Genomic DNA, 144,179 nt, shown 5'->3' with positions numbered 1-144,179 from the left:
GGACGGTGCTTTGAACTTGTAAGGGATTCTCAAACCTTCCACCAACCCCATATTGGTAACATCAAAACTGAGAGAATTTTGACATTCCATAGCTCTAATTTTCTCAGCAAGGGCATCAACCTTACGATCCCTCTCATCAACCCTTCCTAGAACGTCTTCGTCTTCACTGAGCAGAGTGAACATATCCTCTTGTCTGTCAACAATCGGAACAGGATTACGGGCCGGAGCACGGACTGCTCTGGCATTAGCGGCATCTGGAGCAATAGGTTGACCGTTGATTCGAATACCCCCCAACTCATCACCTACAGCATAGTTGTTGATGGGTACAGCAGCAGCATCATTATTATCATTGACCGGGCCTCCCTCTGGCGGAGCATGGTTGACCGGTGGAATTGCAGCCTCTTGTCTCTGAACCATGGCTCGAAGTTCTTCTTGACCTTGTGCAACCCCTTGCATCATATTCATAAACTGGGCCATGTTAGCCTTCATCTCAGCCAACTCTGCTTGAACTTGATCCATACCTCTCTGTTGATTCAGTCTTGTTGAGTAGCGGTGCGGACGTTGATCAGCTATCCTGCCTGAACAGGAACCAAGAGTGAGAAGTCACGACCAAGAACACCTGTTATGCAAAATGATATGAGTATGGTGCTAATGATGCGTATGATGCACATGATATGTTCATTTCTCAGGCATTCAAAGAGCCTGAGTCATCCTCAAAAGATGGCAACCTGCAGCAAGAACAACATAGAAGCACAGAAACAACATACACAAGAGTGATGAGTACAAGGTGAAACCAACAACCTCATCTATATGAGTAACAGGATCATACAACAAAGTCGACAAAGAAAAACCAAACAATCGGAGTACAACAATGAATCCCATCCAACACGCCTGGAGGTGATTCTCAACATACATATCAAAGATACATGCTAAGACAAAACGGCCTCCCGGAATGAGAGTCTTCAAGTACTGACACTGGTCTATCAACAGGTCACATTCTGAACATTCTGGCAAAAGAGTGATCTTCTCCTTCAGTTGTCGTCTAAGCTCTACCACTTCTCCTCCAAGGTGGTTCTCTGATGCCTGTCTCAAGTCTACTTCCTTCTTCAACTGGATGTCTTTATCTCTGAGTTGCTTCTCCAAGTCTCTGATCTTCTTCTGATAGCTGGCCTCAGCTCTCTGCAGCCTCAAGCACTCCCGGTGTTCTGCATCTAACATGCTCTCCACCTCCTCGTAGGATCTCTTCTTGCTTCTCAGTCTGCTAGCATCTTCTTCTCGCACTCCTCTGAGTTGATGAGCCAAATTCAACCTATCAGCTTTGGCCTTGTACAGCTCCATCTGGGTATCTCGCTCCTTCTCTCTCAAACGGCGATTCTCCATCAGGGCTTGCTTGTAGTGCTCCGCAGGCACACTCTCAGCAAGGATCAAAGGTGGTTGCTCCTGCAACGGCTCCATCCTATCATAGGGTAACAACAAAGTTTCTACTCTCTCCTTGACCCAATCAGTGTAATCAGGCATAGCAACGGCAAACTTCTTCCCTAAGACAGATCCATCCTTCACACCAATAGACTTCCAAGCTCTCCCTATCTGCTCCAATCTGGCTGGGTCACTCTGCTTCTCAAAATACACACTTTCTGCTACCTCAGCCTCAAGTGGTCTTCCCTTCATCACAAACCCCAACTGGCGGAGAGAAAGAACCGGGTTGTAATTGATGCAACCCCTAGTCCCTATGAGTGGCACATTACGGAATCCTCCACAGCTCATAATGACGTTACGCACATCCATCCGGTAAGATTGCCACCTGATATCATAGGAGGTAAGAGACATAACCCTCTGAGTCCACTTATGCGTGCTCTGAGCATCCACAAAAGGTCCGCTGACTGGCAGGAGAGACAAGAACCATCTGAGCAAAAGCGGGAGACAACACCTAATAGCCCCACCCTTACCATGCCTACTGTGAATAGCATAGTAAGTGTCAGCCAACAGAGTAGGAACTGGATTTCCTCCAATGAAAATACTGATTGCAGCATAGTCAACAAAATTGGGCATACTCGGAAACAGGACGATCCCATAGATCATGACGGCCAACTGAGCATGAAAGGCTTCCCAACTTCCCTTCTCTGCTTCTTCTCTAGCTACCCTCAACAGAAACTTCAAAGGCAATCCTACAACATCCCCACTGGACTTCCAACTATCACTGACTTCCTTGATACCCAAATGGAGAGCTCTGGCAACAACTCTGAAATCAACCTCCTTGGGCACATCCAAGAAAGGAACCTGATACCGGACCGGGACACTCAGCAGAATGGAGTACTCCTCAAGAGTAGGCGCCAACTGATAATCTTGAAAGGTGAAACAATGAAGCTCTGGGTCGTAGAACTGTAGAAGAGTCTGCAACGGCACCGGATCGACTACCATCTTCAACAGTGTCAGAATATCTCCATACTGGTCAACAAACCCCTTCTGGTTACCACTGGTCATAAGGTTGCTCAACTCAATCAGAGACGTCAAAGGTTCATGGCGAAAGCTGTAGGAACAAGTCTTCCGCTTCAACTCTGGGACTGTTGCCATCTCTATCAGTGAACGAGCTCTGGAATGTACCTGAGAAATGATATGCATGCAGGGATTAGTTTTTTTTCTTCTTTTTTTTTCTCTTTTTTTTTTCTTCTTTTTTTGTATCTTTTTTTTTATTGCGTTTCTTTTGAAAAATAAATATGCTATGATGCAAATGATGCAGACACGACTGGTTGGCTGTGTCTCTCAGAACACAGGATCAAAGCTTCGGCTTGAACTCGGAACCACAAATTCATCTGAAACCCAAAGTCATCTGAGACCCCAAAATTCTGAACCAATAGTCACCAACAGGATCACAAGTCACCAACAAGTCACCAACAAGTCACCAACTGTACCTGTAATAATGATCATTCCCTCCCCACTCACGGGTGTCGTCTAGGCCAGGGTAAGGTCGAGAGAAACGCAGCATAAATAACCTTTCGCAGAATATCATCATATACACACCCGAAGTATGTAACGATAATATCCCACCAGGGTCTGAACTGCTCGTGATATCAATGTTCCGCTAAGTGGCGCAATACCACCCGCTTCCCATGAATCACTCTATTCCTAAGTATCCTAGATTTCACTCATGGCCTGGGTATTGGGCCTTTTACCTCATGTAACTCCCACCCCAACAGAGAGAAACAGACAACCAGCCAGGTGAACAGATGAATATGAATGCAAACATTAATGCAAACATGAATGCAAACATGAATGCAAACAATAAATAAATGAATGCAATAAATAACAGCAAATAACAACCAAAGCCCTAACCTAGAGAGCGCTAGGAGAGACTCGCTCAGGGAAGATGGACCAGCAAGAGGTCAACTTCTCTATATCCCCAGCAGAGTCGCCAGCTGTCGCATTACGCGAAAAACCGGCGGGAAAAGAAGAACAACAGAGCCGCCACCGTGCGTTATTTATCCCAAAAGAGGGAAAGGAAACGCTCGAAGTAAACCTAGGAAAGAACATGGTCTCGCGACCAAAGAGGATGGGTTCGGGAGTCGGTTATGCGAAGGGAAGGTATTAGCACCCCTACGTATTCGTCGTACTCGACGGGATCCACGCACAATAGAAAGGAAATTGGTTGCTAAACACTGCTCAAACACACACACACACTGGCTGAAAGAGACACAAGAAACTGACTGAAACTGACTCGGCAGGATATCGTATCCTGGGCCTACTTAGTCTATCAGGCATAGACATCAGAGTCGAAGTAGTTCGGACTGGGGAAACGACACATGCTCGCTAGGATATCGCATCCTATGCATACGTATCTTCTTGGACGAAAGAAGAATCAGAGCATTCGTAGCTCGGCTGACACGCACACAAACAAACACTGGCAAAGGCAAACATGGAGCCTGAACGCCAATCACTGGACTTACATCAGCATCCGAACCAAAACACACGCACACTGGAACCCAAATGCCACTCGATGGACTTACATCAGCTTCCAAGCACACAACAAGACAAAACAAAGACACGGGTGCCCGGAGAGATCTGCTCATCTCCTGCCTACGTACCTCATCTGGTATGAGGATCAGGGCGACGTAGTTCCCCTACGGAGGGAAAAAGGACTAGCCTAACCAGATAACAGAGGGAGACACAACACTAGGGAGACTACGACTCGAGCCTAGATGTTGTCATGCAAAATCAACCCTAAGTTAAGGTTTCTAGCTAACTGGCACAGGGAGCCAGCCTATCCTAGACATGACTCGCACAGGAAGCAAGCCACACACACACTTAACTTGCACAGGAAGCAAGCCAAGCAAACCTAACTTGCACAGGAAGCAAGTCTAAACTAACCCTAACTTGCACAGGAAGCAAGTCAAACAAACATACAAGCACAGGTAGCACACACTATATGCAAGCAATGGGCTCAAACAAGGTTAGGTTTTAGTCGAGGGGTCATATCAACCTCAACAAACAAACCTCTGGAACTGGGTAGATGTTGCTCTTAACCTTGACATTGAGAGCCAAGGTGAAGCAGATGAAAGGTGAGTGAAGATGAGACTTCACAGCTCTTATCCCTGGCCTGGGAGAGCTTAAGACAAGAATGTGTGGGTTCAGAAAGTGGGAACCCTTCTACACATTTGATATTGACTCAACTGTACGATTGTACAAGATCTTGGGTTTGTATCTGCAATGCATCAACACAGTGGTGTGAGCAAATCAGATGACACACTGAATAGCAGGGGATAGGTTGCATATCCCTTGGGTTCTGCCAATTGCCTCTTCACTTAGGAGGACTTTGACTCTATGCAAGGACAAAATTAAACAGTCACAAACATTGCCTCTTAAGGAGGACTTCAGACAGTTGCCTGGCCAAGTAACAGGCCAGGTCTTCCAGACTACATGAAGATTAGAAATATACCTCAATGCAAATTGCTTATACAAGCAAAGCAAAGCAAAAGTTCACAAGGAACTGAGCAACTAAAGTACCTGGAACCAGTCAGACAACATTAGTACACAAGTCAAAGTTAAATCAAAATGAAACAAAAGTCAACAGTCAACACAAGCTGATAAATGTGCAATGCACAAAGCTCAAGGCATGTGAGCCAAGCCACCTACAAAACAAACAAGTTAGTCAATGATATTCAAACAAGCTCAATCAAATAGAAATGGTCTCATTGGTCATTTGTTGGTCAACCTGAAAACATGAGCTCAAAGGTGAGTAACAGGACCACTAGGGCAAACCTAGGGTCAAAAGAGAATGAAAAAGTCAAAACAGCAAAGGGCAAGCATCCAAATCATGTTCAAACAATTAAGAAACACAACCAATTGGGTTCACATTCAAATCAATCACCATCATCATTTCATGAACAAATTAGGTCAAGGTATAGCAAACAGAAGCTCATAGAAGTCAACAGCAAGACTTAACTCAAAAGCAATCTCAAACATTTCCAAAAATCATCAAATAAATCAAGATCAATCACAACCCACAGCATGGTAAGCATGTCAAATTTCATCTCATTTGGACAAGTGGAAGGCAGTCAATGAAAATCAGAAAGGCAAGGCAATTTTGAACATGCTCAAAGAAGTCAACCAAACATGCATCAACTTAGAAAAATCATAAATCAGGGATGGTGTATGATAAATGAATGGGACTAAAACCATGGCAAAGATTAGGATGTCTAGTTATCTCATGTAAAATTTCATGTCCATCTAATAAAGTATGAGAATTTCACAAATGAAATGGGAACATGTGTCACAAAAAGTCAACATATGACTAAACAGGGGAGAAAATCTCAAACAATTAGGAAATGCCACAAATAAATCCAAGAAAATTCACATGTGAACTAGACATACAAGAGTAGGTTCATGCAAAAAATCAGATCAATTGGAGGTCAAGAAGTATGGTAATGAAAATCATGAAGTTGGACATCAATGGTGTGACACAAATTGTCACACCCTAATTCAAAAAAATCACAACTCACAAACCAGCAATGATAAATTCACAAACTCTACACCAAAATCACCATGAGTGTGTCTAGTTTAAGCACAAAAATTTGGGAGCCATTGGATAAAGTATCATCATTTCACAAATGTTTTGGCAAAGTGTACAAAATATGAGCACATGTCACAAACCCTAATACCAATTAAAATCCATTCATCAAAAAAATCTGGAAAAAATATGATAAAAAACTAGAGATTGTGATGAACATGATGCAAAAAATCCCATGAATTTTGGATTAAAATTGGATGCGCAATGATTTTTGTAAGTTGGTGATCAAAAATGGAATAAAATGAAAAACAACATGAATTTAATAGGTCATGTGCCACGACCGGTGGCATTTTTGTAAATATGGGGCAGCTTTAATGAAACGCTGCGTCGCGTTTACATGCGTGGCGAGCTACCATTGGCCACATGGCCTAGAAACGTGGAAAAACATGCAGGGCACGGTTTGGAAGATCAAACATGGTTTTGGCATGAAGAAAATTAGGGTTTTGGCCGTGTTCTTCATTTCAAAATTCCAGATTTCCAGCAAGAAAAAGTTGCAACCAAAATCAACAATCCACATACCATTGTGTTCATCTCTTAATGCTCATCAATATTCCAAGATCAATTTACCCTAATACGAACTAACGAGGATGAACCGAGCCAAAACAAATTCACACATCAAACTTCAATCCAACATAACTTTCAAAATAAACAACCATTTTCAATCATTCAAAGCGCAGTGTGATCAGGGAAAGGTGATCTACAAAGTGTGTATCATGGTTTTGGAAAAGGTGAGAGTCGAAATTTTACCAAGTTGGAAGAGCAATGTTGATACAGTCGTTATTTGGTGTTTTTGGCCTGAAACAGATGTCCCAAAGGTCTTCAAATGATGAATGATGAAGAAGGTTTGGCTTGAAATGGCTTGGTTTGGATGCAAACAACTTCTGCCATTGATGATGCTTTGCAAAAACAGTCCACAAAAAGCTCTTACAGTTGAAGAATGGTGGTTGAAATGAGCTTAAGATGATGCCTAGATGGTGAAACAACAATGTTTGCTCGTGGTCTTTTGAGGGTTTTTGACAGATTTTTGGAAAATGCAAGAAAATGGATTTTTGAGAGAATGAGATAACCAAGGTTTTTCTGTGATATCTTGTGGCTGCTTCTAGGGTTGCTTCTTGCAGAAAATAATCTCTAAATACTCTGTTTGATAGTACCAAGCATGGTCCATGAAATGGTGGGATAGATTTGGTGGGAAAATGTACTTTTGTCCAATTTTCAAGCAACTTGGCATGGGTGTATGTACTTGCGCGAATTTGGCCTCAAACAAGCTGCAAATAACATTCCAAGCAAGTTCCAATTGGCCAAAATGTTAGAAATTGCTTAATTCAAAACTTCAAATTTTCACTTCACTTGAAATTTAAACATGATAGGTTCAAAAGTGCCATTTTGATTGGTGAAGTTTTGGTACATGAAATTTACATTTTTGGAAAGAGGGGATCAAATGTGACTTGTAGGAAAAAACCCCACCAAAATTGGCCAAATGGTTTGAGAGATATGGCCTTTTGAAGTTCAAGAATTTCTGAAAATGATTTGATCATAACTTGCCAACCATACATGGGAATTGAGTGTTCTTGGACTTTTTGGAAATGGGAGAACAAGATATTCAACTTTCATGTTGGGCAAAAATTCATTTGAAGCTTGTATCATGATGTAAGTTTTAGGATCAAGACTTTCCATTTTTGGTAAGTTTCAGTTACAGGTCCAGTTTCCATTTTTGGAAATTTCTGATCTGGCTTCATATTCTTCCATGATGGTGTTTGACATGATATATGAGGCCTATATGGACATGAATAAGCTCTCTCAAACCAAATCCCATCATCAAATCACTGATTAAATGGACAGTTGACCAACAGTTGACTTTTAGGGTTTCTGACTGACTGTGCACTGACTGATGACTTCTGAACATCCAATCCTTGACCAAAACACTTCAAATGGACCTCCAAGTCATGTGAACATGTTGGACCAACCCTAGGGCCTTGGCTCCTTGAGAAATGCACTTGCTTGCTTGACTGACTGATCTCCTGACCAGTTTGACCTAATTTCTTGATTGGCTTGCACTTGAGGCAAATGGGACAATGCAATGCTATGCAGTGGACCATGTTATGCTATGACCTAATATGAGAATGTATGTACAATGATAGGTGCAAATTTGAGGTGTTACACTATTGCATAGGGAATGTTTCCTAATTCTATGTCCAAGGCTCAGACCAAATCCAACAGTCCACACAAACATTTTTATGGTTTTTGTTGTTTATAAAGTATTTTAAGGTCCTAAGACCACAAACACAAGCAAGATACACAAGCAAATATATACAATCACAATGTATGGCTCAAGTGAGAAAAGTGAAAATGACATAAACATAAACAAGTTAAATTATATTGAAATGGCAAATGAAATGGTAAATGACTTGAATTTAAATTGCATAAAGTAAATGACTTGAAATTAAAAGCAATAATAATAGAAGTTAGTCAAATGTTAGTTGATTAAATGTTAGTGGTGTTTTGCTTTTCAATTGTTTAAGTCATTCTTTAGATAACACTCAAACCTCTATTCACAAGCATGGATCCTTGAACCAAGACATCTTCCAAAGGAAGGAAAAAAGGCCAAGTTTCCACATAATACCATGAAAGGGGGGAGACTTACAATCTCACTTACTAGAATACTATGCCTTTAGGTCAAAATTTGGCGCTATGTTAAGCAATCGTAATTCAACTTATGTAGAAGTCACAACTATCTGAGGCCGAGCAATAGAAATTTTGGTGTTAATGCATGTTGGAGATACGGTATAGTGAACCATACTCCTAAAGCATACCACACTGAAAAAGAAAATTATCAAAGGATATACCTAATCTCATCCATACTTGTATTAGTTCATCTAACACAAAGTTATGGATGAACCAATTAGCCTTAGGATATTAAGACTTCATTGTTAATTAAAAGGGATATGGAAGAATGGATTAAAGATGAAGAGGGAGGGGAGATGAGAGAAACATAAATTGGTCATGGGAGGAATTTTATGAAATTAAAATCATTCATTCATTTTGGGATATGAAATGTACATTTCATCAATCCCCTAAATCCAATGATTTTAATCCAACAAAAGTCAAATCAACCTTGACCAAGACCCAAACATATAGTCAAACTTCACAAGTCAATAAAAATGGCTCAACATAATTTCTACAAAATTAATCAATTAAAACTCAAATTAGAATGCATTTAACTTAAATTATGTTTGATCAAAAACCTAAAACCTCTTCAAAACACCAAATAAATGGCCAATGGATTTATCCTAGGTCAAACAAGGTCAAAGGACCTTAGATAATTTTTTTATAATTTTGGAAAAAGTCAGAAGTATTTTTAAACAATTAAAAATATGCACACAAATAATTAAATCATGAAAAAGATCAAAATTAATCCAAAAAATAATTTTAATTCAGAAAATGAAAGAGGAAAATATTTGGAAGTATTTGGTGAAAGTCCCATATTTTGGGATAAAAAATGAAATTAATATGAATTAATCAAAATAAAAGCATTAAATGAAAAATAAAAAAAATCAAAAAAACAAGGGCCATCTGATCGTCCTCATTAATTGAGGTGGCAGATCAGATGGCCAGGAGTGCGCATTCCACATGTACACGACTCAAACACACTGTAGGCATGGTAATCACAATGGACGCGTGAGATTAGAACTTAAGACTCAGATCCTAGACAAGTCAACACACCACAATAGCCCTAGCACCAGTCATCTTCTCCGGTGAGCACCACTGGTCTAGTCCAAGCTCAGCTCAATGAAAATGAAAAATGAATACACTAATTTGAAGGAAAAATGCTCAGGAGCACGAATCTGGATCATGAACTGAGTTAGTTCGATTTGACCTCAAAGCAACTCAATCTTCTTCCCTACATTGATAGGACTTCAGAAAACCAAAAATCAACAAGAGTGGTGTAGAATTGAGGGAGAATCGAAGAGATGAAAATTCACCTTAAATGGAGGTTCAGATTGGCACGATCTTGCTTTCAATTATGCTTAGCCTTGCGTCAGATGCTTGTTGGAAGTGATTAGGATCAATGAAAGGTATGGACTCTTGGAGTTTCAATATCAAAACATATGGAGAATTGAAACTCGGTTTTCAAAGAAAATCTTCAAGCTTATCCTTCTATGGCGAGGGTTTGGGGTTGCAGGTTCAAAGCTTGGGCATGAGGTCCTCAATTCTGAGCAATGAGGGTTGTATTTAAAGGCCATGAGATTGATTTCCCCACATTTCCACTTTTGGAAAAATTGAGTAATTCCTTTGCATGATTGCATGGGCGTGTGATAGGCACATCAAGTGATGTAATCTAATCCAAAATTGAATGGAAGTCATGTTGAATTCATGTTGGAAGGCCATGCAATCATGTATGAAAAGTGGAAGTGGAAAACATCCAAATGTTCCTTCAATTTACCCCCATGCGTAAGTCCTTCATCCTTTGACCAAATGAGATGATCAATGACTTTTTGGAAAGGTGAGGTCAAGGGGAACAACTTTCGTGTTGAAAATGTTTTCATTTGAAGCTTGGATCATGACGAATTTTGAGGTGGAAGTTTTGGAAATGAAACATATTTGAAAATTTTCTAAGTCCCAAGTCAAATGTTCACTTCTTCCACCTTTAATAACTTTTTCTATAGACTTCAAATGATAAAAGTTCCTTCATAAAAGTTGTAGCTATTTCAAACATCTTCAATTTGGTCACATATTTGGCCTTATTTGGATCAGGCATGAAGGAGTTATGCATTTTATAAGTTGAGGAAAATCACTTGTTCAATGGTATTGGCCCAAAATGACCTATAATATTTCCTCTTGGAACATGCATTTGAAAGTTGAATTTGAACTTCCTACAAACATCAAAGATGCATTATACATCTTGAATTTAATCATGCAATTTGAATGGCTTTAATATCATAAAAATTGAGCAAGTTATGGTCTTGGGAAGTTGACCTCCAAAGTAGGGTTCAAACAAAATGACCTATAATCTTTCACCATAAAAAATGACTTTCAAAGCAACACTAGTTATTGAATTCAACATTAAAGTTGTTTTTAATGTCATTTTGAGTAACTTTTCTCTTGTAATCATTTTCATATGAAAAAAAGTGTAGGAGATAGGGTCTAGGGAACCCTAGTTTTGACTAGTTGACTTTCTCTGGTCAACCACCATGAACTACCTTGCTAGCTTGACATTCTATTGACTTTTGGGACTTATGGAGGATCATATATGTGTAGGACGATGTAATGTGAAGTATACCTTGAAATATTTAATCAATTGTTGAAGAAACGTGTTGAAGGAGTCACACAAGATACCTAGATGAATTAGGGTTTCCAAGGCAAACAAGCTCCAAACTCTTGATGATTTCTTGATCAAAATATTATGTGAAGTTAATGGGGATCCATATATGATGATTAAAGCCAATTTGAACCATTTCTTGATTGTGCTCCTTGCATTGAGGGTCTTAAACCCTAGATATGAGCTTGAAAGAGCATAGGTGAACATGCAAACTACCTACAAAAGCAACAAACTATACATATTTTTTGTATTTTGGTTAGTAGATAATAAAAAATGAAGTATGATACAATCAAATGTGCTTGGTGATCTCTCCCAATGCTCTGGAATGTACCTGAGAAATGATATGCATGCAGGGATTAGTTTTTTTTCTTCTTTTTTTTTCTCTTTTTTTTTCTTCTTTTTTTGTATCTTTTTTTTTATTGCGTTTCTTTTGAAAAATAAATATGCTATGATGCAAATGATGCAGACACGACTGGTTGGCTGTGTCTCTCAGAACACAGGATCAAAGCTTCGGCTTGAACTCGGAACCACAAATTCATCTGAAACCCAAAGTCATCTGAGACCCCAAAATTCTGAACCAATAGTCACCAACAGGATCACAAGTCACCAACAAGTCACCAACAAGTCACCAACTGTACCTGTAATAATGATCATTCCCTCCCCACTCACGGGTGTCGTCTAGGCCAGGGTAAGGTCGAGAGAAACGCAGCATAAATAACCTTTCGCAGAATATCATCATATACACACCCGAAGTATGTAACGATAATATCCCACCAGGGTCTGAACTGCTCGTGATATCAATGTTCCGCTAAGTGGCGCAATACCACCCGCTTCCCATGAATCACTCTATTCCTAAGTATCCTAGATTTCACTCATGGCCTGGGTATTGGGCCTTTTACCTCATGTAACTCCCACCCCAACAGAGAGAAACAGACAACCAGCCAGGTGAACAGATGAATATGAATGCAAACATTAATGCAAACATGAATGCAAACATGAATGCAAACAATAAATAAATGAATGCAATAAATAACAGCAAATAACAACCAAAGCCCTAACCTAGAGAGCGCTAGGAGAGACTCGCTCAGGGAAGATGGACCAGCAAGAGGTCAACTTCTCTATATCCCCAGCAGAGTCGCCAGCTGTCGCATTACGCGAAAAACCGGCGGGAAAAGAAGAACAACAGAGCCGCCACCGTGCGTTATTTATCCCAAAAGAGGGAAAGGAAACGCTCGAAGTAAACCTAGGAAAGAACATGGTCTCGCGACCAAAGAGGATGGGTTCGGGAGTCGGTTATGCGAAGGGAAGGTATTAGCACCCCTACGTATTCGTCGTACTCGACGGGATCCACGCACAATAGAAAGGAAATTGGTTGCTAAACACTGCTCAAACACACACACACACTGGCTGAAAGAGACACAAGAAACTGACTGAAACTGACTCGGCAGGATATCGTATCCTGGGCCTACTTAGTCTATCAGGCATAGACATCAGAGTCGAAGTAGTTCGGACTGGGGAAACGACACATGCTCGCTAGGATATCGCATCCTATGCATACGTATCTTCTTGGACGAAAGAAGAATCAGAGCATTCGTAGCTCGGCTGACACGCACACAAACAAACACTGGCAAAGGCAAACATGGAGCCTGAACGCCAATCACTGGACTTACATCAGCATCCGAACCAAAACACACGCACACTGGAACCCAAATGCCACTCGATGGACTTACATCAGCTTCCAAGCACACAACAAGACAAAACAAAGACACGGGTGCCCGGAGAGATCTGCTCATCTCCTGCCTACGTACCTCATCTGGTATGAGGATCAGGGCGACGTAGTTCCCCTACGGAGGGAAAAAGGACTAGCCTAACCAGATAACAGAGGGAGACACAACACTAGGGAGACTACGACTCGAGCCTAGATGTTGTCATGCAAAATCAACCCTAAGTTAAGGTTTCTAGCTAACTGGCACAGGGAGCCAGCCTATCCTAGACATGACTCGCACAGGAAGCAAGCCACACACACACTTAACTTGCACAGGAAGCAAGCCAAGCAAAACCTAACTTGCACAGGAAGCAAGTCTAAACTAACCCTAACTTGCACAGGAAGCAAGTCAAACAAACATACAAGCACAGGTAGCACACACTATATGCAAGCAATGGGCTCAAACAAGGTTAGGTTTTAGTCGAGGGGTCATATCAACCTCAACAAACAAACCTCTGGAACTGGGTAGATGTTGCTCTTAACCTTGACATTGAGAGCCAAGGTGAAGCAGATGAAAGGTGAGTGAAGATGAGACTTCACAGCTCTTATCCCTGGCCTGGGAGAGCTTAAGACAAGAATGTGTGGGTTCAGAAAGTGGGAACCCTTCTACACATTTGATATTGACTCAACTGTACGATTGTACAAGATCTTGGGTTTGTATCTGCAATGCATCAACACAGTGGTGTGAGCAAATCAGATGACACACTGAATAGCAGGGGATAGGTTGCATATCCCTTGGGTTCTGCCAATTGCCTCTTCACTTAGGAGGACTTTGACTCTATGCAAGGACAAAATTAAACAGTCACAAACATTGCCTCTTAAGGAGGACTTCAGACAGTTGCCTGGCCAAGTAACAGGCCAGGTCTTCCAGACTACATGAAGATTAGAAATATACCTCAATGCAAATTGCTTATACAAGCAAAGCAAAGCAAAAGTTCACAAGGAACTGAGCAACTAAAGTACCTGGAACCAGTCAGACAACATTAGTACACAAGTCAAAGTTAAATCAAAATGAAACAAAAGTCAACAGTCAACACAAGCTGATAAATGTGCAATGCACAAAGCTCAAGGCATGTGAGCCAAGCCACCTACAAAACAAACAAGTTAGTCAATGATATTCAAACAAGCTCAATCAAATAGAAATGGTCTCATTGGTCATTTGTTGGTCAACCTGAAAACATGAGCTCAAAGGTGAGTAACAGGACCACTAGGGCAAACCTAGGGTCAAAAGAGAATGAAAAAGTCAAAACAGCAAAGGGCAAGCATCCAAAATCATGTTCAAACAATTAAGAAACACAACCAATTGGGTTCACATTCAAATCAATCACCATCATCATTTCATGAACAAATTAGGTCAAGGTATAGCAAACAGAAGCTCATAGAAGTCAACAGCAAGACTTAACTCAAAAGCAATCTCAAACATTTCCAAAAATCATCAAATAAATCAAGATCAATCACAACCCACAGCATGGTAAGCATGTCAAATTTCATCTCATTTGGACAAGTGGAAGGCAGTCAATGAAAATCAGAAAGGCAAGGCAATTTTGAACATGCTCAAAGAAGTCAACCAAACATGCATCAACTTAGAAAAATCATAAATCAGGGATGGTGTATGATAAATGAATGGGACTAAAACCATGGCAAAGATTAGGATGTCTAGTTATCTCATGTAAAATTTCATGTCCATCTAATAAAGTATGAGAATTTCACAAATGAAATGGGAACATGTGTCACAAAAAGTCAACATATGACTAAACAGGGGAGAAAATCTCAAACAATTAGGAAATGCCACAAATAAATCCAAGAAAATTCACATGTGAACTAGACATACAAGAGTAGGTTCATGCAAAAAATCAGATCAATTGGAGGTCAAGAAGTATGGTAATGAAAATCATGAAGTTGGACATCAATGGTGTGACACAAATTGTCACACCCTAATTCAAAAAAATCACAACTCACAAACCAGCAATGATAAATTCACAAACTCTACACCAAAATCACCATGAGTGTGTCTAGTTTAAGCACAAAAAATTTGGGAGCCATTGGATAAAGTATCATCATTTCACAAATGTTTTGGCAAAGTGTACAAAATATGAGCACATGTCACAAACCCTAATACCAATTAAAATCCATTCATCAAAAAAATCTGGAAAAAATATGATAAAAAACTAGAGATTGTGATGAACATGATGCAAAAAATCCCATGAATTTTGGATTAAAATTGGATGCGCAATGATTTTTGTAAGTTGGTGATCAAAAATGGAATAAAATGAAAAACAACATGAATTTAATAGGTCATGTGCCACGACCGGTGGCATTTTTGTAAATATGGGGCAGCTTTAATGAAACGCTGCGTCGCGTTTACATGCGTGGCGAGCTACCATTGGCCACATGGCCTAGAAACGTGGAAAAACATGCAGGGCACGGTTTGGAAGATCAAACATGGTTTTGGCATGAAGAAAATTAGGGTTTTGGCCGTGTTCTTCATTTCAAAATTCCAGATTTCCAGCAAGAAAAAGTTGCAACCAAAATCAACAATCCACATACCATTGTGTTCATCTCTTAATGCTCATCAATATTCCAAGATCAATTTACCCTAATACGAACTAACGAGGATGAACCGAGCCAAAACAAATTCACACATCAAACTTCAATCCAACATAACTTTCAAAATAAACAACCATTTTCAATCATTCAAAGCGCAGTGTGATCAGGGAAAGGTGATCTACAAAGTGTGTATCATGGTTTTGGAAAAGGTGAGAGTCGAAATTTTACCAAGTTGGAAGAGCAATGTTGATACAGTCGTTATTTGGTGTTTTTGGCCTGAAACAGATGTCCCAAAGGTCTTCAAATGATGAATGATGAAGAAGGTTTGGCTTGAAATGGCTTGGTTTGGATGCAAACAACTTCTGCCATTGATGATGCTTTGCAAAAACAGTCCACAAAAAGCTCTTACAGTTGAAGAATGGTGGTTGAAATGAGCTTAAGATGATGCCTAGATGGTGAAACAACAATGTTTGCTCGTGGTCTTTTGAGGGTTTTTGACAGATTTTTGGAAAATGCAAGAAAATGGATTTTTGAGAGAATGAGATAACCAAGGTTTTTCTGTGATATCTTGTGGCTGCTTCTAGGGTTGCTTCTTGCAGAAAATAATCTCTAAATACTCTGTTTGATAGTACCAAGCATGGTCCATGAAATGGTGGGATAGATTTGGTGGGAAAATGTACTTTTGTCCAATTTTCAAGCAACTTGGCATGGGTGTATGTACTTGCGCGAATTTGGCCTCAAACAAGCTGCAAATAACATTCCAAGCAAGTTCCAATTGGCCAAAATGTTAGAAATTGCTTAATTCAAAACTTCAAATTTTCACTTCACTTGAAATTTAAACATGATAGGTTCAAAAGTGCCATTTTGATTGGTGAAGTTTTGGTACATGAAATTTACATTTTTGGAAAGAGGGGATCAAATGTGACTTGTAGGAAAAAACCCCACCAAAATTGGCCAAATGGTTTGAGAGATATGGCCTTTTGAAGTTCAAGAATTTCTGAAAATGATTTGATCATAACTTGCCAACCATACATGGGAATTGAGTGTTCTTGGACTTTTTGGAAATGGGAGAACAAGATATTCAACTTTCATGTTGGGCAAAAATTCATTTGAAGCTTGTATCATGATGTAAGTTTTAGGATCAAGACTTTCCATTTTTGGTAAGTTTCAGTTACAGGTCCAGTTTCCATTTTTGGAAATTTCTGATCTGGCTTCATATTCTTCCATGATGGTGTTTGACATGATATATGAGGCCTATATGGACATGAATAAGCTCTCTCAAACCAAATCCCATCATCAAATCACTGATTAAATGGACAGTTGACCAACAGTTGACTTTTAGGGTTTCTGACTGACTGTGCACTGACTGATGACTTCTGAACATCCAATCCTTGACCAAAACACTTCAAATGGACCTCCAAGTCATGTGAACATGTTGGACCAACCCTAGGGCCTTGGCTCCTTGAGAAATGCACTTGCTTGCTTGACTGACTGATCTCCTGACCAGTTTGACCTAATTTCTTGATTGGCTTGCACTTGAGGCAAATGGGACAATGCAATGCTATGCAGTGGACCATGTTATGCTATGACCTAATATGAGAATGTATGTACAATGATAGGTGCAAATTTGAGGTGTTACACTATTGCATAGGGAATGTTTCCTAATTCTATGTCCAAGGCTCAGACCAAATCCAACAGTCCACACAAACATTTTTATGGTTTTTGTTGTTTATAAAGTATTTTAAGGTCCTAAGACCACAAACACAAGCAAGATACACAAGCAAATATATACAATCACAATGTATGGCTCAAGTGAGAAAAGTGAAAATGACATAAACATAAACAAGTTAAATTATATTGAAATGGCAAATGAAATGGTAAATGACTTGAATTTAAATTGCATAAAGTAAATGACTTGAAATTAAAAGCAATAATAATAGAAGTTAGTCAAATGTTAGTTGATTAAATGTTAGTGGTGTTTTGCTTTTCAATTGTTTAAGTCATTCTTTAGATAACACTCAAACCTCTATTCACAAGCATGGATCCTTGAACCAAGACATCTTCCAAAGGAAGGAAAAAAGGCCAAGTTTCCACATAATACCATGAAAGGGGGGAGACTTACAATCTCACTTACTAGAATACTATGCCTTTAGGTCAAAATTTGGCGCTATGTTAAGCAATCGTAATTCAACTTATGTAGAAGTCACAACTATCTGAGGCCGAGCAATAGAAATTTTGGTGTTAATGCATGTTGGAGATACGGTATAGTGAACCATACTCCTAAAGCATACCACACTGAAAAAGAAAATTATCAAAGGATATACCTAATCTCATCCATACTTGTATTAGTTCATCTAACACAAAGTTATGGATGAACCAATTAGCCTTAGGATATTAAGACTTCATTGTTAATTAAAAGGGATATGGAAGAATGGATTAAAGATGAAGAGGGAGGGGAGATGAGAGAAACATAAATTGGTCATGGGAGGAATTTTATGAAATTAAAATCATTCATTCATTTTGGGATATGAAATGTACATTTCATCAATCCCCTAAATCCAATGATTTTAATCCAACAAAAGTCAAATCAACCTTGACCAAGACCCAAACATATAGTCAAACTTCACAAGTCAATAAAAATGGCTCAACATAATTTCTACAAAATTAATCAATTAAAACTCAAATTAGAATGCATTTAACTTAAATTATGTTTGATCAAAAACCTAAAACCTCTTCAAAACACCAAATAAATGGCCAATGGATTTATCCTAGGTCAAACAAGGTCAAAGGACCTTAGATAATTTTTTTTATAATTTTGGAAAAAGTCAGAAGTATTTTTAAACAATTAAAAATATGCACACAAATAATTAAATCATGAAAAAGATCAAAATTAATCCAAAAAATAATTTTAATTCAGAAAATGAAAGAGGAAAATATTTGGAAGTATTTGGTGAAAGTCCCATATTTTTGGGATAAAAAATGAAATTAATATGAATTAATCAAAATAAAAGCATTAAATGAAAAATAAAAAAAATCAAAAAAACAAGGGCCATCTGATCGTCCTCATTAATTGAGGTGGCAGATCAGATGGCCAGGAGTGCGCATTCCACATGTACACGACTCAAACACACTGTAGGCATGGTAATCACAATGGACGCGTGAGATTAGAACTTAAGACTCAGATCCTAGACAAGTCAACACACCACAATAGCCCTAGCACCAGTCATCTTCTCCGGTGAGCACCACTGGTCTAGTCCAAGCTCAGCTCAATGAAAATGAAAAATGAATACACTAATTTGAAGGAAAAATGCTCAGGAGCACGAATCTGGATCATGAACTGAGTTAGTTCGATTTGACCTCAAAGCAACTCAATCTTCTTCCCTACATTGATAGGACTTCAGAAAACCAAAAATCAACAAGAGTGGTGTAGAATTGAGGGAGAATCGAAGAGATGAAAATTCACCTTAAATGGAGGTTCAGATTGGCACGATCTTGCTTTCAATTATGCTTAGCCTTGCGTCAGATGCTTGTTGGAAGTGATTAGGATCAATGAAAGGTATGGACTCTTGGAGTTTCAATATCAAAACATATGGAGAATTGAAACTCGGTTTTCAAAGAAAATCTTCAAGCTTATCCTTCTATGGCGAGGGTTTGGGGTTGCAGGTTCAAAGCTTGGGCATGAGGTCCTCAATTCTGAGCAATGAGGGTTGTATTTAAAGGCCATGAGATTGATTTCCCCACATTTCCACTTTTGGAAAAATTGAGTAATTCCTTTGCATGATTGCATGGGCGTGTGATAGGCACATCAAGTGATGTAATCTAATCCAAAATTGAATGGAAGTCATGTTGAATTCATGTTGGAAGGCCATGCAATCATGTATGAAAAGTGGAAGTGGAAAACATCCAAATGTTCCTTCAATTTACCCCCATGCGTAAGTCCTTCATCCTTTGACCAAATGAGATGATCAATGACTTTTTGGAAAGGTGAGGTCAAGGGGAACAACTTTCGTGTTGAAAATGTTTTCATTTGAAGCTTGGATCATGACGAATTTTGAGGTGGAAGTTTTGGAAATGAAACATATTTGAAAATTTTCTAAGTCCCAAGTCAAATGTTCACTTCTTCCACCTTTAATAACTTTTTCTATAGACTTCAAATGATAAAAGTTCCTTCATAAAAGTTGTAGCTATTTCAAACATCTTCAATTTGGTCACATATTTGGCCTTATTTGGATCAGGCATGAAGGAGTTATGCATTTTATAAGTTGAGGAAAATCACTTGTTCAATGGTATTGGCCCAAAATGACCTATAATATTTCCTCTTGGAACATGCATTTGAAAGTTGAATTTGAACTTCCTACAAACATCAAAGATGCATTATACATCTTGAATTTAATCATGCAATTTGAATGGCTTTAATATCATAAAAATTGAGCAAGTTATGGTCTTGGGAAGTTGACCTCCAAAGTAGGGTTCAAACAAAATGACCTATAATCTTTCACCATAAAAAATGACTTTCAAAGCAACACTAGTTATTGAATTCAACATTAAAGTTGTTTTTAATGTCATTTTGAGTAACTTTTCTCTTGTAATCATTTTCATATGAAAAAAAGTGTAGGAGATAGGGTCTAGGGAACCCTAGTTTTGACTAGTTGACTTTCTCTGGTCAACCACCATGAACTACCTTGCTAGCTTGACATTCTATTGACTTTTGGGACTTATGGAGGATCATATATGTGTAGGACGATGTAATGTGAAGTATACCTTGAAATATTTAATCAATTGTTGAAGAAACGTGTTGAAGGAGTCACACAAGATACCTAGATGAATTAGGGTTTCCAAGGCAAACAAGCTCCAAACTCTTGATGATTTCTTGATCAAAATATTATGTGAAGTTAATGGGGATCCATATATGATGATTAAAGCCAATTTGAACCATTTCTTGATTGTGCTCCTTGCATTGAGGGTCTTAAACCCTAGATATGAGCTTGAAAGAGCATAGGTGAACATGCAAACTACCTACAAAAGCAACAAACTATACATATTTTTTGTATTTTGGTTAGTAGATAATAAAAAATGAAGTATGATACAATCAAATGTGCTTGGTGATCTCTCCCAATGCTCTGGAATGTACCTGAGAAATGATATGCATGCAGGGATTAGTTTTTTTTCTTCTTTTTTTTTCTCTTTTTTTTTTCTTCTTTTTTTGTATCTTTTTTTTTATTGCGTTTCTTTTGAAAAATAAATATGCTATGATGCAAATGATGCAGACACGACTGGTTGGCTGTGTCTCTCAGAACACAGGATCAAAGCTTCGGCTTGAACTCGGAACCACAAATTCATCTGAAACCCAAAGTCATCTGAGACCCCAAAATTCTGAACCAATAGTCACCAACAGGATCACAAGTCACCAACAAGTCACCAACAAGTCACCAACTGTACCTGTAATAATGATCATTCCCTCCCCACTCACGGGTGTCGTCTAGGCCAGGGTAAGGTCGAGAGAAACGCAGCATAAATAACCTTTCGCAGAATATCATCATATACACACCCGAAGTATGTAACGATAATATCCCACCAGGGTCTGAACTGCTCGTGATATCAATGTTCCGCTAAGTGGCGCAATACCACCCGCTTCCCATGAATCACTCTATTCCTAAGTATCCTAGATTTCACTCATGGCCTGGGTATTGGGCCTTTTACCTCATGTAACTCCCACCCCAACAGAGAGAAACAGACAACCAGCCAGGTGAACAGATGAATATGAATGCAAACATTAATGCAAACATGAATGCAAACATGAATGCAAACAATAAATAAATGAATGCAATAAATAACAGCAAATAACAACCAAAGCCCTAACCTAGAGAGCGCTAGGAGAGACTCGCTCAGGGAAGATGGACCAGCAAGAGGTCAACTTCTCTATATCCCCAGCAGAGTCGCCAGCTGTCGCATTACGCGAAAAACCGGCGGGAAAAGAAGAACAACAGAGCCGCCACCGTGCGTTATTTATCCCAAAAGAGGGAAAGGAAACGCTCGAAGTAAACCTAGGAAAGAACATGGTCTCGCGACCAAAGAGGATGGGTTCGGGAGTCGGTTATGCGAAGGGAAGGTATTAGCACCCCTACGTATTCGTCGTACTCGACGGGATCCACGCACAATAGAAAGGAAATTGGTTGCTAAACACTGCTCAAACACACACACACACTGGCTGAAAGAGACACAAGAAACTGACTGAAACTGACTCGGCAGGATATCGTATCCTGGGCCTACTTAGTCTATCAGGCATAGACATCAGAGTCGAAGTAGTTCGGACTGGGGAAACGACACATGCTCGCTAGGATATCGCATCCTATGCATACGTATCTTCTTGGACGAAAGAAGAATCAGAGCATTCGTAGCTCGGCTGACACGCACACAAACAAACACTGGCAAAGGCAAACATGGAGCCTGAACGCCAATCACTGGACTTACATCAGCATCCGAACCAAAACACACGCACACTGGAACCCAAATGCCACTCGATGGACTTACATCAGCTTCCAAGCACACAACAAGACAAAACAAAGACACGGGTGCCCGGAGAGATCTGCTCATCTCCTGCCTACGTACCTCATCTGGTATGAGGATCAGGGCGACGTAGTTCCCCTACGGAGGGAAAAAGGACTAGCCTAACCAGATAACAGAGGGAGACACAACACTAGGGAGACTACGACTCGAGCCTAGATGTTGTCATGCAAAATCAACCCTAAGTTAAGGTTTCTAGCTAACTGGCACAGGGAGCCAGCCTATCCTAGACATGACTCGCACAGGAAGCAAGCCACACACACACTTAACTTGCACAGGAAGCAAGCCAAGCAAAACCTAACTTGCACAGGAAGCAAGTCTAAACTAACCCTAACTTGCACAGGAAGCAAGTCAAACAAACATACAAGCACAGGTAGCACACACTATATGCAAGCAATGGGCTCAAACAAGGTTAGGTTTTAGTCGAGGGGTCATATCAACCTCAACAAACAAACCTCTGGAACTGGGTAGATGTTGCTCTTAACCTTGACATTGAGAGCCAAGGTGAAGCAGATGAAAGGTGAGTGAAGATGAGACTTCACAGCTCTTATCCCTGGCCTGGGAGAGCTTAAGACAAGAATGTGTGGGTTCAGAAAGTGGGAACCCTTCTACACATTTGATATTGACTCAACTGTACGATTGTACAAGATCTTGGGTTTGTATCTGCAATGCATCAACACAGTGGTGTGAGCAAATCAGATGACACACTGAATAGCAGGGGATAGGTTGCATATCCCTTGGGTTCTGCCAATTGCCTCTTCACTTAGGAGGACTTTGACTCTATGCAAGGACAAAATTAAACAGTCACAAACATTGCCTCTTAAGGAGGACTTCAGACAGTTGCCTGGCCAAGTAACAGGCCAGGTCTTCCAGACTACATGAAGATTAGAAATATACCTCAATGCAAATTGCTTATACAAGCAAAGCAAAGCAAAAGTTCACAAGGAACTGAGCAACTAAAGTACCTGGAACCAGTCAGACAACATTAGTACACAAGTCAAAGTTAAATCAAAATGAAACAAAAGTCAACAGTCAACACAAGCTGATAAATGTGCAATGCACAAAGCTCAAGGCATGTGAGCCAAGCCACCTACAAAACAAACAAGTTAGTCAATGATATTCAAACAAGCTCAATCAAATAGAAATGGTCTCATTGGTCATTTGTTGGTCAACCTGAAAACATGAGCTCAAAGGTGAGTAACAGGACCACTAGGGCAAACCTAGGGTCAAAAGAGAATGAAAAAGTCAAAACAGCAAAGGGCAAGCATCCAAAATCATGTTCAAACAATTAAGAAACACAACCAATTGGGTTCACATTCAAATCAATCACCATCATCATTTCATGAACAAATTAGGTCAAGGTATAGCAAACAGAAGCTCATAGAAGTCAACAGCAAGACTTAACTCAAAAGCAATCTCAAACATTTCCAAAAATCATCAAATAAATCAAGATCAATCACAACCCACAGCATGGTAAGCATGTCAAATTTCATCTCATTTGGACAAGTGGAAGGCAGTCAATGAAAATCAGAAAGGCAAGGCAATTTTGAACATGCTCAAAGAAGTCAACCAAACATGCATCAACTTAGAAAAATCATAAATCAGGGATGGTGTATGATAAATGAATGGGACTAAAACCATGGCAAAGATTAGGATGTCTAGTTATCTCATGTAAAATTTCATGTCCATCTAATAAAGTATGAGAATTTCACAAATGAAATGGGAACATGTGTCACAAAAAGTCAACATATGACTAAACAGGGGAGAAAATCTCAAACAATTAGGAAATGCCACAAATAAATCCAAGAAAATTCACATGTGAACTAGACATACAAGAGTAGGTTCATGCAAAAAATCAGATCAATTGGAGGTCAAGAAGTATGGTAATGAAAATCATGAAGTTGGACATCAATGGTGTGACACAAATTGTCACACCCTAATTCAAAAAAATCACAACTCACAAACCAGCAATGATAAATTCACAAACTCTACACCAAAATCACCATGAGTGTGTCTAGTTTAAGCACAAAAAATTTGGGAGCCATTGGATAAAGTATCATCATTTCACAAATGTTTTGGCAAAGTGTACAAAATATGAGCACATGTCACAAACCCTAATACCAATTAAAATCCATTCATCAAAAAAATCTGGAAAAAATATGATAAAAAACTAGAGATTGTGATGAACATGATGCAAAAAATCCCATGAATTTTGGATTAAAATTGGATGCGCAATGATTTTTGTAAGTTGGTGATCAAAAATGGAATAAAATGAAAAACAACATGAATTTAATAGGTCATGTGCCACGACCGGTGGCATTTTTGTAAATATGGGGCAGCTTTAATGAAACGCTGCGTCGCGTTTACATGCGTGGCGAGCTACCATTGGCCACATGGCCTAGAAACGTGGAAAAACATGCAGGGCACGGTTTGGAAGATCAAACATGGTTTTGGCATGAAGAAAATTAGGGTTTTGGCCGTGTTCTTCATTTCAAAATTCCAGATTTCCAGCAAGAAAAAGTTGCAACCAAAATCAACAATCCACATACCATTGTGTTCATCTCTTAATGCTCATCAATATTCCAAGATCAATTTACCCTAATACGAACTAACGAGGATGAACCGAGCCAAAACAAATTCACACATCAAACTTCAATCCAACATAACTTTCAAAATAAACAACCATTTTCAATCATTCAAAGCGCAGTGTGATCAGGGAAAGGTGATCTACAAAGTGTGTATCATGGTTTTGGAAAAGGTGAGAGTCGAAATTTTACCAAGTTGGAAGAGCAATGTTGATACAGTCGTTATTTGGTGTTTTTGGCCTGAAACAGATGTCCCAAAGGTCTTCAAATGATGAATGATGAAGAAGGTTTGGCTTGAAATGGCTTGGTTTGGATGCAAACAACTTCTGCCATTGATGATGCTTTGCAAAAACAGTCCACAAAAAGCTCTTACAGTTGAAGAATGGTGGTTGAAATGAGCTTAAGATGATGCCTAGATGGTGAAACAACAATGTTTGCTCGTGGTCTTTTGAGGGTTTTTGACAGATTTTTGGAAAATGCAAGAAAATGGATTTTTGAGAGAATGAGATAACCAAGGTTTTTCTGTGATATCTTGTGGCTGCTTCTAGGGTTGCTTCTTGCAGAAAATAATCTCTAAATACTCTGTTTGATAGTACCAAGCATGGTCCATGAAATGGTGGGATAGATTTGGTGGGAAAATGTACTTTTGTCCAATTTTCAAGCAACTTGGCATGGGTGTATGTACTTGCGCGAATTTGGCCTCAAACAAGCTGCAAATAACATTCCAAGCAAGTTCCAATTGGCCAAAATGTTAGAAATTGCTTAATTCAAAACTTCAAATTTTCACTTCACTTGAAATTTAAACATGATAGGTTCAAAAGTGCCATTTTGATTGGTGAAGTTTTGGTACATGAAATTTACATTTTTGGAAAGAGGGGATCAAATGTGACTTGTAGGAAAAAACCCCACCAAAATTGGCCAAATGGTTTGAGAGATATGGCCTTTTGAAGTTCAAGAATTTCTGAAAATGATTTGATCATAACTTGCCAACCATACATGGGAATTGAGTGTTCTTGGACTTTTTGGAAATGGGAGAACAAGATATTCAACTTTCATGTTGGGCAAAAATTCATTTGAAGCTTGTATCATGATGTAAGTTTTAGGATCAAGACTTTCCATTTTTGGTAAGTTTCAGTTACAGGTCCAGTTTCCATTTTTGGAAATTTCTGATCTGGCTTCATATTCTTCCATGATGGTGTTTGACATGATATATGAGGCCTATATGGACATGAATAAGCTCTCTCAAACCAAATCCCATCATCAAATCACTGATTAAATGGACAGTTGACCAACAGTTGACTTTTAGGGTTTCTGACTGACTGTGCACTGACTGATGACTTCTGAACATCCAATCCTTGACCAAAACACTTCAAATGGACCTCCAAGTCATGTGAACATGTTGGACCAACCCTAGGGCCTTGGCTCCTTGAGAAATGCACTTGCTTGCTTGACTGACTGATCTCCTGACCAGTTTGACCTAATTTCTTGATTGGCTTGCACTTGAGGCAAATGGGACAATGCAATGCTATGCAGTGGACCATGTTATGCTATGACCTAATATGAGAATGTATGTACAATGATAGGTGCAAATTTGAGGTGTTACACTATTGCATAGGGAATGTTTCCTAATTCTATGTCCAAGGCTCAGACCAAATCCAACAGTCCACACAAACATTTTTATGGTTTTTGTTGTTTATAAAGTATTTTAAGGTCCTAAGACCACAAACACAAGCAAGATACACAAGCAAATATATACAATCACAATGTATGGCTCAAGTGAGAAAAGTGAAAATGACATAAACATAAACAAGTTAAATTATATTGAAATGGCAAATGAAATGGTAAATGACTTGAATTTAAATTGCATAAAGTAAATGACTTGAAATTAAAAGCAATAATAATAGAAGTTAGTCAAATGTTAGTTGATTAAATGTTAGTGGTGTTTTGCTTTTCAATTGTTTAAGTCATTCTTTAGATAACACTCAAACCTCTATTCACAAGCATGGATCCTTGAACCAAGACATCTTCCAAAGGAAGGAAAAAAGGCCAAGTTTCCACATAATACCATGAAAGGGGGGAGACTTACAATCTCACTTACTAGAATACTATGCCTTTAGGTCAAAATTTGGCGCTATGTTAAGCAATCGTAATTCAACTTATGTAGAAGTCACAACTATCTGAGGCCGAGCAATAGAAATTTTGGTGTTAATGCATGTTGGAGATACGGTATAGTGAACCATACTCCTAAAGCATACCACACTGAAAAAGAAAATTATCAAAGGATATACCTAATCTCATCCATACTTGTATTAGTTCATCTAACACAAAGTTATGGATGAACCAATTAGCCTTAGGATATTAAGACTTCATTGTTAATTAAAAGGGATATGGAAGAATGGATTAAAGATGAAGAGGGAGGGGAGATGAGAGAAACATAAATTGGTCATGGGAGGAATTTTATGAAATTAAAATCATTCATTCATTTTGGGATATGAAATGTACATTTCATCAATCCCCTAAATCCAATGATTTTAATCCAACAAAAGTCAAATCAACCTTGACCAAGACCCAAACATATAGTCAAACTTCACAAGTCAATAAAAATGGCTCAACATAATTTCTACAAAATTAATCAATTAAAACTCAAATTAGAATGCATTTAACTTAAATTATGTTTGATCAAAAACCTAAAACCTCTTCAAAACACCAAATAAATGGCCAATGGATTTATCCTAGGTCAAACAAGGTCAAAGGACCTTAGATAATTTTTTTTATAATTTTGGAAAAAGTCAGAAGTATTTTTAAACAATTAAAAATATGCACACAAATAATTAAATCATGAAAAAGATCAAAATTAATCCAAAAAATAATTTTAATTCAGAAAATGAAAGAGGAAAATATTTGGAAGTATTTGGTGAAAGTCCCATATTTTTGGGATAAAAAATGAAATTAATATGAATTAATCAAATAAAAGCATTAAATGAAAAATAAAAAAAATCAAAAAAACAAGGGCCATCTGATCGTCCTCATTAATTGAGGTGGCAGATCAGATGGCCAGGAGTGCGCATTCCACATGTACACGACTCAAACACACTGTAGGCATGGTAATCACAATGGACGCGTGAGATTAGAACTTAAGACTCAGATCCTAGACAAGTCAACACACCACAATAGCCCTAGCACCAGTCATCTTCTCCGGTGAGCACCACTGGTCTAGTCCAAGCTCAGCTCAATGAAAATGAAAAATGAATACACTAATTTGAAGGAAAAATGCTCAGGAGCACGAATCTGGATCATGAACTGAGTTAGTTCGATTTGACCTCAAAGCAACTCAATCTTCTTCCCTACATTGATAGGACTTCAGAAAACCAAAAATCAACAAGAGTGGTGTAGAATTGAGGGAGAATCGAAGAGATGAAAATTCACCTTAAATGGAGGTTCAGATTGGCACGATCTTGCTTTCAATTATGCTTAGCCTTGCGTCAGATGCTTGTTGGAAGTGATTAGGATCAATGAAAGGTATGGACTCTTGGAGTTTCAATATCAAAACATATGGAGAATTGAAACTCGGTTTTCAAAGAAAATCTTCAAGCTTATCCTTCTATGGCGAGGGTTTGGGGTTGCAGGTTCAAAGCTTGGGCATGAGGTCCTCAATTCTGAGCAATGAGGGTTGTATTTAAAGGCCATGAGATTGATTTCCCCACATTTCCACTTTTGGAAAAATTGAGTAATTCCTTTGCATGATTGCATGGGCGTGTGATAGGCACATCAAGTGATGTAATCTAATCCAAAATTGAATGGAAGTCATGTTGAATTCATGTTGGAAGGCCATGCAATCATGTATGAAAAGTGGAAGTGGAAAACATCCAAATGTTCCTTCAATTTACCCCCATGCGTAAGTCCTTCATCCTTTGACCAAATGAGATGATCAATGACTTTTTGGAAAGGTGAGGTCAAGGGGAACAACTTTCGTGTTGAAAATGTTTTCATTTGAAGCTTGGATCATGACGAATTTTGAGGTGGAAGTTTTGGAAATGAAACATATTTGAAAATTTTCTAAGTCCCAAGTCAAATGTTCACTTCTTCCACCTTTAATAACTTTTTCTATAGACTTCAAATGATAAAAGTTCCTTCATAAAAGTTGTAGCTATTTCAAACATCTTCAATTTGGTCACATATTTGGCCTTATTTGGATCAGGCATGAAGGAGTTATGCATTTTATAAGTTGAGGAAAATCACTTGTTCAATGGTATTGGCCCAAAATGACCTATAATATTTCCTCTTGGAACATGCATTTGAAAGTTGAATTTGAACTTCCTACAAACATCAAAGATGCATTATACATCTTGAATTTAATCATGCAATTTGAATGGCTTTAATATCATAAAAATTGAGCAAGTTATGGTCTTGGGAAGTTGACCTCCAAAGTAGGGTTCAAACAAAATGACCTATAATCTTTCACCATAAAAAATGACTTTCAAAGCAACACTAGTTATTGAATTCAACATTAAAGTTGTTTTTAATGTCATTTTGAGTAACTTTTCTCTTGTAATCATTTTCATATGAAAAAAAGTGTAGGAGATAGGGTCTAGGGAACCCTAGTTTTGACTAGTTGACTTTCTCTGGTCAACCACCATGAACTACCTTGCTAGCTTGACATTCTATTGACTTTTGGGACTTATGGAGGATCATATATGTGTAGGACGATGTAATGTGAAGTATACCTTGAAATATTTAATCAATTGTTGAAGAAACGTGTTGAAGGAGTCACACAAGATACCTAGATGAATTAGGGTTTCCAAGGCAAACAAGCTCCAAACTCTTGATGATTTCTTGATCAAAATATTATGTGAAGTTAATGGGGATCCATATATGATGATTAAAGCCAATTTGAACCATTTCTTGATTGTGCTCCTTGCATTGAGGGTCTTAAACCCTAGATATGAGCTTGAAAGAGCATAGGTGAACATGCAAACTACCTACAAAAGCAACAAACTATACATATTTTTTGTATTTTGGTTAGTAGATAATAAAAAATGAAGTATGATACAATCAAATGTGCTTGGTGATCTCTCCCAATGCAAACCCAAGAATGAGGGGTAAGGAGGATGCCAAGGTGTGATCTCACTGCCAATGCATATGATGAGATAACATGAGGGATCTTAGGGTCAAAATTGGGGTCATACATATATGTATATGTATATATGATTGATTATTATGATTACAAAACAATCACAAAGGATACATATGTCAATGATATGAATCATCGCTACAACACTCGACTACTCTCGACGGGATGGAGGCATTAACTAGAGAAAAAGCTAGGGATGAACATAAACTATCCATCACAAACCACTCAACCCTGACTGGAGAGATAGAAAAGATCTGTTGAGGATCTGAATCATCAACTCTGTGGGGAATTTTAGGTCAACACCATGCCACATAGGATACAACCTTGTAGAGGACCAGAAATACTGCTCAAGAATCAATGTTGGCGGGGTTCAGGAGTGAACTTTACTGGCGACCTAAGGGGAATAAAATCCTGCGCTCAATCAAGTAAACCGTTGGGAAGGCGATCACAAAATTCGGCTGGAGAAACTGAATTGTCGTTGGGAAGGAAAAAGTGACCAAACCAACTACTTGGGGAAATACCAACAATGTTCCGCATTTTTAAGACTTACCTGTTCTCACGTTGCTGTTGATATTTCTTGAATGAAGTCGATTACTTTTTAGAAGTAATTTCTTTTATTATTTTTAGAAAAATGATTTTAATTTTAATTGATTTAAATATTTTAAAATTATCATCATAAAAGTTCAATTCTATTTAGATGAAAAAAATAAATAAGAGTAGAAACAATTGGATAAAAAGCTCAACTTTATTTAATAGAATGGTAGCCTGTAAATGACAAGACTCCATAGATCATTACAAAAATTTAAAAATGGTAATTTACATGGAAAAGGGCAACATTGAATACAATGATCACCAATCCTTCTACCAACTTCAATATCCACTATGCTCTTGGTTTTGGTTGAAAATGGTGAATCTGAGTTGATTGACTTGCTCAAGACTGCTCCAAGACCTAAGATCAGCCGAATGCAATTACTTACCATAATCCCTCATTTTTCCATAAATTTCCCCAAGGTTGGGTACTCAATCTATCGGGATAAATTTTCTGTTTTATGTCTCTAATTTTTGCCTAGATCGCCCTTTCGGGTTTTCAATCCACCGAGACGCTCATTTTTGCCTAAAATTCCCTTTCAGTTTTTCAACATAGCGATTTGTTCTTTTATTTTTAGGCGAAGTATTTCTTGACAGCATCAGCATTCACAGGACACGTGAACTCTTCACCATCCATAGTTGTAAGAATAAAAGAACCGCCTGAAAAGGCTCTCTTAACCACATATGGACCTTCATAATTAGGAGTCCATTTTCCTCTAGCATCGAGTTTGAAAGATAGAATCTTCTTGAGCACAAGGTCAACTTCTCTAAACACATGGGGCATGACCTTCTTATCAAAATCTTTCTTCATTCTCTGCTGAGATAATTGACCATGACACATGGCAGTTAACCTCTTCTTTTCAATCAAATTCAGCTTATCATATTTGGTCTGACACCATTCAGCTTTTGTCAACTTGGCAACCATCAAGACACGCAATGATTGTAATACCCTAATTTTGACCCTAAGATCCCTCATGTCATTCTCATCATATGCATTAGCATTGGGATCACATCTTGGCATTTGCTTAAAATGAAAATGTATTTAACATGAAAGTCGTTCCTCTTGATCTAACCTTTACAAAAAGTCCAATTTCATCCTATTTGGACAAGTATGAGTGACTTGCGCATGGCTTGAACTTGGATCACCATTTGGCATAAGTGAACTTGAATCTCCCATACACAAATGCATGGCCTTTCCACATGACTTCAGCAATGTTTATACTCAATTTTGGACCTGAAGGCATGATTGCATGGGCCTATCGCATGCCCATGCATCCATGCAAGCAAGTTACTATTTTTAAAATTTTGAAATCAAGTATGCAATTACCAAGCCATGGCTATAAATAGAGACCCTTGCCTTCAGAAATGAGGACACATGTACGTCAGCTTTGAATCCCCAGCTCCAAACCCTCTCATTCAAAGGATAACCTTGAGGATTTCCATTGAAAATCGAGTTTGAATATCCATTGTTTTTAGATTCAAATCTCCAAGAGTCCTACTTCATTTTTGATTCAATTCCATTCTATCAAGTGTCTAGAGAAAGGCCAAGTGCAATTGTAAGCAAGATCGTGTTCATCCAGACCTGCAGTGAAGGTGAATTTCTCAAATTTTCATCTCTTCGATTCTCACTCAAGTCTCCATAATTCTTCTTGATTTTTGGTTGTCTGAAGTCCTACCAATGTAGGCAACAAGATTGAGTTTCTTTGAGGTCAAATTGAAGCAACTCAAATCATGATCCTCACATTTTAACTCCTTGTATCTTTCAATATACTTGGATTTAGGAGAAATTGAGGCCAAATTCGAGCATCTAAGCATTTTTACTTTAAATTCATGTTCTCCTTTTTCATTTTGGTGATGGTTAAAGGTGGACCAGTCCGGTGAGGTTCACCGGAGAAGAAGACTGGAGTTACAGCTCCGGCGATGCGTTGGCGCGTCTCAGAACCATATGATCCATCCATTTTGTTTTAATCTAGAGTGTACAAACTGATTATCACTTGTGCAGCGCTTTGACTTGAGTCCATGGTGGAATGCGTGCTCTGATCCACTTGATATGCCACCTCAATTAATTAGGCAGATCAAGTGGTCCACATTTTTTGCTATTTTCTGATTTTTGATTTAATTGACTTATTTTCATTAATTCATATAAATTTTAATATTGTTCCAAAAAATATAAGACTTTCACCAAAAAAATTTAAATAAATTCCTCTTTCATATTCTGAAATAAAATTATTTTTTGGATCATTATTAATATTTTTCATGATTTAATTGTTTTTATGAATATTTTTAATTATTAAAAAATAGTTTTAAGTTTCCAAAATTAATAAAAAAAAATATCCAAGGTCCTTTGACCTTGTTTGACCTATGATAAATCTCATGGCCATTTATTTGGTGTTTTGATGAGGTTTTAGGATTTTGACCAACCATAATTTAATTTAATGCATTTTTTAATTGATTTTAATTGTTTAAATGCAAAATAAATTGTGGTGAGCTTTTGATATAGACTTGTTGAGTTTGACTCGTGGTGTTGGGCCTTGGTCAAGGTTAATTTGACTATGCTGAGCAAAAATCATTGGATTTAGGGGATTGATGAAAGGTATATTTCATCTCCCAAAATGAATGAATGATTTTAATTTGATAAGAGTCCTCCTATGACCAATTTGTGTTGATTCCATTTCCCCTCCCTCTTCATCTCAATCCCATTCTCTTCTCATTCATTTCATAGACATATGATATCACTATATCCTAAGGCTAGTTGATTGCAAAATCAACATAAGTGTGGATGAGATTATGTCCACCCCTTTTGCATTTTTCTTTTAAGTGTAATATGTTTTAGGAGTATGGTTCATAATACCATATCTCTAACATGCATTAGCACTAAAATTTATATTCCCCGATCTCAAATAGTTGTGACTTCTACATAAGTCCAATTAGATTTCTTAACATATCGCTAAATTGTGACACAAAAGGCATAGCATTCTAGTAAGTAAGATTGTAAGTCTCCCCTCTTTCATGATATTATGTGGAAACTTGGCATTTTTTCCTTCCATTGGAAGATGTCTTGGTTCAGGGATCCATGCTTGTGAATAATGGGTTTAGTGTTCTCCAAAGAATGACTTAAACAAAAAAGCAAAAGAAATACTAACTTCTAATCAACTAACAACTAACCTTTAATTTTCAAGCCATTTACTTTTATGCACTTTAATTTTAAGTCTTTATTCATTTTCCATTATTCATACCATTTAACATGTTTACTTTAATGCCATTTTAACTTTTCTCATTTGAGCCTTATCTTGTGATTGTATATACTTGTTTGTATTTGTGGTCCTTTGACTTTAATGTTCATAATAACAACAAAAACCTTAAAAGACATTTGTGTGGACTGTTGGATTTGATCTGAAACATTGGACTTAGAATTAGGCAACACTCCCTATGCAAAAAGGACTTATGAAACCAAGTGTTTGTGAATTGAAACTTCATCTGAAGCAAATATTGAAGATCCATTTGAGTTCATCTGCTACATGGTATTATTGAAGATGTTACTTTGAACATGTGCCTAATGCTTATCTCTTAAGTCATCTGATACATGGGATATTATGAAAAAGATCATGGAGTTGTTAAGCTTGGATGTGGCTATCTTTATTTGATGCCTTGCTTTTCATCTTGCTATTTGTGTATTGATGTTATTTTATTCTAAAGTCCAAGGGAAATTTGGCTTTCTATATGACATTCTTGTCTATTGGATTACATCCCATTGGTCAGATCTTTTCAACTCTTAACTTTTAATTTTTGCTTAGGATAAGTCTCTTCATCTCCTTTCCACTTCTTAAATTTCAAATCTCTCCCTCCATTTAAATTTTTTTTTGCTTCTGATTTCTAAACTTAGACCTTTTTTTTATAATTAGAAACTTTGGCCTTATGACATAGCATTTTTAAACTCTTTTCTTAATCAAATTTGTAAATTAATCTAATCATATTGACCTAAAATTTCAAAAGACAAAAAGAACTAACACTCATTCGAACCTTTATGGGCCTTTTGCGCCTTTGTTAAATTTAATTTTTTGTTAAAAACAATGCACTCACTTTGAAATTGTTACCACGAACTACGAGGTTTTGATCCCTCATTTTTATGTTGGTACGTAGGCACAAGTCCGAAGATCATGTCAAACACAAAAATATAATTAATGAATTCTTTTCTCATCCCTCCACTCTATTTATTGCAAACATCATTTTATACAAAAACACATATGGACACAAAAAAGGGCTCCCTAGAAGTACCTAGGACACTTTGGGTGCTAACGCATTCCCTCTATGTAACCAACCCCCTTACTTGTAATCTCTGGCATTTTATTAGTTTTGATTTGAAAACTTCTTATCTTTGGGTTTTGTTTGTACTTTTCCCTTTTCCCATGGAAACAATAAAAGCGCGGTGGCGACTCTGGTTTAATTGATGTCAAGCTTATCCATAACTTAATGGTCATGAATTTACCGCTACAATGATGGGATCTCAACCTCTACTGAGAGCACATCTTCCATACCATAAACAAGTGAGAAATGGGTTTCCCCTATTGAAGTATGGATATATGTATGGTACCCATGTAAAGTAAATGGGAGCACCTCATTCCAATCTTTATAGGTCACAACCATCTTCTAAATGATCTTCTTGATGTTCTTGTTTGCATCTTCAATAACCCCATTCATCTTAGGTCTGTAGGGAGAAGAATTATGGTGTGCAATATTGATGTCTTTGCAAAGGGCTTCTACAATATTATTATTCAAGTTAGATCCATTATCAGTAATGATCTTACTTTGCACACCATATCGACGTATAATCTAATTCTTGATAAACCTTACAACAACTTTCTTGGTTACATTCGCATACAATGTCGCTTCAACCCACTTTGTGAAGTAGTCAATAACCATCAGAATGAAACGATGTCCGTTTGAAGCTTTAGGCTCAATCATGCCAATCATATCAATTCCCCACATGGAGAAGGGCCGTGGAGAGGAAATGACATTCAATAATGTCGGAGGAACATGGGTCTTATCTACATAAATTTGACACTTGTGGCATTTCTTCACAAACTTGCAACAGTTAAATTCCATTGTCATCCAATAGTAACTTGCTCTCAACATCGCCTTAGCCATATCATGTCCATTGGAATGATTACCAAAGGAACCTTCATGGACTTCAGTCATCACTTAGTCTGCTTCGTTTCTATCCACGCATTTGAGCAGAACCATGTCGAAGTTTCTCTTGTAAAGCACATCACCATTCATGTAGAAGTTGCCAGCTAATCTTTTCAAAGTCTTCTTATCTTTCAAAGATGCCCCAGGCGGGTAAATCTGACTTTGGAGAAAACACTTGATATCAAAATACCACGTCTTTTCATCTTTGACTTCTTCAACATCAATCACATGATCTGGCCTATCAAGATGCATCACAGTCAAATTAGGAACTTTATCCCAGAATTTCACCATAATCATTGAATCCAATGTTGCAAGAGCATATACCATCCGGTTTTCATCTCGAGGGATATGATGAAACTCAACCTATGTAAAAAAGGTTGATATCCTCATCGCATAATCTCTATATGGTATCAAACTGGGTTGATTAGTCTCCCATTCACCTCTGATCTGATTCACAACCAGAGCTAAATCTCTATAGACGTCAAGATATTTTATTATGGGATCAATGGCCTCTTCAAGCCCCATAATGTAAGCTTCATATTCAGCCATATTATTTTTACACCTGAAAGTTAATCTAGTTGTAACCGGAAAATGAGTTCCTTGAGGAGTAATAATCACTACCCCAATGCCATTACCATATTGATTAACAACTCCATCAAATACCATGCCCCAACGGGAACTAGGTTTTGGCCCTTCTTCAAGCAATGGTTCATCATAATCTTTCATTTTCAGATACAAGATCTCTTCATCAGGAAAATCATATTGCACTGATTGATAGTCTTCAATTGGTTGGTGAGCCAAATGGTCAGCAAAGACACTACCTTTGGTAGCTTTTTGAGATCAGTATTCGATATAATACTCATATAACAACATCTGCCAACGTGAAATCCTCCCAGTTAGAGAAGACTTCTCAAAAATAGACTTGATTGGATCCATTTTAGATATCAACCAAGTAGTATGATTCAACATGTATTGGCGCAAATGTTTAGCAGCCCAAGCCAATGCGCAACAAGTCTTTTCTAGCATAGAATATCGAGTCTCACAGTCGGTGAATTTCTTACTAAGGTAGTAAATTTCATATTCTCTCTTTTCGGTTTCATCTTGCTGACCAAGAACCCAACCCACACTTTCTTCAAGCGCAGTCAAATACATGATCAATGGTCTTCCTTCAACAGGTGGAGACAAAATAGGAGGCTCGAGCAGATACTCTTTAATACTGTCAAAAGCTTTCTGGAAATCTTTGGTCCAATCACAAGACTGATCTTTCCAAAGAATCTTGAATATAGACACACATGTGGCAGTCATATGCGATATAAATCTTGAGATATAGTTCAAGCGGTCGAGAAAACCTCTAACTTGTTTCTGAGTTTTGGGTGCATGAATTTCTTGTATTGCTTCGACCTTGGCAGGATCCACTTTAATACCCTTCTCACTGACAATAAATCCCAACAACATACCAAAACGAACACCAAAAGTACATTTATAGGGATTCAAGTGGAGTTTGTACTTCCTCAAACGCTGGAATAACTTCAACAAATGATCAACATGCTCTTCTTCATCAGTTGATTTGGAAATCATATCATCAACATAAACCTCGATCTCTTTATACATCATATCATGAAAAAAAGTGGTCATAGCTCTCTGGTATGTTGCACCAGCATTCTTTAAACTCAAAGGCATCACTCTATAACAGAATGTTCCCCAGGGTGTAATGAATTTGGTCTTCTCCATATCTTCGGGTACCATCTTGATCTGATTATATCTAGAGAATTCGTCCATGAATGAAAAGACTTTGAATTTAGCTGTATTGTCTACCAACATATCAATGCGTGGCAGAGGAAAATCATCTTTCGGACTAGCTTTGTTCAAATCTCTATAATCAACACACATGCGGACTTTTCCATCATTCTTCAGAATATGCACAATATTGGCCACCCATTACGGATATTCAGCGGTAAAAAGAAAACCAACATCAATTTTCTTATGCACCTCCTCTTTAATCTTCACCGCCATATCAGGATGAGTTCTCATGAACTTCTGCTTGACTGGCGGGCATTCTAGCTTCAATGGCAATCTATGCTCTACAATATAAGAATCCAAACCAGGCATGTTTTGATAGGACCAAGTAAACACATCTGAATACTCTTGGAGAAGATGAATCAACCCCTTCGTAGCTTATGGACACAATTGAGACCCAATCTTAACTTCTTTCACATCATCTTCAGAGCCCAAGTTGACTAGCTCAATCTTCTCTTCGAATGGCTGAATGGCTTTTTCTTCATGCTCAAGTAGATGAGATAATTCATCAGATACTTCTTTATCAATCTCTTCCTCAGTCTCAAATACAGGGAAATCAAAGTTTGGAGAGGGATTAGGCTCATTGTATTTAATGGGTTTGGGAACCAACCTGCATAATGATTTGATATTTTTATTTTAGAGAAGAGAATTGTGACCAAATATTATGTAGATGGACAATTATTATTTATTTATTGATGTTTTTTTTATTACCATTTTCAGAAAATGAAAATTAAAAATAAAACATCATAGATATGGATGAATAGAATTGCATTTTATTGATGATAATTTAAATGCCTAACAATGTTCAATTCCCCGTTAGGCATAGGAGAATGATTTTTCTTAAAACAATGGAAAAAAATTACTTAGAGCGATGGACAATAACGAGAACATCAACAGCAACCCAATTGTTGCAAGTCTTGCCATGCGTCACAAAGTTGGCACAATCTTCATCTTCATCACCGTCGATTACAGCAGCTGAGTGTTATTCATTACCATGGATTAACCCTCCACTACGGAGACTCGATTCCTCATTTCCCGCTTTGACGTTGAACGACCCTGGTTGAAATCCCAATCCGGCCCTACTCTTGTTCTCTACAACTTCTACCATTTGGCCTCACTGATTTGTACTTCCTGCCTCAATAGCTTTCTGAGCATCTTTGAAAGATGACATGGGTGCCCCAGTTTTCTTTACCTCAACAATAGATAAGGCTTGGAATGAAGTTCAAACCTCCTCCCCAGCTTCAACATATGTAAAATATGACAGATGGCTTGTTAGACGGTGTGGCTAGTGATCGAGAGGGGGGGTGAATAGATCACCTCTTTAAAAAATTTAACGGATTTAACGTTTTATCAGAGTTTTCAAAAATGGCGGAAAAATCGGTCCCGAATCGACTTCCGTCTATTCTGAACCGCTACTAGAAAGCCGGACACACAAGTGTAATTGCTGGATTTTAATGAGAATGACAGAAACAGTTCACACCAGAATTTTAACTAATTGAATACGCTTATCATTAAAGTCTATTTCCAATGAATAAAATCTAGCTAACCGTTTTATCAAACAGTTGGTGTGTATGTGATCGATGATAAACAGCAATGGAGTTTGATTAAAGTGTTCTTGCCACTGCTGTCTTGAAAAAGAAACAATCACCACACACTAACTGAAATTGCGAAAACAGTTTGGAAAACGTAAAGAGGATTAAGGTAAGAGTAAGATACGCAGAGATTTGGTAAGGAAGTTCCCCACGTCGTCCTCGCGTGTGGGTACGTCTCCCTCTCAATTTCAAATGAAATTGAGAACTTTGATTATCAATTATTGCCGAATCCGTTGATACAAGGTTTTGATACAAAGACAGAATTCTAAACTCTAAGAACCTCTTCTTGTATAACCTTCACTTGATCTGAGCTCGATCAAGATTTTCCTGCACAAAGTTGCAAACAATTCACCGGTTCCACGACTTGCTTGCGAAATCCCCCGATCTCCAAACGCAACGCTGCGGCTGAATATGTTCTGCAAATGTGACTCCCAAACCCTCAAGAACACACCAGTTCTTGAAGGACAAACCAGTAGGTTTTTCCTAGAAACCCCCTTCAATCTTCGACTCAGCTAGATCCTCGATCGTTCCACTGCAAACCACAGCTAGATCCTTGATCGTACCACTGAACGTTATCTCAATGCTTCTTTAATCCAAAGAACAAGAATTGTTATGTGTAAATGTTCTTGAAGAAAAGTGATTGAGAAGATGAAGAAGATGAAGTCTCTTTCAGGTTTCTATGTGCTCACAAACAATTGCTCCAACACTGCTTTTGATCTGTGTTCAATTGTTTTCCCTCAATGAATTCGTCCCTCTCATCTGCTTTTGAAACCTGTTCTTATATATTCTGCAAAAACAGTTGCTGTTATGACTTAAAACAACTTTGTGTATTGATGCATGGGAGTGTGTATCGATACATACTGTAAGTTGTGTGAATATTTGGTGAAATCAATTACTCATGTATCGATGCATAAGTCGTGTGTATCGATGCATGTGATTTTTTTTTTTTTACACTGATATGTATCGATGCTTAATGCTCATGTATTGATGCACAGGCAGTCTCAAGTAGTCCTGTATCGATGCAGGAATCGTGTGTATCGATACATAGAGTTTTTTTTGGCCTTCCATGTATTGATGCATGGCTCGTATGCATCGATGCATACTGAACAGAAATTGTTTTGTGATTAATCACAGGTTACATGTATCGATGCAAAGGCTCATGTATTGATACATACTGATATAAAATGCATTTTAATAGTTATTTTAAGGGAATTTTCAATGTAGATTTATATGTATGTTTATGCAACAGTAAAGTGGGATGAAGGACAGAGTAAGAACACAAATATATCATGTAATGCAATGCACAACTAATTTGGATGATGATCACACAATTTGCTATCATTAAAAGTTAATTCAAGTTAAAGAATTCTTTCACAAACTCCCCCTTTTTGATGATGGCAAATTCTTGGCAAGATGTGTGATACTCCCCCTGAGTTTGTGCATATCTGCATTTTGTCCCCCTTTGTCAACATCAAAAAGAGGAAGAAACATAGTTATCAGGCAGAAAGTGTAGCAGGGCAAGGCAAAAATGGATAATAGGCTATCAATCACAAAGAAAGAAGTTGCAAGTTAAAGAATCATTCACAAAGAATCATTCAAAAGGTAAGGGCAATAACAACTAGAGATAAACAGAAATTGAAAAGCATTTTAAAGGTACGGACGAGTTTAAGAGTTACATAAGCTAAACCGTATGTTGTGCAACAAAATGAAACTTGAGCAATATGAAATGAAATGCAGTGAGATGCAAGGATGGTGGGTTAATTTGGATTGTTGCCACCACAGGACTCCTCATCATGTCTGTCAGGATCTCGGTAGCTTGGCGGAGGCGGAGGAGGAGGCATTGTGTCTGGATTTTGGCCCATGAAGGAGTATTGCCTAAATCGATTCTGAACTTCAATGCTTCTAAAGCTGTCCATAATCCCAGGATTTTCACGGCAATCATCCATAAAGCCGGACATTTCGTTGTAGAAAACCTGATGCCATTTAACCAAGTCTTGGTGCCAAGCGTGTTGATTGTGATACATCCGTGTATGCTCATCATGCCAGTCCCGATGCTCGTTGTGCCATTCAGATTGTTGAACATGCCAGTACCGTGCTTCTTCATGGCGTTCCTTGTTGACAATTTCCATCTGTTGAAGCATGTGAGTGATGTCCGCATTTGGTGTTGAGGCTGAAGTACCACCGGAGAATGGAGGGGCTGTAGGTTCAGGTACGTAGTTGGTGGGAGACCACCTTCGTGGCACCCACTCACCCCACCCAGTATTGGCCTTAGCTTGAGGCACATCTGTTTCAGGTGCATCCTGCATTTCTTCATCAGGCTGTTCTTCAGCAACATGGATGCGTTCCGAAGGCACATCAAAGTTGTAAATTCTGGTTTTGGATTTTCTTTCGAAGAAATAGAAGCATTTGCGGTCTTTGTCCCACCTATATCCCATATGCGATAGAGTGGCAGAATCAAACTCTTGAGCTGCCGATGGAGATAGGAGAGGCACAATAGGTATTGCAACTTTCCAAAACTTAAGAATTTTCATTATTTGAGAGGCATACCCTAGAGCCATAGTTTTGGAGCTGTCTCGCACATAAAATAGACGTTTTACAAAGTAGTTCGCCCAATTTAAGAGAATCTTATTTTGCAGAATGTAGAGAAGATGTATGCTAGGCCTATCCAACCGAGAGTGGCCACTGTTGGTTGGACGCAGAATGTGTGTAATGATCCAGTGAAGAATACGCGGAGTTTGTTTGATCATACCTGACGTGACGTGTTCGTCCTCACTCAACGGTCTGTCAATCTTTAGGATAGAGGTTGTAAATTCCCTCAGGTCAAATTCAGGATCAAAATGCAGGTCATGCCAGGACTTGACAGCCATCGACGGAAGCGGCATTTGAAATACCGTTTCCCAATCAGCGGCTTCAAAGGTATATGTTCTGACTCCGATAGAACACCGGAACATATAGCCTCTACCTGTTTGTAAACCAGCATAGAAGGCCCGGATGAAATCCTCATGATACTCATCTTTTGTAGATAGAAAGGATCCAAGTCTTTGTGCATGTAGCAGTTCAACTATTTCATTTAGGTGCAGATGGACAACATCTGTTTTATCAAAGATATGAGGTTTCATTACCAACCTGGCTTTGAAGGATTCCTCAAATTCAGCAGTAATGGCAGGATGAAGAATGTCTAAGGCATTTGAAGGAACATCTGGTGGTTGCTGAGAAGTACCGGCTGCTTCCTTTCCCTTTCCTTTTCCTTTGGCTCTGGCTGGAATAGTGCGTGGAGGCATGGTGATGTGAGATTTAGGGTTTTACCAAGTTTGTGAGAGAGAGTGAAGATGAGGAGGATTAGGGTTAGCCACTGGTTTTGGGGTTTTTAAGGGCAGATGAGATGAAGTAATGAGATAGGAGGTGATATGATTGGTTGATGTGTCGATGCATGAGAGAGAAAGAAATTGCATTTAATTCAGATAACATCAGTATGTATCGATGCAGATAGTCATGCGTCGATGCCTAGTATTAAAAAATGTCATGTGTGTCGATACATGCGATGGATGCATCGATGCCAAGTGTTTACAATTGCCCTGTGTATCGATACATGCGATGGATGCATCGATACATCCTGAAGCAGTTTTTAAAAAATTGATTTTTTTGAATATATGGATCGATGCAGGCTTTGTTTGTGTCGATGCATACTGATGCTGAACCAGTTTTTAATGAATTTTTAATGCAGTATGAATATGCATTATGCACTGTCATGATGATTATGCTCAACAGAGATTCAGAAGTCAATTTATTAGTGTGCACATAATATGGACAGGAGTATATGCAATCAAATTTTGTGTCAACTAGAGTAAGAACATTTGATGTAACATACACAATCACTTAGCAATAAGAAAATTGTAGAGAGGATTGATATTACCTCTGTTGGAGAACTCGTGTGATGGATAATTGAAATCTAAAACAGCTCTTATTAACCATGGTGAGGCATAATATAATTAAGAGATAACATGCTTATGACATCAATTGAGAAAGATCTAAGATTCCCAATTCGCGACGAATGTTGAAGAAAGGTTCCGTTGCCAATGGTTTAGTGAAAATATCAGCGAGCTGATTTTTGGAATCAACGTGCTCAAAGACAACGTCTTCTTTTTCAACATGATCACGAAGGAAATGATGTCTAATCTCTATGTGTTTAGTGCGTGAGTGTAAAACAGGGTTTTTAGTAAGGTTTATGGCACTAGTGTTGTCACATTTGATAGGAATACGTTTGAGTTGAATGTTGAAGTCTTGTAGTTGCTGCTTCAGCCATAAAATCTGAGCGCAACAACTACCGGCTGCAACGTATTCTGCCTCTGCAGTTGACAAAGCCACAGAAACTTGCTTTTTGCTATGCCAACTGACCAAGGAGTTTGAAAACAGGTGACATGTGCCACTTGTGCTTTTCCTATCTGATTTGCAGCCAGCAAAATCAGAATCGGAGTACCCTACTAAGCTACAATCACTTCCTTTGGAATACCAAAGCCCATATTTAGGTGTTCCGTGAAGGTATCTAAATATGTGCTTTACCGCTTTAAGGTGCGATTCCTTAGGATTTGATTGATAGCGTGCACACATACAAACACTAAACATGATGTCAGGCCTAGAAGCAGAAAGATACAAGAGAGATCCGATCATACCTCTGAACCTTTTGACATCTACACACTTACCATGCTCATCCTTGTCTAGATTTCCGTTGGTAGGCATTGGGGTGTCAATCGATTTTGAGTCATTCATTCCAAAGCGCTTGAGTAGTTCTCTGTAGTATTTTGTTTGACATACTGCTGTACCCTCATCAAGTTGCTTTATTTGCAGTCCTAGGAAGTAGTTCAGCTCCCCCATTAGACTCATCTCAAATTCACCCTGCATAACCTTAGAAAATTCTTCGACCAAGTGTATGTTAGTTGAACCAAATATGATATCGTCGACATAAACTTGAACTAAAAGAATGTGCTTCCCTTTGTGTTTAATAAAGAGAGTATTATCCACTTTACCTCTTGAATATCCATGATCAATTAGGAATTTGCTAAGCCTTTCATACCAAACCCGAGGGGCTTGTTTAAGACCACACAAAGCTCTTTTTAATTTGTAAACATGATCTGGATTTTCAGCATTTTCAAAACCGGGAGGTTGTGACACATATACTTCTTCATTTATGACACCATTAAGAAAGGCACTCTTTACGTCCATTTGGTAAAGCTTAAAATCCTTAGAACACGCATAGGCAAGCAAAAGACGTATAGCTTCGAGGCGAGCAACTGGAGCATAAGTTTCCTCATAGTCTATGCCCTCCTCTTGGTTATATCCTTGTGCTACTAAGCGTGCCTTGTTCCTAGTAATCACTCCGTTTTCATCAAGCTTGTTTCTAAAAACCCACTTAGTGCCTATGATATGATGATCTCGCGGACGAGGGACAAGTTCCCAAACGTCATTTCTTTTAAATTGATTAAGCTCTTCTTGCATGGCCATTAGCCAAAATTCATCAATCAAGGCCTCTTTGGCATTTTTAGGTTCTACTTGTGAAACAAACGCGAAGTGAGAACAAAAGTTACTTATCTTAGACCGGGTCATTACTCCCTTTGAAATGTCTCCCAAAATGTTGTCGATGGGTTGGTCTTTTGAGGATCTCCAAGCTGTTGGAAGATCATTTACTTCAGCTGTCTTTTCTTCCTCAATTTCTTCATGACTTGTATCTTCCTCCTTCTCATGGGCAACTGTTTTGGACTGATCAGTTTCCTCAACAGCTTCCTTGAGTATGTCTTCTGTAGATACACCTGCGTCATCAAAAGAAATACCTTTTCCGACATTTTTTGGATAAGACTCATCAAAAGAAACATGAACCGACTCTTCAACAGTAAGTAAACGCTTATTATACACTCTATATGCTTTACTTGACATTGAGTAACCAAGAAAAATACCTTCATCCGCTTTTGCATCAAACTTCCCAATGTTTTCCTTACCGTTATTCAAAACAAAACATTTACAACCAAATACGTGAAGATGTGACAAGTTTGGTTTTCTTCCTTTCAAAAGTTCATAAGGAGTTTTGTTTAAAATAGGGCGAATTGAGATTCTGTTTAGAACATAACAGGCTGTGCTAACAGCATCGGCCCAAAAGTATTTTGGTAATCCACCCTCATTAAGCATTGTTCTTGCCAACTCCTCTAAAACACGATTTTTACGCTCCACAACGCCATTTTGTTGTGGAGTGCGAGGGGCTGAAAAGTTATGCTCAATGCCATACTTGTCACAAAACTTCTCAAAGTGATAATTTTGAAACTCACCACCATGATCGCTACGAATTGTAACTATTTTGGAATTCATTTTGTTTTGGGACAGATTTGCAAAATTTTTAAAAGCAGAAAAAGTTTCATCTTTGCTATGAAGGAATATAGTCCAAGTGAATCTAGAGTAGTCATCAACTATTACAAAGCCATAGTAATTTCCACCTAGGCTCTTTGTCCTAGAAGGTCCAAAGAGGTCCATATGGAGAAGCTCAAGGGGTCGTGAAGTTGAAATTACATTTTTTGATTTAAAAGACACCCTTGTTTGCTTTCCCATTTGGCACGCGTCACATAGGTGGTCTTTTGAAAATTTTATTTTTGGTAGACCGACTACTAGATCCTTAGATACAACCTTGTTTAGCAAATCGAAGTTAACATGAGCTAAACGTCTATGCCAAAGCCAAGAATCATCATTCAAGGTGACTAGACATTTAGTATTTGTTAACGGTACATCAAACAAGTCAAGCATATAGATATTGTTTACTCTTACACCCTTAAACACAATGTTTTGTTCAGCATGTTCAATTATGCAGCAAGTTTTTGTAAACGAAACTTTATAGCCCATGTCGCATAGTTGACTTATGCTTAACAAATTGTGTTTAAGTCCCTCAACTAAATGGACATTTGAAATAGTAGTGGTGGAGGGATTACCTACACTACCTTTGCCGAGTATAGCTCCTTTGTTGTTGTCTCCATAAGTAACATATCCCTTTTTCTTCGCCTTGAAGTCTATAAAAAGCGATATGTCACCGGTCATGTGCCTTGAGCAGCCGCTGTCAAGAAACCATCTTCTATCTACGGAGGCAAGGCACTCATCCTACAACATCAAAAGAGAGAAGTTGGTCCCCAATTTTCATTGGGTCCAAGAGGGTAAGTGTTAACATGGTTGCCTTTTGGCTTCCATTGATAAATACCTTTAGGGACTAGAAATGTCCTAAATTTGCATTTCTCAATGGTATGGCCAGCATGACAACAATAATGACATAAACCATGATGATGTGTTTGTTGTTTCTTGTTCATTGAATCCTTTAGAATAAAAGAGTATTTTGCATATGGAGGATTCAATGACTTCTTAAACAACATGGGGTCAACGGCATAAGTAATTTTAGGTTGTAGCGCTTTCTCTAATTTGACCTTAAGAGTGTTTACCTCTTTTTGCCAAACATAACAAGCGTCACAATACCTAACTCTACTACATCCGTCAATGTCAATAGTTTTTGAATTTTCTGCAATACTAGTTTTCAATGCTTCTAAATCAATTTCAGCTTTGTTTACTTTTCCTTCCAAAAAGGAGAAGATATGTTTGTCGGAAGCTAGTCGTTTAAAAGCATCTACAGCTTCGTTATGCAGTTTTTCAAAAGCTATTTTTAATTCCGAAAAAGACATAGAGGAGAAATTATTGTAGTAGACTTGTTTTACCTTTTTGTCATTGTTTTTCTTCTTGTGGTAGGACAGATTTTTAGTGTGAGCCATAAGGCACAGATTTGCAGCTTCATCACCATCACTTGAGCTTTGTGTGCTTGATGAATCACTATCACTTTCCCATGCAATATACGCTCTTCTTTGTTTGCTGTACCCTTTTGGTGAATCTTTTCTTTGGTCCTTATACTTCATAGGGCAGTCCGTTTTAAAGTGTCCGGATTTACCACAATTAAAGCATGATCCTCTTCCTCTACTCTTCTTGTTCTCTTCTTGTTTCGAATTTATAGATTGTCTTCGAAATTTCATGAGATTTTTGTCGGAATGTTTGACTCCATTCTTTCGAATGAATCTATTGTATCTTCTTACAAACAGTCCCATTTCCTCATCATCCGAGTCTTTGTCACTACTTGAATCATTGTCGCTTTGCTCTTTTCGTGAGGACTTAGAGCTAGAGGCCACAAGAGCTATTGGCTTCTTCTCTCCCTCTTTGTCTCTTTTCTTCTCCTTTTCCTTCTTACTTTTATTCTCATATTTTTCAAGACTTTCCAAAGCTTGCTGATGTTCTTCCAGCTTTCCAAACAGTGTTGTAATCGTAAGTCTTGTAAGATCGTTGGCTTCCTTGATTGCTGTAACTTTAGGTTGCCACTCCCTGCTAAGACACCTGAGAATTTTATTAGTAGCAATTTCATTGGAAATAGGTTTTCCAAGAGCATTCAATCGGTTAGTTAGATGGGTGAATCTCTTTTGCATGTCGGAGATGGATTCTCCTTGTTTCATGCGAAAGAGCTCAAACTCTTGATTGAGTGTGTTAATGCGGGACTGTTTTACTTCAGTAGTACCCTCATGGGCAACTTCTAATGCGGGACTGTTTTACTTCAGTAGTACACATGTGGCAGTCATATGCGATATAAATCTTGAGATATAGTTCAAGCGGTCGAGAAAACCTCTAACTTGTTTCTGAGTTTTGGGTGCATGAATTTCTTGTATTGCTTCGACCTTGGCAGGATCCACTTTAATACCCTTCTCACTGACAATAAATCCCAACAACATACCAAAACGAACACCAAAAGTACATTTATAGGGATTCAAGTGGAGTTTGTACTTCCTCAAACGCTGGAATAACTTCAACAAATGATCAACATGCTCTTCTTCATCAGTTGATTTGGAAATCATATCATCAACATAAACCTCGATCTCTTTATACATCATATCATGAAAAAAAGTGGTCATAGCTCTCTGGTATGTTGCACCAGCATTCTTTAAACTCAAAGGCATCACTCTATAACAGAATGTTCCCCAGGGTGTAATGAATTTGGTCTTCTCCATATCTTCGGGTACCATCTTGATCTGATTATATCTAGAGAATTCGTCCATGAATGAAAAGACTTTGAATTTAGCTGTATTGTCTACCAACATATCAATGCGTGGCAGAGGAAAATCATCTTTCGGACTAGCTTTGTTCAAATCTCTATAATCAACACACATGCGGACTTTTCCATCATTCTTCAGAATATGCACAATATTGGCCACCCATTACGGATATTCAGCGGTAAAAAGAAAACCAACATCAATTTTCTTATGCACCTCCTCTTTGATCTTCACCGCCATATCAGGATGAGTTCTCATGAACTTCTGCTTGACCGGCGGGCATTCTAGCTTCAATGGCAATCTATGCTCTACAATATAAGAATCCAAACCAGGCATGTTTTGATAGGACCAAGTAAACACATCTGAATACTCTTGGAGAAGATGAATCAACCCCTTCGTAGCTTATGGACACAATTGAGACCCAATCTTAACTTCTTTCACATCATCTTCAGAGCCCAAGTTGACTAGCTCAATCTTCTCTTCGAATGGCTGAATGGCTTTTTCTTCATGCTCAAGTAGATGAGATAATTCATCAGATACTTCTTTATCAATCTCTTCCTCAGTCTCAAATACAGGGAAATCAAAGTTTGGAGAGGGATTAGGCTCATTGTATTTAATGGGTTTGGGAACCAACCTGCATAATGATTTGATATTTTTATTTTAGAGAAGAGAATTGTGACCAAATATTATGTAGATGGACAATTATTATTTATTTATTGATGTTTTTTTTATTACCATTTTCAGAAAATGAAAATTAAAAATAAAACATCATAGATATGGATGAATAGAATTGAATTTTATTGATGATAATTTAAATGCCTAACAATGTTCAATTCCCCGTTAGGCATAGGAGAATGATTTTTCTTAAAACAATGGAAAAAAATTACTTAGAGCGATGGACAATAACGAGAACATCAACAGCAACCCAATTGTTGCAAGTCTTGCCATGCGTCACAAAGTTGGCACAATCTTCATCTTCATCACCGTCGATTACAGCAGCTGAGTGTTATTCATTACCATGGATTAACCCTCCACTACGGAGACTCGATTCCTCATTTCCCGCTTTGACGTTGAACGACCCTGGTTGAAATCCCAATCCGGCCCTACTCTTGTTCTCTACAACTTCTACCATTTGGCCTCACTGATTTGTACTTCCTGCCTCAATAGCTTTCTGAGCATCTTTGAAAGATGACATGGGTGCCCCAGTTTTCTTTACCTCAACAATAGATAAGGCTTGGAATGAAGTTCAAACCTCCTCCCCAGCTTCAACATATGTAAAATATGACAGATGGCTTGTTAGACGGTGTGGCTAGTGATCGAGAGGGGGGGTGAATAGATCACCTCTTTAAAAAATTTAACGGATTTAACGTTTTATCAGAGTTTTCAAAAATGGCGGAAAAATCGGTCCCGAATCGACTTCCGTCTATTCTGAACCGCTACTAGAAAGCCGGACACACAAGTGTAATTGCTGGATTTTAATGAGAATGACAGAAACAGTTCACACCAGAATTTTAACTAATTGAATGCGCTTATCATTAAAGTCTATTTCCAATGAATAAAATCTAGCTAACCGTTTTATCAAACAGTTGGTGTGTATGTGATCGATGATAAACAGCAATGGAGTTTGATTAAAGTGTTCTTGCCACTGCTGTCTTGAAAAAGAAACAATCACCACACACTAACTGAAATTGCGAAAACAGTTTGGAAAACGTAAAGAGGATTAAGGTAAGAGTAAGATACGCAGAGATTTGGTAAGGAAGTTCCCCACGTCGTCCTCGCGTGTGGGTACGTCTCCCTCTCAATTTCAAATGAAATTGAGAACTTTGATTATCAATTATTGCCGAATCCGTTGATACAAGGTTTTGATACAAAGACAGAATTCTAAACTCTAAGAACCTCTTCTTGTATAACCTTCACTTGATCTGAGCTCGATCAAGATTTTCCTGCACAAAGTTGCAAACAATTCACCGGTTCCACGACCTGCTTGCGAAATCCCCCGATCTCCAAACGCAACGCTGCGGCTGAATATGTTCTGCAAATGTGACTCCCAAACCCTCAAGAACACACCAGTTCTTGAAGGACAAACCAGTAGGTTTTTCCTAGAAACCCCCTTCAATCTTCGACTCAGCTAGATCCTCGATCGTTCCACTGCAAACCACAGCTAGATCCTTGATCGTACCACTGAACGTTATCTCAATGCTTCTTTAATCCAAAGAACAAGAATTGTTATGTGTAAATGTTCTTGAAGAAAAGTGATTGAGAAGATGAAGAAGATGAAGTCTCTTTCAGGTTTCTATGTGCTCACAAACAATTGCTCCAACACTGCTTTTGATCTGTGTTCAATTGTTTTCCCTCAATGAATTCGTCCCTCTCATCTGCTTTTGAAACCTGTTCTTATATATTCTGCAAAAACAGTTGCTGTTATGACTTAAAACAACTTTGTGTATTGATGCATGGGAGTGTGTATCGATACATACTATAAGTTGTGTGAATATTTGGTGAAATCAATTACTCATGTATCGATGCATAAGTCGTGTGTATCGATGCATGTGATTTTTTTTTTTTACACTGATATGTATCGATGCTTAATGCTCATGTATTGATGCACAGGCAGTCTCAAGTAGTCCTGTATCGATGCAGGAATCGTGTGTATCGATACATAGAGTTTTTTTTTGGCCTTCCATGTATTGATGCATGGCTCGTATGCATCGATGCATACTGAACAGAAATTGTTTTGTGATTAATCACAGGTTACATGTATCGATGCAAAGGCTCATGTATTGATACATACTGATATAAAATGCATTTTAATAGTTATTTTAAGGGAATTTTCAATGTAGATTTATATGTATGTTTATGCAACAGTAAAGTGGGATGAAGGACAAAGTAAGAACACAAATATATCATGTAATGCAATGCACAACTAATTTGGATGATGATCACACAATTTGCTATCATTAAAAGTTAATTCAAGTTAAAGAATTCTTTCACATGGCTCACCAATAATGCCTTCTCTCCACCAACAATGACAAGCTTGCTGTTCTTCACAAATTTAAGCTTCTGGTGCAAAGTCGATATCATAGCTCCTGCTTCATGAATCCATGGCCTTCCCAACAATAAGCTATAGGTCGGGTGGATAACCATTACTTGAAAAGTAATCAAAAAATCACTCGGACCTATCTACATTGGAAGGTCCACTTCTCCAATGACAATTTTGTGAGAACCATCAAACACTTTGACAATTACGCCATGATACCTCATCGGGGCGCCTTACTAGGATAATTTGGACAAAGTTGATTTTGGGAGTACATTCAGAGAAGAACCGGTATCAACTAGCACGTTTGACAGGGCATCCTCCTTATAGTTCATTGAAATATGTAGTGCTATATTATGATTTCTGCCTTCCTCTGGAAGTTCTTCATCACAAAAAACTCAGATTGTTTCAAGAAGTAATGTTAGGCACAATGTGGTCAAACTAATCCACAGTAACATCGTGCTCAACATAGGCTTGCTCCAACACTCTTTGCAATGCTTCTCTGTGCGCTTCAGAATTCATTAACAGAGACAACACTAGAATATCTTCGACGGAGTCTGGATTAACTGCTCCACACATTAAACTCACTTTTCTTGATTAACCTTAACACTTCATCATCATCATTAGTCTTCAGCTTGCTAGATTTACTAGACTGAGATACTAGAGCACTAATTGGATTCACCACAGGTACATCCACCTTTTAACTGATTGTAGCCTCTTCTACGTCTTTTGGAAACATTGGACCAAATACACGACAACTACGGGTCTCTTTTGCGATATCTGTTATATTCACAACAAAATTTGTTGTAGGCAACGAACCCTCTTGACCATTCTTCACCATCGTAGCATTATACTAGTAAGGAACAACCTTATTGGATGCATACAGGACGGGGCCTGCTAACCGTATCACTAACGGTAATACCGATCTATTGACGCTGTTGTTGTTGCTACTATCAAATTGAATGACTACCCGCTCATGGGACTTAAACACTGGCACTATGACATTGACATCATCTACTTCTCTTAACTGACAACCTTGGATAAGCCCTTCATCCATCAATCTCTGAATGTCCCTCTTGATAATGACACATCCTCGACTGTTCACACTGCATACCACACAACCATCATGGTCATGCTCACACTTACTGACCAAATAAATATCTCTATGAATTGCAACCAAAGACTGTCTGATATGGAGAACATCATAAACCTTATATCCCCCAAGATATCAATCTACCATGTTGATAGAGGAGTTACCATGAGCGGGCAACTGATTGGCTTTCACATTCGGCGCACGGTCCTTAAAGGACACCATCCCTCTCTTCACATGTTTCTGTACCTCATACTTCAACTAGTAACAGTTCTCAATATCATGGTCGGGAGCTCCTTGATGAAAGGCACGACAGAGTTCAGGCTTATACCACCATGGAAGTGGTTCGGGAATTTGCGGTGGATTTCTTGGTTGAAGTAGGATCTTGAGAAACAAAGATGGATAAAGTTCGGCATATAACATAGGAATAGGGTCAAAAGAGACCTTCTTCTTCTCGAAGTTTTGTTGTTGATTATTGTTGTTGTTGTAGTTGGTTCTTTGTTGCGGTTGTTGTTGACTTTGTTGTTGCGGAATCGGGATAAATTGATTGTTTGAATTATTAGAAAACACTGGAATTATTGATGAAACTTGATATTGATGCTGACGTGGTTGCGAATTTCTTCTAACATGAGGCCTCCTCTACCTCTCTAGACACGCTGCATTGGTTTCCCCTTCCTCCTTCTTGGCAAAACTGCTACCATACTTCCTACTAGATGAGACCTCTTCCTTGGACAAACATCCCTCACAGACTCCTTCCTCTAACCTCATCCCCATTTTTACCATTTCGGTAAAGTCACTGGGAGCACTGGAAATCATGCGTCCATAATAAAATGAACTCAAGGTCTTCAAGAAAATCTTTGTCATCTCCTTCTCCTCCAATGGAGGATTAATATGTGTGGCAAGTTCTCTCCATCTTTGGGAATACTCTTTGAATGTCTCCTTGTTCTTCTGAGACATAGACCTCAGCTGATCTCTATCAGGTGCCATGTCCATATTATACTTGTACTGTTTCATAAAAGCTTCACCCAAATCGTTGAACGTGCGAACGCTTGCACTGTCTAACCCTATATACCATCTTAGAACAACACCAGTCAAACTGTCTTGAAAGTAGTGAATCAGTAACTGATCATTATCAGTGTGAGTTGACATCTTTCTGGCGTACATAACAAGGTGGCTTAACGGACAAGTGTTTCCCTTATACTTTTCAAATTCAGGGACTTTGAACTTCATCGGGATATTCACATTCGGTACCAGGCAGAGTTCAGCAACACTCTTACCAAATAGGTATTTTGCTCTCAATTGTTTCAACTCCTTGCACAACTTAAGGAACTGATCCTTCATTTCATCCATTTTCTCATTAACATCTGGGCCCTCAGACGGCTCAGAGTGATAAATGGTGTCCTCAACACAAAGGTAAGGTATGAATAACTGGAGGGGGCACAGACATGACCGGGCTAGATGCCGGCATAGAAGAAAATATGGGCGCAAACCCTTCAGGCATTAAATTTGGTGGCATTCCCCACGGGAATACCACAGGCATAGTTGACCTGATTGACTAGCCGCAACAAGCATGGTCAAGTTGGCAACCTCGGAGATGACAGTCCTCTCGGGAGGAGTTGCGAGAGTTGGTGAAGACTGATTTTGTGCAGCAAGAACAGACTCCATCATAGAAGTCAGATGAGTAATCTCATCCTTCAGTTCTGTGCTCTCTTGTTCCAAATGCTCCATAATTCTGGGTTGATTGGGATGAGTGTTTTATCGGTGAGTCAGCTTGGCTGAAGCATAAAAGAATAACTGATAAGACATCTGGCGGAAGAAAACCTGTTATGCAAATGATGCATGAAATGCAATGTTTTTATTTATTTATTTCAAGGAACATACAAAGTGCTATTTGCAAATATTTATATAATAACAATATTAACAATTTGATTGACCATAAAAATCTCTTTTATTCATATAATTTGGAAGGATTACACTGAGTACAATTTCAGAAACCAAAGTACAAACACAAGAGAAAAGAAACTAATCATCATAGGGATCCCCTAACAATGGTGTCATATGATCTGGCTGTTGGCGCGTACTTCCTTCGGATGCGTCGAGTCTCAGACTCAAAGGATGTCTTCGTCTGAGCTTTCCCAAGCACAAGCCGATCAATAATCTTCTTCCAGGCACCGGAAGGATGAGGCATACTAGAGGATGATGGACCATCTGGATCTCTTTGGCTATTCACTGCTTGGTCTTTAAGAAGTTCAATAAATGCATCTTTGTCCTTCGATTCAAGCTGCAACTCCTCATGCTTTCGACGCAGAGCATAGAACCATTCTTCCCACATATCTCTCTCTTGCTTCATCTTGGGGAGTGCGTCTTCCAACTCCTCTACATCTTGGTTAGGGAGAGTTGAGGGCTCAGCCACAACCAAAGACATAGGTCTCTCACAAGCGTACAATATCTTCAATTCCAAAGCTCTCTTCTTCACCCAAGTAGTGTAAGCTTCCAAAGATACACAGTTGCACGGACCAAGCTCGAATCCTCCTTTCCTATGCACATTATGCCAAGCATGTATCATCTTTTGCTTCAAATGTTGGGGATCGTTACCCTCTTGATAGAAAAGACCTTCTAATTTAGTGTTATTAGGTTTGTCTCTCAAGGGGAACCCAAGTTGACGACGAGTCAAAGCAGGGTTATAGTTGATTCCTCCTTGTGTACCAATGAGAGGAACTTTAGAGAATCCACCACAACTATCAATAATATCCAAGCTACTCAATGCAGAGTCATACGAGACAATATCATCATTAGTGAGCGACATAAGCCTCTGAGGCCACCGTAGACATTGTTTGTTCTCCCCAAAAGCAGGCGACTAAGGCAATTACAAAATAAACCACTTGTATAGAAGAGGAACATAACACACAATAGTCCCACCACCTTTAGAATTTCTCAAATGAAAAGAAAAATACATGTCACCCAACAGAGTAGGCACATGATTTCCAATCAATAAGATTCTAATGGCATTAACATCAACAAAACTATCAACGTTAAGGAACAAAGCTAAACCATAGATGAGCAACAAAAAGATAGCATCAAAAGCTTCCATACTACCGGCTTGAGAAAATACAATAGGTTTTCCAATGAGGAACTCAGAAGTCAACCCAAAAATGCCTCCTTTCTTTACCCAATGAGCTTCGATCTCAGACTTCTTCAGATGAAGAGCTTCAGATATAATATGAGATATGGGAATCTCCTCCAATCCACTAAAAGGCACCTTGTCAGAAGTAAGTATTCCCAAGAGATGGGCATACTCCTCTAATGTAGGAATAAACTGATAATCAGAAAAGTGAAGCAACGATAGAGAGGATCATAACACAGATCAAAGCTTCCCATGACGTTGCGTAAAGTCCAAGGGATCTAATACAAAGGATGACAACTTATTTAACTCTTTCAAGTCGGTACATCTGAAATTTTACTTCTTAGTGTTCCTTCGACCATAATCCATGGTCTGAAAATATTTGCAAATAAAACCTCAGTTCCTTGAAGTTACTTTTCGTGCGATGAATGTCATGATGCGCATGAATGCATGAATGCAACAATCACAAATAAGGGATCACATACAAGGAAAAGGAGTGTACTATGGATAAAACATGTAGATCATGTTCTAAAAAGTTCCCAGAGTCTTAATTCCATCTATCGAATATTATAGGTTAGGATGACTAACTCATCAACCCATAATATTCTCAAGAGAAATTCGTCTGAGTGTAGTATCGCGTAACAACTATTATCAAGTCTACACCTGAATAGTCTCCTCACTACGTCCTAAATAGGCCAAGATGGGTTAAATGTTCTACGGTCCTCAGCTTCTCGGACCCCAAAATAGAGAAACTAAAGTCTAACCACAAATAACTTGTGTGACATCAAAGCTCCAAAAGGGTCTCCACTGAGTAGATGGGTCTCAAGCCAACTTGTTAAGGACTACTCCACACAAGTCGAACATGACTATACCATCCTCCTATCTTATTGCATTCATGTTCGGGTTAAAACTTATCTCACCACTCAGCGATCACCAAGCAAAATAAGCAGATTATATCACACAAAACAAATATATTAACATCAAATATACAATTATATACACACATAAAAAAGTACGCTAAACCCACTGAGGACTACTCCCCAGCAGAGTCGCCACTTAATTTCTGTAGCGGTGAATTCATGACCATTAAGCGGTAGATAAACTTAACGTCAACAAAACCAGAGTCGCCACCGCGCTTTTATTGTTTCCAAAGGAAAAGGGAAAAGTGCGAACAAAACCCAAAGATAAGAAGTTTTCAAATCAAAACTAATAAAATGCCTGAGATTACAGGTAAGGGGGTTGGTTACATAGAGGGAAGGTGTTAGCACCCAAAGTACCCTTGGTACTCCTAGGGAGCCCTTTTTTATTTGTGTATGTGTTTTTGGGAAAAAAGATGTTTGCAAGAAATAGAGTGTGAAGATGAGTAAAGCATTCATTACTTATATTTTTGTGTTTTACAAGACCTTCGGTCTTGCGCCTACGTACCTGTCGCATTACGCGAAAAACCGGCGGGAAAAAGAAACAACAGAGCCGCCACCGTGCGTTATTTATCCCAAAAGAGGGAAAGGAAACGCTCGAAGTAAACCTGGAAAAGACATGGTCTCGCGACCAGAGAGAGATGGGATCGGGAGTCGGTTATGCGAAGGGAAGGTATTAGCACCCCTACGCATCCGTCGTACTCGACGGGATCCACGCACAAAAGGAAGGATAAAGGTTGCTAAAAACTGCTCAAACATCACACACTGGCTGAAAAGAGACACAATAAAATAAAAGAAACTAACTCGGCAGGATATCGCATCCTGGGCCTACGTAGTCTGTCAGGCACAGACATCAGAGTCGACGTAGTTCGGGACAGGGGAAAGTGTGCTCGCTAGGATGTCGCATCCTATACATACGTATCTTCTCTGACTGGAGAAGAATCAGAGCACTCGTAGCTCAGCTAGCGCACGCCAAACAAAACCACACAGGAAACCGACTGCCAATCGCTGGACTTACGTCAGACTCCACACAAACAGGCAAACATGGAAACCGAATGCCAATCGCTGGACTTACATCAGACTCCGAACCAACAAACACACACAGGAAACCAACTGCCAATCGCTGGACTTACGTCAGACTCCAACCAGAAAAGGAGAAACAACTCACACAAACAAAACAAAAGGGCGCCCGGAGAGATCAGCTCATCTCCTGCCTACGTACCTCATCTGGTATGAGGATCAGGGCGACGTAGTTCCCCTACACAGGGAAAGAACTTCTAACCTAACCAGAGACTGGGAAATGACAAACTAGAAGGGAGACTAACTCGAGCCTAATAGTTATCATGTAAATTCACCATGGTCCTAGGTTGAAGTTTCTATCTAACTTGCACAGGGAGCAAACTATCCTAAACAGCAACTGAGTAAACACAAGCACAAATAGCACACACTATATACAAGCAAAGTGGGCTCACACAAGGTTAAGCTTTAGTCGAGGGGTCATGTCAACCTCGACAAACAAGCCACTGTAACAGGGTGATGTTAGCTCTTAACCCTAACATTGAGAGTTAGGGTGAAGCAGATGAAATGGGAAGTGAGGGTAAGACCTCACAGCTCTTATCCCTGGCCTGGGAGAGCTTGACTCAAATAGAAGGTGTGGGAGTTCAGAAAGTAGGAACTCTTCTATCCATATCTGACTGACACTACATAGATCTTGGGTTAATATCCACAATGCATCAACACAAGGTGTGTGAGTAGAGTGAATGACACACCGAGTAGCAGGAGATGGACTACACATCTCTTCTATCTGCCAATTGCCTTATCAAAGGACTTTTCCTGCTTGGCACAAAGATAAACAAACACAAGCATTGCCTCTTAAGGAGGACTTCAGACAGGTGCCTGCCCAAGTAACAGGACAGGTCTTCCAGACTACATGAAGTCAAAGAAATTATACCTCAATGCTTAAGCAACCAAGCAAAGCAAAAGCAAGTTCACAATGAACTTAAGCAACTAATGTACCTTCAAGAAGATGCAGAAGTGAAATCAATGGATTTAGGTCTTGAAAAGCAGAAACAGATGCTCCTTAATGCTTAGGTGGATGAATGGAGGAAGAATAATAGCTCAATCTTGCACGATTTGTCCAGAATTGCCAACTGCCATGGATGAGTTTGAACTTCAACAGCTTCGAATCTTGATGAAACTTGATGAATCTTGCTTCAATCTACCTCCACAATGCTTATGGATCATGAATCAATCGAGAACAAGGCAATGTATGTAGAGAAAATTGAAGAAAAAGTGAGAGAACAAAGTGAAGAAAATTTTCAGATCTGAGAATTATGATGTGTTAACCCAATTTTCTGTTATGCTTTAGCTTATATATGATGTACTAATCATGTTTGTTAATCACAATTAAGCAATGCAAGTGTAATTAGTGAGAATGAGGTGTGGATGCAAATTGGACAATGCACCTTATGCATGAGATAGCAATGGAACAGTGCACGAAATCCTTTGGAAATTCACTTGAAATGTTGTTTTGAACCAAATGCAAGTGGTGGGAAGTGCAAACAATGCATAATTTTCAAATTTGGAATTTCCCTCCAAAATTCAAATGAAAATGCAAATATTTTTGTGATGGAAATGCATGGCATATGATGCATGAATTGGAAAGTGCATGTCAAGAGAAAAATGTTGCAAAAAGAACCACTCCATTTGGCCTTATGGTTTAAAAGTTATGCATTCTTGAAGTTCAAATTCATTTGGCCATGATTGATCCATATCTTTCCAACCATACATGAGAAATTCATGATCTTGGACTTTTTGGAAAGGGGAGAATAAGATCTTCAACTTTAATGTTGGACAAAATTCCATTTGAAGCTTTCTTGATGATGTAATCTTGAGGAGAAAACCTTTCCATTTTTGGCAATTTCAAATTACAGGTCACTTACTATTTTTGGAAAGTTCTGATCTGATGACTTGATGGACTATGCAATGAACAATGCAATGTTAATGACCTAAAATGAAAATGTATGTACAAAATGGGAGGTGTAAATTTGAGGTGCTACAGTTGCCCCTATTCAATCAACTGGGAACCCGAACGGATGAGAGCAACGACTATCAGACTTTCAGGGTAAACAGGGATTGAATACCAAAGAACCGTAGAAATTTGCACTCTGCGGGGATCCGAGAAATGAAAGTTCACCAACGGAAGCTTCCACTGGGATCTGATATTTATTACTGGGGATTTTTATTTTTTCTCAAAGGTACGGTCACATCCAGACATCGAAAGACGATGAATGGGAATAGAAATCACAACTAGACGCCAACGGACGACTAGGAAAAACTCGACGTTTATCGAAACCAACAGAGAGGTAACTGAAATTCTGGTGTAGTCAGAATTCAAATGTTATCCACCACGACATGACATCTGATCTAACATTGTAACTAATACAGCAAGATAGTTATTAACCACTGTACTAATATGCACAGGTTCACAGATGTCACGACATCTCATTCTATGTCACCCTAGAATGTATGAACCCCTGGTTCTGTGCTTCAGGAAGAAAGACTCAACAGAAGTCAAACCTAGCACTCACTTCAGTTGTTTTCTTCCATAGTTATCAGCATGATGTCTTACTGTTGATTTGAACATCATCTGTTACAGCATTACAGGTTTACCTTATTTTATAACTGGCTAAATTATAACATGCAAAAGGTAAAAACACAAGTAATTGTTAACCCAGTTCAGTCCAACATGACCTACATCTGGGGGCTACCAAGCCAGGAAGAAGATCCACTATTAGTAGTATCAATTCAGAGTTAAACTCCCCGTTTACAACTCATCACTTAATCCCTACCCAATGCAATCTATACCTAGGAACTCCTAGATAGAAACCTCCAGTTTCCATTCCTATCACTACAAATACAATGTAATGTGCAAACACCTTGAACTTGCTTCACAGCTTCATTCAAGAACATAATCACTCTTGCCTACAGGCTTTGAGTGACAAACACTCTCAGGTTTACCACTGAGAGACACATGGTAACCTTCCCACAGATTGGGAGGTTTACCTTACACACACCCTTAAAAATTCATTCTAAGAGGCTTACAAAAACTAGATTACAATCAGCTATTTATAACCTAATCACCCAAGTGGATTTGGGCCTTCAGAAATCGCAGCAAACTTCTCCTTTGCTGTTACAACATCAGCAGAAACTTTCTGCTACAAACAAGGTCTTCAATCTTTTAGTTCCTAAAATATCTCCATATTTAGTTCCTAAAATATCTCCATATTTAGTTCCTAAAATATCTCCACATTTAGTTCCTAAAATATCTCAAGACCTCCACAAATAATGCCACATAGGATTCTAACTAATTTCCACATATTAGTGTGCTAACAAATAGGCTATTTGTTAGGTTCCTTAATTGTAGCTTGGTTGTTGGTTTCCTGGATTTTCTCTAAGCTGTTGACTTCCTGAAGAATAGCCCAAGAAAAAGCTGAAACAGAAAACTGAACAACCTACAATTTAGCATATGCTGTCAGGCATGTATGTCACGACATTCAGCTTGACATCAAGGTCCATATGCTGAGTCTGTTTTTCCAGAAAGCAGACTGTACAATTTTGCTGACCTGTACATGATCAAAATGACCATACTACAGTAACAGCTTACATTAATAAATGTCAAAGTGTCCAACTTAACATTTACACATTTGGCCTTAGGTTAGTTCTGTTATTCTCTTGAAGAACAAACTAAGTTATATGCTGAAGTATAGCAGAACACCACTCTGTCTAATCTTCACCAGCTGCTGTTAATGATGAATGTCACAACATCCAGTTTGACATTCAGTCAGTAGGCCTTATGCCAGGTCTGGTTCTTCCTTGATAACCAGACTGCAAATGAATACTAAGTTCTAACAGAACTTCTGTTCCTTAGTATCTGTTGACAGGTATGAATGTCACAGCATTCAATAATCCTGTGTTAGCTAGTCCTGCAGTAACTACAATGTAGTCACATATACATGTCATGACATCAGTCAAGACATTAGTGTTTTACCATATAATGCAGCCAATTAAACACCTACAAACTCCCCCTTTGGCAAATTTTTGGCTAAAACACTTTGATCCCCATAACAGAGTTCATGGCAGCGGAATACTACTAGCTAATACACTCAGAGTGGCAGCACACTCACACACATGGAAGTTAAATAAAAACTTCGCATAGCAGCACACACATGTAAGAAGTTGCACCTAAACTTCAACATCAGCTGCAGGGGGGAATCTTCAGATCTGTCATGAGAGTCTGTTGTAGAGACCCACTCTGTTTGTCAGGGGTATTGGTGGTTATATTACTCCCCCTTTTTGTCAAAAATGTTGCCAAAGCCAGCAACATAGCCAGAGCACACTGACAGAGTTCCAGACTTGGTTTTACTTCACAGTTTCAACCAAGTTCACATCCACTTGATCTTGCTTCACAGCTTCGATCAAGTAATCACCCACTTTTGCTTTACAGTAGGTACAGCCATATCAGATTCCAAGACTTTGAGTCTGACATCTTGATCCACTCCTGCATGAACACTTTCTTGAACTCCAGCAGGCACATAAAATATCTTATGTTAAGACATCTTGTGAATACTCTGTCCTTTTTGTTAACAAGGCAGACTATCAGCAGTTTAAACCACATAATAGTAGTTTAGTCAGCAGCAGGAGCAAAAACAATTACTAGTTATGGCTACTAGTAATACACACATGCACAAGGGTACTTCTTCTCCCCCTAAATCTGTGCATTCATCAAATAACAGCTGCTGTAACTCCAGCACCTGTACCAGCCAGAATGTCCTACTGGCATATGCTTCCATATTGTCATGACATCCGGTCAGACATTCTTCTGCTCACTCAGCCTTGACACATACCAACTTTATCCCACTATCTAACAGGTTTCCACACTTGTTATCTGAGAACACATAGACCACAAGCTTGATGATTACTTGCAGTGCAAGGACAGAACTCCCCCTGTCATGAACAACCCATTCTCCTCTTGAAGCTTGGAGATCACACATGGGCATATCCAACATCCCAAAGTTGGACCTTCACATACTTCCTGATTCAAAGAGACTCCAGACCACTTGATGAATGGAAAACATAAGACGCATCTTCATGTCTTCAAGAGCACACCCTCTGTTCAACCCTCTTAGCTGAACACATTCACACTCTGTGTCAATCTCTCTTCTAACCAGAACAGAAGACCACTTCACAAGATGTTCTAACATCAGCTGGGACATCCTTCATAACAGGACAAGGCACACCATCTGATAGTCTTCAGATATCACTGAGTCACCGGGTTGATCAAGAAGAACCCAGACATACATTGGGACATATACATTTTCATCCCATTACAAGAGATAATCTTCCATAGATAGCTCAGAACTCCTACCACAAGCTCCAAGGGATGAATAGAAAACACCTCCTTTAGTCTTCAACTTACTACTTTTCTGCTCAAAAGTAATTTGTCTCAGACTTTCCTCAAGAATAATCAGCTGCCATATGGATTATCTTGATTCTTCGAACTCACTCCTGAGATAGACCAAATGCCACTGGTTGATTACCTCCTTCATGAATCCTCATATGAAAAGGTCAAATGCTGCTTTTTGACCTCCCCAAGTTTATCAGACTTCTCCCAAAGATATTCTGACCTTCCAAGTGAGACTTGAACTTCAAGCTTTTTGAAGTATCCAATCTACAACCCTGTAGACCTTTCTATCTCAAGTTGATGTGCCACTTCACCAACTAAGAATCTGATGTTGAACCAAATGTCACAACATTGTGTTTTGACATCCAGCTGTTGAATTCAGCTCCTTCTTCTGCCACTGGAAAGAACTTCCTCCCTTCACAGAACAAGAGTTCAATGTTCTCATAGACTTGATTGTGGAACCAAGTTTGAGTAAACAACCTCCATCCTGCAGGTTTGCAGTTAAGTCATCCAAGCTCACACCTTGATGAATCCCTGCTTCTTCTCCAAAGACATCAGACACTCTGATGTATGAGTCTTCAGAAGGACCAGTTAGAAACTAACCCTTCAGCTCTACCAAGGATTCCACATCCTAAGGCAAGGCTGTTTCCATGATGTCAAGACTACTGCCACTTGTTCTTGACTTCACAGTGTGCATAAGCTAATGCACTTCCTTACCTAGATCAGAAATAAACTGATCCAAGTAACCACCATCAAGACTATGATGTCTTCTTCTTCTTGTACATACCAAGGCTGAACATGTTTCTTGCCAGGAAACCTTTTCAGAGATCATATGCTTTTGCTGCCACCAAAGAGATAGATCATAAGCCAATGTATTGTCCTTCCTGTGATTCTGCACAGGGTCTTGAAGAAGTGATGTTCCAACATCTTTAAGAACATCAGTTATCTTGAGCTCCAAGGATAATCAATTAAACACTTGCACTTGGCACAAGTAGACATTGATCTTAAATCCTTTCCCAATCATCCCTTCAGATACTTCCACCATAAGAATACTTTGAAAATACTCTTCTTGTGTCAACATCTTCTGCTTGCAAGCACCTAGACAATTTTGAAAGTCTTCCCAGATTCAATTCACCCTTAGGAATGAGAGAGATGAATTCTTCCTTGCAAATGTGTCACACAACCACCATAACCCATGTGACACAGGTCAACAGCCAACCAGACCCTAGGCTGACCAGACTTGAGGAGGTTAACCAAAACTCCCCCTCAACTTAACAATCATGGATACTCCACACCAATATCCATGCATTGTACACATATGTCTCAACATGACATACACTATCCCTACCAGTGGCAACTAACTCCTCCAATCAGACTCCAGCTGACCATAAGTACTAGTGAGACACACAATACCAGTCGATAGTAGTTATGCATTGTCAGGGCATACTACTTCAACCAACCTCTGAATCTTCATATTCTTACTCCTTGACAGAACTGCCACTTCTGCACGTGGTGTTTGAATAACATGATTCATGGTTCCAATCCTCGTAGATGATACAGCACTCAGGTTACCCCATTATTGACTGCTAACATCCAGGGGACTTGTCTTCCAACACAGCATAGTACTTCAGGGAACACCTATCCAGCCCTGCTCAATCTACAGGAATATGCCAAACAGCAAGAGATTGCACACTGCCACATCTCAACCAACTCAACTTTTAGAGATCAGACTTCTAAAGGTGACCTTCTTGAGCACACATACAGTTGACCCTTCCCTTGTCAACTTAGCACACACAGATGTCTCCTCTTCCAGGTCAGGAGTAGGTTCCAAACAGAAGTATCCCTTTGTTTGATACCTAAAAACATCTGCTCTTCAACCAGTAGCTGCATACTTGTTGAACAACATGTTCTAACATCGCATAGAACATCAGTTCCACCTCCTTGGAACAAACCTTCCTTGAAGGTCTTCAAGGTCTTCATACACCCTACTCAAGTGAGTAAAAGAATCAGTGATTGAGTGATTCTTACCATCCTGAAGTGAGAACGTCATGATGAGTGGACTTGAGGGGACTCAAGTATCTTTGACATCTTCAGTAGATTATGATGAGATCTTGAATACAGCAGCCTTACATCCACATGAGGGGAAACAACATCAGAGTTTGAGTTTTGCCAGGTATTATGCAGCGGAAATCATAATACAACTCAACCTATGAACACACACTTCACCAGATCAGCCTCCAAGACCATACCACGTTTGAATGTGATTCAATACTGGCACAGCTGTCCCACACACAGGCCAATTGCCACCCTCCAGAGACAGGTACACACCATTCCTGTCATGAACAGTCCATCCACCTACTTCAAGGGACCATTCAGGGAAAGTACAGAACCTTTCACAGGTTCCAACATTAGTACTACCATAACTTCTTGCAAGATACCAGAAAGTATCACCCATGGATCTCATCCAGAGACAGAACAGGATGCCTGCTCTGATACCAATTGAAATTCTGGTGTAGTCAGAATTCAGATGTTATCCACCACGACATGACATCTGATCTAACATTGTAACTAATACAGCAAGATAGTTATTAACCACTGTACTAATATGCACAGGTTCACAGATGTCACGACATCTCATTCTATGTCACCCTAGAATGTATGAACCCCTGGTTCTGTGCTTCAGGAAGAAAGACTCAACAGAAGTCAAACCTAGCACTCACTTCAGTTGTTTTCTTCCATAGTTATCAGCATGATGTCTTACTGTTGATTTGAACATCATCTGTTACAGCATTACAGGTTTACCTTATTTTATAACTGGCTAAATTATAACATGCAAAAGGTAAAAACACAAGTAATTGTTAACCCAGTTCAGTCCAACATGACCTACATCTGGGGGCTACCAAGCCAGGAAGAAGATCCACTATTAGTAGTATCAATTCAGAGTTAAACTCCCCCGTTTACAACTCATCACTTAATCCCTACCCAATGCAATCTATACCTAGGAACTCCTAGATAGAAACCTCCAGTTTCCATTCCTATCACTACAAATACAATGTAATGTGCAAACACCTTGAACTTGCTTCACAGCTTCATTCAAGAACATAATCACTCTTGCCTACAGGCTTTGAGTGACAAACACTCTCAGGTTTACCACTGAGAGACACATGGTAACCTTCCCACAGATTGGGAGGTTTACCTTACACACACCCTTAAAAATTCATTCTAAGAGGCTTACAAAAACTAGATTACAATCAGCTATTTATAACCTAATCACCCAAGTGGATTTGGGCCTTCAGAAATCGCAGCAAACTTCTCCTTTGCTGTTACAACATCAGCAGAAACTTTCTGCTACAAACAAGGTCTTCAATCTTTTAGTTCCTAAAATATCTCCATATTTAGTTCCTAAAATATCTCCATATTTAGTTCCTAAAATATCTCCACATTTAGTTCCTAAAATATCTCAAGACCTCCACAAATAATGCCACATAGGATTCTAACTAATTTCCACATATTAGTGTGCTAACAAATAGGCTATTTGTTAGGTTCCTTAATTGTAGCTTGGTTGTTGGTTTCCTGGATTTTCTCTAAGCTGTTGACTTCCTGAAGAATAGCCCAAGAAAAAGCTGAAACAGAAAACTGAACAACCTACAATTTAGCATATGCTGTCAGGCATGTATGTCACGACATTCAGCTTGACATCAAGGTCCATATGCTGAGTCTGTTTTTCCAGAAAGCAGACTGTACAATTTTGCTGACCTGTACATGATCAAAATGACCATACTACAGTAACAGCTTACATTAATAAATGTCAAAGTGTCCAACTTAACATTTACACATTTGGCCTTAGGTTAGTTCTGTTATTCTCTTGAAGAACAAACTAAGTTATATGCTGAAGTATAGCAGAACACCACTCTGTCTAATCTTCACCAGCTGCTGTTAATGATGAATGTCACAACATCCAGTTTGACATTCAGTCAGTAGGCCTTATGCCAGGTCTGGTTCTTCCTTGATAACCAGACTGCAAATGAATACTAAGTTCTAACAGAACTTCTGTTCCTTAGTATCTGTTGACAGGTATGAATGTCACAGCATTCAATAATCCTGTGTTAGCTAGTCCTGCAGTAACTACAATGTAGTCACATATACATGTCATGACATCAGTCAAGACATTAGTGTTTTACCATATAATGCAGCCAATTAAACACCTACAAACTCCCCCTTTGGCAAATTTTTGGCTAAAACACTTTGATCCCCATAACAGAGTTCATGGCAGCGGAATACTACTAGCTAATACACTCAGAGTGGCAGCACACTCACACACATGGAAGTTAAATAAAAACTTCGCATAGCAGCACACACATGTAAGAAGTTGCACCTAAACTTCAACATCAGCTGCAGGGGGGAATCTTCAGATCTGTCATGAGAGTCTGTTGTAGAGACCCACTCTGTTTGTCAGGGGTATTGGTGGTTATATTACTCCCCCTTTTTGTCAAAAATGTTGCCAAAGCCAGCAACATAGCCAGAGCACACTGACAGAGTTCCAGACTTGGTTTTACTTCACAGTTTCAACCAAGTTCACATCCACTTGATCTTGCTTCACAGCTTCGATCAAGTAATCACCCACTTTTGCTTTACAGTAGGTACAGCCATATCAGATTCCAAGACTTTGAGTCTGACATCTTGATCCACTCCTGCATGAACACTTTCTTGAACTCCAGCAGGCACATAAAATATCTTATGTTAAGACATCTTGTGAATACTCTGTCCTTTTTGTTAACAAGGCAGACTATCAGCAGTTTAAACCACATAATAGTAGTTTAGTCAGCAGCAGGAGCAAAAACAATTACTAGTTATGGCTACTAGTAATACACACATGCACAAGGGTACTTCTTCTCCCCCTAAATCTGTGCATTCATCAAATAACAGCTGCTGTAACTCCAGCACCTGTACCAGCCAGAATGTCCTACTGGCATATGCTTCCATATTGTCATGACATCCGGTCAGACATTCTTCTGCTCACTCAGCCTTGACACATACCAACTTTATCCCACTATCTAACAGGTTTCCACACTTGTTATCTGAGAACACATAGACCACAAGCTTGATGATTACTTGCAGTGCAAGGACAGAACTCCCCCTGTCATGAACAACCCATTCTCCTCTTGAAGCTTGGAGATCACACATGGGCATATCCAACATCCCAAAGTTGGACCTTCACATACTTCCTGATTCAAAGAGACTCCAGACCACTTGATGAATGGAAAACATAAGACGCATCTTCATGTCTTCAAGAGCACACCCTCTGTTCAACCCTCTTAGCTGAACACATTCACACTCTGTGTCAATCTCTCTTCTAACCAGAACAGAAGACCACTTCACAAGATGTTCTAACATCAGCTGGGACATCCTTCATAACAGGACAAGGCACACCATCTGATAGTCTTCAGATATCACTGAGTCACCGGGTTGATCAAGAAGAACCCAGACATACATTGGGACATATACATTTTCATCCCATTACAAGAGATAATCTTCCATAGATAGCTCAGAACTCCTACCACAAGCTCCAAGGGATGAATAGAAAACACCTCCTTTAGTCTTCAACTTACTACTTTTCTGCTCAAAAGTAATTTGTCTCAGACTTTCCTCAAGAATAATCAGCTGCCATATGGATTATCTTGATTCTTCGAACTCACTCCTGAGATAGACCAAATGCCACTGGTTGATTACCTCCTTCATGAATCCTCATATGAAAAGGTCAAATGCTGCTTTTTGACCTCCCCAAGTTTATCAGACTTCTCCCAAAGATATTCTGACCTTCCAAGTGAGACTTGAACTTCAAGCTTTTTGAAGTATCCAATCTACAACCCTGTAGACCTTTCTATCTCAAGTTGATGTGCCACTTCACCAACTAAGAATCTGATGTTGAACCAAATGTCACAACATTGTGTTTTGACATCCAGCTGTTGAATTCAGCTCCTTCTTCTGCCACTGGAAAGAACTTCCTCCCTTCACAGAACAAGAGTTCAATGTTCTCATAGACTTGATTGTGGAACCAAGTTTGAGTAAACAACCTCCATCCTGCAGGTTTGCAGTTAAGTCATCCAAGCTCACACCTTGATGAATCCCTGCTTCTTCTCCAAAGACATCAGACACTCTGATGTATGAGTCTTCAGAAGGACCAGTTAGAAACTAACCCTTCAGCTCTACCAAGGATTCCACATCCTAAGGCAAGGCTGTTTCCATGATGTCAAGACTACTGCCACTTGTTCTTGACTTCACAGTGTGCATAAGCTAATGCACTTCCTTACCTAGATCAGAAATAAACTGATCCAAGTAACCACCATCAAGACTATGATGTCTTCTTCTTCTTGTACATACCAAGGCTGAACATGTTTCTTGCCAGGAAACCTTTTCAGAGATCATATGCTTTTGCTGCCACCAAAGAGATAGATCATAAGCCAATGTATTGTCCTTCCTGTGATTCTGCACAGGGTCTTGAAGAAGTGATGTTCCAACATCTTTAAGAACATCAGTTATCTTGAGCTCCAAGGATAATCAATTAAACACTTGCACTTGGCACAAGTAGACATTGATCTTAAATCCTTTCCCAATCATCCCTTCAGATACTTCCACCATAAGAATACTTTGAAAATACTCTTCTTGTGTCAACATCTTCTGCTTGCAAGCACCTAGACAATTTTGAAAGTCTTCCCAGATTCAATTCACCCTTAGGAATGAGAGAGATGAATTCTTCCTTGCAAATGTGTCACACAACCACCATAACCCATGTGACACAGGTCAACAGCCAACCAGACCCTAGGCTGACCAGACTTGAGGAGGTTAACCAAAACTCCCCCTCAACTTAACAATCATGGATACTCCACACCAATATCCATGCATTGTACACATATGTCTCAACATGACATACACTATCCCTACCAGTGGCAACTAACTCCTCCAATCAGACTCCAGCTGACCATAAGTACTAGTGAGACACACAATACCAGTCGATAGTAGTTATGCATTGTCAGGGCATACTACTTCAACCAACCTCTGAATCTTCATATTCTTACTCCTTGACAGAACTGCCACTTCTGCACGTGGTGTTTGAATAACATGATTCATGGTTCCAATCCTCGTAGATGATACAGCACTCAGGTTACCCCATTATTGACTGCTAACATCCAGGGGACTTGTCTTCCAACACAGCATAGTACTTCAGGGAACACCTATCCAGCCCTGCTCAATCTACAGGAATATGCCAAACAGCAAGAGATTGCACACTGCCACATCTCAACCAGCTCAACTTTTAGAGATCAGACTTCTAAAGGTGACCTTCTTGAGCACACATACAGTTGACCCTTCCCTTGTCAACTTAGCACACACAGATGTCTCCTCTTCCAGGTCAGGAGTAGGTTCCAAACAGAAGTATCCCTTTGTTTGATACCTAAAAACATCTGCTCTTCAACCAGTAGCTGCATACTTGTTGAACAACATGTTCTAACATCGCATAGAACATCAGTTCCACCTCCTTGGAACAAACCTTCCTTGAAGGTCTTCAAGGTCTTCATACACCCTACTCAAGTGAGTAAAAGAATCAGTGATTGAGTGATTCTTACCATCCTGAAGTGAGAACGTCATGATGAGTGGACTTGAGGGGACTCAAGTATCTTTGACATCTTCAGTAGATTATGATGAGATCTTGAATACAGCAGCCTTACATCCACATGAGGGGAAACAACATCAGAGTTTGAGTTTTGCCAGGTATTATGCAGCGGAAATCATAATACAACTCAACCTATGAACACACACTTCACCAGATCAGCCTCCAAGACCATACCACGTTTGAATGTGATTCAATACTGGCACAGCTGTCCCACACACAGGCCAATTGCCACCCTCCAGAGACAGGTACACACCATTCCTGTCATGAACAGTCCATCCACCTACTTCAAGGGACCATTCAGGGAAAGTACAGAACCTTTCACAGGTTCCAACATTAGTACTACCATAACTTCTTGCAAGATACCAGAAAGTATCACCCATGGATCTCATCCAGAGACATAACAGGATGCCTGCTCTGATACCAATTGAAATTCTGGTGTAGTCAGAATTCAGATGTTATCCACCACGACATGACATCTGATCTAACATTGTAACTAATACAGCAAGATAGTTATTAACCACTGTACTAATATGCACAGGTTCACAGATGTCACGACATCTCATTCTATGTCACCCTAGAATGTATGAACCCCTGGTTCTGTGCTTCAGGAAGAAAGACTCAACAGAAGTCAAACCTAGCACTCACTTCAGTTGTTTTCTTCCATAGTTATCAGCATGATGTCTTACTGTTGATTTGAACATCATCTGTTACAGCATTACAGGTTTACCTTATTTTATAACTGGCTAAATTATAACATGCAAAAGGTAAAAACACAAGTAATTGTTAACCCAGTTCAGTCCAACATGACCTACATCTGGGGGCTACCAAGCCAGGAAGAAGATCCACTATTAGTAGTATCAATTCAGAGTTAAACTCCCCCGTTTACAACTCATCACTTAATCCCTACCCAATGCAATCTATACCTAGGAACTCCTAGATAGAAACCTCCAGTTTCCATTCCTATCACTACAAATACAATGTAATGTGCAAACACCTTGAACTTGCTTCACAGCTTCATTCAAGAACATAATCACTCTTGCCTACAGGCTTTGAGTGACAAACACTCTCAGGTTTACCACTGAGAGACACATGGTAACCTTCCCACAGATTGGGAGGTTTACCTTACACACACCCTTAAAAATTCATTCTAAGAGGCTTACAAAAACTAGATTACAATCAGCTATTTATAACCTAATCACCCAAGTGGATTTGGGCCTTCAGAAATCGCAGCAAACTTCTCCTTTGCTGTTACAACATCAGCAGAAACTTTCTGCTACAAACAAGGTCTTCAATCTTTTAGTTCCTAAAATATCTCCATATTTAGTTCCTAAAATATCTCCATATTTAGTTCCTAAAATATCTCCACATTTAGTTCCTAAAATATCTCAAGACCTCCACAAATAATGCCACATAGGATTCTAACTAATTTCCACATATTAGTGTGCTAACAAATAGGCTATTTGTTAGGTTCCTTAATTGTAGCTTGGTTGTTGGTTTCCTGGATTTTCTCTAAGCTGTTGACTTCCTGAAGAATAGCCCAAGAAAAAGCTGAAACAGAAAACTGAACAACCTACAATTTAGCATATGCTGTCAGGCATGTATGTCACGACATTCAGCTTGACATCAAGGTCCATATGCTGAGTCTGTTTTTCCAGAAAGCAGACTGTACAATTTTGCTGACCTGTACATGATCAAAATGACCATACTACAGTAACAGCTTACATTAATAAATGTCAAAGTGTCCAACTTAACATTTACACATTTGGCCTTAGGTTAGTTCTGTTATTCTCTTGAAGAACAAACTAAGTTATATGCCGAAGTATAGCAGAACACCACTCTGCCTAATCTTCACCAGCTGCTGTTAATGATGAATGTCACAACATCCAGTTTGACATTCAGTCAGTAGGCCTTATGCCAGGTCTGGTTCTTCCTTGATAACCAGACTGCAAATGAATACTAAGTTCTAACAGAACTTCTGTTCCTTAGTATCTGTTGACAGGTATGAATGTCACAGCATTCAATAATCCTGTGTTAGCTAGTCCTGCAGTAACTACAATGTAGTCACATATACATGTCATGACATCAGTCAAGACATTAGTGTTTTACCATATAATGCAGCCAATTAAACACCTACAAACTCCCCCTTTGGCAAATTTTTGGCTAAAACACTTTGATCCCCATAACAGAGTTCATGGCAGCGGAATACTACTAGCTAATACACTCAGAGTGGCAGCACACTCACACACATGGAAGTTAAATAAAAACTTCGCATAGCAGCACACACATGTAAGAAGTTGCACCTAAACTTCAACATCAGCTGCAGGGGGGAATCTTCAGATCTGTCATGAGAGTCTGTTGTAGAGACCCACTCTGTTTGTCAGGGGTATTGGTGGTTATATTACTCCCCCTTTTTGTCAAAAATGTTGCCAAAGCCAGCAACATAGCCAGAGCACACTGACAGAGTTCCAGACTTGGTTTACTTCACAGTTTCAACCAAGTTCACATCCACTTGATCTTGCTTCACAGCTTCGATCAAGTAATCACCCACTTTTGCTTTACAGTAGGTACAGCCATATCAGATTCCAAGACTTTGAGTCTGACATCTTGATCCACTCCTGCATGAACACTTTCTTGAACTCCAGCAGGCACATAAAATATCTTATGTTAAGACATCTTGTGAATACTCTGTCCTTTTTGTTAACAAGGCAGACTATCAGCAGTTTAAACCACATAATAGTAGTTTAGTCAGCAGCAGGAGCAAAAACAATTACTAGTTATGGCTACTAGTAATACACACATGCACAAGGGTACTTCTTCTCCCCCTAAATCTGTGCATTCATCAAATAACAGCTGCTGTAACTCCAGCACCTGTACCAGCCAGAATGTCCTACTGGCATATGCTTCCATATTGTCATGACATCCGGTCAGACATTCTTCTGCTCACTCAGCCTTGACACATACCAACTTTATCCCACTATCTAACAGGTTTCCACACTTGTTATCTGAGAACACATAGACCACAAGCTTGATGATTACTTGCAGTGCAAGGACAGAACTCCCCCTGTCATGAACAACCCATTCTCCTCTTGAAGCTTGGAGATCACACATGGGCATATCCAACATCCCAAAGTTGGACCTTCACATACTTCCTGATTCAAAGAGACTCCAGACCACTTGATGAATGGAAAACATAAGACGCATCTTCATGTCTTCAAGAGCACACCCTCTGTTCAACCCTCTTAGCTGAACACATTCACACTCTGTGTCAATCTCTCTTCTAACCAGAACAGAAGACCACTTCACAAGATGTTCTAACATCAGCTGGGACATCCTTCATAACAGGACAAGGCACACCATCTGATAGTCTTCAGATATCACTGAGTCACCGGGTTGATCAAGAAGAACCCAGACATACATTGGGACATATACATTTTCATCCCATTACAAGAGATAATCTTCCATAGATAGCTCAGAACTCCTACCACAAGCTCCAAGGGATGAATAGAAAACACCTCCTTTAGTCTTCAACTTACTACTTTTCTGCTCAAAAGTAATTTGTCTCAGACTTTCCTCAAGAATAATCAGCTGCCATATGGATTATCTTGATTCTTCGAACTCACTCCTGAGATAGACCAAATGCCACTGGTTGATTACCTCCTTCATGAATCCTCATATGAAAAGGTCAAATGCTGCTTTTTGACCTCCCCAAGTTTATCAGACTTCTCCTTTGCTGTTACAACATCAGCAGAAACTTTCTGCTACAAACAAGGTCTTCAATCTTTTAGTTCCTAAAATATCTCCATATTTAGTTCCTAAAATATCTCCATATTTAGTTCCTAAAATATCTCCACATTTAGTTCCTAAAATATCTCAAGACCTCCACAAATAATGCCACATAGGATTCTAACTAATTTCCACATATTAGTGTGCTAACAAATAGGCTATTTGTTAGGTTCCTTAATTGTAGCTTGGTTGTTGGTTTCCTGGATTTTCTCTAAGCTGTTGACTTCCTGAAGAATAGCCCAAGAAAAAGCTGAAACAGAAAACTGAACAACCTACAATTTAGCATATGCTGTCAGGCATGTATGTCACGACATTCAGCTTGACATCAAGGTCCATATGCGGAGTCTGTTTTTCCAGAAAGCAGACTGTACAATTTTGCTGACCTGTACATGATCAAAATGACCATACTACAGTAACAGCTTACATTAATAAATGTCAAAGTGTCCAACTTAACATTTACACATTTGGCCTTAGGTTAGTTCTGTTATTCTCTTAAAGAACAAACTAAGTTATATGCTGAAGTATAGCAGAACACCACTCTGCCTAATCTTCACCAGCTGCTGTTAATGATGAATGTCACAACATCCAGTTTGACATTCAGTCAGTAGGCCTTATGCCAGGTCTGGTTCTTCCTTGATAACCAGACTGCAAATGAATACTAAGTTCTAACAGAACTTCTGTTCCTTAGTATCTGTTGACAGGTATGAATGTCACAGCATTCAATAATCCTGTGTTAGCTAGTCCTGCAGTAACTACAATGTAGTCACATATACATGTCATGACATCAGTCAAGACATTAGTGTTTTACCATATAATGCAGCCAATTAAACACCTACAGTAACCATTCATTAATGAATGACTGGGAAAGAAAGGGATACAACCAGACGTCAACGGACGAATGGGAAAAACTCAATGTTTATCGAAACCAACGGAGAGGTAACCAGACATCAACGGATGAATGGAAAGAAAGGGATACCACCATACGTCAACGGACGAATGGGAAAAACTCAACGTTTATCGAAACCAACGGAGAGGTGACCAAACATCAACGGATGAATGGAAAGAAAGGGATACAACCAGACGTCATCGGATGAATGGGAAAAACTCGACGTTTATCGAAACCAATGGAGAGGTAACCAGACATCAACGGATGAATGGGAAGACTCGACCAGACGTCAACGGACGAACGGGAGAAGCTCGACGTTTATCGACACCAACGGAGAAGGAGAAGCTCGACGTTTATCGACACCAACGGAGAAGGAGAAGCTCGACGTTTATCGACACCAACGGAGAAGGAGAAACTCGACGTTTATCGACACCAACGGAGAAGGAGAACATACATCAACGGATGACCTGTGGGGAGGATACAACTAGATGTCAATGGACAACTAGGAAAAACTCGACGTTTATCGAAACCAACGGAGAGGTGAACTTTTCTGAGGAAGATACAACTAGACGTCAACGGACGAATAGGAAAACTCAACGTTTATCGAAACCAACAGAGAGGTGACCCTGAGGGGAAAGGTATCACTACACGTCAACGGACGAATAGGAAAAACTCAACGTTTTATCGAAACCAACGGAGAGGTGACTCTCTGGGGAGAGAAAATATAACTCAAACAAACGTCAACGGACGAATAGGAAAAACTCAACGTTTATCGAAACCAACGGAGAGGTGACCTTGGGGAAGAATAAGGGTATTACGAACATCGAAAGATGATGTTTACCGACATCAAAAGAAGACCAGACATTGACCAACGACTGGGGTAGGACTCGATGTTTACCGACACCGAAAGAATGGTGTTTACCGACACTAAAGGTGCTGACACAAAACTTACTGGTATCCCCGGACAAGGCTGACCACTTGCGGGGGATCTCACTGGGGAGTCAAACTTTCCTTTCACTGGGGGTGAGGAAATAAACCTCTCTAGGGGAATTAATCTTGAATGCTGTCAGGAGCAACTGTAGCAAACGTGCCGTACAGATGTTGAACAATGATCCGCCTCTGCCGGGGACATGGTCTTGATCGGTTTCAACACATGAATGCATATGTTTGAATTTTTCTATGGCGTAATGCTCCATATTGAATGGAAATGCTACGCGATTTGAGGATGCAATGATTACTACATGCCAAATGCAAAATGATGAACTCCGGCTGGGGAGCCAAAATGAATAGATACTCCAACTCTGTGGGGAGACTCTGCTTGAGGAATACTCTGCGGGGAGAGCATCGACTTCTCACTCCTGCTGGAGAATAGCACCGTTGCTGGGGAAAGGATCCCAATCCACTCGAGGACTCCACTTGGGGAACAAACAATTCGACTTTGTTGGGGAATAAACAAAGAGACTTCACTGGGGAGAGTTGCCAATTCACAGGTAGGATAAGCTCTGCTAGAGATAAATCACCGAACCTGATCCACTCGAGGAACCTGATGGGGAAAACCATCAACACAAACCTCTGCTCGGGAGATCTGCTAGGGAAAACTTCACAGTCCTGACGGGAACGGGCATTCACCCCTCTGCTGAGGAAGAGCATAACTCCGGTGGGGAAAATAATATACCAGGCCACGCTGGAGATAGACATCCACGACACTGCTGGGGATAAGCACTCACGATCACGCTGGGGATAAGCGCTCACGACCACGCTGGGGGATAACAGTACTTCAACCCGACTGCTGGGGAATAAAACCACTCCACTGACACCTTCACTGGGGATACAACATCCTTCCAACTCAGTGGGGAACCCAACTGGGGAAATACCTACTGGGGAATTGTCCTCACAGATGACCACCTGCAAAACAGCTCAACAAACATGCCCCAGGGGTTGCAGGGACAAGATACGCTCAAGTGTCCTCAACATTCAAAATGATTTTCAAATGTTTTATCTTTCTGCACGTTATTGTTTTAACCTTCCTGTTTTTATATGCAATATTTATCAAAAATTCGGACGTTTTTGCAAACAAAACAGTAAAAACAAGAGAGCTATTTATCTGAATAACGACTTTTATTGATTGAAAATGGGCCTGAAAAGGAGAATACATCGGGAAGCAAATTCCTAGAAAGAGGTAATTGTGCACAAAAGGAAAAATCTATCCTAATGGCAATGTGAACACGGCATCCACTATTTCCCAATTCTGTTATAACTCACAGATCATCAGTTTTCCTTCCAACTCCTTTGCTTTCCGAGAAGAATGACTGGACCGATCACATCTTTCAAGATGGAAGACGATGAAGCGTGATGAAGTACAGATAACTCAGACTGTAGTCTTCGCTTTAATCCCTCTTTTGCCTGGATCGCCCTTTCGGGTTTTCAATCCACCGGGATACCCATTTTTGCCTAAGCCGCCCTTGCGGGTTTCCGACTTACCGGGTGTACAAATTCTTTTCATTTTTTATCCCTAATTTTTGCCCGAACCTTTTCTTTCTGTTTTTTGGTTCGCCGGGATGCCCCTTTTTTTGCCTGGACTCTTTTATTCTTTTTGTCCAGCGGGTCAATTTATGCGAAGTATTTTTTGACTACGTCTGAGTTAACAGGGGACGGAAAATCTACACCATCCATAGTTGTAAGCATCAAGGCTCCACCGGAGAAAACCTTCTTCACAACATACGGACCTTCGTAATTAGGAGTCCACTTGCCCCTGTTATCTGTACCGGGAGGAAGGATCCTCTTCAAAACTAGATCACCAGCTTGATAGCTTCGAGGACGCACTTTCTGATCAAAGGCTCTCTTCATCCTTCTCTGATACAACTGCCCATGGCATACAGCTGCTAGCCGTCTCTCTTCGATAAGGCTCAACTCATTAAACCTTGTTCGAATCCATTCGGCTTCGTCAAGCTTGACATCTAACAAGACTCTCAAAGAAGGGATCTCCACTTCAACAGGTAGGACAACTTCCATACCATACACAAGGGAGTACGGGGTTGCCCCGGTCGACGTACGTACTGAGGTGCGGTACCCATGCAAAGCGAAAGGCAGCATCTCATGCCAATCCTTGTACGTCACGACCATCTTCTGCACAATCTTCTTGATATTCTTGTTTGCAGCCTCTACAACACCATTCATCTTCGGTCTGTAAGGAGAAGAATTGTGATGTTCAATCTTGAAATCTTTGCAAAGCTCTTTCATCATCTTGTTATTGAGATTCGAACCATTGTCAGTGATGATTCTCTCGGGAATCCCATAACGACAGATGATTTATCTCTTGATAAACCGGGCAACCACTTGTTTGGTAACATTAGCATAGGAAGCTGCTTCCACCCATTTGGTGAAGTAGTCAACCGCAACCAGGATGAAGTGATGTCCATTAGAAGCAGTAGGCTCGATCTTCCCAATCATATCAATCCCCCACATGGCAAACGGCCAAGGCGAATTTATGACGTTCAGAGGGCTTGGTGGTACATGCACTTTATCAGCATAGATTTAACACTTATGGCACTTCCGAGCGTATTTGAAACAATCGGACTCCATAGTCATCCAGTAATAACCGGCTCTCAACAATTTCTTAGACATTGCATGACCACCAGCATGGGTACCAAACGAACCCTCATGCACTTCCTGCATCAACATGTCTGCTTCGTGTCTATCCACGCATCTGAGCAGAACCATGTCAAAGTTTCTCTTATACAACACATCATCCTGATTCATATAAAAGCTTCCAGCTAGCCTTCTCAGGGTTTTCTTGTCATTCTTTGACGCACCTTCAGGATACTCCTGGCTCTTGAGGAAGATCTTGATATCACAGTACCACGGCTTCTCATCAACAACAGACTCGGCTGCAAACACGTACGCAGGCCTCTCGAGTCGATTCACCGCAACATGTGGCACATGATTCCACCAATGAACTTTGATCATGGAAGATAAAGTAGCCAAAGCATCAGCCATCTGATTCTCATCCCGGGGGACATGATACAACTTCACCTTCTTGAAGAACGTCAGTATTCTTCTGGTGTAATCTCTATACGGAATCAAATGTGGCTGATTCGTATTCCAATCTCCATTGACCTGATTGATCACTAGAGAAGAATCTCCATAGATGTCAAGAGTTTTGATTCTCAAATCAATGGCTTCTTCTATCCCCATGATACAAGCCTCGTACTCTGCTTTGTTGTTGGTGACGTCAAAAGTCAATCTAGCCGAAAAAGGTATATGAGCACCTTTAGGATTGATAAGCACTGCACCAACACCGTTGCCATTCACATTCACAGCCCCATCAAACATCAATGTCCACTTGTCATCAGGATCCGGTCCTTCCTCGACAAGAGGCTCTTCACAGTCTTTCATCTTAAGATACATGATGTCTTCATCAGGGAATTCAAACATCATCGGCTGATAATCATCAATTGGTTGCTCGGCAAGGTAGTCTGACAGAATACTACCTTTGATGGCCTTCTGTTACGTGTACAGGATATCATATTCTGTTAAGATCATCTGCCAACGGGCAACACGTCCGGTGAGAGCCGGCTTCTCAAAGGTGTACTTCAATGGATCCATCTTAGAAATCAATAAAGTGGTACGGTTCAACATATACTGCCTCAGTCGGCGAGCAGCCCAGGCCAAAGCACAACAAGTTTTCTCAAGCTGTGAATATTTGATTTCACAGTCGGTAAACTTTTTGCTAAGGTAGTATATGGCATGCTCTTTTCGACCAGACTCGTCATGCTGTCCCAATACACACCCCATCGAGTTCTCAGTTACTGACAGGTACATTATCAGTGGTCTCCCAGGAAATGGAGGTATAAGGATTGGAGGTTTCTATAAATACTCTTTTATCTTGTCAAAAGCTTTCTGACAATCATCATTCCACCTGATTGCTTGATTCTTTCTTAGCAATTTGAATATCGGTTCACACGTGGCAGTTAGGTGGGATACAAACCTTGCAATGTAGTTCAATCTCCCTAAAAACCCACGAACCTGCTTTTCTGTTTTCGGTTCAGGCATTTCTTGAATAACTTTGACTTTTGCTGGATCAACCTCAATCCCCTTCTCACTGACAATGAAACCCAACAGCTTCCCGGATCTCACACCAAACGTACACTTGTTCGGATTCAGCCTCAGTTTGAACTTTCTCAACCTGTCAAACAACTTCTGCAAGTCCACCAGGTTCTCCTCTTCTGTCTGCGACTTCGCAATCATATCATCCACGTACACTTCAATCTCTTTGTGCATCATGTCATGAAAGAGAGTCGTCATAGCCCTCTGATAGGTAGCACCGACATTCTTCAGCCCAAATGGCATCACCTTATAGCAGAACGTGCCCCAAGGTGTAATGAATGTCGTCTTTTCCATGTCTTCTGGCGCCATCTTAATTTGATTATAACCAGAAAAACCATCCATGAAAGAGAAAACCGAGGATTGAGCCGTATTATCAACCAATACATCAATGTGAGGTAATGGGAAATCATCTTTCGGACTCGCTCTATTCAAATCCCGGTAATCGACACACATTCTGACCTTACCGTCCTTCTTCGGCACGGGAACTATGTTGGCCACCCACGGGGGGTACGTCGTTACTGACAAGAAACCCGCATCAAACTGCTTCTGAACCTCTTCCTTGATCTTAACAGCCATATCAGGACTCGTTCTACGAAGCTTCTGCTTGACCGAAGGACAATCTTCTCTGAGAGGTAGTCTATGCACCACAATATCGGTATCCAACCCAGGCATATCTTGATAAGACCAGGCGAATATCTCCACATACTCTCTCAGCATCTCAATCAACCTGTTCTTGACCTCTGTCTTCAAAGCAGCCCCGATCTTAATATCTCTTCTGGCGTCCTTAGTACCAAGATTGATAATCTCCAACTCCTTCTGATGAGGTTGGATGACTCTTTCCTCCTGCTTCAACAATCTGACCAATTCTTTAGGGAGTTCACAGTCTTCCTCACTCTCCTCTTCAGCTTGGTAGATAGGATTATTGAAATCATACTGAGCCATAACATAACTGTTCATAGTGGATTCCGTGAGATCACTTCTGCATGTTTAATGCTTTATTTTAGAAAAAGAATTCAAGAAAGTCACAAAAACAAAAACATTGCCATTTTTATTTTTGAAAAATGAAAACAAAAATAGAAAGACAGGGATCACAAAGTTGTTTGCAAAACGTCCTTTATTAATGATAATCATTGAAAACATGCTGAGGCCCTACAATGAACCACTACGCCTTGGGCAAAACGTAGGGTTTTGTGCAAAAATGAAAAAACAAAAGAAAATTACTCTGTTTGAAGAGTAACTTGGACCACATCTTCTGCTGTCCAATTGTTGACTGACTCCCCTGGTGCACACGGGCGAACCCAGTTGTCGAGATCTCAATCACTGTCACCATCTTCACTCCCGACCGCAAAGACGTCACCGTGATTCATCAGCCCAGCGCTGGTAAAGGTACTCGGACCTGTCTGCATACCCTGCTCCGCCTGCAAGAGTTGATAGCCAATTCCGAACTTGTCCTCTTTGATAGGAAAATCCACCATCTTGCCCCAGCCTTCAGCTTTGCCAGAGTCAACAACCTCCTTGGCCTGCTTATACGATGCAATTGAGGCACCTGGCTTTTTCTGCTCAGCAAAAGCCACCCTCTCAAGAGCCACAGTCTCAAATGCCTGGCATAAGGTTTCATGGATCTCGCCATCCACCTCTACATACTTGAAAGAGGATAGGTGACTCACCAAGATATCTTCCTCACCGCACACGGTCACAATCTGACCATTCCAGACATACTTCAACTTCTGGTGGAGAGTTGACGAAACTGCCCCAGCTGCGTGAATCCACGGACGCCCCAACAAACAACTGTACGCTGGCTGGATGTCCATCACATAGAAAACAATGTCGAAAACCTCCGGACCTATCTTCACTGGCAAGGTGACTTCCCTAAAAACAGAACGTTTGGATCCGTCAAATGCACGCACAATCAGGTCACTCGGAGTGAGCACAACCCCTTCAACATCAATCTTTTTCAAAATCTGCTTAGGCAACACGTTCAGCGACGATCCAATGTCTACCAACACATGAGACAACACTGCACCCTTGCACTCCATGGTAATATGCAAGGCCTTGTTATGATTACGACCCTCAGGCGTCAAGTCTAGGTCAGTGAACCCTAAACCATGCCTGGTGCTCACGTTGGCAATCACACCCTCGAGCTGGTTGACGGATATCTCCTGAGGCACGTAAGCCATATTCAGCATCTTCAGCAGAGCATTACGATGTGCCTCAGAGCACAGAAGCAATGAAAGTATAGAGATTTTGGACGGAGTCTGATTCAGTTGATCTACAATCTTGTAGTCACTCTTCTTGATTATTTTTATAAACTCCTCCACGTCTTTCTCAAATGAACCCTCAGGCGCCTCCTTCTGAGTCGGTTCTTCATCAACCACTGCCTGTTTGCCTTTAGCCTTGGCCTCGGCATTGTTGTCCCTCAAAGGTTGCGGAGCAAACAGACGTCCACTTCGAGTAAAACCTCCTGGTCCACCAACGTTGTCCACAACTGGACTTGCAACCACATGAGTTCTACTGGGCACACCAATAGTCACAGGCGCTTGATTCACTGGCCTGACCCGATTCTCAGCCCTTCGGTTACTACGGTAGGCGTTGTCATATTTCCACGGTACAACCCTACTGTCAACAGCCCTTCTGACTGGCGCAGCAATTGTAGTTGGAGTACTGGCGGTTACAGGTGCAGGAATGGTAACAGGAGTACCACCAACTGCAGGCGCACTAATAACCCTCTGCCCACGTCCCTCGGACAGTTTGAAGTAGATAGTGACGGTTGACACCGACCCACGATCTCTAACAGCCCGACTGAATTGCAAACAACCCTCATCCACCAAACCCTGGATACCAGCCCGCAACTGATTACAACCGTTCTCAGATTCCGCACAGTCAACACAATTCTGATCACATCCCGGGAAGACTCCCCCATTCAACAAATGGCCCTTTACAACCAACAAAGAAGTCTGAACATCTTCCACACTGACTACTAGATCTTCAGCTTCTGCCCCTTCAATATTGTTCACTCGGTGCGCACCATGCGGAGGCATAGGGTTATTAACAACATTTGGCACAAGAGCAAAATTGATAGTTTTAGCGTCAATTAAGTCCTGGACTTTATGATGAAAAGCCCTGCAGTTCAATGTGGTGTCCCGGTGCACCAGAATGGAAATCACAACGCACGTTGGCATCATACCCAGGTGGTATTTTTGTCAACGGTGCCATTGTTCTCAATTCAACAAACCCTAGTCTGAGCAACTCAGGTAGCAACTCAGCATAGGTCATCGGCAATGGGTCAAAACGTCGATCAGGCATCCTCTGCCTCGGTTGATACGGACGTTGCTGTTGTTGTTGTTGTGGCATTGGTTGTTGAACTCTCTGTTGTTGCGGTTGTTGACGTTGTTGAGGTGCGGGAATGATTACAGCAGCAACCTGACGATATTGATTTCTGTTTACCATCCTCCTACCGTGTTGCACAACACTAGTTTCACCCTCTCTCCGACGAGGTGCCCCAGCAAACGGCTTCTTAGAAGACGAGGACCCCACATCTTGAATTTTACCAGCCTTGATCAGGCTCTCTGTCCTCTTTCCGCAGATTACCACATCTGAAAAACTACCGAATGGGCAGCTTCCCATCCGGTCCATGAAAACACCTTGTAGAGTACAAATAAACATGTCAGTAAGTTCCCTCTCCAGCATAGGGGGTTGTACTCTAGCAGCCAATTCACGCCACCTCTGGGCGTACTCCTTGAAGCTTTCACCTGATTTTTGACAAAGACTCTGCAGTTGAGTCCGGCTCGGCGCCATGTCCATATTGTGTTTATACTGCCTCAAGAAGGCCTCACCCAGATCTCTCCAGCAGCGGATGGAATCTCTCTTCAGTTCCATGTACCAGTCCAAGGAAGCCCCAAATAAGCTGTCCTGGAAAAAATACATCCACATCTTCTCATCATCTGTGTAAGCAGAGATTTTTCGATAATAAGCCTGAACATGGGTGCGAGGGCAAGAAGTACTGTTATACTTGTCAAAAGAGGGTGCTTTGAATTTGTAAGGAATCCTCAACCCTTCTACCAGACCCATGTTGGTCACATCAAAACCCAAGGAATTTTGACATTCCATGGCTCTTATTTTCTCAGCAAGGGCATCAACCTTACGGTCCCTCTCTTCAACTCTTCCAACAACCTCATCATCTTCACTCAGCAGTGTGAACATGTCCTCTTGTCTATCAACAATCGGAGCCGGATGACGAACAGGAGCCCGGGTAGCTCTGGCATTGACAGTCTCTGTAGCAAGAGGTTGTCCATTGATTCTGATCCCCCTTAACTCATCACCCACAGCATAGTCGTTGGCGGGAGCAGTAGTAGTAGCATTCTCATGAACAGGTACACCCACTGGTGACGCTCGGTTGGACGGCGGAATCACGGTCTCCTGTCTTTGGGCTAAGGCACGCAACTCCTCTTGCCCTTGCACAACACCTTGCATCATCGTCATAAACTGGGCCATGTTTGCCCTCATCTCAGCTAATTCTGCCTGAACCTGGTCCATACTTCTCTGATGATTGAGTCTGGTTGAGTAGTGATGCGGTCTCTGATCAGCTATCCTGCCTGACACAGGAACCAGAGTGAGAAGTCTCGATCAAGAACACCTGTTATGCAAAATGATATGAGTATGATGCGTGTGATGCGTATGCAGGTTAACTTTTTTCATGCATTATTATATTTTTTTTTGAAAATAAACATGCTATGATGCAAATGATGGAGCCAGGACTGGTCGGCTGAGTATCACGCGGCACAGGATCAAAGCTTCGGCTTGAACTCGGAACCACAAATCATCTGAAACCCCAAAGTCATCTGAACCCAAGTCAACATCTGAGCAAGTACCCTCAAATTCAGCCCAGGGATCCGAAATAAACGGAACCCTCTGATCAATACCAGGGTCAAACCTCCGGCGTCCAGAAATAAAGATCCATAAATCCGGCTTAAGGTCACCAACACAGCATCACTGGCAGAAACCTGTACTTGCAAGAATCAAACCCTCCCCTCACAGGTGAATTCTAACAAGGTCATCCTAAGGCGCATAATGGTCTCGACAATCGGGCAAAGATACTCAACGGGTTTGCCCTTTCGGGTGTGCCGTTGCAGCTCTCTTAAGATCGTCTAAACCAAAGATCCGGGAAAGAACGGTCACCGAAGTCAACAGCTCAAAAGAGATAAAACTCAACCATAGTGGAAACTCCACAAGGAAGAGCCCTCTCAGAAGAACCTCGTCCGACTTGTGGTATGTCACGTCACAACAATCATGTCAACCCAACATGCGAGGAACGTGAGACCACACTAATCCTAGGTGTATACTCGGGCCTGGGTTTTAGCCCCACTCGGAACACCCACCCCAAATCAGAGGAACCACCTGTACAGAAGACAACACAATGATAGTATGATGTATGCAAACATTTATGCAAATATATACACAACATAATAATCATAAGTGCAATAAATGAAACAGCAAAAGCAACCAAACCCTATTCTAGAGAGCGCTAGGAGAGACTCGCTTAGGGAAGATGGACCAGCAAGAGGTCAACTTCTCTTTCCCCAGCAGAGTCGCCAGCTGTCGCATTACGCGAAAAACCAGCGGGAAAAAGAAACAACAGAGCCGCCACCGTGCGTTATTTATCCCAAAAGAGGGAAAGGAAACGCTCGAAGTAAACCTGAAAAAGACATGGTCTCGCGACCAGAGAGGGATGGGACCGGGAGTCGGTTATGCAAAGGGAAGGTATTAGCACCCCTACGCATCCGTCGTACTCGACGGGATCCACGCACAAAAGGAAGGATAAAGGTTGCTAAAAACTGCTCAAACATCACACACTGGTTGAAAAGAGACACAGGAAAACAAAAGAAACTAACTCGGCAGGATATCGCATCCTGGGCCTACGTAGTCTGTCAGGCACAGACATCAGAGTCGACGTAGTTCGGGACAAGGGAAAGTGTGCTCGCTAGGATGTCGCATCCTATGCATACGTATCTTCTCTGACTGGAGAAGAATCAGAGCACTCGTAGCTCAGCTAACGCACGCCAAACAAAACCACACAGGAAACCGACTGCCAATCGCTGGACTTACGTCAGACTCCACACAAACAGGCAAACATGGAAACCGAATGCCAATCGTTGGACTTACATCAGACTCCGAACCAACAAACACACACAGGAAACCAACTGCCAATCGCTGGACTTACGTCAGACTCCAACCAGAAAAGGAGAAACAACTCACACAAACAAAACAAAAGGGCGCCCGGAGAGATCAGCTCATCTCCTGCCTACGTACCTCATCTGGTATGAGGATCAGGGCGACGTAGTTCCCCTACACAGGGAAAGAACTTCTAACCTAACCAGAGACTGGGAAATGACAAACTAGAAGGGAGACTAACTCGAGCCTAATAGTTATCATGTAAATTCACCATGGTCCTAGGTTGAAGTTTCTATCTAACTTGCACAGGGAGCAAGCTATCCTAAACAGCAACTGAGTAAACACAAGCACAAATAGCACACACTATATACAAGCAAAGTGGGCTCACACAAGGTTAAGCTTTAGTCGAGGGGTCATGTCAACCTCGACAAACAAGCCACTGTAACAGGGTGATGTTAGCTCTTAACCCTAACATTAAGAGTTAGGGTGAAGCAGATGAAATGGGAAGTGAGGGTAAGACCTCACAGCTCTTATCCCTGGCCTGGGAGAGCTTGCCTCAAATAGAAGGTGTGGGAGTTCAGAATGTAGGAACTCTTCTATCCACATCTAACTGACACTACATAGATCTTGGGTTAATATCCACAATGCATCAACACAAGGTGTGTGAGCAGAGTGAATGACACACTGAGTAGCAGGAGATGGACTACACATCTCTTCTATCTGCCAATTGCCTTATCAAAGGACTGTTCCTGCTTGGCACAAAGATAAACAAACACAAGCATTGCCTCTTAAGGAGGACTTCAGACAGGTGCCTGCCCAAGTAACAGGACAGGTCTTCCAGACTACATGAAGTTAAAGAAATTATACCTCAATGCTTAAGCAACCAAGCAAAGCAAAAGCAAGTTCACAATGAACTTAAGCAACTAATGTACCTTCAAGAAGATGCAGAAGTGAAACCAATGGATTTAGGTCTTGAAAAGCAGAAACATATGCTCCTCAATGCTTAGGTGGATGAATGGATGAAGAATAATAGCTCAATCTTGCACGATTTGTCCAGAATTGCCAACTGCCTTGGATGAGTTTGAACTTCAACAACTTCGAATCTTGATGAAACTTGATGGATCTTGCTTCAATCTACCTCCACAATGCTTATGGATCATGAATCAATCGAGAACAAGGCAATGTATGTAGAGAAAATTGAAGAAAAAGTGAGAGAACAAAGTGAAGAAAATTTTCAGATCTGAGAATTATGATGTGTTAACCCAATTTTCTGTTATGCTTTAGCTTATATATGATGTACTAATCATGTTTGTTAATCACAATTAAGCAATGCAAGTGTAATTAGTGAGAATGAGGTGTGGATGCAAATTGGACAATGCACCTTATGCATGAGATAGCAATGGAACAGTGCACGAAATCCTTTGGAAATTCACTTGAAATGTTGTTTTGAACCAAATGCAAGTGGTGGGAAGTGCAAACAATGCATAATTTTCAAATTTGGAATTTCCCTCCAAAATTCAAATGAAAATGCAAATATTTTTGTGATGGAAATGCATGGCATATGATGCATGAATTGGATAGTGCATGTAAAGAGAAAAATGTTGCAAAACGAACCACTCCATTTGGCCTTATGGTTTAAAAGTTATGCATTCTTGAAGTTCAAATTCATTTGGCCATGATTGATCCATATCTTTCCAACCATACATGAGAAATTCATGATCTTGGACTTTTTGGAAAGGGGAGAATAAGATCTTCAACTTTCAGGTTAGAAAAAATTCCATTTTAAGCTTGCTTGATGATGTAATCTTGAGGAGAAAACCTTTCCATTTTTGGCAATTTCAAATTACAGGTCACTTACTATTTTTGGAAAGTTCTGATCTGACCTCAAATTCTTCATTGTTGATGTTTGAAATGTCAAATGAGACTTGTATGGACATGAATGAGGCCTCTCTAACCATCTCCCACCTTCAAATCCATGATTGAACTGACAGTTGACTTCTGTTGACTTTCTAGGGTTTCAGATGAATTGATCATTGAATGATGAGCTTTAAACATCCAATGCTTGACCAAACCACTTCAAAATGATCCTTGAATCATATGAACTCATTGAACCAACCCTAGGGCTTTGGTTCCATGGAAAATGCACTTGCTTGCTTGCACAACTGAATCTCCTGACCAGCCTAACTGATGACTTGATGGACTATGCAATGAACAATGCAATGTTAATGACCTAAAATGAAAATGTATGTACAAAATGGGAGGTGTAAATTTGAGGTGCTACAGTACCAACATAAAAATGAGGGATTAAAACTTCGTAGTTCGTGGTATCAATTTCAAAATGAGTGGATTGCTTTTAATCATGAATTAAGTTTAAAAGAGGCATAAAAGAGCCTAAAAGAGTTTGAATGAGTGTTAGTTTTTTTTTGTTTTTTGAAATTTTAAGTTAATATGGTTAAGTTCATTTACAATTTTGATTAAGAAAAGAGTTTAAAAATGCAATGGCATAAGGCCAAAGTTTTTAATTTGCAAAAGAGTTAAGTTTGAAATCACAAGCAAAGAAAGATTTTGAAAAGGGGGAGAGATTTTGAAATTTAAGAAGTGGGAGGAGATGAAGAGACTAATCCTAAGCATAAAACTAAAACTTAAAAGTTGAAAAGATATGACCAATAGGATGCAATCCAAAAACAAGAATGTCATATAGAAAACCCACTTTCCCTTTGGACTTTGAATCAAGCAATAATCAGCAAGCAATTAGCAATATCAAGAGTAAGGCATCAAATAAAGATGGCCACATCCAAGCAAACAACTTCACATCTAACAATATTCTTTATCTTCTCAAGTATCAAATGGCATACTCCTTGATTATCTCATGATAAGGCATTAGACAAAGGTTCAAAGTAATAATTGCATCAAGACCATGTAGCAGATGAATTCATGAGGATACCAATACTTGCATCAGATGAAAGCTCAAATCACAATAACTTGGTTTCAGAAATGTTGGCATTGGCCAAGTCTTTTTTGCATATGTGTAGCGGGGTATTCGTTGCCTTTAGATATATTGACTAAATCAAAATTAAATCATACAATTCGAGTCGCCACCGCACTTCTATTTATCCAAAGGAAAGGTTAGAAAACGAATAAAAATCGAGAAGTTGTATCAAATCAAAAACTAATAAAAATGTTAGAGATATGGGTAAGGGGGTTGGTTATGCAATGGGAAGGTTTTAAACACCCAAAACATCCTTAGTATTCTAAGGGAGCCCTTTTTACAAATGTTTTATGGTAGGTTGGTATTTGTGAAAATATTTGTGCAAACATGATTGGGGAGATGAGAAAAGAATATAAAAATTATTTATAATTTTTGTGTTTGAATGGATAAAACCATTGCTTACGTACCATCTTTAAAAAGGTAGGATCAAAACCTCGTAGTTCGGGGTAAAAATATCAAAATAAGTTGGTGAATTGATTGGTCAAAAGCCTTAAGGTCTTTTGTTATCAAAGGGAGAAAACTCAACTTAAAACCACAATTCCACCATGTGAGGAAAGCTTCAACACACTAGTGAGGGATCCATCCTATAATAAGTATGGAAGACTTAAAGTCCAATCACTAAGGATACAGGTGAGGATTACATCAACCTCTATGATAACTCAAACCTAATAGCTAATGTTTATGAAAAGCTTTGACAAAACTGGCCATTGGAACCACACAAAAATTGAGTGAGTTGTATTTACAAATGAGAAGTATTCACAAAATAAAGTCCAAGTTGACTTAAGATTCAATTCAAAATAAGTGTTATGAAAAGAGTTTGAAAAATCAAAGGCATAGTGCCTAGGTTTATAATTTTAAAAACAATGTCAATGTTTGCACAAAAAAGTCTGGCTTGGGTTAGAGTGGGGAGAAGAAGAGAAATGCTAGATCCTAAACATGCAAAGATGAGGGAAAAGAAATAAAACCACTTGGAGTTCCCTTCTTGAGATCATAAAGATGATCCAAGTTTCTCATTTCCTTTGGACTTAGAAAGCAATAAGCAATTAACTCAAGCAATCAAGCAAATACAATCAAGCTCCTAGGAATCTTCCAATTGGCTTTGTTCTCTCTTATCTTGGATGCTCATGACAATGGTCCTTCTAATTAGTTCAAGTTTGGGATGCCTATCACAAGAACACACAAATCAAAAGGTTCCACAATACAAATAAAAGAATGGACAAGAGTGAGTTTAGAATTAGGAGTCCTTTCAATTCATCTTTCAAGATTAAGCATTCTAAAGGCAATAGGCCTAGTTACTCTTCAACATATTTATCATTCTAAAGGCATGAGGCCTAGTTGCTGTTGAAACTCCATTTAACATAGGTAAGGTCCTAAATCTAAGTCATTTCTCCAATTGCATTGGGTTCACACAAACAAAAACAAAACAAGCACAATGCAATAGTATATACACAATAATGTGCTCAAGTGAGAAAAAGGCTAATTGCATAAGCATAAACATGAGCTCAAGTGAGCAAAGGGCAAAGGCAAATAAATTAATGAGCAAGAAATTAAATTGCATTAAATAAATTGCAAAAATTAAATGCTTGAATTAAAAGTTAGTAGTTAGTAGTTAGTGTTAGTGTGCCATAAGGCAATTTAGTGATATGTTAAGCAATCGTAAGTGGACTAATGTAGTAGTCACACCTATCTGAGGTCGGCCAATAAAACTATAGGCAAATAAACACAAGTTAGAGATCATGACTAGTAAGTCAAGTTCCTACAACTTGCCATGCCAAAAGAAAAGAAGAATGACCTTGTATGGATTTAGGTTTTTTACTTGACCAAGAAGCAACCTATCTTTAATGCAAAGTAATTCACCTGATCTTTGATCAAGATGAATTTGATTTGGATCAAAGAAGGTTAAGCCTCTCATATGTCAAGGCTAACCACCAATCATTAACTCATTGGTCAGATAGAAAGAAAGAAGAAGAAGAAGATGGAAATGGAATGTACATAATTGAAATTCAAATGAAACAAGTAAAACACATTGATAAAAAATGAATGGAATCAACCTCAATCAATGGTAAACAGAAGTGAGATGAAGCAAAGAAGTTAAGAAATAACAAAAATATTTTTGGTATTTTTTTGGAATTAAAATAATATTTGAAATAAAATGAGCAAATAAAGGTCAAACTTCAAATCCAATTCAAATCAACTTGGAAAAGTCCAATTGGATCATCGTAAGTCTAACATGGTCAAACAAGGTTCTACAAAAAAAAAATCATAATTTTTTGAAAACAGAAACTAATTTTAAACAATTAAAAAAATGAAGAAAAATAACATAATTGGACTAAAATCTCAAATAAATCTCAAATACATTAAGAAATTGATAAGAAAATATTTTTGGCATTTTTGAATATTGAAAAATATTTTAAATGAATTAAAAATGACCAGAAAATAAATAATTCACAAAAAGATATTAAATGGAATCACAAAAATAATTAAAAATCATTTTAGAAACTAGAATTCAAGAGAATTTTTTTGCAATTGGTCCCATATTTTTGTGATTCCAAATAAAGAAGTTATGAATTTTTAAAAATAATTGGAATAAAAGAAAATAAAAATGAAAATTCAGAAATTGGAAAAATCCACACCGCTTGGATCCCACTTCATTAATTGACGTGGCTGATCACAAGGCTGGGAAGCGCGCGCGCATGATGAACTTTGGTCAACAGCAAAACATGTTGCATTAAATAAAGTCAAATAGATCAACAACCAAGATTAAAACGTGAAACACTCATCCAATGTCTGAGGCTATGACGCGTGGGGACGGTGGTATACACCTTCGTCTTCTCCAGCGAGAAGGCCAGTTCCGGCCACCAGTTGCACATTTTCAAACCTCAACCATAGCACGCGATCTATATACCATTCAAAAGCTAGGGTGATGTACATCACCCCTGTAACCTTAGTTTTTGCTCAAGACTCTCATAGAAGGAGAAATCTGAGATGGAAAAACAAGGTACTCAATCTGAACTTGTTCAATTCCCAAAATTAAAAGCACAAAACAATTGCCTCTCACATGAGGACTTCAGAGGTACCAACCAAACCAAGCAATGCACAATAATAAGGGAGATTCGAAGGAAAATAGTTGGAGAATCAACCTTTGAAGTGCAACTTTTCAGTGCTTAATCCAATCCAGTTCTTCAATGCAGCTTGATCTTGAAGTAACAAGGAAGCAAGGCTAAGGTATTATAAGTCAAAGATCAACCAAGGAAGTTGAAATTTGAGCTTGAAAAAAATGAAGAGAAAAATCAGAATTCCTTTAATTGAGGGTTGGAGATTCAAGTGTGTAGAGCTTCAGGCGCCTTTAGGTTGGTTTTTGAAGTGAGCAAGGCATCCTATTTATAGCCAAGGCTGGTGCAATGCAATGAAATATTCGTGTGTGCATGAGCTAGGGTCCTCCATGCATGGGCCTGTACAGGCGCATGTGAGGCCCAAACTCAATTGGTTTTGCATGCTGAACACAAATGAATGAGTTTTGGACGTGCAAATGGCAAGGCAGTGTAGTGTGCAAGAAGATTTCACATGTTATGCATAATTAAACCTAAAACTTCATCTCTTCGAAAATGCCATTTGCAAAATTGAAACATAGGCATATGGATAATGGTTGGAAAGGTCTTGACATAAGGAACAAACATTACATTGAACAAAAATCCATTTGGAATTGGGAAAATATTGAAAACTGGCCATGAAGTTCAAGGTGCAAAACATGTATATGGAAATTTTGCCAAAATGGACCAACTTCAAGCCCTTCTGTTTCAATGATGCAAGCCTCAAATGACAAAACCTCCAACATCATAGTTGTAGGTATTTTCAAGAAAATAAATTTCGACTTACATTTTGCATAATTTGGATTTTTGATGAGAAAGTTATGGGCACTTGAAGTTGGACTTTTTCACATTTCAATGACTTTGGTCCAAAGTGACCTATAATGTTTTGTATTATCACACGTATTTATTTTAGGATTATGAAATTTTGTCCAACATAAAAATTTAATTATACATCTTAAACTTTCCATTTCACATGGTCCCACCTTAAAATCATAAAAAATGAGTGAGTTAGGTTCTTGGGAAGTCGACCCACAATTAGGGTTTCAGTCAAAATGACCTATAATGTTTTGAAATGAACGATGACCTTCCAAGTTTAAAATGAATTTTTGATGAACATGAATGTTGTTCGTATGGTTCTTAAAAACATCAAAAGTTAGGTCTCAGTGGATTTCAAAATAGTCAGATGAATTGACTGATCAACTTCTCAAGTCTAAACTTCAAATCTTAATGAATGGATGATTGAGGATACTCACATAAGCTAATATATGCATAAAGTGATGAATGAAAGAACTTCCCTTGATTGTGTTTGATCATGGGTTGAGGTTGCTTCATGAGCAAGGCATAGTCAATGCACAGTTGAATTAGGGTTTCCTTGGGAAACAATCCTCAAGCCCTTTGGTTTATCTTGATCAAATTGAAAAATTGTGATACTTGGGAGGCATATATGATGATTGAGAACTTTGGGAACCATTGTCATGCTTGCTTCTAACTTCATCTGGCCACTTCGTTGAACATAGGGGCCTCCTAGGAACCTTAGTGACATATTTTTGTGCCTTGGTTAGTAAACAAAATAAGAAAAGCAATAATATACAATTCAAGCATGCTTGGTGGTCTCAAACCAACTCACACAAGTCCCAACCCTAGGGTAAAAGAGCCAAGATGATATGATCCTTGAGGCAAATGCAATGAGCAATGATATGATGCCATGAGGGATCTTAGGGTAAAAATTAGGGTCTTACAGATGCCCCTATTTAAGGTCATTCTAGCCGGAGATAGGAAGGTTAAAATCTTCGTCTCGACGAGGTAGAATAGGCTTAAATAATAACAAAGAGACGAATTTTGGTTCCTAAGAGACCTCATGATGCAAATGTATGCATGAAAAAGTTAATACTCTGTGAGGATATATGTCCACAAAGGAAAAAAGAAATCGGGAGAAACTGGAAATCCAAATTAATACACTCACTAGGGACAGAGACTCTAGGGAGTAAAGGGTAAAAATGCGTGAGCAGGTCACGACTTGAAACTTTCTTGGAGACACGAAAGGATTCCATGAAAAAAAATCAATGGAAAGACTCGAGCTGACGCAAAGATGCATGTATTGGGGAATATGCCAATACAGCAAACTATCCACAAGGGATACTTCAGATAAAAATCCGGACTCAGGCGGGGAATGTCCGCAAAGGACTCAACTGAGGAAACAACAAATGAGGTATTACCGGTTACTGGGTAATAAGCTCAAAGAGACATGTGATCAAAACACCGGTACAAGGGTGAGAAAACAACATGCTCAGGGAGAAAGAATATCTAAGACCGGTATAAGGGTGAGAGATATCAATTATCCAAAACATCTAAGGAAAACCTAAAAGGCATATTTCAACTCAGGAAAATATGACTCCACAGGGGACAAAAAGTCATAATAGGGAGCAGAAAGGAAGGAACATCAGGGATACCGGTTACTGGGCATAATAGGTGACCAACCAGGCGTGAATTGGGGAATATTTCCAAAACACTCATCATCCGAAAGGAGGTCTGAAAAAGCGAACTCGATTACAGGATAGACATTTGATTCCATAAGGAAATACGAATCTTACTCTACTGGGGAAGAAAGAGACTTCGACTGAAGAGCGCATGAGATATATCATCTATTACCGTCAAAACATAGATAACATACTCGCATGAAAGATTATCCACAACCGGTTACTGGGTTAATAAAGGATAAATTGACCGAAAAAGAAAGGACATCGGGATACCGGCTACTGGGTATAAAATGATGACCAATCAATGGGAGAAACAATCATTACCAAATAAGGGTAACTGAAAGATGACTCGCCGGGGATAAATTACTTAATTAGAGCAATTATCCAAGAGATATATCACCGGTTACTGGGTGGTATACTCAAAAAATGAAGGAATATCAATACCGAATATTGGATAAAGATAACCAACAAGGAGGGGATTACATCTACCGGACACTCGGTAAAAAACCAAAGAAGAGAATACCCATCGTCGGTTAGGACGAACAAAATAAGGGATTAACTCTGCACGGGGATAAAATAGGGTTTACAATTACCGGTTAGTGGGTAGTAAACCGCAGAAATAGGACTTACAACTACCGGTTACTGGGTAGTAAACCATAGAAGTAGGACTTACAACTACCGGTTACTAGGTAAAAGGCCACAACATCCGCTGGGGAGAGAATGAATAACTACTGTTTACTGAGCATTTGGTCACCTGAACCACAGGGAGCTGCAGGGGAAATAACAAGAGTAGTCAATCTAGGAACAAACTAGAGAGACATAATGAAACAAGACTCAACCCAATGAGGATACAACTCAGGGGAGTAATTCCATCCCAATACATGTTTTGGTAGGAAACTGAAATAATAATCATCCACGAGGACATAACTCAGTGGGGATGTGAAGGAAAGACAAACACTTTCTGCCTATAGGGCTGACTCTATATTAAGAGATCAGACACAAACATCTGCTTGGGGAAATATGTATCACCAAATAGAAGGAGATAACAAACAAAGATATATGGCAAAGAATGCAACATGAATATCTGAATGTTATAATTATGCATGTATATGCATGGTTTATGTATGATTAATGCTGACAAACAGACATATCTAACACAACCAGGTCCAAGAATCAATGGACAGACATCCAGTACAACATCTCAATAGAGAAAGCCAAGCCCTCAGGGGAAAAACCAATCTGATGGGGGCAACAAATACCAGGAAACCAATCACCACTGAGGAACGAGCGAAGCCGCTGCCAGGGACAAAGACCACTGCTAGGGGAACAAGCAGGAATACCTAGGATCAAAGACCGCTGTTGGGAATAAGCAAAGGGTCATAACCACCAAAGCTGGGGATCTTCCAACAGTACGCAGAGACATGGATAAGATCAGTCATAGAAGAACTCTACTGGAGATCTTATCAGGGGGTGATATGGAATTCTGTGGGGAACAACCACCAAATAGAAGCACATCAAACAACATTCACTTCTAACCACGAAAGTAGCATCTCTGTTGCGGAGAAGGAGAACCAGTCACTCCACTGGGGAAGGAATCAACACATCTTCCTCGAAGTTCCAAAGCCAAACTAGGATCAAGCCACTTCTCGGGAGCTTAACACGGATAAGATCCACCATAGAAGTAACTCTACTGGGAAAAAACCAAGGAAAGATATGAAACTCTGTTGGGAATAACCACCAAACAGAAGTTCCAGTAACCATCACATTTCCTCATACTGCTGGAGAAACAATCTCTGCCGAGGAAAAGAGAAACACCACTCCGCTGGAGATGGAAAATAAACATTTTCATCCCCCGCTCTGCTATGAGGAAACTATCCAAGAAGGAGGAAGCAACAACAATCAGGCTCCGATTAGGCAACTCCACTAGGGAAAAAAATCGATGATGACTGAACCGGGGATAACTTGTAGGTGATAAGCTGGAGGTAAACTACTGGTGACCAAACTGGGGAAGTCTAATGTGAGCAGCCCTTCTAAGGATGAACGGTAGGCAAACCTACTAGAGATCAATGTATGCGAATCCGTTGGGGATAAGCTACAAACCAACTTGTTGAAAATTCCACTCATGTTGGGATTTCCTGCTCACTCTGCGGGAGATTTCCAATCTTAATGAGGGAAGACCAACTTCCTCGAAAAAGATAGCCTGTCAATTTATCAATCTATAAGGGATTTTAGGTCAATCCACACAAGGGATGACAACCATATAATTGATAAAGCACAGATGCTAGACCCGTACTCACTAGGGAGCTAGAGGACTGAGACCAAACTCCAGACTCTCTAGGGACTTTGGTGGTGTATTACCTTATTCTGCACTCATTGAGGAGACTACCTGAAAGATGATGAAGAGGATACAAATATGCTAGGAATATGAACAAATTCCTTACCCTTTTGGAAATCGTACTATCCTTGGGAGAGCACTGAAAATTTTTCGTTTCATCCTTTCAGTCACTGAGAATGTTCACTTTGTTTAAAAACAATTTATAAAACTTTATTTGTTTAAAACAATGATATCTATCAATTAAAACATGCAAATATTTGCAGAACAGAAACAAATAAGAGTGCAAGGAATTGGATAAAGGCTCAAATTTATTTGATGGAATGGTAGTCTGCAAATGGCAAGACTCCATGGATCTTTACAAATTTGAAATTGGTGATATATATTGGAAAAAAGGCTACATTGAACATAATGACCATTTCTCCACCAACACTGAATCCAATGTATTTGAAGCTTCAGTTGACGATGACTGGGCGAGAATCTTTGACAGAAGACGGCTTGAAAAACAAAGTCTTGTCAGGATGCAGTTACTTGCCAAATCCCTAATTTTTGCCTAGATTGCCCCAAGGTGAGGTACTCAATCTAGCGGGATATATATTCATTTTTTTTATGTCTCTAACTTTTTCCTGGACCGTCCTTTCGGGTTTTCAATCCACCGAGACGCTCATTTTTGCCTAAGCCGCCCTTTCGGGTTTTCAACTTAGCGAGCTATTCTATTTTTATTTTTAGGCGAAGTATTTCTTGACTGCATCTGAATGCACATGACGAGTGAAATCCTCCCCATCCATAGTTGTAAGTATCAAAGCACCGCCTGAAAAGGCTCTCTTAACAACATATGGACCTTCATAGTTTGGAGTCCACTTGCCCCTGGAATCGGGCGCGAAAGATAAGACTTTCTTCAGCACGAGGTCACCTTCTCAGAATACACGGCGCTTGACCTTCTTATCAAAAGATTTCTTCATCCTCTACTGATATAAATGACCATGACACATGGCAGTCAATCTCTTCTCTTCTATTAAGTTCAGTTGATCATAACGACTCTGCACCCATTCAGCCTCCATGCAAAGCAAATGGCAGCATTTCATGCCAATCTTTGTACGTAACAACCATCTTCTGGATAATCTTCTTGATGTTCTTATTAGCAGCTTCAACAACCCCATTTATCTTGGGTCTATAAGGAGAAGAATTATGATGTGCAATCTTGAACTCGTTACACAACTCTTTCATCATCTTGTTGTTCAAGTTCGATCCATTATCCGTAATGATCTTGTCTGGCACACCATAACGGCATATGAGTTGATTCTTGATAAACTTCACAACCACCTACCTGGTCACGTTCGCATATGACGCGGCTTCAACCCATTTGGTGAAGTAATCAATTGCCACGAGGATAAAACGGTGACCGTTAGACGCCTTTGGATCTATCATGCCAATCATGTCAATTCCCCACATAGAGAAAGGCCATGGTGATGAAATAACATTCAGAAGTGTCTGGGGAATATGAATCTTATCCATATAAATCTGACACTTATGGCATTTCTTTACATACTTGCAGCAGTCAGACTCCATTGTCAGCCAATAGTATCCTGCTCTCAACATCTTCTTTTCCATGGCATGTCCATTGGAATGAGTACCAAATGAAACCTCATGGACTTCAGTCATCAACAGGTATCCACGCATCTGAGCAAAACCATGTCAAAGTTCCTCTTGTAAAGCACATCACCATTGAGGTAGAAACTGCCAGATAATCTTCTCAAAGTCTTCTTGTCTTTAATAGATGCCCCAGACGGGTAAATCTGACTCTGAAGAAAAAATTTGATGTCATAATACCATGGCTTATCATCTTTTACTTCTTCAACTGCAAATACATGAGTTGGTCTATCCAAGTGCATCACAGTAATATTGGGGACTTCATTCCAGAATTTCACCATAATCATTGAAGCAAGTGTAGCAAGAGCATTTGCCATCCGATTCTCATCTCGAGGAATATGACGGAAGTCAACCTCAGTAAAGAACGTTGAAATCCTTCTCTCATAATATCTATATGGGATGAGGCCAGGATGATTCGTCTCCCATTCACCCTTAATCTGATTAACAACAACGGTCGAATCACCATTCACATCAAGATGTTTTATCCTAAGTGCAATACATTCATCCAAACCCATAATACAAGCCTCATACTCCGCCATATTATTCGTGCATTTGAAAGTTAGCCTTGTTGTAAAAGGAAAATCTGTGCCCTAAGGAGTAATAATCATTGCCCCAATACCATTTCCATACTGATTTACAGCGCCATCAAACACCATGCTCCATCGGGAACCAGGCTCTGGCCCTTCATCAAGTGTAGGCTCATCGCAGTCTTTCATCTTCAAATACAGAATCTTCTCATCTGGGAAGTCGTATTGAACTTACTGATAATCCTCAATTGGTTGATGTGCCAAGTGGTCAACCAAGATATTACCTTTAATAGCCTTTTGAGCTCGATACTCAATATCATACTCAGACAACAGCATCTGCCAACGGGCAATCCTCCCAGTTAAAACAGGCTTCTCAAAGATATACTTAATTGGATCCATTTTGGATATCAACCAAGTCGTATGATTCAACATATACTGGTGTAAACGCTTAGCAGCCCAAGCCAAAGCACAACATGTTTTCTCAAGCATTGAGTATCGAGACTCACAATCAGTGAACTTCTTACTCAGATAGTATATAGCATACTCTTTCTTCTCTGATTCATCTTGCTGACCCAATAGACAACCCATAGAGTCTTCAAGAACGGTTAAGTACATAATAAAGGGTCTCCCTTCCACAGGCGGAGACAGAATCAGAGGCTCGGACAGATACTCTTTGATATTGTCAAAGGCCTTCTGGAAATCGACGGTCCAATCATGACGCTGATCTTTTCGGAGGAGCTTGAATATTGGCAACATGTGGCAGTCATGTGGGATATAAATCTGGAAATATAATTCAAGCGGCCAAGAAAACCTCGGACTTGCTTCTCAGTTTTGGGCGCAGGCATCTCTTGTATTGCTTTGACCTTGGCAGGATCAACCTCGGTACCTCTCTCGCTGACAATAAAGACCAATAACTTTCCCGAACAAACTCCAAATGTACACTTGTTAGGATTCAGGCGGAGTTTGTACTTCCTCAAATGCTGAAAAAGCTTCAACAAGTGCTCTACATGTTCAACTTCCGTTCTCGACTTTGCAATCATATCATCAACATACACCTCGATCTCCTTGTGCATCATATCGTGAAACAAGGTAGTCATAGCTCGTCGATACGTGGCTTCTGCGTTCTTCAAACTGAAGGGAATCACTCGATAATAGAATGTTCCCCAAGGTGTGATGAATGTTGTCTTCTCCATATCCTCGGGTGCCATTTTAATCTGGTTATAACCTGAAAATCCGTCCATAAATGAGAAGACATTGAATTTAGCTGTATTATCTACCAACATATCAATGTGTGGTAGAGGAAAATCATCTTTCGGACTAGCTTTATTCAAGTCTCGATAGTCCACACACATTCAGACTTTTTTGTCTTTCTTAGGCACAGGCACAATATTGGCAACCCATTAAGGATATGTAGAAGTCACCAGAAATCCCACATCAATTCGCTTCTGAACTTCTTCTTTAATCTTCACTGCCATATCAGGATGAGTTCTTCTGAGCTTCTGCTTCACCGGCGCACACTCAGGCTTCAACGACAAGAAATGTTGCATGATATCAATATCCAGACCAGGCATGTCTTCATACGACCAGGCAAAGACGTCGACATATTCTCGTAGCAACTCAATCAACCCCTTCTTAATAGATTCTTCCAGGAGTGCTCCAATCTTTACCTCACGAACACAATCCTCAGACCCCAAGTTGACTGTTTCCAGATTCTCAAGATGTGGCTGAATGATCTTCTCCTCGTGCTCAAGTAGACGGGTAATCTCATCAGGAATCTCTTCAACATCATCTTCTTCGGCCTTAAATACAGGGAACTCAAAGTTGGGAGATGGTGTTGGATCATTATGTTCAATGGGTTTGATCAACCTGCATAATGATTTTGGATATAAAAGAGATTTTAGAATTCAAATAAGGAAAATCATTATGCAGATGAAAAGATTGATTTTATTCTCTTTTTATGGTTTTTTAGTGATCACCAATTTCATGTAAAAATCAAAAACTGAAAATAATTTGGGAAAACAAACATTTAACATGTAATTTTTGAATGAATATCATTGTATTTATGTGCCAACAATGTCATCACTTCTCCTTTTGGCATGGGAGAAGGGTTTTTAAACAAAAATGAACATTACGTGGACTTATGGACAACTGTTGGAACATCATCAGCGACCCAATTATTGCAGACTCCTCCAGGGATGACAAAGTTTCCACAATCTTCCTCTTCATCATCTTCCATAATAGTAACAGCCTCCTGGTCTTCGACCGTGTGGATAAAACCATCACTCTAAAACAGACCGTGCTTGTTGAAAGTGCCTGAAGAATACCCTATGCCAGCCCGGGATTTTTTGTCTTTCAGCTTAATCATTTGTCCTAAACTAGTAGTTGCCCCATGCTCAATGGCCATCTTCTCATCATTGTAGGACGCAAATGAAGAAGTTCCTTTCTTAGAAGGCTCAGCAATAGACAAGGCTTGGAACGGAGTCCCAACCTCATCCTCAACATCAATGTAAGAAAAGGAAGACAAATGTCTTACCAAGAGAGCCTTCTCTCCCCTTACCACCACCAACTTCTTGTTCTTCACGAACTTTAACTTTTGGTGTAGGGTGGATGTCGTGGCGCCTGCCTCGTGAATCCATGGTCGGCCTAACAAACAGTTATATGATGGGTGGATATCCATGACCTGGAAAGTGATCTGGAAATCACTAGGTCCTATCTTGATTAGGAGCTCAACCTCGCCAATCACAGTCTTTCTGGATCCATCAAAAGCCTTGATGACCACTCCACTCTGCCTCATGGGTGGCCCCTGGTAAGAAAGTTTTGCTAGAGTGGATTTTGGCAACACATTCAGCGATGATCCTGTGTCTACCAGCACATTAGACAAGGAATCATCCTTGCAGTTCATAGAGATGTGTAGTGCCTAATTATGGTCTTTTCCCTCCTCGGGAAGATCAGCATCGCAAAAGCTCAAGTTGTTACAAGCAATAATGTTTGCAACAATGCTATCAAACTGTTCAATGGAGACATCGTGATCCACGAATGCCACGTCTAACACCTTCTGCAAAGCTTCACGGTGTGGCTCAGAGTTTATCAACAATGACAACACTGATATCTTTTATGGAGTTTGAAGCAGCTGATCTACAACATTATACTCGCTCCTCTTGATGAGCCTTAGCATCTCATCACAGTCCTCTCTCAATGTGCCATTCTAGCCAGTAGGGACATGAGCTCTAACAACAGCGGCAGGTCTGTCAACAGCAAGTGTCGGATTCGAAGAAGTAGAAGAAGTCCCTACAGGACGGGCAACATTATCAACAACATCAGTTCTTCTGGTGTCAACCTGGGGTTTCGGCGGCACCAAAAAAACACGACCACTGCGGCTCAAAGCACTGACATCAGAAATACTTGTCACGGAAGTAGAGGGCAGAGGCACCTCCTTCCCATCTTCTAATGCAACTGCATTATATCGATAGGGAACAACCTTGTCTTAAGAGTATGGAACAGGGCTAGCTGGCTTAATAACGAGAGTAGGAGAGGCCTTCTGCTTGCTGCCATGATATCTGACAACAACAGGCTCAGGTATTCTGAATACAGATGATATAACATTAACTTCGTCCTCATCACAATTCTGAAGTGTCTCGATCACACCCTGATCCAACATTTCTTGGATGTCTTTCCTGACTTGACGACATCCCCTCTCATTGACAGTGCACACACGGCAACTGTCATGGTCATGCTCATAGTGACTGTATCCACATAACAGTCTATGCATCTCGACTAATGATTGTCTGATATGGCTGACATATCTGACCTTGTATTTGCCAGGACAACCTTGAACCGTATTAACAACAGATTTCCCATGCTCGGGCAATGGGTTCTTCTTCACATTAGGACCTACGTCCTCGAAAAACAAAATACCGCTTCTAACAAGGTCTTGAACCTTGGTCTTGAGAGGGTAACAGTTCTCCACATCATGTCCGGGAGCACCAGAATGATAAACATAGTGAAGCTCGGGCTTGTACCACCACTGAGGGTTGGTCGGTACAGCGGGTGGGTCACGTGGAGTAATCATCTTCCTTTCAATCAGTGAAGGATATAGCTCGGCATAAGTCATTGGAATAGGATCAAAAGTGACCCTCTTCCTATCATAGCTAGTGCTGGTTTGATTGTTGTTTCGAGGCTGGTAGGCCTGCTGTTGCGGATGATGTTTTCGCTGTTGATATTGTTGATGTTGCTGTTGTTGGTTCTGATGCTGATAATGTTGATCTTCCCTGAAAGCAGATGCTATATGAGCCACCTGGTGCTGGTTACTGGCGGGACGCATAGTCTTCCTCTTCACAGCGGGTCTTCTTTGTTTGACATGGGAGGATATAACATGTGTCTCTCCATCTTTCTTCTTGGCAAACGCCCCATAACGTTTGGCAGAAGATCCTTCTTCTCTGGTCAGGCGCCCTTCCCTAACTCCTTCGTCTAGTCGCATCCCCATGTTCACCATCTCGGTGAAGTCAGAGGGAGCGCTAGCAATCATCCGCTCGTAGTAGAAAGAGCTTAAAGTCTTAAGAAATAACTTTGTCATATCTTTCTCTTCGAGCGGGGGCACAATCTGTGCATCCAATTCACGCCACCTCTGGGCGTACTCCTTGAATGTTTCTTTCTCCTTCTGGGACATAACCCTCAGTTGGTCCCTATCGGGAGCCATATCAACGTTGTACTTGTACTGCTTGACGAAAGCTTCGCCAAGGTCGTTGAAGGAGCGAATGTTCACACTATCCAAGCCTATATACCATCTCAATGCGGCACCGGACAAATTGTCCTGGAAATAATGGATGAGGAGTTCATCATTGTCGGTTTGAGTCGACATCTTGAGTGCGTACATCACAAGATGTCTGAGCGGGCAAGTGTTTCCTTTGTACTTTTCAAAGTCAGGTACTTTGAATTTGATAGGAATCTTGACATTTGGCATGAGGCACAACTCAGCAGCAGATTTGTCGAAGAGGCCATTCCCTCTTAGAGTTTTAAGTTCCTTGCGCAGCTCAAGGAATTGATCATTCATAGCGTCCATTTTCTCGTACACATCTAGGCCCTCAGACGGCTCAGAGTGATAAATGGTGTCATCAACTCTCGGCAAAGTATGCACAACTGGAGGTGGTACAGCAAGGATCGGGCTAGATGCCGGCAGAGAAGCAAAAGTAGGGACGAGACCCTCTGGAACAAAATTAGCGGGCATCCCCCAGGGAAACCCGACTGGCATAGCAGAGAAAGCAAAGTGAGCAATGACAGCAGGCACGGTAGAGGAAGCAACCTCTGAAATGACCATCCTCTGGGGAGGAGTTGAAGGCGTGGGAGAAGACTGGCTTTGGGCAGCCAAGAATGACTCCATCAGGGCAGTCAATCTTGCCACTTCTTCCTTGAGTTCTCTGCTTTCCTGCTCGAGGTGATCAATTAGCTTTGATGAGTTGGCTCTAGTATAGTACCGGTGCGTCAGCTTGTCTTCAAAATAAATGAAGAACACAGAGTTAGACCACTGATCAAGAAGCCTGGAACAAAACTTGCTTATGCACATGATGCATGCAATGTTTGTGCATATGATTTTATTTTTATTATCAGAGGAACTTTATAGAGATCCATTTGCAAATACTTGAAAATATTAATCATTTAGACATATATGGAATAATCATATCAATAATATCTGGAAAAAAATTTACACCAAAGAAGTACAGTCTTGGTAACCAAATACAATACAAGAGAGAAGGAAAATGAACATCCTATGGAACCCTAGAAACAATCGTCCAAAGCTCTCGAGACCGGAAGATAAGCTGCACGAAGCCTCTTCACCTCTCTCTCATAGGCTGCCTCCATATCTGCCTTCTCCTTGGCGAGTCGGTCGTACTTCCTCTTCCAAAACCTGGAAGATTGAGGGAGAAGAGAAGTAACCACATCATCAGGCTCGTCGATAACCTGATGCTCCAGAAACTCTATCAACGCATCCTTATCTCTAAGCTGCTGAAGTAGCTCCTCTCGCTCACAGACCCAAGTACGTGAATGGTCTTCATCTCTTAACTCCTCTACTCCTTGGTTAGGGAGGGTTGAAGGCCCAACCATAACCATAGGTGTAGGTCTCGGATAGTCATAGGGCATGCGTTACTCAGAAGCTCTCCTCCTCACCCACGAGGTGTAGGGTTCCAAAGCAATACAATTCTTTGGGCCAAGCTCTTTCCTTCCCTTCCTATGAATCTTGCGCCAAGCGCAGACCATTCTGCCCTTCAAGATTTGGGGATCTTTACCCTCTTGAAAGAACACACCTTATAACAAAATTTTATTAGGTTTATCCTTTAAGGGGAACCCAAGCTGACGACGTGCCAAAACAGGGTTGTAGTTAATTCCACCACATGTAGCAAGAAGAGGCACATTGGAGAATTTACCACAAGAGTCAATAATCTGCACACCATCATATACACGGTTGTACCAAAAGATATCATCATTAGTGAGAGACATTAGTCTAGTGGACCACCATAGACATCCTTTTTTCTCCTTGAAGGCGAGCGTCTGTGGCAAGTGCGAAATAAACCACTTGTGCAACAGAGGCAAACAACATACAATGGTACCACCACCCTTTACATTCCTCATATGCAAAGAGAAATAACTGTCACCCAACAGAGTAGGAACGGGATTAAGAGTAGAGAAAATACTAATAGCGTTCACATCCACAAAATTGTCGATGTTGGGGAATAACACTAGCCCATAGATGAGAAGTACAAATATGGCCTCAAAGGCATCCTCACTCATGGCCTTCCCAAACATAGTAGCTTGAGCAATGAGGAAATCAGATGGGAGACCTTGAATTCCACCTTTGGTAGTCATATGAGCACCAACAATAGATTCATCTATATGCAATAGATCAACAATCTCTTGGGAAGAAGGAACTCTCTCCAAGCCACTGAACGGCAACTGATCTAAGATAGGTATACCTACAAGATAGGCATACTCCTCAAGCGTAGGCAAAAGCTGGAAATTCGGAAAAGTGAAGCAACAGTACAAAGGATCATAGAACTGCACCAACACACTCATCAGACATTCATCCACCTGACTAGCAAGAATAGACAGAAGCTTCCCATGACGAGCCTTGAACTCCAAGGGATCTAATACATAGGATGTCAAACTCCTTAACTCTTTCAAGTCGGGTTATCTGAAACTGTACTTCTTCGTATTCCTTCTTTGCTTATCCATGTCTGAAAATTTGCAAATAGACCACTTGAGTTCCTTGAAAATTTTCTCATTGCTGATGATATGGATGTGTATGAATGCATGAATGCATGGATGCAACAACCACACTCAAGGATCAAGCAAATCACGCCACACAAAGGTCACGGGATGGATCAAGTTATCCTTAATATCAATCATCCATTTTGGTGGATTATGGTTTACACCTTATCAACACCCAAGTTCTATTGATATTAAGGATTTATGAGAACGGATCAACCACGAATCAAGGGTTTGTTGCAAGTCACGAGCATGGAGTCTCGGTTAAGAACCACCCAAAGGGAATGTACTATGGTTAAACCTGACAATCATGTTCTATAAGAGGTTCCCATAGTCATCATCCCATCTTTAGGATATTATCGGATAAACGACTACTCGTATTCCAAAAATATTCTCAAGAGAGACTCTTATGAGTGTAGTATTGCGTAACAATCGTATCAAATCTTACACTTGAACGATCTTCGTACTATGTCCTAAAATAGGCCAAGATGGGTTAGGTAATCTAAAGTCCTTGGCTTCTAAGGTGTATATTGGAAAGAGTAATTCCTAACCACGACTACTCGTGTGACATTATTGATCCCAACATAACCTCCACCAAGTGAATGGGCTTGCAAGTCAACTTGCTAAGGAATAACTCCACACAAGTCAACAAGACTATGCCATTCTCCTATCATAAGTGCACTCGAGTTCGGGTATAGAACTCATCTCACAAGAGACTACCAAGCACACAAGCAATTGATATATCAAGCAATTCATACATTACAAACGATACAGTCATCCCAAATTTGAACAAAAATATGTCACAAAATAATATAAACATACAATACAACAAAGTTAAAAAGTAGGGTAAACCCACTAGAGATAAGATCCCAAACAGAGTCGCCACTTTTCTGTAGCGGGGTATTCGTTACCTTTAGATTTTATTGACTAAATCAAAAGTAAATCATACAATTCGAGTCGCCACCACACTTTTATTTATCCAAAGGAAAGGTTAGAAAGCGAACAAAAACCGAGAAGTTTTATCAAATCAAAAACTAATAAAAATGTCAGAGATCTGGGTAAGGGGGTTGGTTATGCAATGGGAAGGTTTTAAGCACCCAAAACATCCTTAGTATTCTAAGGGAGCCCTTTTTACAAATGTTGTATGGTAGGTTGATATTTGTGAAAATATTTGTGCAAACATGATTGGGGAAATGAGAAAAGAATATACAAATTATTTACAATTTTTGTGTTTGAATGGATAAACCCATTGCCTACGTACCATCTTTAAAAAGGTAGGATCAAAACCTCGTAGTTCGGGGTAAAAATCTCAAAATAAGTTGGTGAATTGATTGGTCAAAAGCCTTAAGGTGTTTGGTTATGAAAGGGAGAAAACTCAACTTAAAACCACAAATCCACCATGTGAGGAGAGCTTAAACATTCTAGTGAGGGATCCACCCTATAATAAGTATGGAAGACTTATAGTCCAATCACTAAGGATACAGGTGAGGATTACATCAACCTCGATGATAACTCAAACCTAATAGCTAATGTTTATGAAAAGCTTTGGCAAAAGTGGCCATTGGAACCACAAAAACAATTGAGTGATTTGTATTTACAAATGAAAGGTATTCACAAAATAAATTCCAAGTTGACTTAAGATTCAATTCAAAATAAGTGTTATGAAAAGAGTTTGAAAAATCTTAGGCATAGTGCCTAGGTTTCTAATTTTAAAAACAATGTCAATGTTTGCACAAAAATGTTTGGCTTGGGTTAGAGTGGAGAGAAAAAGAGAAGGGCTAGATCCTAAACAAGCAAAGATGAGGGAAAAGAAATAAAACCAATTGGAGTTCCCTTCTTGAGATCATAAAGATGATCCAAGTTGCTCCTTTCCTTTGGACTTAGCAAGCAATAAGCAATTAACTCAAGCAATCAAGCAAATACAATCAAGCTCCTAGGAATCTTCCAATTGGCTTTGGTCTCTCTTATCTTGGATGCTCATGACAATGGTCCTTCTAATTAGCTCGAGTTTGGGATCCCTATCACAAGAACATTCAAATCAAAAGGTTTCACAATGCAAATAAAATAATGGACAAGAGTGAGTTTAGAATTCTAAAGGCATGAGGCCTAGTTGCTCTTCAAAATATTTAGCATTCTAAAGGCATGAGGCCTAGTTGCTCTTGAAACTACATTTAGCATAGGTAAGGTCCTAAATCTAAGTCCTTTCTCCAATTGCATTGGGTTCACACAAACAAAATCAAAATAAGCACAAGGCAATAGTATATACACAATAATATGCTCAAGTGAGCAAAAGGAAAATTGCATAAGCATAAACATGAGCTCAAGTGAGCAAAGGGCAAAGGCAAATGAATTAATGAGCAAGAAATTAAATTGCATTAAAGTAAATTGCAAGAATTAAATGCTTGAATTAAAAGTTAGTAATTAATAGTTAGTGTTAGTGTTCCATAAGGCAATTTAGCGCTATGTTAAGCAATCATAAGTGGACTAATGTAGTAGTCACATCTATCTGAGGTCGGTCAATAAAACTATAGGCAAATAAAAACAAGTTAGAGATCATGACTAGTAAGCCAAGCTCCTACAACTTGCCATGCCAAAAGAAAAGAAGAATGACCTTGTATGGATTTAGGTTTTTTGCTTGACCAAGAAGCAACCTATCTTTAATGCAAAGCAATTCACTTGATCTTTGATCAAGATGAATTTGATTTAGATCAAAGAAGGTTAAGCCTCTCATATGTCAAGGTTAACCACCAAAAAAGAAGAAGAAGAAGAAGATGGAAATGGAATGTACATAATTGAAATTCAAATGACACAAGTAAAACACATTGATCAAAAATGAATGGAATCAACCTTAATCAATAGTAAACAGAAGTGAGATGAAGCTTAGAAGTTAAGAAATAACAAAAATATTTTTGGTATTTTTTGGAATTAAAATAATATTTGAAATAAAATGAACAAATAAAGGTCAAACTTCAAATCCAATTCAAATCAACTTGGAAAAGTCCAATTGGATCATCATAAGTCTAACATGGTCAAACAAGGTTTGACAAAACATTTCATCATTTTTTGAAAACAGAAACTAATTTTAAACAATTAAAAAATGAAGAAAAATAACATAATTGGACTAAAATCTCAAATAAATCCCAAATCAATTAAGAAATTGATGAGAATACTTTTCATAGATTCGCCATCATCCAAAGATGTTAAGAAAATATTTTTGGCATTTTTGAATATTGAAAAGTATTTTAAATGAATTAAAAATGATCAGAAAATAAATAATTCACAAAAAATAATAAATTGAATCACAAAAATAATTAAAAATCATTTTTAGAAATTAGAATTCAAGAGAAAGTTTTTGCAATTGGTCCCATATTTTTGTGATTCCAAATAAAGAAGTTATGAATCACAAAAATATGGGACCAATTGCAAAAATCATTTCATAACTTCTTTATTTGGAATCATAAAAATATGGGATCAATTGCAAAAAATTTCACTTAAATTCTAATTTCTAAAAATTATTTTTAATTATTTTTGTGATTCCATTTAATATTTTTGTGAATTATTTCTTTTCTGGTTATTTTTAATTCATTTAAAATACTTTTTGATATTCAAAAATGCCAAAAATATTTCCTTAACATCTTTGGATGATGATGATTCTATGAAAAATATTCTCATCAATTTCTTAATTGATTTGAAATTTATTTGAGATTTTAGTCCAATTATGTTATTTTTCTTCATTCTTTAATTGTTTAAAATTAGTTTCTGTTTTCAAAAAATGATGAATTTTTTTGTCAAACCTTGTTTGACCATGTTACACTTATGATTATCCATTTGAACTTTTCCAAGTTGATTTGAATTGGATTTGAAGTTTGACCTTTATTTGTCCATTCTATTTCAAGTATTATTTTAATTCCAAAAAAATCCCAAAAATATTTTTGTTATTTCTTGACTTCTAAACTTCATCTCACTTCTGTTTACCATTGATTGATGTTGATTCCATTCATGTTTGATCAATATGTTTTGCTTATGCCATTTGAATTTCAATTATGTACATTCCATTTCCATCTTCTTCTTCTTCTTTTTCCTTTTGACCAATGAGTTAATGATTGGTGGTTAGCCTTGATATGTGAGAGGCTTAACCTTCTTTGATTCAAATCAAAATCATCTTGATCAAAGATCAAGTGAATTGCTTTGCATTAAATATAGGTTGCTTCTTGGTCAAACAAAAAACCTATATCCATACAAGGTCATTCTTCTTTTCTTTTGGCATGGCAAGTTGTAGGAGCTTGGCTTACTAGTCATGATCTCTAACTTGTGTTTATTTGCCTATAGTTTTATTGACCGGCCTCAGATAGGTTTGACTACTACATTAGTCCATTTATGATTGCTTAACATAGCTCTAAATTGCCTTATGGCACACTAACACTAACTACTAATCACTAACTTTTAATTCAAGCATTTAATTCTTGCAATTTACTTTAATGCAATTTAATTTCTTGTTCATTAATTCATTTGTCTTTTCCCTTTTCTCACTTGAGCTCATGTTTATGTTTATGCCATTTGCCTTTTGCTCACTTGATCACATTATTGTGTATATACTATTGCCTTGTTCTTGTTTTATTTGTGTGAACCCAATGCAAATGGAGAAAGGACTGAGATTTAGGACCTTACCTATACTAAATGGAGTTTCAAGAGCAACTAGGCCTCATGCCTTTAGAATGCTAAATATGTTGAAGAGCAACTAGGCCTCATGCCTTTAGAATGCTTAATCTTGAAGATGACATTGAAAGGACCCCTAATTCTAAACTCACTCTTGTCCATTCTTTTTATTGCATTGTGGAACTTTTTGATTTGTGTGTTCTTGTGATAGGGATCCCAAACTTGAGCTACTTAGAGGGACCATAGTCATGAGCATCCAAAATGAGAGAGACAAATCCAAATTGGAAGATCCTAGGAGCTTGATTGATTATTTGCTTGTTTGCTTGAATTAATTGCTTATTGCTTACTAAGTCGAAAGGAAAGGAGCAACTTGAATCGTCTTTATGATCTCAAGAAGGGAACTCCAAGTGGTTTTATTTCTCTTCTCTCATATTTGCATGTTTAGGACCTAGCCCTTCTCTTCTTCTCTCCACTCTAACCCAAGCCAAACTTATTTTGTGCAAACATTAACATTGCTTTCAAAATTAGAAACCTAGGCAATATGCCTTTGATTGTTCAAAACTCTTTTCATAACACTTATTTTGAATTGAATCTTAAGTCAACTTTGACTTCCTTTTATGAATACTTTTAATTGGTAAATACAACTCACTAAAAATTGCTTTTGTGGTTCCAATGGCCATTTTTGCCAAAACTTTTCACAAACATTAGCTATTAGGTTTGAGTTATCATAGAGGTTGATATAATACTCACCTGTATCTTTAGTGTTGGATTATAAGTCTTCCATGCTTATTATAGGGTTAACCCCTCACTAGAATGTAAATAATCTGTATATTCTCCTCTCATCTCCCCAATCATGTTTGCACAAATATTTTCACAAATACCAACCTTCCATACAACATTTGTAAAAAGGGCTCCCTTAGAGTACTAAGGATGTTTTGGGTGCTTAAAACCTTCCCATTGCATAACCAACCCCCTTACCCAAATCTCTGACATTTTATTAGTTTTTGATTTGATAAAACTTCTCGGTTTTTGTTCACTCTCTAACATTTCCTTTGGATAAATCGAAGTGCGGTGGCGACTCGAATTGTATGATTTACTTTTGATTTAGTCAATAAATCTAAAGGTAACGAATACCCCGCTACACCTTTTAACTAAAATTAATTCAAAAAACTTATTTCACTCAAAATTAACATTTTTTTCGGCAAAAAACCGAACCCATGCAATCTTGAAGAATTTTTTTATTATTTATTATAATCTTTTTTTATTCAAATGATTAGTCAATGCACACTTACTAATAGAGTGTCAAAATTCTTAACCATGTATTATAACAAATTAAGAAAAATAAAAAGAAATCATACATTAATTATTTTTTATATTTATAAAAAATATAATAACATTTCAGAAGGAAGTCATAAATATATATTATTAATATATTTCAATACTGACATAGCATAATCATTGCTAAAATATAAATCTAATTTAAAGTAGTATAATAATTTATTACTGTAAACTAAAATAGTTTAGTCTCAATTTCATTTTAATTTTAGTAATCAACTTTATTATAAAGAAAACTTTGGATTCTCCGCTTTACAGTGAAACTTGTGCCAAGCCTATGAAAGTGTGCTTTATCAAGTAAGTGACTTTACAGTGAAACTTGTGCCAAGCCTATGAAAGTGTGCTTTATTAAGTAAGTGACTTTACAGTGAAACTTGTGCCAAACCTAAGAAAGTGTGCTTTATCAAGTAAGTGCGTGAAGAAGGAATGTATGCTTCAGACACACTATTTGCTCGGCATCAATTAAAGGTTAAGCATTGTCAGTTGTAATGAAAGGTTAGCCATTGTCGGTTGTAACACTTATAAAGATTAATTGGCTTTAATATGCAATTTTAATCTTATTATTTTTTTAAATGAAGTTTTGATCTTTCCTTTTTTAAAATTATTTTTTCGACCATTCAATAAGGTTAATCTTCAATTTATTGATAAAGTTAACTTAGTAAATTGTAGTGTCTTAAACAATTTTAATATTTGTTGAATTGTCCTTTTTTTTTTACAAATGACTATTCTCAATATGTTAGCAACGATCACATATGCTTTCTTCTTTTTCCTTTTTTTTAATAGAATAAAGCATATTGAGGAATTTATTGAGAAAAGGTTGATATAGTTTGGACAAATGAGCTACCTGGATCCTTATAAGGCAGTTCCATATTATAGAATTATATCTGACACCTTTAAATTGAATATGATATTTTTACATTTTATTCTAATGACTATTTTATTCTAATGCCCCATATTATAGGCTCATTATTTCTATTTTAAAGTTGCTTTATAACCGATCCTTCCTTACAAGTAATAACAATAAAAATTTCTCTTTATTTTGCTCTCAGATAACTATTCTTTCTGCTTTTTTTCAAGTTCTTCAATTTCTCTTCAATGAGTCAAAAATTTGAAGTAGCTAAAGAAATTGTGAGGAAGTCTAGAGCTCCTTAGTCAAAGGAGGATGATCTAGAGAATAATAAAACTAAAGTGGAAATACATATTGGACCATCTGTTGGAGCATCTATAAGTGGGAGGAAATGTGTAACAAAGATGAAGTATTTGAAGAAGAGACATGTTCAAAGACAAGATTTTGACTCAGATGCTGATGAAGGCTGGATTACTTTATTTGAATCAGGTGGTTTGTCTAGAGTGCAAGTATGAAGATTTTCAATTCCTTGTGTTTTTGTTTTAGTATGATTGATTTTATATGTTATTTATTTTGTTATTGGATCTCTAATAAGTTGTTAACAATCCTGGATTTGTTATGATATTCTCTAGATCTGGTTATCAATTCTTAGTTGTTTTATAGGATTCCTCTAGTTTTTCTTTGATTCACACCTTTGCAAATTGTGGCAGAAAGTGTGAATAGTGATAGTATTGTTCTGACTGACCTAACTATTAACTTTGTTTGTATCCATGCAATGATTGATTGTGTGCTTGACTATGGGACCACGGTGAATATTTTGTTTTGAATATGTCACAACCACCTTACTTATATGTTACTTCTAATGCAATTGATTTTTTGATGTGTTTGTGGAGTATTGTTTAGTTGTTTGCTCAGACACTGGAGCACCTGGCCTTTAACAACGAACATGTATGTTTATGAGCATGTGTGAGTTGATCTCTATCTGTGTGTGATCTCTGAAGTGTATGTGTGTTTGAAATATGATGTTTCACTCTGTTCCCGCTGGTGTTTATTCTGGTGTGGTATGCCACACTTGTGTAGTATTTTTTTTGAAGAGTTACGCGTGCACATCTTGTAAGTTTTGTAAGAGTTGTTTTTGCCAAAATCTTCCAACTGGGAGATTGTTGTTCCTTATGATTTGTTGAATTATGAAAAAGAACATGGAGTGTACAAGATATTCTTGTGAAGAAAAGGACATGTGTGGGAAACGATCTGGCCTTTATCAACATGACATGGTTGTTGTTGTTATGTGTGAAAATTCTAGATGTGTTTCAATCAGATTTGTTATTATCTTTTAGGAATATGTTAATTATATTTGCTTGGATGATTGAATAAGATCAAATGTAATTATTAAGAGATTTAAATTTGAATCAAAATAAATCAAATCTTTTTGTTGGAAGTTTTTTATAAACAAATAAAAATAGACTCCTCTACAAATCTGGACGTGATAAAATCTTATGCCCATTGGAGAAAAGCCCAGAAGTTGCATTGCTATTTAAGGAGACTCAAACCTAACATTTGAAGTGTGCGCAAGTATTGAAGATATTTGTGTTAGGATTTCTATTTTGAGCCTTTGTTTGTGTTATTGTTTGAGCACCACTCTAGTTGTTGCATTCATTTCTAAAGGCATAGAGATTGGTTTTTATTTAGTTGTAATTTAATAATCAATATTCTGATTATTGTATTGATTGTAACATCCCGATTTAATTTCCGTATTTATTTATTAGGTTTTTATTTTAATTAATCATTATTTAGTGTGATAATTAATTAAATATGTGTTCTGGGAATTATTTAAATTATTTGAATATATGTGTTATTTGAATATATGTGTTATTTGAATAATAGAATTTTATGATTAGAACTAACAATTGTCTAGTAATGGGCCTAATTAATCAGAATGGACGGATAAGTGGGTTAAGCTCATTATGAGTTGAAAAGATAGTAAGAGTTTTAGATATTAGAGTTAGTTTTGTAAAACAATAGAAGAAGAGAAAATAAAAGAGAAGAGAAGACAAAGAGGAGAAGAGGAAACTAGAAGAAGAAAGACCTAGAGATTTCATCTATACTAAGGTAAGGATGGGATTTCAAGTGGTTATGGGTAAATATAATATATGTAATGTATGTGGGTTAGATATCATGAACTTAGGATTTGGGGATTTTGATTTTTGAGAAATCCTAACATGTGTTTATGTTTTAATCCATGAAATTGATGTTTATGTTATGCTATAATGTTTCTAGATTGAATTCCATGAATTGGTATGAGTATAGAACATGATTTGGTGTATAATTGCATGTTTGAGTTTCACTTGAAAATGGTTGATTTGGGATTTTGGTGAAAATTAGTGGAGCTTAGGATCTTGTTTATGTGATCCTAATAGTTGCTATATGATATATATAGGTTGTATAACTATTTATTTCATGAAAAATGATGGATTAATGTGGTTTTATGATGAAAATTCGTGCTAGACAATAGCATTTTCACACCAACAGTTTTTTTAGTTTTTGATAAAATTTTCGCAACAACAAATTTTCTGGTCTTTGACAGCATTTTAGAAAACTTGTAAATTCAATAACTTTTGAACCTTAACTTCGTTTGAGGTGCCGTTTGGACCGTTACAAAGCTAAAAATATTATATATAACATGATATTCATTTTGATAATAGTAGATTAATATTTTATCAAAATAATCCTAATGTGGATGTATGTTGTATGTGTGGTGAATGTGAATGACATGTTTTCTATTGTTTGGCATGTATTGGATGGTTTTAGATGGATTTTGTGAAGAAACATAATACTTGAAATTATGTATGTGATGATTTGAATTGGTGAATTTGATGAATAACAATAATTGGCTTGTTTCCTTTATGTTAATATGTTGTGATGAGATGATGAATGTTATTTGATGTATTGTTTGGGATTGAAGTCATGTTAGGTGTATGTTGTGTAAATGTTGGATGTCGTATTCTTTTGTATGAGTCTTGTTGTTGTTGCACACTTACACTAACATGAGTCTATGAAAGAGGCAATGTTGGGTAATTTCGTGTAGATTATTTGCTTGTCCCAAACCTAACGCCGAATAGGGTTTGAAAGCTTCAGGCCGAATCGAGCTTTAGAGGTGGTTATCTAGTCTATTTGAGAGACGCTCGGCAAGCCGAAAATGATAATAGATGGGATCCACATGCATATTGCATTGAGTCACACATTGAGTTGCAAGTGTCGGTGTGAATTGTTTTTTGTGTGATTATGTGATATGATTGTGTGGATATGATTTTTGTAGATATCCATATACGTGGATTTTAGGTGATCCTTTTGATATCAATTGTTGATGTGTTGTTGATGTGATATAATTGCATATTTGTGATATGTGATGAAATGGTGACTTGTATACATTATGGAATCATGTGAAATTTGTGTACATATTTGATGATGATTTGTAAATGATGATGGATGATAATATGTAAATGAAAGCGATATGTTGTGAAATATGACTTTTGTACGTCGTTTAGTATTTATAAATGAATACTTGTTGATTGTTGAGCCATCTCGTATGATGGTAAATGTAAGACCCCAATTTTGACCCTAAGATCCCTCATGTAATTCCATCATAAGCATTAACATTGAGATCATACCTTAGTATCCTTCTCACCCCTCATTCATTTGGTTCGTTTTGGGAGAGATCACCAAGCACTTTATGATTATATCATACTTGTATATTATTATTTTACTAACTAAAATACCAAAAATATGTCTTTGCATTTATCTAACTCTTTTGTAGGTAGGGCATTGATCTCATTAATTCATCGAGTTCACATCTAGGGTTTGAGACCTTCATGAACAAAGAGCACAACCAAAAATTGATCCAAGAATGGTTATGAGCATCATATATGAGTCCTAATTATCTCTACATGATATATTTATAAAGTTTTCTTCAAGAGTTTGAGGGCGATTTTCCTTGGAAACCCTAGTTTGACTGGGTATCTTGAGTAACTTCTCCAACAAGCTATCTCACCAATTGATCAAATTTCTCATGGGACACTTCAAATTTATTCATATTATGCATATATTATCTACCATGAGCCAATAAAGTCAAGAGAATTGGAAATTAGAAAGTTGGTTGATAGTGGATGGCCAGATGAATTCATCTGATCAAGACTAGGTCTCCCTAGACCCTATCTCCTACAATTTTCACCATATGAAAATGATTTCAAGAGAAAACTTACTCTAAATGACATTATAAACAACTTTAATGTTTAGAACTAGAGCTAGTTTTATTTGGAATATCATTTTCTATATTGGAACATTATAGGTCATTTTGTTTAAACCCTAATTTGGAAGTCAACTTCCCAAGGCCATAACTTGCTTAATTTTTATGAGATGAAAGATTTCCAAGTTTCACAATCAAATGCAATGTGTATACTTCAACTTTTATGTTTGGAGTGGGAGCTAATTCAACTTTTTTGAGCATGTGATATGAGTCTACATTATAGGTTACTTTTGACCTACACCATTGATCAAGTGATTTTTCCAAACTTCAAAAATGCATAACTGTAGCATTCCAAATCCAAATGACATGAAATTAGTGACCATTTCAAAGGTCTTTGAGAGAGTTACAACTTTTATGAAGACACTTTTATCATTTAAAGCTCATATAATAAGTGAAACAAGGTGGAATATTGAGACATATGGTTTGACACTTAGAAAAATATTGATATGTCAAAAATTTCCAAACTTCCACCTAAAATTTCTCCAAGTTCCAAGCTCCAAATGAAAAAATGTTGAACATGAAAGTTGTTCCTCTTGATCTTACCTTTCCAAATAGCTCAAATTCATTCATTTTGGATGAGAAATGCATAGGCTGCGCATGGCTTAAACAGGGTGATATCACTTGGCATGGATCAAACTTCAAGCATCAATGTACATTTGCCTTGCAATCCAAGCTTGCTTCAGAGCATCTGATCTTCAATTATGGACCTCAAGCAATCATTTCATGGGCCTATGCGCGCCCATGCAACATTACATCACCATTTTCCAAAATTGCAAAGTGAAAGAGAGTGTGCAATTATCAACTATTCCACCTATAAATAGAGCTTCAATTGCTCAGAATTTCACACACAATCGCGCCAGCTTTGATCCCCTGTTGCAAACCCTAAATTCTCAAAGGATAAGCCTGATAAATTCTTTTGAATTTGAGCTTGAATCTCCACTGTTTTGGAATACAATTCTTCAGGAATCCATAGCTTCTAAACCATTCAATCCTCTTCCTGCAAGCAAGTGGAGTGAGTCCAAGCATAAGCAAGATCAAGATCAAGTGAATCCAGACTTCCATTGATGGTATTTTTCATAAATTTTGAACTCTTCGATTCTCTCAAATTCTTGCTCAATACTATTAATTCTTTGGTTGTCTTAAGTCCTACCAATGTAGGCAAGAAGATTGAGTTGCTTTGAGGTCAAATCAAAGCAACTCAGTTCATGTACCTCAAATTTTAACTCCACATATCTCTCAATATATTTGGTGTTGGAGTAAATGGAGATCAGATTCGAGCTCAGTGACATTTTTTCTTCAAGATCATGTCCTTGTTTTTTTTATGGTGATGGTTCATGGTGGACCAGTCCGGTGAGGTCCACCGGAGAAGATGACCGGAGCTCTGGCTCCGGCGATGACTTGCAAGGTTGAGAACCACAAGATCCATATATTTCGTTTTAATCTCGTGCATTCGTTTTAAATACCACATTTGCCACGCCCTGACTAAGGTCTATAGTGGAATGTGCGCTAGGGACCATCAGATCTGCCACCTCAATTAATGAGGGAGATCTGATGGTCCACGTAATTTAGATTTTCTGAATTTTTATTTTAATTGCATTTTCTTCAATAATTCATATTAAATTCAATATTGATCCAAAAAATATGGGACTTTCACCAAAAATTTTCAAAAATTTTCTCTTTCATATTCTGAATTAAAATTATTTTTTGGATCATTATTAATATCTTTCATGAATTAATTGATATTACACTTGTTTTTAATTATTTAAAAATATTTTTAAATGTCCAAAAATTATGAATTTTTTTCTCCAAGGTCATTTGACCTTGTTTGACATATGATAAATCTCATGGCCATTTCTTTGGTGTTTTGATGAAATTTTAGGAATTGAAAAAAACATATTTGATTTAAATGCATTATTTTATTATTTTTAATTGAATAAATGCCAATTAAATTTTGTTGACCATTTGTATTGACTTAATTGAGTTTGCTTGTTTGTTGTTGGGCCTTGGTCAAGGTTGATTTGACTTTGTCAAATTAATATCATTGGATTTAGCGGATTGATGGAATGTACATTCCATCTCCCACAATGAATGAATGATATTAATTCGGCAAAAAACCAAACCCATGCAATCTTGAAGAATTTTTTTATTATTTATTATAATCTTTTTTTATTCAAATGATTAGTCAATGCACACTTACTAATAGAGTATCAAAATTCATAACCATGTATTATAACAAATTAAGAAAAATAAAAAGAAAACATACATTAATTATTTTTTATATTTATAAAAAATATAATAACATTTAAGAAGGAAGTCATAAATTTATATTATTAATATATTTCAATACTGACAATAGCATAATCAATAATAAAATATAAATCTAATTTAAAGTAGTATAATAATTTATTACTGTAAACTAAAATAGTTTAGTCTCAATTTCATTTTAATTTTAGTAATCAACTTTATTATAAAGAAAACTTTGGATTCTCCGCTTTACAGTGAAACTTGTGTGCTTTATCAAGTAAGTGACTTTACAGTGAAACTTGTGCCAAGCCTATTAAAGTGTTCTTTATCAAGTAAGTGACTTTTCAGTGAACCTTGTGCCAAACCTATGAAAGTGTGCTTTATCAAGTAAGTGCGTGAAGCAGGAATGTATGCTTCAGACACACTATTTGCTCTGCATCAATTAAAGGTTAAGCATTGTCAGTTGTAATGAAAGGTTAGCCATTGTCGGTTGTAACACTTATAAAGATTAGTTGGCTTTAATATGCAATTTTGATCTTATTATTTTTTTAAATGAAGTTTTGATCTTTCCTTTTTTTAAATTATTTCTTCGACCATTCAATAAGGTTAATCTTAAATTTATTGATAAAGTTAACTTAGTAAATTGTAGTGTCTTAAACAATTTTAATATTTGTTGAATTGTCCTTTTTTTTACAAATGACTATCCTCAATAAGTTAGCAACGATCACATATGCTTTCTTCTTTTTCCTTTTTTTAATAGAATAAAGCATATTAAGGAATTTATTGAGAAAAGGTTGATATAGTTTGGACAAATGAGCTACCTGGATCTTTATAAGGCAGTTCCATATTATAGAATTATATCTGATACCTTTAAATTGAATATGATATTTTTACATTTTATTCTAATGACTATTTTATTCTAATGCCCCATATTATAGGCTCATTATTTCTATTTTAAAGTTGCTTTATAACTGATCCTTCCTTACAAGTAATAACAATAAAAAATTCCATTTATTTTGCTCTTAGATAACTATTCCTTCTCCTTATTTTCAAGTTCTTCAACTTGTCTTCAATGAGTCAAAAATCTGAAGTAGCTAAAGAAATTGTGAGGAAGTCTAGAGCTCCTTAGTCAAAGGAGGATGATCTAGAAAATATTAAAACTAAAGTGGAAACACATATTGGACCATCTGTTGGAGCATCTATGAGTGGGAGGAAATATGTAACAAAGATGAAGCATTTGAAGAAGAGACATGTTCAAAGACAAGATTTTGACTCAGATGCTATTGAAGACTGGATTACCTTCATTGAATCAGCTGGTTTGTCTAGAGAGCAAGTATGAAGATTTTCAATTCCATGTGTTTTTGTTTTAGTATGATTGATTTTATATGTTATTTATTTTGTTATTGGATCTGTAATAATTTGTTAACAATCCTGGATTTGTTATGATATTCTCTAGATCTGGTTATCAGTTCTTAGTTGTTTTATAGTATTCCTCTGGTTTTTCTTTGATTCACACCTTTGTCAAATTGTGGCAGAAAGTGTGATTAGTGATAGTATTGTTCTGAGTGACCTAACTATTAACTTTGTTTGTATCCATGCAATGATTGATTGTGTGCTTGACTATGGGACCACTGTGAATATTTTGTTTTCAATATGTCACAACCACCTTACTTATATGTTAGTTCTAATGCATTTGATGTTATGATGTGTTTGTGGAGTATTGTTTAGTTGTGTGCTCAGACACTGGAGCATCTGGCTTTTAACAATGAACATGTATGTTTATGAGAATGTGTTAGTTGATCTCTATCTGTGTGTGATCTCTTATGTCTATGTGAGTGTGAAATATGATGTTTCACTCTGTTTCCGCTGATGTTTATTCTGGTGTGGTATGCCACACTTGTGTAGTATTTTTTTTTGAAGAGTTACGCGTGCACATCTTGTAAGTTTTGTAAGAGTTGTTTTTGCCAAAATCTTCCAAATAGGAGATTGTTGTTCCTTATGATTTGTTGAATTATGAAAAAGAACATGGAGTGTACAAGATATTCTTGTGAAGAAAAGGACATGTGTGGGAAATGATGTTCCAACATGAATGCGACATCTAGCCTTTAATAACATGACATGGTTGTTGTTGTTATGTGTGAAAATTCTAGATGTGTTTCAATCAGATTTGTTATCATCTTTTAGGAATATGTTAATTATATTTGCTTGGATGATTGAATAAGATTAAATCTAATTATTAAGAGATTTAAATTTGAATCAAAATAAATCAAATCTTTTTGTTGGAGTTTTTGAAAAACATATCAAAATAGAATCCTCTACAAATCTGGACGTGATAAAATCTTATGCCCATTGGAGAAAAGCCCAGAAGTTGCATTGCTATTTAAGGAGACTCAAACCTAACGTTTGAAGTGTGCGCAAGTATTGAAGATATTTGTGTTAGGATCTCTATTTTGAGCCTTTGTTTGTGTTATTGTTTGAGAACCACTCTAGTTCTTGCATTCATTTTTAAAGGCATAGAGATTGGTTTTTATTTAGTTGTAATTCAAGAATCAATATTCTGATTATTGTATTGATTGTAACATCCCGATTTAATTTCCGTATGTATTTATTAGGTGTTTATTTTAATTAATCATTATTTGGTGTGATAATTAATTAAATATGTGTTCTGGTGATTATTTAAATTATTTAAATATATGTGTTATTTGAATAATAGAATTTTTTTGAGAAGAACTAACAATTGTCTAGTAATGGGCCTAATTAATCAGAATGGATGGATAAGTGGGTTAAACCCATTATGAGTTGAAAAGATAGTAAGAGTTTTAGATATTAGAGTTAGTTTTGTAAAACAATAGAAGAAGGGAGAATAAAAGAGAAGAGAAGACAAAGAGGAGAAGAGGAAACTAGAAGAAGAAGGACCTAGAGATTTCATCTATACTAAGGTAAGGTTGGGATTTCAAGTGGTTATGGAAAAATATAATGTATGTAATGTATGTGGGTTAGATATCATGAACTTAGGATTTTGGGATTTTGATTTTTGAGAAATCCTAACATGTGTTTATGTTTTAATCCATGAAATTGATGTTTATGTTATGCTATGATGTTTCTATATTGAATTCCATGAATTGGTATGCGTATAGAACATGATTTGGTGTATAATTGCATGTTTGAGTTTCACTTGAAAATGGTTGATTTGGGATTTTGGTGAAAATTAGTGGAGCTTAGGATCTTGTTTTTGTGATCCTAATAGTTGCTATATGATATATATATAGGTTGTATAACTATTTATTTCATGAAAAATGATGGATTAATGTGGTTTTATGATGAAAATTCGTGCTAGACAATAGCATTTTCACAACAACAGTTTTTTTGTTTTTGACAACATTTTCGCAACAACAAATTTTCTGGTTTTTGACAGCATTATAAAAAACTTGTAAGTTCAATAACTTTTGAACCTTAACTTCGTTTGAGGTGCCGTTTGGACCGTTACGAAGCTTAGAATATTATATATAACATGATATTCATTTTTATAATAGTTGATTAATATTTTATCAAAATAATCCTAATATGGATGTATGTTGTATGTGTGGTGAATGTGAATGACATGTTTTCTATTGTTTGGCATGTATTGGATGGTTTTAGATGGATTTTGTGAAGAAACATAATACTTTAAATTATGTATGTGATGATTTGAATTGGTGAATTTGATGAATAACAATAATTGGCTTGTTTGCTTTATGTTAATGTGTTGTGATGAGATGATGAATGTTTTTTGATGTATTGTTTGGGATTGAAGTCATGTTAGGTGTATGTTGTGTAAATGTTGGATGTTGTATTCTTATGTATGATTAAGGGGTTTCAATCATCTTAATTGTATGAGTCTTGTTGTTGTTGCACACTTATACTAACATGAGTCTATGAAAGAGGCAATGTTGGGTAATTTCGTGTAGATTATTTTCTTGTCCCAAACCTAACACCGAAGAGGGTTTGAAAGCTTCAGGCCGAATTGAGCTTTAGAGGTGGTTATCTAGTCTATTTGAGAGACGCTTGGCAAGTCGGGAATGATAACAGATGGGATCCACATGCATATTGCATTGAGTCACACATTGAGTTGCACGTGTCGGTGTGAATTGTTTTTTGTGTGATTATGTGATATGATTGTGTGGATATGATTTTTGTAGATATCCATATACATGGATTTTAGGTGATCCTTTTGATATCAATTGTTGATGTGTTATTGATGTGATATGTATGCATATTTGTGATATATGTGATGAAATGGAGAGTTGTATACATTATGGAATCAGGTGAAATTTGTATACATATTTGATGATGATTTATAAATGATGATGGATGATAATATGTACATGAAATCGATATGTTATGAAATATGACTTTTGTATGTCGTTTAGGATTTATAAATGAATACTTGTGGATTATTGAGCCATGTCGTATGATGGTAAATGTAAGACCCCAATTTTGACCCTAAGATCCGTCATGCAATTCCATCATAAGCATTAGCATTGGGATCATACCTTAATATCCTTCTCACGCCTCCTTCATTGGGTTTGTTTTGGGAGAGATCACCAAGCATTTTATGATTATATCATACTTGTATATTATCATTTTACTAACTAAAATACCAAAAAGATGTCTTTGCATTTATCTAACTCTTTTGTAGGTAGGGCATTGATCTCATTAATTCATAAAGTTCACATCTTGGGTTTTGAGACCCTCATGAACAAAGAGCATAACCAAGAATTGATCCAAGAATGGTTATGAGCATCATATATGAGTCCTAATGATCTATACAAGATATATTGATCTTGTTTTATTCAAGAGTTTGAGGGTGATTTGCCTTGGAAACCCTAGTTTGACTGGGTATCTTGAGTAACTTCTCCAATAAGCTATCTCACCAATTGATCAAATTTCTCAAGGGACACTTCAAATTTCACCATCTTATGAATATATTATCTACAATGAGCCAACAAAGTCAAGAGAATTGGAAATTAGCAAGTTGGTTGATAGTGGTTGGCCAGATGAATTCATTTAATCAAGACTAGGTCTCCCTAAACCCTATCTCCTACAATTTTCACCATATGAAAATGATTCTAAGAGAAAACATACTCTAAATGACATTATAAACAACTTTAATGTTTACACCTAGAGCTAGTTTTGCTTGGAAAATCATTTTCTATGTTGGAACATTGTAGGTCATTTTGTTTAAACCCTAATTTAAAAGTCAACTTCCCAAGGCCATAACTTGCTCAATTTTTATGAGATGAAAGATTTCCAAGTTTCACAATCAAATGAAATGTGTCTAATTCAACTTTGATGTTTGGAGTGGGAGCTAATTCAACTTTTTTGAGCATGTGATATAAGGCTACATTATAGGTCACTTTTGACCTATACCATTGATCAAGTGATTTTTCCAAACTTCAAAAATGCATAACTCTATCATTCCAATTCCAAATGAAACGAAATTGGTGACCATTTTGAAGGTCTTTGAGAGAGGTACAACTTTTATGAAGACACTTTTATCATTTAAAGCTCATATAAAAAGTTAAACAAGGTGGAATATTGAGACATATGGCTTGACACTTAGAAAAAATTTGATATGTCAAAAATTTCCAGACATCCACCTAAAATTTCTCCAAGTTACAAGCTCCAAATGAAAAAGTGTTGAACATGAAAGTTGTTCCTCTTGATCTCACATTTCCAAATAGCTCAGATTCATTCATTTTGGAAGAGAAATGCATAGGCTGCCCATGGCTTAAACAGGGTGATATCCCTTGGCATGGATCAAACTTCAAGCATCAATGTACATTTTCCTTGCAATCCAAGCTTACTTCAGAGCATCTAATCTTCAATTATGGACCTAAAGGAATCATTTCACGGGCCTATGCGCGCCCATGCAACATTACATCACCATTTTCCAAAATTGGAAAGTGAAAGAGAGTGTGTAATTATCAACTATTCCAGCTATAAATAGAGCTTCAATTGCTCAGAATTTCACACACAATCGCGCCAGCTTTAATCCCCCGTTGCAAACCCTAAATTCTCAAAGGATAAGCCTGATAAATTATTTTGAATTTGAGCTTGAATCTCCACTGTTTTGGAATTCAATTCTCCAGGAATCCATAGCTTCTAAACCATTCAATCCTCTTCCTGCAAGCAAGTGGAGTGAGTCCAAGCATAAGCAAGATCAAGATCAAGTGAATCCGTACATCCATTGAAGGTATTTTTCATAAATTTTGAACTCTTCGATTCTCTCAAATTCTTGCTCAATTCTATCGATTCTTTGGTTTTCTGAAGTCCTACCAATGTAGGCAAGAAGATTGAGTTGCTTTAAGGTCAAATCAAAGCAACTCAGTTCATGTGCCTCAAATTTCAACTCCACATACCTCTCAATAAATTTGGAGTTGGAGTAAATGGAGGGCAGATTCGAGCTCAGTGCCATTTTTTCTTCGAGATCATGACCTTGTTTTTCTTTATGGTGATGGTTCATGGTGGACCAGTCCGGTGAGGTCCACCGGAGAAGATGACCGGAGCTCTGGCTCCGGCGATTACTTGGCATGGTTGAGAACCACAGGATCCATATATTTTGTTTTAATCTCGTGCATTGGTTTTAAATACCACATTTGCCACGCCCTGACTAAGGTCTATGGTTGAATGTGCGCTAGGGACCATCAGATCTGCCACCTCAATTAATGAGGGAGATCTGATGGTCCACCTAATTTAGATTTTCTGAATTTTTATTTTAATTGCGTTTTTTCAATAATTCATATTAAATTCAATATTGATCCAAAAAATATGGGACTTTCACCAAAATATTTCAAAAAAATTTCTATTTCATATTCTGAATTAAAATTATTTTTTGGATCATTATTAATATTTTTCATGAATTAATTGATTTTACACTTGTTTTTAATTGTTTAAAAATATTTTTAAATGTCCAATAATTATGAAAATTTTTCTCCAAGGTACTTTGACCTTGTTTGACCTATGATAAATCTCATGGCCATTTCTTTGGTGTTTTGATGAGATTTTAGGAATTGGAAAAAACATATTTGATTTAAATGCATTGTTTTATTTTTTTTAATTGAATAAATGACAATTAAATTTTGTTGACCATTTGTATTGACTTAATTGAGTTTGCTTGTTTGTTATTGGGCCTTGGTCAAGGTTGATTTGACTTTGTCAAATTAATATCATTGGATTTAGGGGATTGATGGAATGTACATTCCATCTCCCAAAATGAATGAATGATATTAATTTGGTAAAAGTCCTCGTTTGACCAATTTGTGATCCCATTCATCCTCTTCCCACTTCATCTCATTCCTCTTCTTAATTCATTCATTCCATTTGGCCTATGACATCTCAAAGTCCTAATGCTAATTGATTGAAAAATTGACATGAGTATGGATGAGATTAGGCCACACCTTTTGCATTATCTTTTTTGTGTGTGATATATTTCATGAGCATAGTCCATTACACTATGTCTCTAACATGCATTAACACCAAAATTCTATTGCCCGACCTCAAATAGTTGTGACTTCTATATAAGTCCAATTACGATTGCTTAACATAGCGCTAAATTTGTGACATAAAAGGCATAAGCATTCTAGTTAGTGAGATTGTAAGTCTCCCCTCTTTCATAGTATTGTGTGGAAACTTGGCATTCTTTCCTTCCTTTGGAAGATGTTTTGGTTCAAGGATCCATGCTTGTGATAAGTAGGTTGAGTGTTCTCCAAAGAATATCTTGAAAAATCAAAACAAAATTAACCTCTAACCTACTAACTATTGACTTTTAATTTCAAGCTTTACTTTAATGCAATTTATTTTTAGCACTTTATTTCATTTGCCATTGTTCATGTAATTCTAATTGTGTATGTTAATGCAATTTTCCCTTTGTCCATTTGGACCATATTGTGTGATATATTTTGTTTGTGTATACTTTTCTTGTTTTTGTGGTCTTTGACCATTAATGTACATAATAATCACAAAAACCATAATAAACTTTTGAGTGGATTGTTGGCTTGATCTTGGACAAATGGACTTAGAATCTAGGCAACCTCGATAAGTTAAAGGACTTGGCCAATGCCAATTTATTGAAGAACCAAATGCTTGTAATTTAAAAATTCATCTGATACTTCTTTGAAGACCTCTCTAAGATTCATCTGCAACACGATCATTGTGAAGCTGTTATTTTGAACTTGTGACTTGTGGAATTCATCTTTTACAAGGGTTATCTTGAAGAAGATCATGGAATGGATAAGCTTGGATGAGGCCATCTTTATTTGATGCCTTTCTCTTCAAGATAATATAATTATGCATTTGTGTATTGCTTGATTCTAAAAGTCCAAGGGAATTCTGGGTTTCTATTGACATTTTTGTCTGTTGGATTGCTACCCATTTGGTCAGATCTTTTCAACTCTAAACTTTTAAATTTTGTGCATAGGGTAGTCCCTTTATCTTCTCCCCATTTCTTTAATTTCAAAACCTCTCCCTCCATTTTTAAAATCTTCTTTGTGTGAACTATTTTTGTTCTAAACTTTGACCACTTTTGCAAAAAGATAGAAACTTTGGCCTTATGCCATTGCATTTTCAAACTTATTTTCTTAAAACAAACTTGTGAACAAACTTAACTATACTTGACTTAAACTTTCAAAAAGCCAAAAAGAACTAACTCATTCAAACCATTTTTAGGCCTTTGTACCTTTCAAATTTAATTCTTGTTAAAAGCAATGTATCCACTTTGAAATTTGTATCACGAACTACGAGGTTTTGATCCCTCATTTTGATGTTGGTACGTAGGCACAAGCCCGAAGGTCTTGTCAAACACAAAAATATAATTAATGAATTCTTTTCTCATCCCCCCATTTTATTTGTTCGTAAACATCACTTTGTACAAAATACATATGCACACAAAAAGGGCTCCCTAGGAGTACCTAGGATACTTTGGGTGCTAACACCTTCCCTCTATGTAAGCAACCCCCTTACCTATGATCTCTGACTTTTATTAGTTTTTATTTGAATACTTATTACTTATTGGGTTTTGTTCGTATTTTTTCCCTTTTCCCTTGGAAACAATAAAAGCGCGGTGGAGACTCTTGTTATTTGATCTCTAGCTTGTCAATAGCTTGATGATCATGAATATCTCGCTACAGAAATTAAGTGGCAACTTTGCTGGGGAGTAGTCTCCAGTGGGTTTAGCCTACTTTTTGTGTGAATATATTTGTACATATGTGAAGACTCCTTTGGATTTGGGAATGTCTCACAAGTATTTGTGGTTAGGCATTACTATTTCTGATTGGGTCTGAGAAGTTGAGGACCTTAGAACATTTAACCCATCTTGGCCTATTTAGGACGTAGTGCGGAAACTGTTCAAGTGTAGATTTGATAACAGTTGTTACGCGATACTACACTCAGACGTGTTTCTCTTGAGAATATTATGGGTCGATGAGTCAGTCATCTTAACCTGTAATATCCGATAGATGGAATTAAGACTCTGGGAACATTCTAGAACATGTTCTACAGGTTTTTATCCTTAGTTCACTCCTTTGGGATGGTTCTTACCCAGACTTCATGCTCGTGACTTGCAACAAACCCTTGATTCTTGGTTGATCCAATCAAGTCTTGTCAATATCAATGGAACTTGGTTGTTGATAAGGTGAAAACCATAATCCACCAAAATGGATGATTGATCTTGACAAAGACTTGTTTCATCCCTTGACCTTTGACTGCCTTGTGTGTGATCCCTTATTTGTGATTGTTGCATTCATGCATTCATACACATCATAACATTCATCACACGAAAATTTCAAGGAACTAAGGTATCATTTGAAAATATTTTCAGACCATGGATTATGGACGAAGGAACACTAAGAAGTACAGTTTCAGATGTCCCGACTTGAAAGAGTTAAGGAAGCTAGTATCTTTTGTATTAGATCCCTTGGACTTCAAACAACATTATGGGAAGCTTCTGTCCATCTTGTCTGCTGATGTAGTTGAAGGACTTTTCAGTGTATTCGTGCAGTTCTATGATCCTCTCTACCATTGTTTCACTTTCCTAGATTTTCAGCTTATGCCTACCTTGGAGGAGTATTCTCATCTTTTGGGGATACCTGTTTCTAGTATAGTGCCTTTTAGTGGATTGGAGGAGATTCCCCGGTCTAGTATTATTGCTGAAGCTCTTCACTTAAAGAAGTCTGAGATAGAGGCTCATTGGGTGAAGAAATGAGGTTTATTTGGATTGTCATATGTTTTCCTCATCAAGGAAGCTACCACTTTTGCTCAAGATGGTAGTATGGATGCTTTTGAAGCTATCTTGGTGTTGCTCATCTATGGATTAGCCTTGGTCCCTAACATTGACGATTTTGTTGATGTTAATACCATTAGACTTTTCTTGATTGGGAATCATGTGCCTACTTTGTTGGGTGATATGTATTTCTCTTTGCATCTAAGAAATTCCAAGGGTGGTGGAACGATTGTTTGTTGTATTCCTCTTCTGTACAAGTGGTTTATTTCGCACTTGCCTCAGACGCCTGCTTTTGTGGAGAACAAACAATGCCTAAGGTGGTCTTAGAGACTTATGTCTCTCACTAATAATGATAAAGTTTGGTATGATCCGTCTTTGAGCATTTTGTAGATTATTGAAAGTTGTAGTGAATTCTCTTATATGCTTCTCATTGGTACATAAGGAGGAATTAACTAAAACCCTGCTTTGGCTCTTCATCAACTTGGGTTCCCCTTGAGAGACAAACCTAATAACATGTTGTTAAAAGGTCTTTTCTATCAAGAGGGTAAAGATCCCCAACATTTGAAGTATAAGATTGTACATGCTTGGCATAATGTGCATAGGAAAGGAAGATCCGAGCTTGCTCCGTGCAATTGTATAGCTTTGGAAGCTTACACTCTTTGGGTGAAGAAGAGAGCTATGGAGTTGAAGATGGCGTATCCTTGTGAAATACCTATGTCTGTGGTTGTGGTTGAGCCATTAACTCTCCCTAACCAAGATGTAGAGGAGTTGGAAGACGCGCTCGTCAAGTTGAAGCAAGATAAGGATATGTGGGAAGAGTGTTTCCGTGCTTTGAGCAAGAAGCATGGAGAGTTGCAATTGGAGTCTAAGGACAAAGATGCACTAATTGAGATACTTGAAGACCGAGTGATGAAAAGACAAAAAGAGCCAGAGGTTTCATCTTCTAGCATGCCTCAGTCTTCCGTTGCTTGGAAGAAGATTGTCGATCAGCTTGTCCTCAAGAAGACCCGGATGAAGGCCTCTTTTGAGACTGAGATCTGTCGCATTCGAAGGAAGTACGCGCCTTCAGCCATATCTTCTGACATTGTTGTTAGGGATCCTTAGGATGACTAGTCTCATTTTCTCTTGTATCTTTTTATTTATTTTGGTTTCTGAAATTATACTCAGTGTAATCCTTCCAATTTATATAAATAAAAAGATATTTTTGGTCATATCAAATTATTGCAATTGCCATTTAATTATTATATATTTGTAAATAATAGAGTAAGTTCCTTGATAATAAAAAATAATCAAGCATTGCATTTCATGCATCATTTGCATAAGCAGGTTTTTGCCAGGTGTCTGAATGGTGTTTCTTCTATGCTTTAGCCAAGCTGACTCACCGATACAATACCAGAGCCAATCATCTAAGAATTATGGAGCACTTAGAGCAAGAGAAAAGAGAGCTGAAAGACGAGATCGCTCGACTGACTACCATGATGGAGTCAGTTCTTGCTACTCAAAGCCAAGCTTCTCCAACACCTATAACTCCTCCTGCGAGGACTGTTACTTCAGAAGTGGTTACCTCTACCGTGCCTACTGCTACCGCCCACTTCTTACTAAATCTGCCGGCCGGATTCCCGTGGGGAATGCCACCCAACTTTATGCCAGAAGGCTTTGCGCCTACCTTTGCTTCCATGTCGGCATCCAGCCCGGTCATGTCCGTGCCACCTCTAGTTGTGCATACTTTGCCTTGCGTAGAGGATACCGTCTATCATTTTGATCCGTATGAGGGCTCAGATGTATATGAGAAGATGGACGAAATGAAAGATCAATTTCTTGAGCTGCGCAAGGAATTGAAGACGCTGAGAGGTAAAGATCAGTTTGGGAAGAGTGCTGTCGAATTATGTTTGGTGCCAAATGTCAAAATCCTAGTGAAATTCAAAGTCCCTGACTTTGAAAAATATAAGGGGAACTCTTGTCCGCTCAGTCATCTTGTGATGTATGCCCGCAAGATGTCAACTCAGACAGATAATGACCAATTGCTTATTCACTACTTCCAGGATAGCTTGACTAGTGTTGCACTCTGTTGGTATATGGGGTTGGATAGTGCAAGCATCCACACATTCAATGACCTAGGAGAGGCTTTTGTGAAGCAATACAAGTACAATGTGGACATGGCGCCAGATAGAGACCAGTTGAGGTCTATGTCTTAGAAAGACAAAGAGACATTGAAAGAGTATGCACAAAGATGGAGGGAGTTGGCTGCCCAGATCACTCCTCCTCTAGAGGAGAAAGAGATGACAAAGATCTTCTTGAAAACCTTGAGTTCATTCTATTATGAACGCATGATCGCTAGTGCCCCTAGTGATTTTACCGAAATGGTAAACATGTGGATGAGACTTGAAGAGGGAGTCCGGGAAGGACATTTGTCAAGAGATGAGGCGTCAACGAGTAAGAAGTATGGCAGTAGTTTCAACAAGAAGAAATACAGTGAGTCGAATGCAATTTCGAGTGGGAGGCAGATGAGGCCTTAGATTAGAAGAAATCCACCACCCCGACAACATCATCATCATTAAGTATCTTCCGTTATTCCGGTACTCTTGAATCAACAAGCAACACCAGTTCAATAACAACCACAACATCAACGACAAAAACAACAACCACAACAAAGAACGAACTCCTACAACAACAATAATATCAACAATCAGCATCAGCAGAATTTTGAGAAGAAGAAGGTCTCTTTTGACTTGATTCCTATGTCGTATGTAGAGTTGTATCCCTCGTTAGTTTTCAAGAACTTAATTCAACCGAGGAACCCACCGCATATCCCAGAACCACTTCCCTGGTGGTATAAACCCGAGCTTCATTGTGCTTTTCACTAAGGAGCACCCGACCATGATATTGGAAATTTCTATCCATTGAAATATGAGGTTCAAAAGCTCATGAAGAGTGGTATGTTGTCCTTTGAGGACCGCGCGCCAAATGTGAAAGCAAACCCTTTGCCCGCTCATGGGAACTCTTCAGTGAATATGATGGACGGTTGTCCCGTCGAGTACAATGTTTTCGATGTGTGTTTTATCCGAGGAGCCTTGGTGCAGATACACAAGGACATTTGTATGGTGAGTGACTGTGAACATGACCATGATGGTTGTGTTATTTGTAGCGTGAACCCAGGAGGGTGTGTTATGGTGAAAAGGGACATCCAACATCTGATGGATGAAGGCATGATCCAGATTGTTCAATCCCGTCATGTAGATGACGATGTCAATGTCATAGTGCCTGTTTTCAAGCAACAAGAGCGGTTGTTAATTCAGTATGATAGTAGCAGCAGCAAGAATGTTAGTCAAAGATCAGTATCATCGTTGGTAATACGGTTAGCGGGCCCGGTCCCGTATGCATATGATAAGGTTGTACCGTACCAGTATAATGCTACAATGTTGAAGAATGGTCAAGACGTCTCGTTACCTACGACTAGTTCAGTAGTGAGCATTGCTGATGTTACAAAGGTGACCCGCAGTGGTCGAGTGTTTGGGTCCAGAAAGTAAAGAGGAAACTGTTGTTGGTAAGAAGATGGAGATACCTAATGTAGATCCCATTGGTTGTTCAAAAGATAAGTCGGGTGAATCCAGCAACTTGAAAGCCAATGATGATGATGAGGTACTCCGACTGATCAAAAGGAGTGAATTTAATGTGGTTGAGCAGTTGCTCCAGACCCCCTCAAAGATTTCTGTGTTGTCTTTGCTTTTGAATTCCGAAGCATACAGAGAAGCACTACAGGGAGTTCTTGAACAAGCATATGAATAGCAAGATGTTCCTGTGGATCAATTCGATCACATTGTGGCTAACATCACTTCATGCAATAATTTGAACTTCTATGACGAAGAACTCCCTTAAGAGGGAAGAAATCATAACCTGGCTTTGCATATTTCAATGAACTGTAAGGAAGATGGTTTGTCAAATGTGCTAGTTGACACCGGTTCGTCACTCAATGTGCTTCCGAAGTCAACTTTGTCGAATTTATATTACCAAGGAGCTCCCATGAGATATAGTGGGGTGATTGTCAAAGCCTTTGATGGCTCGCGCAAAATGGTTATTGGTGAAGTGGACCTTCCAGCCAAGATAGGTTCGAGTGATTTTCAGATTACTTTCCAAGTAATGGATATCCACCCGGCCTACAGTTATTTATTAGGAAGCTCAAATTTGTCAAGAATGGCAAGCTAGTGATTATGGGAGGAGAGAAAACGTTGTTGGTTAGCCATCTGTCATCTTTCTCGTATGTTGAGGCTGAGGATGAGGTTGGAACTTTGTTCCAAGCCTTATCTATTGCTGCTGAGAAGATATTTGGGGCACATATGTCCTCGTTAAAAGATGCTCAGAAGATTGTTGAAGAAGGTCCTGTTGATCAGTGGGGGCGCATGGTAGAGGTCTCCGACAACAAAGGCAAAACTGGTTTAGGGTTCCAGAAGGGCTCATCATCTATTAGATCTAAAGAGATGCAACTTAGCTTCTGTAGCGGAGGGTTCATTCATGGCAATTAACAACACTTAGAAGTTGTGCTAGAGAATAGCGAAGAGGAGGACTGCACCAACTTTGTGGCGCATGGGAAGACATGCAACAATTGGACTGCCGTTGATATTCCTGTCATTTTGCATCGATCTAAGTAATTGCTTTTATATTTTGAAAATCCTTCTACTATGCCTAAGGGAGAAGTGAACATTGTTTGGGCATTTTAAATTTATCATCAATAAAATTAATTCTATTCATCCACATCTATGATGTTTGTTTTACTTTTTACTTTATTCTGAAAATGCTAATAAAAAAAACATAAATAAACAATATAATTGTCCATCTGCATGATATTTGGCCACAAATCCACTTCTCTAAAATCAAAATATCAAATCATTATGCAGGGTGGTTTCTAACCCCATTGAATACAATGAACCTTCTCCTTCTCCAAATTTTGAATTCCCTGTGTTTGAGGCCGAGGAGGAAAGTGATGTAGAAGTGAGTGATGAATTGTCTCGTCTTCTTGAGCAAGATGAAAATATTACTAAACCGTTTGAAGAGCAGATTGAGCTAGTTGTAGCGGGAAATCCATGATCATCAAGCTATGGACAAGCTAGAGATCAATTAACAAGAGTCGTCACCGCGCTTTTATTGTTTCCAAGGGAAAATGGAAAAAGTACGAACAAAACCCAGATAGTAAGAAGTTTTCAAATAAAAACTAATAAAAGTCAGAGATCACAGGTAAGGGGGTTGGTTACAGAGAGGGAAGGTGTTAGCACCCAAAGTGTTCTAGGTACTCCTAGGGAGCCCTTTTTGTGTGCATATGTATTTTGTACAAAGTGATGTTTACAAACAAATAGAATGGGGGGATGAGAAAAGAATCCATTAATTATTTTTTTGTGTTTGACAAGACCTTCGGTCTTGTGCCTACGTACCAACATAAAAATGAGGGATCAAAACCTCGTAGTTCGTGCTATAAACTTCAAAATGAGTGTGTTAATTTTAACAAAATTAGGTTTAAAAGGCACAAAGGCCTAAAATGTTTTGAATGGGTTAGTTCTTTTTTGTCTTTTTGAAAGTTTAAGTCAAGTATAGTTATGTTTATTTACAAGTTTTTTTTAAGAAAAGAAGTTTGAAAATGCAAGGGCATAAGGCCAAAGTTTCTATCTTTTTGCAAAAGTGGTCAAAGTTTAGAACAAAAGTAGTTCACACAAAGAAGGTTTTGAAAATGGAGGGAGAGATTTTGAAATTAAAGAAATGGGGAGAAGATGAAGAGACTACCCTATGCACATAATTTAAAAGTTTAAAGTTGAAAATATCTGACCAAATGTGTAGCAATCCATTAGACAAGGATGTCAATAGGAACCCAGAATTCCCTTGGACTTTTAGAATCAAGCAACACACAAAATGCACATTTATATCAATCTGGAAGAGCAAAGGCATCAAATAAATATGGCCTCATCCAAGCTTATCCACTTCATGATCTTCTTCAAAATAGCCCATGTAGCAGATGACTTCCACAAGTCACATGTTCAACATAATAGCTTAACAATGATCAATATTGTAGATGAACTGAAGAGATCTTGAATGATGTATCAGATGAACTTCAAATTGCAAGCACTTAGTTCTTCAACAAATTGGCATTGGCCAAGTCCATTAGCAAAGGAATGTTGCCTAAGTTCTAAGTCTAATTGGGCAAGATCAAACCAACAGTCCTCTCAAAAGTTTTTTAGTGTTTTTGTTGTTATTATGTACATTAATGGTCAAGGACCACACAAACAAACATGGTAACACAAACAAAATAATATCACACAATATGGTCCAAATGGACAAAGTGAAAACTACATTATCATAAAAAATTAGAATGATATGTATAATGGCAAATGATAATAGAGTGCTAAAAGTAAATTGAATTAAAGTATAGACTTGAAGTTAAAAGTTAATAGTTAGTAAGTTAGTAGTTAGTTTTATTTTACTTTTGATTTCAATACATTCTTTGGAGAACACTCAACTCACTTACGACAAGCATGGATCCTTGAACCAAAACATCTTCCAAAGGAAGGAAAAAGGCCAAGTTTCCACACAATACCATGGAAGAGGGGAGACTTACAATCTCACTAACTAGAATGCTTATGCCTCTTGTGTCACAAATTTAGCGTTATATTAATCAATCGTAATTGTACTTATGTAGTAGTCACAACTATTTGAGGTCGGGCAGTAGACTTTTGGTGTTAATGCATGTTGGATACATAGTATTATGAACTATGCTTATTAGACATACCACACACAAAAAATATGCAAAAGGTGTGGCCTAATCTCATCCATACTCATGTTAATCTTTCAATCAACTAGCATTAGGTCTTTGAGATGTCATAGGCCAAAAAATGAATGGATGAAGAAGGGGAATTAGATGAAAAGGGAAAGGGATGAATGAGATCAAAAATTGGTCAAAGGACATCTTTTACCAAATTAATATCATTCATTTATTTTGGGAGATGGAATGTACATTCAATTAATCCCCTAAATTCAATGATATTAACTTGACAAACAAGAAACTCAAAATAAGTCAATACAAATGGTCAACACAATTAAAATGACATTTATTCAATTGAAAAAAGTAAAATAATGCATTAAATTCAAATATGTTTTGTCCAAATCCTAAGATCTCATCAAAACACCAAATAAATGGCAATGAGATATATCATAGGTCAAACAAGGTCAAAGGACCTTGGAGAAAAAAAATCATAATTTTTGGACACTTAAAAATATTTTTAAACAATTAAAAACAAATGCAAAATCAGTTAATTCATGAAAAATATTAATAATGATCCAAAAACTAATTTTAATTCAGAATATGGAAAAGAAAAGTATTTGGAAATTTTTGGTGAAAGTCCCATAATTTTTGGATCAATATTGAATTTAATATGAATTATTGAAGAAAACGAAATTAAAATAAAATTCAGAAAATCCAAAAATACGTGAACCATCAGATCTCCCTCATTAATTGATGTGGCAGATCTGTTGATTCAAAACACGCGTTCCATGTACACCTGAGTCAACCGCGTGGCAAATGGAGTAATCGCAAGGAACGATCCAGATTAAACTGTGAGACTTGGATCAAGTTGTTCAGACACAAGACACATCATCACCGGAGCCAGAGCTCCGATTGTCTTCTCCAGTGAGCTCCATCGGACTGGTCAACATGAACCATCACCAAAAAAAGAAACAGGGACATGATCTTAAAGAAAAAACATCACTAAGCACGAATATGACCTCAAATTCCTCCAATTCCAAATATATTAAGAGATATGTGGAATTGAAAAATGAGATGTATGATCTAAGTTGCTTCGATTTGACCTCAAAGCAACTCAATCTTCTTGCCTACATTGATAGGACTTCAGACAACTCAAGAATCAACGAAATTGAGCAAAAAATTGAGAGAATCTTGATCTGAACTTGATGGATCTTGATCTGAATTGTGCTTGGCTTCACTTCAATTGCTTGCAGTAGAGGAATGGAAAGGTTTAGAAGCAATGGACTCCTGGAGAATTGAATTCCAAAATAGTGGAGATTGAAGCTCAAATTCAAATGAATTTATCAGGGTTATCCTATGAGAGTGAAGGGTTTTGAATGGAGATTCAAAGCTGGTGCAATGTGTGTGTGATTTCTGAGCAAATGCAGTTGTATTTATAGCCAAATCCATGTGATATTTGCACACTCTTTTCAACCTTCCAAATTTGGCAAATGATGATAGCATGGTGCATGGGCGCACATAGGCCCATGAACTGATAGCTTGAAGTCCAAAATGAATGATCAGATGTGTTGAAGCAAGCTTGAAATGCAAGGCAGTTGAACATTGATGCTTGAAGTTAGATCCATGCCAAATGATATCAGCCTGTTTAAGCCATGCGCATCCTATGTATTTCTTATCCAAAATGAATGAATTTGAGCTCTTTGGAAAGGTGAGATCTAGAGGAACAAGTTTTATTTTGAACATTTTTTCATTTGGTACTTGAAACTTGGAAAAATTTGAGGTGGAAGTTTCGAAAAATTTGACATATCAAACATTTTCTAAGTGTCAAGCCATATGCCTCAATATTCCACCTTGCTTACCTTTTAATGGGAGCTTCAAATGAGAAAGGTTTCTTCATCAATGTTGTATCTCTCTCAAAGACCTTCAAAATGGTTACAAATTTCAGGTCATTTGGATTTGAAATGATAGAGTTATGCATTTTTGTAGTTTGGAAAAATCACTTGATCAATGGTATAGGTCAAAAGTGACCTATAATGTAACCTCATATCACATGCTCAAAAAAGTTGAATTATCTCCCACTACAAAGATCAAAGTTGAAGTAGACACATTGAATTTGATTGTGAAACTTGGAAATATTTCATCTCATAAAAATTGAGCAGGTTATGGCCTTGGGAAGTTGACTTTCAAATTAGGGTTTAGACAAAATGACCTATAATGTTTCAACATAGAAAATGATTTTCCAAGCAAAACTAGCTCTAGGTCTCAAATTAAAGTTGTTTATAATGTAATTTAGAGTAAGTTTTATTTTTGAATAATTTTCATATGGTGAAATTTGTAGGAGATAGGGTCTAGGGAGACCCAGTTTTGATCAGATGAATTCATCTGGCCAACCACCATCAACCAACTGTCTAATTTCCAATTCTATTGACTTTCTTGGCTCATGGTAGATCATATATGCATAAGATGATGAAATTTGGAGTGTCCCTTGAGAAATTTGATCAATTGGTGAGATAGCTTGTTGGAGAAGTTGCTTAAGATACCCAGTCAAACTAGGGTTTCCAAGGCAAATCACCCTCAAATTTTTGAACCAAACTTGACCAATATAACAGGTAGAGATCATTGGGACTCATATATGATGCTTATAACCATTATTGAATCAATTCTTGGTTGTGCTCCTTGTTCATGAGGGTCTCAAACCCTAGATGTGATAAATGAATTGATGAAATCATGCCCTACCTACAAAAGAGTTAGATAAATGCAAAGACATATTTTTGGTATTTTGGTTAGTAAAATGATAAAGTACAAGTATGATATAATCACCAAAATGCTTGGTGATCTCTCCCAAAACAATCCCAATGAAAAAGGGGTAAGGAGGATGCCAAGACATGATCCCAATGCTTATGCTTATGATGAAATTGCATGAGGGATCTTAGGGTCAAAATTGGGGTGTTACAACTGCTCCTATTTAAGGACATTCTAACTGAGGAGGCGAAGGTTAAAATCTTCATGTCGACTTAGTAGAATGGGCTTAAATAACAACATAGTGAAACAAATTTTGGTCCCTAAGAGACCTCATGATGAAATGATATGAATGCAAAAGGTAATGCTCTATGGGGAATTATTGCCACAAAGGAAAAAGAAATCAGAGAGACCGAAAGTCCGTAGGAGCATAATGCATTCCATAAGGAAAACTCGTTGGGGAGACAGAGACTCTGGGGGGACAAAAAGGAGTTATGCGTAGCCTAGGCTACGACTTAAAACTATTGGGGTACTCGAGAGATTCCACACAAAATGGAAAGACTCAGTCGGGGAAACAACAACATTTGCAGGGTATAAGTAAAATAAGAGTAGAATAAGAGTAGAAACAATTTGGATAAAGGCTCAACTTTATTTAAGAGGATGGTAGTCTGTAAATGACAAGACTCCATAGATTTTACAAAGTTAAAAATGGTAATTTACATGGAAAAGGGTTACAATGAATATAAATGATCCTTAATCCTTTTATCGACTCTTGATATCCATTGTGCTCTTGACCGTTGCTGGGATGATGAACTGATGTAAACCCTTGTGCTCAAACAAGTCTTCAAAATCACTGAAGATCGGCAGAATGTAGTTACTTGCCATAATCCCTAATTTTTGCATAAGTTGCCCCAAGGTGGGGTACTCAACTTATCGGGAAATTTTTCTGTTTTTATGTCTCTAATTTTTTCCTAGATCGCCCTTTCGGGTTTTCAATCCACCGAGACGCTAATTTTTGCCTAAGCCGCCCTTTCGGGTTAATAACTTAGCGAGTTGTTCTTTTTCTTTTTTAGGTGAAGTATTTCTTGACTACATCTGCATTCACAAGACGAGTGAACTCTTCACCATCCATAGCTGTAAGAATCAGGGCACCGCCTGAAAAAGCTCTCTTAACAACATATGGGCCTTCATAATTGGGAGTTCATTCTCCTCTGGAATCTGGTTTGAACGTTAAAATCTTCTTGAGCACAAGGTCTCCTTCCCTAAATACACGAGGTTTGATCTTCTCATCAAAAGATTTCTTCATCCTCTGTTGATATAACTGACCATGACACATGGCAGTTAACCTCTTCTCTTCAATTAAATTCAATGATCAAACTTGGTCTGACACCATTCAACTTCAGTCAACTTGGCATCCATGAGCACACGCAATGAAGGAATCTTAACCTCTACGGGGAGTACTGCTTCCATACCATATACGAGAGAGAAAGGGGTTGCCCCTGTTGAAGTCTGGACGGATGTACGATACCCATGTAAAGCTAATGGGAGCATCTCATGCCAATCCTTATACGTGACAACCATCTTTTGGATAATCTTCTTGATGCTCTTATTCGCAGCTTCCACCATATTGTTATTCAAGTTCGATCCATTATCAATAATGATCTTACTTGGCACACCATAACGGCATATGATCTGATTCTTGATAAACTTTACAACAACTTGCTTGGTTACATTTGCATACAATGCCGCTTCAACCCATTTTGTGAAGTAGTCGATTGCCACCAAAATGAAACGATGTCCATTCGAAGCTTTGGGCTCAATCATCCCAATCATATCAATTCCCACATGGAGAAAGGCCATGGAGAAGAGATAACATTCAGTAGTGTCGGAAGAACACGAATCTTATTAGCATAAATTTGACACTTGTGGCATTTCTTCACAAATTTGCAACAGTCAGATTCCATTGTCAGCTAATAGTAACATGCTCGCAACATCTTCTTTGCCATTGCATGTCCATTGGATAGAGTACCAAAGGAACCTTCATGCACCTCGGTCATCAATAAGTCTGCTTCATGTCTATCCACGCATTTGAACAAAACCATGTCAAAGTTTCTCTTGTACAATATATCACCATTCAAGTAGAAATTACCGGCTAATCTTCTCAAAATCTTCTTATCTTTCAAAGATGCCCCAGACGGGTAAATCTGACTTTGGAGGAAACATTTGATGTTGTAATACCACGGCTTCTCGTCTTTGATTTCTTCAACAACAAACACATGAGTTGGCCTATCAAGACGCATCATAGCTAAATTGGGAACTTCATTCCAATACTTCACTACAATCATTGATGCCAACGTTGCAAGAGCATCTGTCATCCGGTTTTCATCTCGAGGGATATGATGAAACTCAACCTTTGTAAAGAAAGTTGATATCCTCCTCGCATAATCTCTATATGGTATCAAACCGGGTTGATTTGTCTCCCATTCTCCTTTGATCTGATTCACAACCAAAGCGGAATCACCGAAGACATCCAAATACTTGATTCTGAGATTCATGGCCTCTTCAAGCCCCATAATGCAAGCTTCATATTCTGCCATGTTGTTTGTACACTTGAAAGTCAATCTAGCTGTAAATTGTAAATGCGTTCCTTGCGGAGTAATGATTACTTCCCCAATGCCATTTCCATATTGATTAACAACTCCATCAAATACCATGCCCCAACGGGAACCATGTTCTGCCCTTCTCCTAGCAATGGTTCATCACAATCTTTCATTTTCAACTACAAAATCTCTTCATCTGGAAAATCATTCTGCACTGACTGATAATCTTCAATTGGTTGGTGAGCCAAATGGTCAGCTAAGATACTACTTTTAATCAGTTTCTGCCAACAGAAAATCCTCCTAGTTAAAGCAGACTTCTCAAATATATACTTGATTGGATCCATTTTGGATATCAACCAAGTGGTATGATTTAACATATATTGGTGCAGACGCTTAGCAACCCAAGCCAATGCCAAACAAGTCTTCTCAAGCATAGAATACCAAGTCTCACAGTCGGTGAACTTCTAACTGAGGTAGTAAATTGCAAATTCTTTCTTCCTAGTCTCATTTTCCTGACCAAGAACACAACCCATACTATCTTTGAGCACAGTCAAATACATGATCAACGGTCTTCCTTCAATAGGTGGAGACAAAATCGAAGGTTCAAGCAAATATTCTTTGATACTATCAAATGCCTTCTGGCAATCTTCGGTCCAACCACAAGACTGGTCTTTCCGAAGAAGCTTGAATGTAGGCGCACACGTGGAAGTCATGTGGGAAATGAATCTGGAAATGTAATTCAAGCGGCCAAGAAAACCTCTGACTTGCTTCTCAGTTTTGGGCGCAGGCATCTCTTGTATTGCTTTGACCTGTGCAGGATCAACTTCAATACCCTTCTCGCTGACAATAAATCCTAACAACTTACCAGAACGAACACCAAAAGTACACTTATTGGGATTCAAGTGGAGTTTATACTTCCTCAAATGCTGGAATAGCTTCAGCAAATGCTCAACGTGTTCCTCTTCATCAATTGATTTAGCAATCATGTCATCGACATAAACTTCAATCTCTTTATGCATCATATCATGAAAAAGAGTAGTCATTGCTCTTTGGTAAGTTGCACCAACATTCTTTAAACCGAAAGGCATCACACTATAACAGAATGTTCCCCAAGGTGTAATGAATATGGTCTTCTCCATATCTTCGAGTTCCATCTTAATCTGATTATATCCGGAAAATCCATCCATAAACAAAAAGAATTGGAATTTAGTAGTACTGTCTACCAACATATCAATGTGAGGCAGAGAGAAATCGTCTTTCAGACTAGCTTTAGTCAAATCTCGATAATCGACACACATGCATACTTTTCCATCTTTCTTCAGCACAGGCACAATATTGGCCACCCATTGCGGATACTCAGTAGTCACAAGGAAACCAACATCAATCTACTTCTGAACTTCCTCTTTGATCTTCACAGCCATATCAGGATGCGTTCTTCTCAACTTCTGCTTGACTAGCGGGCATTCTGGCTTCAACGACAATCTATGCTCCACAATATCAGAATCCAACCCAGGCATGTCTTGATAGGACCAAGCAAACACATCTGAATACTCTCGAAGAAGATCAATCAACCCCTTCTTAGCATCTAGACACAATCGAGACCCAATCTTGACTTCCTTCACATCATCTTCGGAACCCAAGTTGACTAGCTCAATTTGT

The 144,179-nt window shown here is 38.4% G+C and overlaps 1 long non-coding RNA gene across 1 annotated transcript; it reads left to right on the top strand.

Moving 5' to 3' along the window:
- Positions 1 to 113,134: 113,134 nt before the first annotated feature.
- On the top strand, positions 113,135 to 114,279 carry LOC127128974 (uncharacterized). The gene is made up of 2 exons (XR_007806102.1): positions 113,135 to 113,282; positions 113,837 to 114,279. It is a non-coding gene; the product is annotated as an uncharacterized LOC127128974 (long non-coding RNA).
- The last annotated feature ends 29,900 nt before the right edge of the window (positions 114,280 to 144,179 follow it).

The sequence above is a fragment of the Lathyrus oleraceus genome, chromosome 3 (genome assembly GCF_024323335.1).
Source record: "Lathyrus oleraceus cultivar Zhongwan6 chromosome 3, CAAS_Psat_ZW6_1.0, whole genome shotgun sequence".
NCBI classification, from domain to species: domain Eukaryota; kingdom Viridiplantae; phylum Streptophyta; class Magnoliopsida; order Fabales; family Fabaceae; genus Lathyrus; species Lathyrus oleraceus.
The sequence above is the reverse complement of the archived record's forward strand: the minus strand, read 5'-3'. Positions and strand labels throughout refer to the sequence as shown.